Genomic DNA, 135,777 nt, shown 5'->3' with positions numbered 1-135,777 from the left:
AGAAGCAGGTTTGAGAGGTGCTGGGGATAGGGGCCTTTGGAGTTGGGAGGCTGGGTGAGACCACCCAGGGAGCAGGGGAGATGGACTAGGGCCAAAGGTAACTCCCCGGCCTGTGACACTGGGACTAGGGAGACCGGGAGGTGCCTCACAAGGGGGTGGGGAGGACAGCGTTCTCACGGGCATTGGGTGTTGGGCGTGGTCTTGTGGTGGACGGTCACTGCCGACCTTGGGACTAGGGAGATCCAGAGGTGCCTCACAAGGGGGTGGGGAGGACAGCACTCTCACGGGCATTGGGTGTTGGGCACGGTCTTGTGACGGACGGTCACTGCCGACCTTGCCAAAGGGAGACAGTGGGCATGGACAGGGCTTTTGGGGGTGTTGCTGTGTAGGGAGCCAGGAGGGGTGGAGAGGAGGAGTGTACTCAGCCCTGTCCTCAGGTGGGGGAGCAGTGGGACCCAGGTGCTCGAGGTAGGGCCCCGTGTACCTCAGGACAGGAGGGAAGGACAGCAAGTGTGGGCACAGATTGGCAGGGTCACCAGGGAGGGCAGCTCTGCTGTCTGCTTGCAAGCCTACCCGTTGAAGGGTGGGGGACAGGATGGAGGTCAGGCTGGCATCCAGGACCCCAGTAGAGGGCAAGCGGTGGGCCAGGAAGCGTGACCATCCCAGAAGGCTTATGATGTTGTGGCTGCGTGTTTCTCCAACTCTGCTCGGGTGACATGGGTGGACAGAGGGTGGATTTAACCCGCTAGGGTGTTGCCAGGAGAATATGACTAGGAAAGAGACCAAGAAAAGGTTAGAGCTGCCGGGTCTGAGCTTGGCATGGAGGCGAGCATGGGCACAGGTGGTCGGTGGGCAAGAGGATAGGTCTTGGGGAGACATGGGGTGGAAGTGACCTATGGGGTTGGGCCGTCGATCAGGATCATGGGCATGAGGGTGGTGTGAACAGCTGAGGTGGGTGGCCTGCACATTAGTGGTTGAAGCAATCATTCTCGTTAGCAATAATAATGACGGTAACGGTAGAAGAAGACAAAGCATTAGTCATCTTCAACAGCTTAAGAAATTACACCAACAGGCAGGGGCTAACACAATGGGCATGATCCCTCTCTGCTTCTGTGGGTCAAGAGTTGGGGAGCGGCTAGCTGGGCAGCTCTGGCCAAGGTGAGCTCATGCTATATAGGTCAGGCTGTGCCATTGGAAGTCTCGGCTGGGAATGGGGGAGCTGCCCACACCCGCCTACCCCCATGGTTCTTGGCGGAAGGCCTCTCCATGTGCCTCCTGTCTGCACAGGGGGTCTGGTATCTTGGGGGTCCGAAGCCTTAGGGTGGGGGTGGGGCAGCTTGCTTTAACTTCCTATTACACACAGTTTTGAAACTTCCCCTTTAAAACACACACACAGCAACCATGTATAGTGTTCAGAGAGATGAATTTGTGTTTTAAAAATATAAATATGTGCATGGGAATGATAGATCCCAAATTAAAAATGGTGATTACTTCTGGGGTGGAGGTGGGGATACATTTAAGGAGCGGTCACTGGGGATTTGACTTATAGGTTGTTGTCACGGAAACCCTGGTGGTGTAGTAGTTAACAGCTACAGCTGCTCATCAAAAAGTCAGCAGTTGGAATCCACCAGGCACTCCTTGGAAACCCTATGGTGCAATTCTACTCTATCCTTTAGGGCCGCTATGAGTCAGAATCAACTAGATGGCAATGGGTTTTTTGGGGGGGGTTGTTGTTGTTGTTGTTAGGTGCCATTGAGTTGGTTCCAACTCATAGCAACCCTACGTACAACAGAATGAAACACTGGCCAGTCCTGCACCATCCTCACAATCGTTGGTATGCTTGAGCCCATTGTTGCAGCCATTGTGTTGATCCATCCATTGAGGGCCTTCCTTTTTTTCACTGATCCCTTACTTTACCAAGCATGATGTCCTTCTCCAGGGACTTGTCCCTCCTGATAACATGTCCAAAGTGTGTGAGATGAAGTCTCCCCATCCTCTCTTCTAATGAGCATTCTGGCTGTCCTCCCAAGATAGATTTTTTTGTTCTTCTGGCAGTCTGTGGTATATTCCACACTCTTCAGCAACACCGCAGTTCAAAGGCATCAGTTCTTCTGTGGTCTTCCTTAGTCACCGTTTAGCTTTCACATGCCTATGAGGCAATTGAAAACACCGTGGCTTGAGTCAGGGACACCGTAGACCTCAAAGTGACATCTTTGCTTTTTAACACTTGAAAGAGATCTTTTGCAGCAGATTTGCCCATTGCAATGCATTGTTTGATTTCTCAACTGCTGCTTCCATGGGCATTGTCATGGATTGAATTGTGTCCCCCCAAAATATGTGTCAACTTGGTTAGGCCATGAATCCCAGTATTGTGTGGTTGTCCTCCATTTCATGATTTTCTTATGTGTTATAAATCATAATCTCTGACTGTGGTTAAAGAGGATTAGTGTGGGATGTAGCACCCCTTCTCAGGTCACATCCCTGATCCAATGTAAAGGGAGTTTCCCTGGGGTGTGACCTGTACCACCTTTTACCTTACAAGAGATAAAAGGAAGGGGAAGCAAGCAGAGAGTAGGGGGACCTCATACCACCAAGAAAGCAGTGCCAGGAGCAGAACATGTCCTTTGGATGTGATGTTCCTGCGAGTTAGAGCTCCTAGTCCAGGGGAACGTTGATAACAAGGGCCTTCTTCCAGAGCCGACAGAGAAAGTCTTCCTCTGGAGCTGACACCCTAAATTTGGACTGCTAGTCTACTAGACTGAGAAAATTAATTTCTGTCTGTTAAAGCCATCCACTTGTGGTATTTCTGTTATAGCAGCACTAGATGACTAAGACAGGCATTGATTGTGGATCCAAGTAAAATGAAATCCTTGGCAACTTCAATCTTTTCTCCATTTATCATGATGTTGCTCATTGGTCCAGTTGTGAGGATTTTTGTTTTCTTTATGTTGAGGTATAATCCATACTGACAGCTGTGGTCTTTGATCTTCATCAGTAAGTGCTTCAAGTCCTCTTCACTTTCAGCAAGCAAGGTTGTGTCATCTGCATCTCGAAGGTTGTTAATGAGGCTTCCTCCAATCCTGATGCCCCACTCTTCTTCCTATAGTCTACCTTCTCTGATTATTTGCTCAGCATACAGATTGAATAGGTATGGTGAAAGGATACAACCCTGACACACACCTTTCCTGACTTTAAACCATGCAGTATCCACTTGTTTTGTTCAAACGACTGTCTCTTGGCCTAAGTACAGTTTCCTCATGAGCACAATTAAATATTCTGGAATTCCCATTCTTTGCATTGTTATCCAAAATTTGTTATGATCCACTGTCTTAGGCTGGGTTCTCTAGAGAAGCAAAACCAGTAAAGCTTATAAATATATATAGAGAGATTTATATCACAGAAACAGCTCACGCAATTGTGGAGGTTGGAACATCCCAAGTCCATGGATCAGGATAGAGGCCTTTCCCAATTCACGGAGCTGAAGAAGCTGGTGAACCCAAGATCCTCAGATTGGAGAGCAGGGCTTCCGCTCACAGGCTGTGAAGGTCAAGGAATCCCAAGGTCAGAAGGCAAGGTTTCTCCTGATTCATGCAGCTGCAGGAGCTGGCAAACCCAAGATGGGCAGGTCGGGGAGCAGGACTCTTGTTCACAGGCTGTGAAGATCCACGAATCCCAAGATGGACAGATAGGCTGCTAGCTCAAGTCTCAACAACTGAAGATTGGACAAGAGGCAGCTGCTGGATCCAGAACAAGCCAAAAACCTTGGCAACGTGAGCAGGAAGAAAATAGGTTGTGGAAGGTGGAGAGATGAAGGCTGAGGGGGCAGTGAGCTACCACAGGCCCACTCCTGCCAGTACCACTCAGCAGACTCCATCATGGGGGTACTCACATATCATATTTCAACAGGGAAGTGATCACAACATTATACAACTGCCAAAACACCGACAATCATGGCCCAGCCAAGTTGACACACAATCTTAATCATCACATCCACTCAGTCAAATGCCTTTGCATAGTCAAGAAAACACAGGTAAACATCTTTCTGGTATTGTCTGCTTTCTACCAGGATCCATCTGACATCAGCAATGATATCTCTCATTCCATGTCCTCTTCTGAATCCAACTTGAATTTCTGGCAGTTCCCTGTCGATGTACTGCTGCAGCTGCTTTTGAATGATGTTCTGCAAAATTTTATTTGGGTGTGATATTAATGATATTGTTCCGTAATTTTAGCAGTGTATTGGATTACCCTTTTTTTGGAACGAGTACAAATATGGATCTCTTCCTGGCATTTGGCCAAGTAGCTGTCTTCCAAATTTCTTGGCATAGACAAGTGAGCACTTCCAGGACCACATCCATTTGTTGAAACATCTCAGCTGGTATTCCATCAATTTCTGGAGCCTTGTTTTTCACCAATGTGTTCAGTGCAGCTTGGACTTCTTCCTTCGGTACCATCGGTTCCTGATCATATGCTACCTCCTTAAATGGTTGAACATTGTGCAGTTCTTTTTGGTATAGTGACTCTGTGTATTCCTTCCATCTTCTTTTGATGCTTCCTGTACCATTTAGCATTTTCCCTGTAAAATCCGTTGTACTTCAAGGTAGATCTTGAAATACTATTTTTGACAATGAACACGACACCGTTTCTCTTCAATTTGTCATTCTCGGCATAGTAGACCGTATGATAGTCTGATTCAGAATGGCCAATACCAGTTCATTTCAGCTCACTAATGCCTGCAATATTGATGTTTGTGAGTTCTATTTCATTTTTGACAACTTTCAGTTTTCCTAGATTTATACTTTGTACATTCCATGGTCCTATTATTAATGAATGTTTGCAGCTGTTTCTTCTGAGTTGTGCCACATCAGCAAATGAAGGTTCCAAAAGCTTAACTGCATCCACGTCATGAAGGTCAGCCCTACTTTGAGGAAGCAGCTCTTCCCCCGTTGTGTTTTGAGTATCTTTCAGCCTGAAGGCCTCATCTTCCAGCACTGTATCAGACAATGTTCCGCTGCTATTCATAAGGTTTTCACTGGCCAGTTTTTTCAGAAGTAGACTGCCAGGTCCTTCTTCCTAGTCTGTCTTAGTCTGGAAGGTCTGCTGAAAGCTGTCCACCAAGGATGACCCTGCTGGTATTTGAAATACTGGTGGCAAAGCTTCCAGCATCACAGCAACATGCGTGCGACCACAGTAGGACAAACTGACAGACGTGCAGTGGGATTCATAGGTTGGAGGGTGAGTATTTGGTTGTTCCTAGTACTATTTCTTCTCTATTCATTTCTCTTCCTCTTACTTTATTTATATATCTGTTCTATTTTAGATTCATTCTCTGTCCTCACCTGTCTTAGTCATCTAGTGCTACTATAACAGAAATACCACAAGTGGATGACTTTAACAAACAGGAGTTTATTCTGTCACAGTCTAATAGGCTAGAAGTCCAAATTCGGGTGCCAGATCAAGGGAAAGCCTTCCCCTTTCTGTCGGCTCTGGAGAAAGGTCCTTGTCATCAATATTCCCTTGGTCTAGGAGCTTCTCCATCCAGGAACCCCGGGTCCAAAAGACATGCTCTGCTCCTGGCGCCGCTTTCTCAGTGGTACGTGGTCCCCCGTCTCTCGCTCAATTCTCTTTCTTGTATCTCGAAAGAGATTGGCTTAAGACACAGTCTAACATTGTGGATCTCATCAATATAACTGCCGCTAATATATCTCATTAACATCATCATGATGGGATTTACAACACACAGAAAAATCACATCAGATGACAAAATGGTGGACAATCACACCACACTGGGAATCGTGGCCCAGCCAAATTGATACACATATTTTTGGGGGACACAGTTCAATCCATGACACCATCTAAATAAGTTTGTTTACATGAATTCTTGTAAAACGTACATTGTTTCTAATGTCAATCCCCTGCGTGTCAGAGTAGAACTGTGCTCCATAGGTGTGAAACGGTGGTAGTAGCAGTAACGTCAGAACGTGTCTAACTTCAGGGGGGTAATGTGAATCAACGTCAGCCCAAGGCTGGTCCTCATCCTCCCTGAGGTCAAACTCCTCTTGGCCCTGCTCTGTGTTGCCACTGGCTCTGCTGCTGGTCCCCTTCTGGGCCTCTCGCTGTCTTGACCTATGTTACAGCTCTTTGAGGAGGTTCCTTGCCTCCTCTCTCCTTCTCTCTCTCTCTGCTGCTTCTTTCTGTCTACCAGCCTCAGTGGGACTCTGCTTAAATGCACAAATTCCTTGTCAATTTCAAGGCATGGCCCCTTCCACCTGGTCCATGAACTGACCAGTCCTCTCTCAGTAGGCCACAGACATTTCATTTGCATAGTAGGTGTGGACAGACTATGACTTACCACATTTGCATGGTCTATTAACCAATCCCTGCAAGGTACATACCAATCACAAGACAAAAAGTGTCAAAGCCAAGTTATTTAGAGATTATCCCGGAAATGTCAACAAGTTGGACAAAAGTAACAGGCTGTCTTGGGTAGAAGACTTGGGCAGGGGTAACTCCTCAGGGCTTAGGGGGAAAATCTGTCAAGATGCATTTCCAAAGAACCGAGCTAAAAGGCTACATAAAGCAACTCATTTCACCAAACTAGGGTTTTCAGCTCTTTGCACATGTCATTATAATACTTTACTGTGTCTTCTCGAGAGGCCCTTTGAAATCTTCTGTTCAGTTCTTTCACTTCATCAATTCTTCCTTTTGCTTTAGCTGCTCGACGCTCAAGAGCAAGTTTCAGAGTCTCCTCTGACATCCATCTTGGTCTTTTCTTTCTTTCCTGTCTTTTCAGTGACCTCTTGCTTTCTTCACGGATGATGTCCTTGATGTCATTGCACAACTTGTCTGGTCTTCGGTCACTAGTGTTCAATGCATCAAAACTGTTCTTCATATGGTCTCTAAATTCAGGTGGGATATATTCAAGGTCATATTTTGGCTCTCGTGGACTTGCTCTGATTTTTTTCAGTTTCAGCTTGAACTTGCATATGAGCATTTGATGGTTTGTTCCACAGTCGGCCCCTGGCCTTGTTCTGACTGATGATATTGAGCTTTTCCATCGTCTCTTTCCACAGATGTACTCGATTTGATTTCTGCGTGTTCCATCTGGCGAGGTCCATGTGTATAGTCGCCGTTTATGTTGGTGAAAGAAGGTATTTGCAAAGAAGAAGTCATTGGTCTTGCAAAATTCTATCATTCGATCTCTGGCATTGTTTCTATCACCAAGGCCATATTTTCCAACTACTGATCCTTCTTCTTTGTTTTCAACTTTCGCATTCCAATCACCAGTAATTATCAATGCATCTTGATTGCATGTTCAATCAATTTCAGACTGCAGCAGCTGATAAAAATCTTCTATTTCTTCATCTTTGGCCCTAGTGGTTGGTGCATAAATTTGAATAATAGTCGTATTAACTGGTCTTCCTTGTAGGCGTATGAATATTATCCTATCACTGACAGCTCTGTACTTCAGGATAGATCTTGAAAAGTTCTTTTTGACGATGAATGCAACACCATTCCTCTTCGAGTTGTCATTCCCAGCATAGTAGACTATGTGATTGTCCAATTCAAAATGGCCAGTACCAGTCCATTTCAGTTCACTAATGCCTAGGATATAGTGAGCTGAAATGGACTAGTTTTTAATGCCTAAGATATTGATGTTTATGCGTTCCATTTCATTTTTTTAAATAATTTTTATTGTGCTTTAAGTGGAAGTTTACAAATCAAGTCAGTCTGTCACACAAAAACCCATATACACCTTGCTACACACTCCCAATTACTCTATCCCTAATGAGACAGTCTGATCTCTCCCTCCCCATTTCATTTTTGATGATTTCCAATTTTCCTACATTCATACTTCGTACACTCCAGGTTCCAATTATTAATGGATGTTTGCAGCTGTTTCTTCTCATTTTGAGTCGTGCCACATCAGCAAATGAAGGTCCCAAAAGCTTTACTCCACCAACGTCATTAAGGTTGACTCTACTTTGAGGAGGCAGCTCTTCCCCAGTCATCTTTTGAGTGCCTTCTAACCTGGGGGGCTCATCTTCCAGCAGTATATCAGAAAATGTTCAGCTGCTATTCATAAGGTTTCACTGGCTAATGCTTTTCAGAAGTAGACTGCTAGGTCCTTCTTCCTAGTCTGTCTTATTCTGGAAGCTCAGCTGAAACCTGTCCTCCATGGGTGACCCTGCTGGTATTTGAAATACTGGTAGCAAAGCTTCCAGCATCACACCAGCATGCAAGTCACCACAGTATGACAAACTGACAGACACATGGTGGGGGAGGTATAATAGGTTCTAAAATTAGGTACAGTGAGACCTCCCACTTTGTTTTTCTTTTTCAGTAATGCTTTACTTATCTGGGGCCTCTTTCCCTTCTGTATGAAGTTGGTGATTTGTTTCTCCATCTCATTAAAAAATGTTGTTGGCGAACAGATATATGCACACCCATGTTTATTACAGCACTGTTTACAATAGCAAAAACATGGAAGCAACCAAGGTGCCCATCAACAGATGAATGGATGAATAAATTATGGTATATTCACACAATGGAATACTAAAATACTCATCGGTAAAGAACAGTGATGACTCTGTGAAACATTTCATAACATGGAGGAACCTGGAAGGCATTATGCTGAGTGAAATTAGTCAGTTGCAAAAGGACAAATATTGTATAAGAGCACTATTGTAAGAACTTGAGAAATAGTTTAAATTGAGAAGAAAACATTCTTTTGTGGTTATGAGAGGGGGCAGGGAGGGAGGGTGGGAAAGGGGTATTCACTAATTAGATAGTAGATAAGAACTACTTCAGGTGAAGGGAAAGGCAGCACACAATACAGGGGAGATCAGCACAATTGGACTAAACCAAAAGCAAAGAAGTTTCCTGAATAAACTGAATGCTTCGAAGGCCAGCGTAGCAGGGGCAGGGGTCTGGGGACCATGGTTTCAGGGGACATCTAAGTCAATTGGCATGATAAAATCCATTAAGAAAACAATCTGGATCCCACTTTGAAGAGTGGCGTCTGGGGTCTTAAACACTAGCAAGCAGCCATCTAAGATGCATCAATTGGTCTCAACTCACCTGGACCAACGGAGAATGAAGAACACCAAGGACATAAGGAGATTACGAGCCCAAGAGACAGAAAGGGCCACATGAACCAACGACTACATCATCCTGAGACCAGAAGAACTAGATAGTGCCCGGCTACAACCGATGACTGCCTTGACAGGGAACACAACAGAGAACCCCTGAGGGAGCAGGAGAGCAGTGGGATGCAGACCCCAGATTCTCATAAGACTAGACTTGATGGTCTGGCTGGGACTGGAAGGACCCCAGTGGTCATGGCCCCCAGACCTTCTGTTGCTCCAGGACAGGAACCATTCCCGAAGCCAACTCTTTCAGACATGGATTGGACTGGACAATGGGTTGGAGAGGGACGCTGGTGAGGAGTGAGCTTCTTGGATCAGGTGGACACTTGGGACTATGTTGGCATCTCCTGCCTGGAGAGAAAAGGAGAGGGCGGAGGGGGTTAGAAGCTAACGAAAAGGGCACGAAAAGAGAGAGTGGAGGGAGAGAGCAGGCTGCCTCATTAGGGGGAGAGTAATTGGGAGTGTGTAGCAAGGGGTATATGGGTTTTTGTGTGAGAGGCTGACTTGATTTGTAAACTTTCACTTAAAGCACAATAAAAATTATTTTAAAAAATGTTGTTGGAATTTGGATCAGAATTGCATTGTATCTATATATCGCTTTTGGTAGAATAGACATCTTTACTATGTTAAGTCTTCCTATCCACGAGCAAGGTACGTTCTTCCACTTATGTAAGTCTCTTTTGGTTTCTTGCAGAAGTGTACTATAGTTTTCTGTGTATAAGTCTTTTACATCTCTGGTAAGGTTTATACCTAAGTGTTTTATCTTCTTGGGGGCTACTGTGAATGGCATTGATTTGGTGATTTCCTCTTCGATGTTCTTTTTGTTGGTGTGGAGGAATCCAACTGATTTTTTTTTTTTAACTTTTATTGAGCTTCAAGTAAACGTTTATAAATCAAGTCAGACTGTCACATATAAGTTTGTATACACCTTACTCCATACTCCCACTTGCTCTCCCCTTAATGAGTCAGCCCTTCCAGTCTCTCCTTTTGTGACAATTTTGCCAGCTTCCAACTCTCTCTATCCTCCCATCCCCCCTCCAGACAGGAGATGCCAACACAGTCTCAAGTGTCCACCTGATACAAATAGCTCAGTCTTCATCAGCATCTCTCTCCTGCCCACTGTCCAGTCCCTTCCATGTCTGATGAGTTGTCTTTGGGAATGGTTCCTGTCCTGGGCCAACAGAAGGTTTGGGGACCATGACCGCTGGGATTCCTCTAGTCTCAGTCAGACCATTAAGTATGGTCTTTTTATGAGCGTTTGGGGTCTGCATCCCACTGATCTCCTGCTCCCTCAGGGGTTCTCTGTTGTGCTCCCTGTCAGGGCAGTCATCGGTTGTAGCTGGGCACCATCTAGTTCTTCTGGTCTCAGGATGATGTAAGTCTCTGGTTCATGAGGCCCTTTCTGTCTCTTGGGCTCATAGTTTTCGTGTGACCTTGGTGTTCTTCATTCTCCTTTGATCCAGGTGGGTTGAGACCAATTGATGCTTCTTAGATGGCCGCTTGTTAGCATTTAAGACCCCAGACGCCACATTTCACAGTGGGATGCAGAATGTTTTCATAATAGAATTATTTTGCCAATTGACTTAGAAGTCCCCTTAAACCATGGTCCCCAAACCCCTGCCCTTGCTCCACTGACCTTTGAAGCATTCAGTTTATCCTGGAAACTTCTTTGCTTTTGGTCCAGTCCAGTTGAGCTGACCTTCCCTGTATTGAGTATTGTTCTTCCCTTCACCTAAAGCAGTTATTATCTACTAACTAATCAGTAAAAAAAACCCTCTCCCACCCTCCCTCCCTCCCCTCCTCGTAACCACCCAACTGATTTTTGTATGTTTATCTTGTATCCCCATACTCTGCTGAACTCCTCTATTAGTCTCAGTAGTTTCCTTGAGGATTCTTTAGGGTTTTCTGTGTATAAGATCATATCATCTGCAAATAGAGATACTTTTACTTCTTCCTTGCCAATCTGCATGCCCTTTATTTCTTTATCTAGCCTAATTGCTCTGGCTAGGACTTCTAGCACAAAGTTGAATAAGAGTGGTGATAAAGGGCATCCTTGTCTGGTTCCCAATCTCAAGGGGAATGCTTTCAGACTCTCTCCATTTAAGATGATGCTCGCTGTTGGCTTTGTATAAATGCCCTTTGTTATGTTGAGGAATTTCTTTCTATTCCTATTTTGCTGAGAGTTTTTATCATGAATGAGTGTTGAACTTTGTCAAATGCCTTTTCCGCATCAATTGATAAGATCACGTGGTTCTTGTTTTTTGTTTTATTTATATGATGGATTACGTTGATTGTTTTTCTAATGTTGAACCATCCCTGCATACCTGGTATGAATCCCACTTGATCATGGTGAATTGTTTTTTTGATATGTTGTTGAATTCTATTGGCTAGAATTTTGTTGGGGATTTTTGCATCTAAGTTCATTAGGGATATAGGTCTGTAAGTTTCTTTTTTTGTGGTGCTTTTACCTGGTTTTGGTATCAGGGATATGCTGGCTTCATTGAACGAGTTTGGGAGTATTCCGTCCTTTTGTCCTTTTCTATGCTCTGGAATACTTTTAGTGGTAGTGGTGTTAACTCTTCTCTGAAACTTTGGTAGAACCCTGTAGTGAAACCATCTGGCCAGGGCTTTTTTTGTTGGGAGTTTTTTCTTTTTTTTTAAATAATTTTTGTTGTGCTTTAAGTGAAAGTTTACAAATAAGTCAGTCTGTCACACATAAGCCTAAATATGCCTTACTACATACTCCCATTTACTCTCCCCCAGTGAGTCAGCCCGCTCCCTCCCTCCAGTCTCTCCTTTCGTGACCCTTTTGCCAGTTTCTAACCCTCTCTACCCTCCTATCTCCCCTCCAGACAGGAGATGCCAACACAGTCTCAAGTGTCCACCTGATACAAGTAGCTCACTCTTCATCAGCATCTCTCTCCATCCCATTGTCCAGTCCCTTCCATGTCTGATGAGTTGTCTTCAGGAATGGTTCCTGTCCTGGGCCAACAGAAGGTTTGGGGACCATGACCGCTGGGATTCTTCTAGTCTCAGTCAGCCCATTAAGTCTGGTCTTTTTATGAGAATTTGGGGTCTGCGTCCCACTGTTCTCCTGCTCCCTCAGGGGTTCTCTGTTGCGCTCCCTGTCAGGGCAGTCATCGGTTTTGGCCGGGCACCAACTAGTTCTTCTGGTCTCAGGATGATCTAAGTCTCTGGTTCATGTGGCCCTTTCTATCTCTTGAGCTCAAAGTTATCGTGTGACCTTGGTGTTCTTCATTCTCCTTTGATCCAGGTGGGTTGAGACCAGTTGATGCATCTTAGATGGCTGCTTGTTAGCATTTAAGACCCCAGATGCCACACTTCAAAGTGGGATGCAGAACATTTTCATAATAGAATTATTTTGCCAGTTGTCTTAGAAGTCCCCTTAAACCATGGTCCCCAAACCCCCGCCCTTGCTCCACTGACCTTTGAAGCATTCAGTTTATCCTGGAAACTTCTTTGCTTTTGGTCCAGTCCAGTTGAGCTGACCTTCCCTGTATTGAGTATTGTCCTTCCCTTCACCTAAAGTAGTTCTTATCTACTAACTAATCAGTATATAACCCTCTCCCACCCTCCCTCCCTCCTACCCTCCCTCCCTCCCCTCTCTGGTAACCACAAAAGAATGTGTTCTTCTCAGTTTATACTATTTCTCAAGATCTTGTAATAGTGTTCTTATACAATATTTGTCCTTTTGCATCTGACTAATTTCACTCAGCATAATGCCTTCCAGGTTCCTCCATGTTATGAAATATTTCACAGATTCGTCACTGTTCTTTATCGATGCGTAATATTGCATTGTGTGAATGTACCATAATTTATTTAACCACTCATCCATTGATGGGCACCTTGGTTGCTTCCAGCTTTTTGCTATTGTAAACAGAGCTGCAATAAACATGGGTGTGCATATATCTGTTCGTGTGAAGGCTCTTATTTCTCTAGGGTATATTCCGAGGAGTGGGATTTCTGGGTTGTATGGTAGTTCTATTTCTAACTGTTTAAGATAACGCCAGATAGATTTCCAAAGTGGTTGTACCATTTTACATTCCCACCAGCAGTGTATAAGAGTTCCAATCTCTCCGCAGCCTCTCCAACATTTATTATTTTGTGTTTTTTGGATTAATGCCAGTCTTGTTGGAGTGAGATGGAATCTCATCGTAGTTTTAATTTGCATTTCTCTAATGGCTAATGATGGAGAGCATTTTCTCATGTATCTGTTAGCTGCCTGACTATCTTCTTTAGTGAAGTGCGTGTTCACATCCTTTGCCCACTTTTTGATTGGGTTGTTTGACTTTTTGTGGTTGAGTTTTAAGAGAATCACGTAGATTTTAGAGATCAGGCGCTGGTCGGAGATGTCATAGCTGAAAATTCTTTCCCAGTCTGTAGGTGGTCTTTTTACTCCTTTGGTGAAGTCTTTAGATGAGCATAGGTGTTTGATTTTTAGGAGCTCCCAGTTATCTGGTTTTTCTTCGTCATGTTTAGTGATGTTTTGTATTCTGTTTATGCCTTGTATTAGGGCTCCTAACGTTGTCCCTATTTTTTTCTTCTATGATCTTTATCGTTTTAGTCTTTATGTTTAGGTCGGGCGTTTTTTTGATTACCTTTTTCAATCTCGTCTTTTGTTATGGGTTTATTTGTTCTATCTCTGTTTGTGTTAGTTTAGGTAGGTAGCATGTTTGTAGAAATTCATCCATTTCTTCTAGGTTTTCAAATTTGTTAGAGTATAATTTTTCATAGTAGTCTGATATGATTCTTTTAATTTCAGTTGGGTCGGTTGTAATATCGCCCATCTCATTTCTTATTCAGGGTATTTGCTTCCTCTCGTGTTTTTCTTTTGTCAGTTTGGCCAATGGTTTATCAATTTTGTTAATTTTTTTTAAAGAACCAGCTTTTGGTCTTGTTAACGCTTTCAATTGTTTTTCTGTTTTCTATTTCATTTAATTCTGCTCTAATTTTTATTATTTGCTTTCTCCTAGTGACTGAGGGTTTCTTTTGTTGCTATTTGTGCAAGTTGCGGGGATAATTCTTAGATTTTGGCCCTTTCCTCTTTTTGGATGTGTGCATTTATTGATATAAATTGACCTGTGAGCACTGCTTTCACTGTGTCCCAAAGGTTCTGATAGGAAGTGTTTTCATTCTCATCGGATTCTATGAATTTCTTTATTCCATCCTTAACGTCTTCTATAACCCAGTCTTTTTTGAGCAGGGTATTGTTCAGTCTCCAAGTGTTTGATTTCTTTCCCCTGCTTTTTCTGTTATTGATTTCTATTTTATGGCCTTTTGGTCAGGGAAGATGCTTTGTAATATTTCAAGGTTTTGGATTCTGCTAAGGCTTGCTTTCTGACCTTATATGTGGTCTATTCTAGAGAATGTTACATGTGAACTAGAAATGAACATATACTTTGCTGCTGTTGGGTGGAGTGTTCTGTGTATGTCTATGAGCTCATGTTGGTTGACTGTGGCATTTAGATCTTCCGTGTCTTTATCGAGCTTCTCTCTGGTTGTCCTGTCCTTCATCGAAAGTGGTGTGTTGAAGTCTCCTACTATTATTGTGGAGCTGTCTGTCTCACTTTTCAATGCTGATAGAGTTTGTTTTATGTATCTTGCAGCCCTGTCATTGGGTGCATAAATATTTAATATGGTTATATCTTCTTGGTGTTTTGTCCCTTTAATCATTATATAGTGTCCTTCCTTACCCTTTGTGGTGGATTTAACTTTAAAGTCTATTTTGTCAGAAATTAATATTGCCGCTCCGGCTTTTTTGATTGTTGTTTGCTTGATATAATTTTCCATTCTTTGAGTTTTAATTTGTTTCTCTCTCTAAATCTAAGATGTGTCTTTTGTAGGCAGCGTATAGATGGATAGCCTTTTTTTATCCATTCTGTCACTCTCTGTCTCTTTATTGGTGCATTTAGTCCATTTACATTCTGTGTAATTATGGAAAGGTACGAGTTTAGTGCTGTCATTTTTGATGTCTTTTTTTGTGTGTTGTTGACAGTTTCTTTTTCCCACTTAATTTTTGTGCTGAGTGGTTTATCTTTATATATTGTGTTTTCCTCTTATTTGTTGTTGTTGATTTTGTTTCTGCTGAGTCTGTATTTTTTTCTTTTATTTTATTTTGGTGAATAAGATTGTTAGCCTCCGTTTTGGTTACCTTAATATTTACCCCTATTTTTCTAAGTTTAAACCTAACTTTTATTTCTTTATATCGCCTTGTCTTCCTCTGCATATGAACAATCTATGACTACCTTTCTTAATCTCCTTTATTGTTTTAATGTTGTCTTCTCTTATGTAATGATATAGCTGTTTCCCTGTTTGGAGCGTTTTTTTGTCTTGATTTATTTTTGTGATTTCCCTATCTGGGTTCCCATCTGACTGCTCTGTCCAGTGTTCTAGTCTTGGGTTGATATCTGATATTATCAATTGTCTAACCACAGAGCTCCCTTTAGTATTTCTTGTCATTTTGGTTTGGTTTTTACAAATTCCCTAAACTTCTGTTTGTCTGGAAATGTCCTAATTTCGCCTTCATATTTGAGAGACAGTTTTGCTGGATATATGATTCTTGGCTGGTAATTTTTTTCCTTCAATGGTTTATGTAAGTCATCCCATTGCCTTCTTGCCTGTATGGCTTCTGTCAATTAGTCCAAGTTAATTCTTATTGACTCCCCTTTTTAGGTGATTTTTCATTTATTCCTATCCGCTGTTAAAATTCTCTCTTTATCTTTGGTTATTCTTTCATTTTAAAATAGCAATAATAACCCATTATAAGAAACCGACTCCACCCACACAACTTACTGGTTGCATCATTTGACCTCACCAGGAAGCTCTCAGGCAGGAAGATGAAGTTGTAAATGCCTTTATTGTTTGTTTCAGGGACTTCCTGAACGTACCTGCCCAGTATCTGTAGGCTCATGGACCTTCAAGTCACTTAAACCCTTTGACTGTCTGCGGGTCCTGAATGAGTTAAGTCTAGAATTTGCCTAATCCTCATCAAGCTTCCAAATGAAAAGACTCACCTTAAACCAGATCCCGACTTCACACATGCCTGTACTGGGCTGAATAGAGTTCCCCCAAAATTCATGTCCTTCCTGGAACCTCAGAATATGACTCATTTGGAAACAGGGACTTTGCAGAGGTATCAGTTACCATGAGGTCAAACCAGATTAGGGTGAGTCCTATAAGAAGAGAGGAGTCCCTGCTGATGCAAACACTCAACACGCTCGGCTGCTAACCAGAAGGTTGGCAGTTCGAGTCCACTCAGAGGCACCTCGGAAGAAAGGCCTGGCAATCTACTTCCAAAAAACCAGGCATTGAAATCCCTGTAGAGCCCAGTTCTACTCTGACACACATGGAGTCGTCATGAGTTGGGAGCTGACTCAGTGGCAACTGGTTTGGGCTTTTTTTTTTTTGGTTTATAAGAAGAGACATACACAGGGAAGAAGGCCATGTGATGATGGAAGCAAAAATTGGAGTGATGGAGCTATAAGCCCAGGATTGCCGGCAACCACCAGAAGCCAGAAAAGACAAGGAAGGAGTATTCCTAGAGGCTTCAGGGGAGTGCAGCCCTGCCCAAACCGTGATTGTGGACATCTGGCTTCCAGGACTGTGAGAGAAGAAATTTCTGCTATTTTAAGCCATCCGGTTTGTGGTAATTTTGTATGGCAAATTTGTGGTAATTTTGTATGGCAGCCCCTGAAAACTAATCCAGCAGCCCACCTTTACCTGCCGTCCCCCAGACCCTGGTAAGACTGGAGCTAGGTGGGCCTCTCTCTGCAGAGAGCAACGCACTCCACCGCGCTTTCTCAACAGCTTGTTGCTCAGACGCATTTGGGGAGCTAGCATTCAACACATAAAGAGCATATTTCCATGGAAAATAGTTCTAAAAAAATGTCTGAAGAGTCATATTGTTTTACTTTGTTGCAAACTTCTCTGATGCCAGGCTTGGCAGAAGATGGCTGGATTCCTGCAGCTGCGTCTGCGTTCGATCTGTTGTGATAGGTTGTTTGGTTGAAGAAAGTCTGGCCTCACACAGGCCTGTGGCTGGAAGGGGAGGACTCTGTAGTGGCCTTTCGGATCACTGTGGCCCTTCTTCTCAGGAGTGACCCCAAACCCCAGCAAGTGGTAGCTCCGTTAAGGTCAGCTGCGGTCCAACTCACGGGTCTCTGCACGTCTCACGCCCAGCTACATGGAAGTGTTGCTCTGTGACGTCCGAGTTTGGAAACACGAGGTTCTGTGATATCCGAGTGGGTCTTTGGAAACACGAGCTTCTGTGACATCTGAGTGGGTCTTTGGAAACACGAGGTTCTGTGACATCCGAGTGGGTCTTTGGGAACATAAAGTTACGCAGACCTTCCGAGGCAGAACCTCTGGGAAATCAAATGTTTTGTAATATGTTCCTTAATAACAAGGAAAAACCTCTCCCTAAAGGGCGTGGGAAGCTCCTCCTGCCTCTGGCTGGGCCTAGTGAGTGCAGTGGCCAAGGCCAGGAGGGGGAGCAGAGGAGGGGCTCTGGAGCCCATGCCGGGTCGGGGACAGCCCGAAAAACACACTTGTCCCAAGGACAGAGATAGGCCTTGTTTGTGGGATCTTTGCTGGAGACACAGCTGGGGTGCAGAGTGGTGGCCTCCCATCAGTCAGAGCCTGGGCCACTCTCTGGAGGCCGGGGGTTTGAAACTCAGACTGTTTGTGAAGCTCCAAGTCCCCACCTCCCCCTCCCCCAACCAGACCTCCCACAGCCCAGACCCCCGTCTCCCCATCCCCTATGTGGACCAGCCCCCCCAAGTCAGGCCCCCTGCAACCCAGACCCCCACCTCCCCATTCCCTGTGTGGACTGGCCCCCACGGTCAGACCCTCTGCAGCCCAGGTTCCCACTGAGTGGGACAGCTCCACACCCTGCCTCTCCCGCACTGACCCACGTGGCGGGGGAGGCCAGGGGATGAGGGCTTACGGACGCACATGGCGGATTCGGGGGAAACTGCATTCAAACCTCCGCCGCCCTGCCCACCTGGACCTCAGGCAGGTGACCAGGCCCCTGTGGGCCACCTCTGTTACGCTCGCTGCCTGCAGGCAGCTGCTGAGGACGCCGGCACCAATAGCAGTTGTAATTGTCAACACCTGGCCTGGGGGTTCTGCCTCCTCACACCTGGGGCCAGTGGGCAGGGGTGTAGGGCAGCTTGCACCTGTCTTGACCCACAGGCAGGTGGGGACGATGGTCCTGTCCTGCTCTTGGGAGTGTGCCAGGAGGTGGTGGGGAGGCCCCTTGGAGGAAACAAGGACAGCTTCCAGGGGCCAGAGGCCTGAGCAGATAGGGGGCCAGCAGGCCCTGGGGGTGGGAGCCAGCTCAGGCTGTCCAGGAGAGGGTGCAGACAAAAAGGGGAACAGAGCAGGATGGGGCAGGGAGGATGGGCTCACCCAGCATGGCTGGGCACAGTGTCCCTCAAAGCTACCTGCTCTGGGTGAAGGCAGAACCCTGCCGGGGCAGGTGCTGGCTGTGGCTAGCGGTGGTCCTTGCCTGACCTCCAGGTTCCAAGAAGCCCTCGTCCAGCAGGTGCCCTTTCCTAACAGGTGGAGGCTTAGCAGCACTTGGCTGAGTAGAGCTTCAGGGTGGAAGCTGGGCTGTAATACCTGTCCTGCTGGAGGTTTCAGACTAGCTGGATCTGTGGGCTGAGGGGAGGGAAGGCTAGGCCAGCGCCCCCCTTCCTCCCTTTTCATCTTGGGCTGATCTTCCCATTTGGAGGAGCAGCTGGGGGTCCTATGGGGCCCCCCAGGACTGAGCAGTATGGACCCTCCTCTTCAGGCCTGGGGTAGGGGTTGGCAGCCAAACCCTGGTTGTGCGGCATAGGGCACCAGGTCCCAGACACCCAGCTCCCCTTGACTGGGCATTAAGGCCCCAGGGCAGCCTGTCTGAGCCTGAGTCAGGGCTTCAGGGCCAGCCTGGCTGGGGGGCTGACTAGCTTTGTGACATGGACCCCACTACTCCCTCCCCTGCTCACCAGGTAAAACCACCCTCTAGGCCTGGGTTCCCTGTGCCTACCTCTGCTCACCCTGGAGACCCTGGGACTGGCCACTCCTCCAGTGCTGCACCCCAGGGTTGGGTCTGCCGGTTACCCTGGGCACACGTAGGTCGAGTTTCCCCAGACCCCGCGATGTGCTGGGGCCCCCTCTGGTGGCCAACCATGGCAGCACAGAGCTCTGCCCGCAGAGGGTAACAAAGGCCACCTCCAAGGTGGGGCGCAGGTGAGCTCAGGTGGGCACTGGGCAGATGGGCAGGCAAGTGCCTGGCATGGGTGCAGAGGGTGACCCTCTGCTCACTCCTGTGCTGATACCACCCAGCTGACTCTGGGCCCCACACCCTCCTCCACGCACCCTTGTGAACTTGGGGCTAAGCTCCCCAAATCTGGTTTCGGCCATGCCTCTGACTCGCACCAGCACCAGTGGTGGCCCAAGGCCCTCCCAGACCTGGCTTCCGCTCGCACTTGGGTAGGTGTCCACGAAGGCCCGTTTCAGGACAGGCTTTCGGTCTGCTGGGCCTGCAGCCTCAGAGGGCCCCTCTCAGCCCTTCCCCTCTTGGGCACATGTGTGCAGGGGTCTCCTGGCCTTTGGGGTCAGGGGTGAGTGGCCGTACTTGGAACATCCACAGCCCAGCCTGACCACAGCCTGCCCTCAGCCCTTATGAAGGCACTGTCCCAGGTGGGCTCCAGGGTCCAGTGATCCCGCAGCCCCCAGAACAGAGACGTGGCCACTAGAAGACTTGATAGGTTTAATGACAGGCAGCCTTGCAGATCCAACCACCTTGTCTCTGAGCGTGACCTTCAGCATCTGTGCTCCAGAACAGGTCTGAGTGTGGTGGTAGGAAGCTCCTCCAGGGCTCTGTGGGAAGGGGTCTAGAGCCAGTACTTGGGCGTGTGTGTGTTTCCAAGTCCATCCTGCTCCTCAAAGGCCAAAGGCCTCCTGTCTTGGAGCCCCTCCCCTGGCCACCTGGGGAGCCGGAGCTTCTTATGGGGGCTGTGCTGTGGGCAACATCTGGAGCTGTGGTGCCGTCCTGCTGGCCACAGCCATCCTGGAGTATGGGGGTGCGGCTGAGTGCAGGTGGGTGCAGAAGCAAGCAGTTGGGGACAGGGTCCTAGGTGCCAGGAACCCCCTGTGGATAAGGGGAAGCCAGAGGAAGGGCCCCACTGGCTCTCTGGGGTGTTCTGCAGCTCCAGGCAGAGGTGTGGTGAGGGGGGAAAGGAGACAAGGATGTGGAAGCGGGGCAGAGGAGGGAGGGACAGAGGTATGGGGAGGGGAGGGGGCCAGACCTCAGTGGGCAGGCAGGGAGGGGGCTGGCACCTCAAGGTGGCAGGTTTGGCTGAGGTTGGCCTTGTTGTGGGCAGGTGAGTGAGGCCTGGCTTGGCTGGGCTGGGTGGCAGTGGTACAATCCGCTGGGCACTGCTGGGCCTGAGGGCAGGCCGTACACCATGAGGCAGGTGAGACAGCCCCTAGCCAGGTTCAGGGTCTATCCAGCACCCCACCCCATCCATGTCCTTGGTACAAAATACATGCACATACAAAAATAATACTCCACGAACTGAGGGGAGGGCACAGCCAGGCCAGTCTGTGCCCACCCCCGCAGGTGTGCTCTGCCCCAAGAAGGTGCCCCAGCCACCGCAGGTCTAGCTGTCCTCCATCCTCCTCTGGTTCTTGGAATGGAACTTGTTCATAAGTTCCTGCAGCTCCGACCCACCTTGCTGCTTCTAGGGAAGCCGAAGGAGGGCAGCCTTAGCCTTGGGGGGTGACAGGTCCCAGTCCTGCCATCCCTGCTCCCCTGAGCCTGGGGAAGTGTGGGACATGGGCAGGGCGGAGGTGGCGGCTCACCTCCAGGAAGGCCTTCTGCACGGTCAGCTGGCTGTACACCCGGATGCCTTCCTCACCGCACACCTTCTTCAGCTCCTCCTTGTTGAGCGAGAAGAGCTGCAGGGCTGTTAGGATGCCCAGGTGGTCCACGGTCCTGGGCAGGGGCAGGGGCTGGCATGAGCGGGGCTCTGCCACGGGAGTGCCAGTCCCTGCCCGCTGCCCGTCGGCCCCGCCTGGCCTGCCCGGCTGCAGCTCACCGCGGGCTGAAGGCCTTGGCTTCCAGCCAGGCGCGGACCTCGTTGGGGCTGGACTCGAAGGTGAGTGGCAGGTTGACAGGTTGGCTGCGCTCCACGCGGAAGTGCCGCTGGGGCTGCGCCTTGGTGTTGCTGATCCTCCTGACTAGCTCGTCGTTGACCTCATCCATGTGGTGGATCAGCTCTGCGAGGGGGCAGGGGTCAGACCATTCCCTGCCAACAGCCCAGGGGTACCTGCCTGCCAGGCCTTCCCCTCTGACTCCTGGTCCACAGGGGTCCCTGCTTCCCCTGCTGCTCCCCCAGGTCTTCCCCCAACCCCTGGCCCAGCGCCCTGCCCTTCCCTGCCTCCCCCAGGCTGGCCTTGGCCCTGGTGCCTGCAGTGGACTGCTGGCCCCATCCCTCGGGTCGGAAGCGGCCTCTCACCATCTTTGTTCCCAGCGAAGTTGGCAGGCAGCTTGTGGGTGGGGCTGGCGGGGCCCCAGTATTGCAGACTGGCCTGCGGGAAGGGCGGGGCAGTCAGGCCAGCTCATCACCCCCTCTCCAGCCCCTGGTGATACGGACAGGCTAGGCCGTCCCCCCACCTCCCAGGAGGTCCCCGGTGTACCTGGTGGCCAGACCCTGGTAGGGAGCAGACAGCCCCAGGGAGGTGGCTCTGTAAATTGGCAGAGCCCCGCCCAACTGCTCACCTGCTCCAGGGTGGCACCTGCCTCCTCGGGCTGAATCTCGTCCAGGATGTTACAGGGCACGTAGCCCGCCTGCCCACTGCGGTTGCGTAGCTTCCACCACTGCCGGCCGTCCTCCAGCACCTGCCAGGCAGCCTGCCGTCAAGGCCAGAGCCACACTCCCGGCCACCCTCCTGGAGCAGAAACCCAGCCCTTGCATGGGCCTCGGGGAAGGTCACAGCTCCATCCAGGACCCCCTAGCCCAGTCCTTCCTTTCTACCCACATGGGCCACCCAGGTGGCCTCAACAGGGTCTCCTCAGCAGACTCCTGGGAGTGAGGTGCCTCTTGGCCTGGTTGTAGATATAGATCACACCCCTGCCTGTTCCACTTTCTGTCCCCCAACAGGTGACCTGGATTCGGGGTTGGCACCAAACCAGAGACTGCTCATCCCGTACCCAGAGCCCACGCCAGCCAGGGTCCCTGGACCCCCCCCCACGACTCCCAAGACAGGAAGGCCCCCTCAGCCAGGCTGCGCTGGGGGGGGGTCCAGCTCAGAGCCGTGGGATAGGAACCTTGGGAAATGGGGTCAGGCAAACATGCTGCTGTCCCGGAGCCACGCAGTCACCTCCAGACAGCACCCTACCCCCACCTCCCCTGAGCAGCTCCCCCTGAGGCTCCCACCCTGCCCCCAGCCCCTGACTCCCTCACCTCCAGAACCTCATCCTTGAGCACAGAGAGCTCATTGGCATTCCGGGCTGTGAAGTCATAGAGGATCTTGACGTACTTGCCCATGGTGGGCAATGGATCGTAGCGCCTGTTTGGGACAGGAGGGGCTAAGGCCAAGGGCAGACAGGAGTCTCCTCTGAGGCCTGGTGGCCTGGCTGGGAGAAAGCAGCTTTCCCGGCACCCAGCCTTCCTCCGTCCAGGCTCTGGGAGGTTGCAGAGGAGAGAGGCTGCTGCTGACAGCTGGGAGTGGAAACTGTGACAGCCCCAGTGTGTCTGGGGCCCCTGCTCAGAGGTGGGAGGGTGATGGGCAGGCGCAAGTTGGGCGGGCTGCAGGGCCCTGTGGGCCTAGGTCACCTCAGGGGCTCCAGGCCTGACGCCGTGGGGGAACCAGAGCCAGGCATGAGCCTGAAAAATGACAGGGTCATGGCCACCCCCATCCCCAGCCCAGCTGACCAGCAAGACTGAGGCTCTCTAGAGAGCCTTTGAGCACTGAAGACAATGCTCACATGTGCTTGCACACACACACACACACACACACAGTGCACATGTATACTTGCACGCACGCACCCACACACACGGTGCACACATGCACCCACACAATGCACATGTGCACTTGAATGCATGCACACATTGCACACGTGTACTTGGACGCACACCCACACACACAGCACACATGTGCACTTGCATGCACATACCCACACATACGACCTGGCACTGCCCACAGGCTGTTCCTCTCTTTGGGGCTGGGTGGGTCCTGCAGAGGCATGGGGGTGGGGGTGGCCTTGGCTGGGGGTGTCCCTGTGCAGAGCAGGTCTCTGGCTATCTTCCCAGCTTGGTCATCCCTCCTGGTCACTCCCTCATCCAGGTGAGGCCCCAGAACACCAGGGCAGGGGCTGAGGAGTGTGGACAGGGATCCAGTCACCCAGGTCCATGGCTGGGGACTGTCAGGATTGGGCCAGGGTGGACAGGTCAGGCACTGGAGGTCAAAGTCAAAGGGTAAAAATGTTTCTGAAAGTGTGGTCCTAGGCCTGGGGACCACGGGCACCATGTTGGCGGCATGGGGTGAAGGCTGTGCCCTTATTTAAAACATGGATTTCCAGCCCCGTTGCCTCCTGAAAGCCAATCCTGGTAGTTCCTGGGCCAGATAGGAGATTAGGGAGGAGGAGGGGAGGCGAGGAAGGACAGGGACTCCCCAGCCCTTGGGTTTGTTCTCTGCCTACTGTAAGACATGTTTGTGGAAATGGTGTGTGTGTGTGCTGCGGGGCTGCACTAGCCCGGACCTGCCATCTCCTAAATCAGCCCCAACAGCCCCAACAGGGCGACAGTGGGTGAATGAAGCACTAACCTTGATCATAAAACATAAACGTGGAGACAAGAAAAGAGATGAAGTATGAGGGTGGTGTGTTTATGGATAACTTCTGAAAATTTTCCTTCAATTGTATGTTATAAAGTTAAAATGAAAACCTGGTTCTAGTTTGAAAGACGTGCTTTGAACCATGTGAAAAAGGCATTTACCACCACTTGGTGGCAGTGTGGAAACCGTGGTGGCGTAGTGATTAAGTGCTACGGCTGCTAACCAAAGGGTCAGCAGTTTGAATCCGCCAGGCGCTCCTTGGAAACTCTATAGGGCAGTTCTACGCTGTCCTATACGGTCGCTATGAGTCAGAATCACTTCGAAGGCACTGGGTCTGTTTTTTGGGGTTGGTGGCAGTGTGGAAACTCTGGTGGTGTAGTGGTTAAGTGCTACGGCTGCTAACCAAAGGGTCGGCAGTTCGAATCCGCCAGGCGCTCCTTGGAAACTCTATGGGGCAGTTCTACTCTGTCCTCTAGGGTCGCTAGGGCTGGTGGCAGTGCACCTGAATTGGTCTGGGTGTATTAAGAAGTAAGCATCACACTCTTCACTCTGAGGGGGGCTTACCTGTGAGCATGGGGGGACCCGGCTGGTGGGAGGACATCTCCCGGGGGTGTGGGCTCAGATGTCAGGCTGTGCTTCGGGGTATTTCGAAAGGACAGTCGGCTCACTGGAGTCGGCTGTGGGGAAAGTTGGTTGCCTGGGCTTGATTGAGGGTATGGGCCTGGGGGGTGGGGGTAGGCTGGGTCTTGGGACATGAGGACACAGGACAGAAGCTTGATGAATGTGCTGTGAATGAAGGACCAGAGGGGAGGACACCAGGTTGACACACACCCAAATGAGGCTGAGAGTGGTGGGCAGCCTGAGGTGCTGGGACACTGAGGGCAGCCAGGGTCGTGGGCAGCTGGAAGGGGTAGTGCAAGGGGCTAGTGGCCAGGGGCTTGGCAGGGCTGGTGGCGCTCTGACCTCATCACTGGGGACAGCTGCCAGTCCCTCCACCTCCCAGGGAGCCTCCTGAAGCACATCCAGGGGGGGCTCCCAGCCGCTGTGGAACTTGGGCACATACAGGAGCATCTGTGGTTCCCGAGGCCACTCGGCCCTGGAGGGGAGGTCTGGGGGTGAGCTGGACGCTGCCAGGGCCACCCTCCCAACTGGCCTCACCCAAGACCCCCACCTAGCCTGCAGGCCCCGCCCAGTCCACACCCAGTACTCCTCCCACCACTCTGCCCAGGCTGGGTCTCCTGCCTCCCCCTGCCTCGCTGCAGTACCGGGGGCGTGTCCAGGTCTCGCCCAGCGTCTCCCACAACGCCATCTCCTTGGGGACCAGGTGGCCGCGCAGGAAGCCCACCGCGTCGCGGGAGAGCAGGGGGCTGGAGACTGAGCGTGCAATGTCCGGGCTGCCACAGGTGCTGACGATCTGGGGTACAGCGGGGTTTAGAAGAGGCCCTCCCGGTGGACCCCAGCCCCCACCGCCCTCCACCCCACCTGTAGCCCCTGAGACCCGCCTTTGGGAAGGGGCTTGGGGCACGTCAGGGACGTGCCCGCAGCCTCCGCTCCTCCAAGCGTGGACGCCAGGCCCAGGCCGGCACTTGCTCCCCGCCCCCCATGCCAGGGGCAAGCCACTCCAGGAGCCCTCCCCCGCGGGCCCCTCCCCGGCCCCCTGCCCCAGGCACCAGGTCCAGGGGTCCGAACAGGAAGTGCAGGAGCTCGGCCGCGCTGGGGTTCTGGATGTGCTTCTTCAGCTTGGCCTGGTGGGGGCGAGCGTGAGTCAGCAGGCCGACCGCCCGAGGAGGGCGCTGGGCCGTCAGCACCCAAGGGCTCGGGGCGGGGAGGGCGCTGGGCCGTCAGCACCCAGGGGCCGGGGGCGGGGAGGACGCTGGGCCGTCAGCACCCAGGGGCCGGGGGCGGGGAGGGCGCTGGGCGGTCAGCACCCAGGGCCAGGGGGCGGGAAGGGCGCTGGGCCGTCAGCACCCAGGGGCCGGGGGCGGGGAGGACGCTGGGCCGTCAGCACCCAGGGGCCGGGGGCGGGGAGGGCGCTGGGCGGTCAGCACCCAGGGCCAGGGGGCGGGAAGGGCGCTGGGCCGTCAGCACCCAGGGGCCGGGGGCGGGGAGGACGCTGGGCCGTCAGCACCCAGGGGCCGGGGGCGGGGAGGGCGCTGGGCCGTCAGCACCCAGGGGCCGGGGGCGGGGAGGGCGCTGGGCCGTCAGCACCCAGGGGCCGGGGGCGGGGAGGGTGGCTGCAGAGGGGCAGGGCGAGTGGGGGTCGGATGGCTCGGCTGCACTCACCAGCAGGTTGATGGCCAGCTTGGTTTTCTGAAAACAGTCGACAAACTCGCCCTCGGAGGGAGGCCGCGCGCGCAGCGTGAGGACACCCTCTGGAGTGAGGCGGGACAGGGGCAGTGAGCCCGGCCGGCCCTGGCCCGGCCCAGCCCCCGTGGGGTCCGGCTCTCCGTCTCGGGCAGCCCTCCCGGCCCACCCGTTTCGCCCGTGGTGCCCGCCGCGGCCGCCCGCACCTGCCGGCCCTTTCTTGCCCTTCTTCTTCCCCTTCTTCCGCTGGTTCAGCTGCTTGAAAGCCTCAGCCGCCTTCTGCAGCCGCGCCACGAACCACTCAATGTCGTCCAGGGCGCAGTTTAGGATTTGCTGGGGTCAGGGCAGGGCCTGTGGTCAAAATCCTACCCCCTTCCGGTGCGTGGAGGAGCTGGGCCCCCACGGGCGACGGGACGGGCTGGGCCCCCACGGGCCACGGGACGGGCTGGGCCCCCACGGGCCACGGGACGGGCTGGGCCCCCACGGGCCACTGGACGGGCTGGGCTCCCAAGCGCCACGGCCTTTCGGCCCCTGGCCTGGGACGGTGAGGGCGCTGGCCCGGACTGGCCAAGGGGCAGCGAGGACCCATCCCGCACCTGCCCCCCACCAAGCCCCCGCAGTGGCCCACCGTTTCCTTCTCGATCTTCTGCGCCAGCACTGCCCGCGGCTCCTCATCCAGCGACTCCCGACGGCGGAAGCCTGAGGCGGCGGAAGGGGGGACAGCTGCTGCTGCAGGCGGGAGACGAGGCTGGCCCCCCAGACCCCGAGGGCGCTGCGTGTGCGCGGGCATGGGCTCCGGCCGCCCTGCCGGCCTCTCCTGGCCTACCTGGCTCGCCGAGCGGCACCGGCAGGCCCACGCGGTTCTTGGCGGCCTGGAGCGAGTCCCCGCTAAGGCAGTAGAAAGGGATGGGAGCCGGGCCCTGGGGCGGGGGCAGGATGGACTGTCGCTGGCGAATCTTCTCCTGGTGGCCCCTAAAGTGGCAGTGAAGGGGTGCTCAGCCGGGCCGGGTCCCACACTTGGTCCAGCGCCTGCCCAGCCCAACCCAACCCCAGCCCCACACCCGACCCCGCCCACCCAGCCCGGTACCGCCCCATACCTGACCCCCTCACTTAGCCTGCCCCCTAGATCCGTCCCCTCGCCCACCCACCGCTTCCGATCCCATTCTTGAACCCTCCCACCTAGCCTGACCCCGCCCCATGCCTGGCCCCCCTCCACTCAGCCTGGGGGCCCTAATCTGCTGCCTCACCTCTCCGTCCCCCATCCCCCACCCCCATTCCCCACCCCGCCGCCCACCCTGCGCCTCCTTACTTGAGGGTCTGCGGCCGCATCTTCTTCCCCAGCCTCCAGTCTGCGAGCGCGCTCTCGATGTCCTCGTGCACCAGCTCCGCCTGCCGGGGAGTGGGCGTCAGGCCTGGCCGGCTCAGGGCGCCTAGCCCCCGCGGCGCAGGGCCCTCACCTCGACCTCGTCGCAGTGGAAGAAGTGGATGTCGGGCTTGCTCTGGTCCGAGTCCTGGCACACGAGCAGCAGCACCGACGGATAGCGCAGCTGGTTCAGCACCGTCTGGCAGTGCCGCACGGTGGGCAGCGGGAAGTTCTCCAGCTCCTCCTGGGGGCGGGCAGGGATGCTGGGCTCAGACGTGGGGACTGGGCGGCTTGGATGGCGGGTCCTGCACGAGGCTGGGACCCAGGGCTCTGACGTGGAGCTCAGATGTGTGGCTCCAACAGGAACACAGACTCACGGCAGGGCTTGGACACGGGCTCAGACTGATCTCAGGCACAGAGATGGACCCCATTAATGGGCACAGCCCCATGAACACGGATGTGACTTGTGACCAGGTCATGGAATTTGAACCAGGGACACAGAGGGAAAGATAACTTTAGGGGACAGAAAATGGAGGGCCAGGATGTGGACCACGGCCAACAACGTGGAAGGGCCACAGCTGGTGGACAAGCCAGGCCCTGGCTCAGGTACAGCAGTGGACAGGCTCATGTGGCCACAGCCTGGACAGGCGCTGGGCCCCTGTGGCTCCCCTGGATCCTCAGTCCTTCAGAACCTGGCCCTTTGTGGGTCCTCCTCTCACACGGGGTGCCCGGAAGCTCCCACCCCCACGCACCTGGGACCCTATATCCAGCAGCCGCAGTGTCTTGTCGTTGACCTGCAGCAGCATCTCCTGTGTCCAGATCTTCTCCTTGGAGCTCAGCTGCACCAGCTTTCGGATGGCGTCCTCCACGGAGACAATGGCCTCACTCTTGTCCATGATGAACGTGGCTAGGTGCTGGGGGTGGGGAGTCAGTGTCGGCCGCGCCTCCACGTGCTGAAGTGCCTGAGCCCAAGCGGCCATGCCCTCCCTGGGGGCCCTGAGAGGGCACAGCCGCACCCTTGGGAGTTGGGGGGAGTCGATCCTGAGGGGTCTGAGGAGACACAGCCCACTCTGGGGGCTCTGAGGGAGCACAGCCTGCCTTGCAGGATCTAAGGGGACACAGGCCCACCCTAAAGGGTCTGATGGGGGCACAGCCTGCCCCAGGGGGTGAGGGGGCACGGCCTGCCCTGGGGGGCTGAGGGGGCACAGCTGCACCTTAGTTGAGTTTGAGCTCTCCTTTGATGGATATCTGTGGCGACCATGGCCATACCTTGATAAGAATCCTTTAAAAAAACCCAGAGTGTATTGAGGCCCTAAACCATCTACCCCCATCCCCACTCTGTTTCCTGTGGCTGGCCCAGGAACACCAGCCTCCCGTCTCTCTGTTCTCTGGGGCCATCACCAGCTTGTGCACTCACTGCTCCCCAGGTCTTCCCTGAGCCCTCACTCTCTTCCTTGCGAATTCGCTGGAATGTTGCCCACCCTGACCCACCAATACATCATGGTGTTTCCATCCCTGACCTGACTGAGTTTTTCTTTATCACGACCCAAAGTTATATTATGTATACAGCTTCTTTGCTTATTGTCCTCGTGGTCTCTGCAGGGGCTGTGTCTGCTGGGTTTACTCTGTCTCCCAGAGCCTGGAGCAGTGCCTAGTAGGAGACAGGCCCCTATGACCATTTGTGGGATGTGAGTGTCCTGGTGTCTGGGGTGAACTGTGCCCAGCAGGCCACGGGACCCTCACCTGGCCACGGGACGCTTGCTCAGCCAGCCCTTCCCTGAGCTGTCTGCCTCCTCTCCGCTGTCCGAGCTGACCAGGCAGGAGGAAAACCAGCCCTCCTCCAGCCATAGCTCCCTAGTGTCTGCCTTGAGCCCCTTCTGGAAGAATCCACCCAGTAAACCGTGCCGGGACAACTGGATGTATACTGACATTAACTCCAGCCAATCAAAGACCTAACTGTAAAACATGAAATCAAAAAAGTGCCCGAAGAAAATACTGTGTAATTTCTGATAATCTCCAGGAGGTCTTATTCACCAGGGGACTCTTCTAAGCAAGAAAGAAAATCCAGAAGTTCAAAAGAAAATACTAATAAATTTAACTTAATGAAAAAGAAAAATTGCTGCCTAGGAAAACAGCAACAAACACAGTAAAAAAGAAAAACTGGGGAAAACATAGGTAATAGCTATGACGAAGGGCCGATTTTCCTCGTATATAAAAAGACCAGTTATACCTCTTACTTTGTTAAAATTTCTATTTTGTTACATGCAAATAATTTTGTTAAATGCAAATAATCATATTAATATAAATAAATGTAAATGAATGAATACATAAAAAAGTAGGATATGAGCAGAGATTCACAGAAAAACCAGCAAATTCTAAACATAGGAAATTGTATGCATTCCCATTCAATAAAATAATTGCAAATTGAAGCTCTGAGACTCTATCGTGTTAGGAATGACTCACGCATTGGATTTTTTACCTGTTCTATTTACCAATTCGGAGATGTCTGACATTACACTTTGTGGGCTAATGCAGCAGCGCCCCACCTGCACTCGCCCAGCCTCTCTGGAGAGGGACTCGGTGAAATCTGAGAAGGTGCACAAACTTCACCGCACAATTCTACCGCAGGTAAACCGCAGACATGCAGATACAGCAGCTTCAAGGATGCTCACCGCAGGACCATTTGTGACAATGAACTACTGCACCCACCCTACATGTCCGTCAACAGGTTAAAGACATAAGTGGGGCAGCAATGCAAAATAAAGGAAAACCGTGCTGCGGGGCCCTAAAACCAGTCCCAGTAAATGTCAAATGACTGAAGTCATACAGAGTATGTTCTATGACCCTAATAAAATTCAGTTAGAAATCAATAACAAAAACATAACTAGAAGATCCTCAAACATTTGGAAATTAAGCAACACACTTCAAAATAGCCCATGGGTCAAGGAAGAAGTCAAACAGAAAATTAGCAAATATTCTGAACCGAATGATAATAAAAACATACATATGAGATTTTGTGAAACACAGCAAAAGCAGTGTTTAAGAGAAATTTATAGCTTTAAATGAATATATTAGAAAATTAAGAAAGACTTAGGATCAGCAATCTAAGTGTTCACCATAAGAAACTGGAAAAAGACAATCAAATACAACCCAAAATAAATGGAAGAAAGGGAATTTAGAGCAAAAATCAATGAACTAGAAAACAAACAATAGACAAATACCAACGAAGCCAAAAGTTGGCTCTGAAAAGATCAATAAAACTGATAAACTCCTACCAAGAAAAACCTAGAAAAAACACAAATTATCAATAACCAGAGCAAAAGAGGGAGCACCACTACAGATTTTACACACATAAATTGAATTCATAATCAAAAACCTTCCCGAAAAGAAAACCTTACACTCAGAGGGCGCCGCTGGTAAGTTTTACCAAATATTTAAGAAAGAAGTAATAAAAATCTTTCACGAACTTTTTCAGAAAACAGAAGAGGAAACACTTCTCAACTTTTTCTTTTTTTTCTCACGTAATTCTTTCTCTAAATTTAATTTTGTTGTTGTTGAGAATATACTCAGCAAAACACATCAGTTCAACAGTGTCTGTGTGTACAATTTGGTGGCGCTGATTACATTCTTGGAGTTGTGCAGCCACTCTCACCCTCCTCTCCTGAGTTGTTCCTCCCTTATTAACACAAACTCACTGCCCCCTAAGCTTCCTATCTAAACTTTCAAACTATTGTTGTCACTTTGATCCCATATACATAGTTCTTAAAAGACCATAACGCTCAAGGCAGATCTTTTTTACTAGTTAAGCTAAAATATTGTTAGTTTTAAGATGGCTATAGGGGATTTTTTGGTTCATGGCAAAGGAGGCAGTTGTTCATGGAGGCAATTAGCCACGAATTCCACATCCTCCTTATTCCTGACTTTTTCCCTCTGTCGCTCCAGGTGAATAGAAACTAGTTGTTGAGCTTTGGACAGCCACTTGCAAACTTCTAAGACACCAGGCACTACGCGATGAACTAGGAGGCAGAACTGCAGCACTAAACATGTTATTAGGCCAATTAACTTGAATGTCCCATGAAACCATGATCCTAAATCTCCAAACCAAGGGACCAAATTCCATGAGGTGTTTGGCTGTACATAAGTAGTCTCAACAGCTACTTTTTTCTTTTCGGTCATTGTTATAAATATATCTATCACACAACTTTCGCCAATTCAACTTTTTACAGGTGTACAACTTATTGACAGCAATTGGAATAATCGGCTGTGCAACCCTGCCCTTAATCAATTTGATTTTTCTATCACCTTAATCCTCCTTTTCCCCCTCCCTCTTGCCCCTTGTAACCACTGATGAACTTTGGTCTCCTAATTATCCTAATGGCAGAGTAGTATTTTATTGTATGATGTAACCTCATTTGTTTATCCACTCATTTGTTGATGGCCATTTAGGTTCATTCCACCTTTTGGCTATTGTGAATAATGCTGCAATGAACAGTGGTGTAAAAGTCTCTTTTTAAGTCTCCGCTTTCAAGTCTTTTGGGTACACACCTAGGAGTGGAAGCGCTGGGTCATATTGTAGTTCTCCACCACTCGTCTGTCAGTTTGTCGAACCGTGGTGGCTTGTGTTTTGCTGTGATGCTGGAAGCTATGCCACTGATATTTCATATACCAGCAAACTAAGACAGGCTAGGGAGAAGGATCTGGTGACCTACTTCTTAAAAAAATTGGCCAGTGAAAACCTTATGAGTAGCTGCAGAACATTGTCTGATATAGTGCTGGAAGATGAGCCCCGCAGGTTGGAAGGCACTCAAAAGATGACTGGGGAAGCGCTGCCTCCTCAAAGTAGAGTCGACCTTAATGATGTGGTTGGAGTCAAGCTTTTGAGACCTTCATTTGTTGATGTGGCATGACACAAAATGAGAAGAAATAGCCGAAAACATCCATTAATAATCAGAACGCAGGCTGCACGAAGTATGAGTCTAGCAACATTGGAAGTCATCAAAAATGAAACGGATCACATAAAGATTGATATCCTAGGCATTAGTGAGCTGAAATGGACTGGTAATGGCCATTTTGAATCAGACAATCATATGGTCTACTATGCCAGAAATTCAGGCTGGATTCAGAAGAGGATGTGGAACCAGGGATATCATTGCCTGATGTCAGATGGATCCTGGCAGAAAGCAGAGAATACCAGAAAGATGTTTATCTGTGTTTTGTTGATTACGCAAAGGCATTCGACTGTGTGGATCATAACAAATTATGGATAACATTGGAAAGAATGGAAATTCCAGAACACTTAATTGTGCTCATAGATCAAAAGGCAGTCATTCGGACAGAACAAGGGGATACTGAGTGGTTGAAGGTCAGGAAAGGTGTGTGCCAGGGTTGTATCCTTTCACCATACCTATTCAACCTGTATGCTGAGCAAATAACCTGAGAAGCTGGACTACATGAAGAAGATCGGGGCATCAGGATTGGAGGAAGACTCATTAACAACTTGCACTATGCAGATGACACAACCTTGCTTGCTGAAAGTGAAGAGGACTTGAAGATCAAAGACCACAGCCTTCAGTATGGATTACATCTCAACATAAAGAAAACAAAAATCATCACAACTGGACCAATAAGCAACATCTCAATAGCTGGAGAAGAGATTGAAGTTGTCAAGGATTTCATTTTGCTTGGATCCACAATCAACGTCCACGGATGCAGCAGTCAAAAGACTCATTGCATTGGGTAAATTTGCTGCAAAAGAACTCTTTAAAGTGTTGAAAAGCAAAGATGTCATCTTAAATACTAAGGTGTGCCTGACCCAAGCCATGGTATTTTCAATCGCATCATATGCGTGCAAAAGCTGAACAATGAATAAGGAAGACCCAAAAAGAATTGACACCTTTGAATTGTGGTGTTGGCAAAGAATATTGAATATACCATGGACTGCTAAAAGAACTAACAAATCTGTCTTGGAAGAAGTGCAACCAGAATGCTCCTTAGAAGCAAGGATGGGAAGACTACGTCTCACGTACTTTGGACATGTTATTAGGAGGGATCAGTCCCTGGAGAAGGACATCATGCTTTGTAAAGTAGAAGGTCGGCAAAAAAGAGGAAGACCCTCAATGAGATAGACTGACAGAGTGGCTGCAACAATGGGCTCAAGCATAACAACGATTGTGAAGATGGCACAGGACCGGGCAGTGTTTCCTTCTGTTGTACATAGGGTCGCTATGAGTCGGAACCGACTGGGCTGAGCCTAACAACATAACTGCCACACTGGGTTTCCAAGGAGCAGCTGGTGGATTCGAACTCCTGACCTTCTGATTAGTAGGCACTTTCTTAACCACTGTGTCACTAGAGCCATCCTAGTGAGAGTGAAATTGTATCTCATCATGGTGTTGATCTGCATCTCTGATGGCCAATGATGCTAAGCATCTTTTCATGTGTTTGGTGGCCATTTCAATGTTTTCTTTGGTGAAATGTCTATTCAAGTCTTTTGCTGATTTTATGATTGGGTTGTCTTTTTGTTGTTCTCAAAGTGTTACATATATTTTGGTTATTAGATTCCTGCCAGATATATGGTTTCTGAAGATATTCTCCCAGTCGGTAGCTTATCTTTTCACTTTTTTGGTAAAGTCTTTTGATGAACAAACAGTTTTAATTTTTATGAGGTCCCATTTATTTATTTTGTCATTTGGTTTTTGTGCTCTCATCATTATATTAGATAACCCATTGTCGAAAGCTACTCCAGACAGTGTTGCCCCTGCTTGCTCTTCTAAGAATTTTATGGTTTTCGTTTGCACATTAGGTCCTTCATCCACTTTGAATTTGCTCTGGTGTATGGTGTGAGGCAGGGATCCTGTTTCATTTTCCTGCACGTGGAAATCCAATTCTCCAGCACCATTTAGTGAAGAGACTCTTCCTTCCCCGTTGAATGGATTTAGCATCCCTGTCAAAAATCGGCTGACTGTAGATGTGTGGATTTATTTCTGGACTCTCAATTCTATTCCACTGGTCTTTGCATCTATTGTTATACCAGTACCAGGCTGTTTTGATTACTGTAGCTGTATAAAAAAAAAATTTTTTTAGCTGTATAGTATGTTTTAAAGTCAGGAAGCTTGTGTCATCCTACTTTGTTTTCTCTTTCAACGTTGTTTTAGTTTTTGGGGGCCTCTCTCCATTCCATATAAAGTTGAGAATTGGTTTTTTATTTCTGTAAAGAAGACTGTTGGTATTTTGATCAGGATTGCATTGAATCTGTAAATCACTTTGGGTAGGACCAACATCTTAACAATATTAAGTCTTGCAAATTCATGAACTTGGAACATCTTTCCATTTCTTTGAATCTTCTTCATCTCTTCCATAAGTATTTCACAGTTTTCATTGTACAAGTCCTTCAAGTCCTTGGTTAGATTTATTCCTAGGTGTTTTATTCTTTCAGTTGTTATTGTAAATGGAATTGTATCCCTAATTTTCCTTTCAGATTTCTCATTGCTGGCATGTAGCCAATTTGTTTTATAAGGCCAGATTAACCCTGATACCATAACAAGGGAATTACAAGAAATGAAAATTAGAGACTGATAATCTCTAATGAACACAGATACAAAAAGTCCTTAACAAAATATTAGCGAATCTAGTCTATCTACACATAAAAAGGGTCATACACCATAACTAAATGAGGCTTATTCCAGAAATGTAAGGTACGTTCAACATTTGAAAAAAAATCAATCAGTGTGATTTGCTACACTAACAGATTAAAGGAGAAAAAATATGACCATCTCAATAGATGCAGAAAAAGCATTTGACCAAATTCAACACCCCTTCACGATAAAAATGCCCACTCCAAGGAATAGAAAGAAACTTTCTCAATCTAATAAAGAGTATTCACACTATATAAAACATACAATAGCGGGACATTGAATGCCTTCTTCTAAGATTGGACAGAAGGCAAAAATGTCCACTCTCATCACTCCTGTTTACCATTGTACTGGTGATCCCAGCCAGGGCAATGAAGCAAAAATAAACGAAAGATGAATGAATGAAATGAAGAGCTGTCTTTATTTGTAGACAACATGATGGAGTACGTAGAAAATCCAGTTGATCTACAACAAATCACTACAGCAAACAAGTGGACTCAGCAAGGTCTCAGTATATCTGATCAATACACAAAAATTCAATTGTTTTTTCTAGATGATAGTAACAAACAATTGGAAATAAATTATGGACAATTTGATTTTAAAATTTATATGGAAGTCCAAACAATTTAGAATAGACAAAGAACAAAGTTGGAGGTCTTACATTACCTGGTTTCGGGTTTGACAATAAAGCTTTGTTGTTGTTAGCTGCTGTTGATTGGATTTCAATGCATGGCGACCCTATGTGTACAGAGCAGAACTGCTCCATAGGGTTTTCAAGGCTGTGACTTTTGGAAGCAGATCAACAGGCCTGTCTTCTGAGGCACTTCTGGGTGGGTTCAAGCCACCAAACTCTTGACTAGTAGCTGAGCACTTAAGCATTGGTGCCACCCAGGGACTCTGACAATAAAGCTACAGTGAGTAAAATAGTGTAGTAAATAGATCAGTGGGACAGATGGAGTCCTGGAATAGACCCTCTCACTTTCAGTCAGCTGATGTTTGACAAAGGCATCAAAGCAATTCCATGAGGGGAGAAAAGTCTTTCCAGCATGACCCGACGTTCATATGGTGTGAGCCATACCTCAGACCAGGCACATGAACTGACTCAAAACGAATCATAGGCCTAAATGTGAGATTGCCGACTAAGAAGCATCTAGAAGAAAACAATGACTTCTTAGAGAGAAGATTAAAAACCCTAACAGTAAAGCAATACAAACCAAAAACAAACCAAACCCACTGCTGTCAAGTCGACTCTGACTCATAGTGGCCCTATAGGACAGGGTAGACCTGCGCCGTGTGGTTTCCAAGGCTATAATCTTTACGGAGGAGCCCTGGTGGTGCAGTGGTTAAGAGCTTGGCTGCTAACCAAAAGGTCGGCAGTTCAAATCCACCAGCTGTTCCTTGGAAACCCTATGGGGCAGTTCTACTCTGTCCTGTAGGGTCACCATGAGTCAGAACCGACTCGACGGTACCTAACGACAACAATCTTTACAGAAGCAGACTACCACATCTTTCTCTGGCGGAGTGGCTGGTAGTTTTGTATTGCCAAACTTTCACTTAGCCACTGAGTGCTTAGCCACTGTGCCACTAAGAAGCCAAAAACCAAACCCATTGTCATCGTGTCGATTCTGACTCACAGCGACCCTATAGGACAGAGTAGAACTGCCCCACAGAGTTTCCAAGGAGCGCCTGGTGTATTTGAACTACCGACCTTTTGGTTAGCAGCTGTGGCTCTTAACCACTATGACACCAGGGTTTCCAACTGTGCTACTAGGGCTCCCTATAAAGTCCCCCCAAAAGGATATAATTAGACGCCATGGAAACGAAACATTTCTGCTTGCTGATTAGAAGAGAGCTGTGCATATGAGTCGCAAGCACAGACTGAGAAGATGTTTGTAACGCATACACCTGACGCTAGGTAAAGAACTTCCACCCACCAACAACGAGCGTGTCCCTGTGTCTGTGAATAGAAGCCAGGCTGCATGGGGATGGACCTTCTGGAAGGGTTCTCAGGGAGCCAGCTGGCTGGGAAGACACTCCCCTGTACCCAATGCCACTGGCTCTTCTACACACGTGTTCAAGTTCACCAAGCAGAACCAAACTGGTTATGACCGCATGTTCTCACGCGTAGGACCTTCCGAGGAAACAAGCCACAGGGCTGAAGGGCAGATCAGCCAGCGTCCTGGTCGGGGTGGGGTCAGCTGACGAATGGGCAGCAGGAGGGAGGTTTTGGGGTGATGACTGTTCTGTGTCCTGACCGCGGTGGTAGTCACACACACCTGTTGCTGTTAGTTGACATGGACCCAGCCCAACTCACAGCGACTCAGTGCACAACGGCTCGAACCATTGTGATCCAGAGGGTTTTTACTGACTTACTTTTTGGAAGTAAATTGCCAGATTTTTCATTCTACACAAATCTACACATGTTAAACTTCATAGAACCGTACACCAAAAAATATCAGTTAAAAAAAATATTTATCAGTTTTGCTGTATGACAATTTAAAAAAAAAGAACAAAAACAAGCCGACAATGATGCCCACTGCCAGCAGTGGGTCTGATCTTGCCCCCACCCGGCTGAGTGTAGCTTGTGCCTCTCACTTTCTCTGGGCCTCAGTTTCCTCATCTGGGAGAGGCAAGAATACCCCACCCATTCCCCTGCCCCTCTGGCTGGGCAGGAAAGGGCCCCCATTGGGGCCTGGCTCCGTCTGGGCTGGGGCCTTTCACAGTGGCCGGGCCAAGCCAGGCCACCTTAGACCGAAGTCCAGGCGTGGGAGGCCCAGGTGGCGTTTGAGGCTCCTCACCAAGGAGGGCAAAGTCTCACCCCTGGCTCCCAGAGGACAGAGCTGTCCGGGAGGGAAGGGGATGAGAGTTGGCCTGTCCATCCCCTGTGTCCTGCCCTGGGATACTGAGCTTCAGCCTTGGTAAACAGCTCAGCTGTCCACACAGCCCTGCCCGAGCTGGCAGGGAGCACCTGTCACCCGGACATACCCGACTCCAGAGCCACAGGACTCTGACTGATGGCGCTCTGGACTCATTCTAACCATGATCCCTCCCAGGGCAGCGACTTGCCTAGCCTAGCTGGAGGGGGTGGTTGGGGAGAGGTGATGGCCCAGGGGAACCAGTAGGGCAGTAACAGGTCCTACTTGGTCCCTCTTCCTGCCACGCCTCAACACTGCCTGCAGGCTTGGACAACCGCCAGGAACATGCTGACAGCTCCCAGGGCAGGAAGGCCATTTGAAAACCTCATTTCCTGAGTTCAAAGTGTGAATTAAACCTGACCCAGGGAAAAGTGCCCTCCTGAGCTGGCGGCTGGTCTAGAATGAAGATGGCCAAGGCAGCAGGTCTCAGAATCAATGTCGCCAGGCCTGGGAGAGCCAGTGAAGAGCGGCTTTGTTCTCCTGCCTGATCTAGTTCCTGGATAACCATTTCCTTCCCACTGGGTCTTCCTGGTGAGGGGTGAAGGGCTGCAGGTCCAGCACCAGGGTTATACCTGCCGTGAGTGTGTGCCACTTGGGTCTGGTCTCTCCCAACATAGGGCCCAGGGTTCCCTCTATCCCCCAGAATGTGAACTCCCAGAGTGGGGACCCCCTTTGTCCCCCAAAATGCAAACTCCCAGAGTGGGGTTCCTCTCTATCCCTCCAGAATGTGAACTTCCAGGGTGAGGTCCCCTTCTGTCCCCCAGAATGTGAACTCCCAGGGTGGGTTGGGGTCCCTTCTATCCTTCCCAGACTGAACTCTCAGAGCAGGGTGGGGGTCCCCATAAACTGGCTGAGTCTGGGACAGTCCAGGCTCTGGCCTTGCCCTGCCTGCTGCAGGTGTCAGAACCTGGGCTGGCCACTTGTCCCTGGGCCTCGGTCTCCCCACCCACCCTGTGACCGTGGAGCCCAAGGACGGGCCTCCCCTGGACGTGGTGGCCTCCCCTGGACATGGTGGCCTCCCCTGGAGGTGGTGGCCTCACCTGGATGTGGTACTGAGAGGTCTCCCCACCCGCCCTGTAACCCTGGAGCCCGAGGGCCAGCCTCACCTGGAGGTGGTGGCCTCACCTGGACGAGGTAGCCTCACCTGGACATGGTACTGCGAGGTCTCATGCATGATGACGTTGGAGTTGGAGTACCTCTTCCTCTGCTCTGAACCAGGACACACGGTCACTCAGTCTCGAGGGCGGCCCCTTACTCCCAGTTCAGGGGTACTGGACCCCAAGGGGCACATGCGGGGGGTGAGGTGAGAGGCACAGTCTGCGTCCCCTCACCGCTACTGGGAAGGGCCAGGGTGAGATCCTGGGGCCTGGGGAAGCCCTTCCCCTGAGATGTGAGTGGGGGTCCTCCTGGGAGGGTCCATCTCCCTACATCCTCAGGACAGCCCCTGGGGGACCACAGTCAGTCAACAGGACACTGGCTCACAGGGGTGATGGGCAGCCTGTGACTGGGGGATCTATCCTGGGAGGGTGCAGGAGGCTCAGACCCCTCCTGTGGAGACTGCCGCACCCCCATCCTGACTTCCTAGGGGAGGTTTTCAGGCCAGGGCTTCCCCCAACCCTAGGAGCTGCCAGCTAAAATCTCCCTGCCCCTCCCTGGGGCTTCTCCACTTTCTAAACTAGGTACAAATGAGGGAGTATGGCAGAGTTGGGGGGACTGGGCTGGAGAAGGAACAGAACTTGGGGGTAGGGCAGAGCTGGGGGACACAGCGGGGGGGGAGCAGGACAGAACTTGGGGCTGGGACAGAGCGGGGGACAGAGCTGAAAGGGAGAAAGAGTTGGGAGACTGGAGAGAACAATGGGGGAATGGTTAAGGGGAGGGACAGAGTTGAGGGGAAGCACAAAGCTGGGGGATGGTCAGAGCTGGGCTGCCCAGGTTTGTCCCCTAGGCACTCTCTCCCCCCCTCCTCTCATGCCATTTACAGCAAGAGCAGATGGAGCCCCCAGCCCCATCACACAGCCCTCTGGCCCTGACTCTCCCCTGTTGCCCATGGCCCTTCCTTGTGGTTACCTCCAGAAGGCAAACGGGCAGCCAGGCCCCTTTTACCTGGAGCAGACACCTGGTGACTCAGATCAGCCTGAACCCCGCCCCCACCCCAGCGATCTGGTTGCAGCAGTGAGGAGCCCAGTCAAATCAATATTGATGCTCCCTGAATTATTAGTAAAGGCCTCTCCACTTACCGAATGTGTGTATTGGGGGGGGGGGGGGCAGGAGGTGGCCTGGAGCTTTGGGGAGGGACTTTGCCCAGCTATTGGCTGAAGAGGGTCCAGGGGCCTCCTCTGAGCCCCCCAGGGCTGACCTGCCTCTCTCAGCAGGTGTAGGTTGAGGGGTGGGACTTTTCCCAGCCAGACCCGGCACAGCCTTGAGGGGGAGTGCAAGGACTGGGAGTGGGCCAGCAACAGACACCCCCTCCCACACCACCTGTGCCCCTCCCTGACTGAGGTTGCTCCCCACTTCTTCCCTGTCCAGTCCAGCCTGTTGGCAAATGTCACCCTGGGAAACTCACCAAACAGGTCCTTGGCGCTCATCTTGGCCACCCCATCAGACCGGCCCAGGCTGCCGCTGTAGTAGGGAGGGGCTGGTGAGGGCAGGGCCGCCACCTCTTCTCCTTCCCTCTCCCCCCTTCCCTGAACTGCTCCCGGGATTGGGAGGGGAGGGGGCTTACTTGGCAGCACCCGGGCAGGAGCTCCCAGACCCTGACTGGCTCATGGCGTCCTGGCGGGTGACCAGCTGGGAGGGAAGCGCAGCCCTCCGTGGTGCAGCCAAGTCTCTGGCCTCAGTGCTGGCCCACACCTGGAGGGCAGAGGAGTGGGCTGACACCTCCAGCCCTGCTGGTGGCCTGGGCACTCCCAGGGCAGGGCCTGGGTCTCTGCCTCTTCCACCCCAGATCCAGGAGCCAGCCCTCAGGACCCTCAGCTTTTCACCTGGTCTAGGCCAATGCCAGTCCATGGTGGAGGCTGTAGGCCAGGAGCTGGACTGCCCAGGAGGCCTGGACAGGGGTCCTCAGGGGGCAGGGCCCTGCCTCCTGGGCCACACCAGGACCAACCCTGCCCCCTGCCCCCCTAGAGCTGTCCATTCACCAGGTGCCCCAGCTGGCCATCACTAAGACCCCACCTTGCCTCAGACCCTCAGCCCTCCACAGGGACCCCAGGGATGAATAGGCTGATGAGTCCCACCCCCAGGGCTGGCAGGGCTGTGAGAAGGGCCCTGGGGGGAGGAAGAGCCTTCAGCCTTCCAGGTAGGGGGAACTGCATGTTCAAAGCTCCTGAGGCCAGTGGGAGCCTGGCACTTGGATGGGGCCAGGAGAGGGGCCCTATGGGGCACGGCCCAGGGCAAAGTCCAGAGGAGCCCCAGCCTCCAGCTGACCAATCCTCCCCAACCCCAGCCTATAGCTCAGGGGGCTTGGGCACCTGAAGCCCAGCCTTGCAATCTCAGTCCAACCCTTGGCTCCCCTTTGGGCCTGAGAGGTGACTTGGGAAGAGGCCCTGGAAGGGGCTTGAGGCCATGTGGGTGGGGATTCTGGGGTCTGGGTACCCAGCAGGGTGTCTAGAAGTGGGGCGTGGGCATCTTCTCACCCTGGGGATATGGCCAGGGCTGGCTCAAACCAGCACCCTTGGCCATGGGGCTCTCTACAGGAGGAAGTGGAGAGGGCGAAGTGGGGGCCTCAGCGGTGTCTCCCCAAAACCAGGAGCCCAGGAGCAGCCCAGAGGCAACGACACGGGTCAGTACTGCCTTCCCTGACAAGGTGGGGGCACAGAGGGTGGCCAGAGGCTTCTCATGCAGACCCAGGGTGACCACTCCCCCAGGCAGGGCCTCTCCAGGGGCAGATCCCCGGGAGCCTTTCTCTGGACTCCCCAGCTCCATGCTGGGGAAACTGAGCCCTGGCTGCTGGGGCAGACAGGTGTTTGATTTGGGCTGGATCCTGGGCCATCCCGGGTCTTGAGTAGGGCCTGGTCCCCCATCAAGGGCCCAGCTGGCTTGTTCTGTGGGATCTGTGCCCCTGGTGACCTGTAGTGCTGGGACTGCCCCCAGCTCCCTGTAGGAGCTGTGTGGCAAGTGTCCCTGGTCGTCCCTCTGTGGCTCTGTGACTGGCTCCTCAAGGGGAAGCCTGGGCACACAAGAGGGTGGGGAAGGGGGGCTTTGAGGGTCTGCCTGCTGCCAAGATTCACCAGCAGAGGCCCGTCCTCTGTGGCCCCAGCCTTAGGGTCTGCCAGGGTCGGGGGCATGAACCAGGGGTGCTGGTATGGAGGGCTGGGCCGGGAGGAATTGAGGGGCACCCCACTGCTTTCTGGTTTTACCAGTTGTCCCTACTGGGAACATTTCCCAGCGGTGTGAGGGGCCTGAGGCCCTTAGGCGTCAGCTGGTCCTGGCTCACTGGGAGAGCCTCGGCCAGACTCCTCGATCCATCCGTCTGTAGAGAATGTCCGGAATGTATGTGACCTCAGTGGGTAAGCCTGAGTGTTTGCTCAGTAGGATTCCTGGCAGGTTCAGCCAGGCTTCCGCATGTATGTCCAGGTACACACATACCTGAGCAAAACATGAACACGTCTGTGCAGCCTCAGGCCTGCGGCACACACAGGCACCAAAGGCCCTGGCTGGGACACGGGGCCCCTCCCTTTGGGGGCTCTAGGCTGGGATCCCTTCAGCTGGGGGGCAGGGGGGGACCTCAGGGACAGGCTGGAGGGGGGCAGGTGCTGGTGTGTTGGTGGGGGAGCTCCTGGGGGAGGGACCCTACAGGCTCATGGGATCCCTGCCCCTCACAAGGTGAGCTGTGCAGCCCAGGGAAGCTAGGCGGGGACGGTCCTCTGCCAGTGTGGCCCGGGCTCCAGGGCCTGCTCTGCTCTTTGGTTTTACTGCGGCCATTTTCCGGGTGCAAAAGGAGGGCTCCGCCGGTGCCCGGTCGGGCAGTGGTGGGGGGAGGGGCCGGCAGGGTAGGGAGGGCGCAGGGACCAGCTCCAAGTTCAAATTCCAGCCCTGGGCCCAGTGACCTTGGGGAGGAGGGGCGTCTCCGCCAGTCCGGGGCAGCTGACGTGAGCGGGTGGGGCCTGGGGGGATCCCCTCAGTGCTGGCTGGGCCCTTGTCTGGGAGGCGTGGTTGGGGGGGGAGCCAGGCATAGCAGGCACACTCAAGAGGACGAGAAGACAGGGAGGGGGGCTCAGGACAGGTATTAGGCTAGGGCCCTAGGGTGGGCACACAGGTGGATGGGGAGGGGTACTGAGCCGGGAGGAGAGGTGTAGCTGGCCTGCCCGCCCAGCCCCCAGAGAACTGCACCCAGGGGTGGGGGCAGAGGTGGTCTGCGGGCTGCCACACGACACCCACTCCAGAGATAACCTTTGTGGAGAGGGACAGTTCCAGCCCAGCCCTCCTGACACAGAGACCAGGAACTTGGGTGGCAGGCAGGTTGGGCGCCCACAGGTCCCTGCCAGCACTTTTACGGGCAGCCCTGCCCGCGCTGCCTCCTTCTCCCTGAAACTCCCCACCCTAGCCTTGACCCGGGGCCTGACCCCAGCCTGGTGCTTCCCCAGCTGGGTTTCCTTCTGGCTCCTACACTCAGGAAGTGTCTCCTGACGTCCCACCTACAGGAGCGGTCGCGGTGCCATTACAGGGTCGGTGGAGGGAAGGACAGCTCTCTTGACTGGGCGGTGGGGGCCTTGGACTGGCAAGGGAGAGACCTCGGGCCGCGCATCGTCCCCTTCCCTGGACGCAGGGGTCCCCCCACCAAGCCCCGGGACTGGGAGGGGACCGGGACGGGGCGGGTGACTCATGCACCACAGACTTAAAAATATCCCCGCGCGCGGCCGCCGCCCGAGGACCGGACAGGGAGAGTCAGCGTCCAGGTGAGGCCAATGGGTTGGCGCAGCGTCCCCGGCCCCGCGATCAGCCCTCCTCCGGCCCAACACCGGAGCTCTAGCTCGGGGAGCCCGGCCCGGCGTCCTGGTCGTCCCCGCCCCCGTCACCACTGGGGAAACTGAGGCCGGGCCCTCCTTGCGCAGCTCCCTCCGTCCGCCCCTTTGCCAAAGCACGGGGCTGGCGACAACGGGGACCAGGGTCCTCTGGGTTCCCCGAGACGAGCGGCCCGAACAGGGCGGGCACCTCACCTGCGCCCGGGCGACCCCTGGTCCAGCGCCCCCAGGGCCTGCTCTAGTCGGTCGGTCCGTCCGCCCTTGCGTCCGCCCGTCTGTCTGCACCTCCGCCGCGGAGCCCTGTCTCGGTCTCGCGCGGGCAGGTGGGACGCTTGGCGGGGCCGGGCCGGGCGGGGCGGAAAAGAGGAGGAACCTGGGCGACAGGTTACACAGTAACCAGAAAGCATGGCGGGCGCGCGGCCGAAGCGGGGTGCGCGAGGGAGGCGGATCCCGGCCGCCCCGCCCGCCAGCTCCGCCCCCGCTCCGCACCCCCACGGTCCCCCAGCGCCCCAACCTCTGTTCCAGACCCCGCCCCTTCGGACTCCACCCAGGCCCAGCCCTCCCCGCGGTCCCAAACCCAAAGCGGACACCTTTCGAGAGAGCCCCACCCCTGGTCCCAGGCCCTGGGATGCGCAGGGTGCGGTGGGGGGACCTGCTGGCACCCGGGGCTGTTCCTTGGGAAGGGTCAGGTGCGGCCCAGCAGGTGCAGGTATCTGATAGGGAGTAGCCCTGGGATTGGGCCTCAGAGGGCTCCCTCCACCAGGGCAGGTGTCCCCCACCCTCAGGGGCTTCAGAGAGCAGCTGTCCTGGCCACAGGCCCCAAGCAGAGTCCCGTCCTCTTTGGTGGGCCCATCTGATCCCTAGGGGCAGTGGGCTTGGAGTTCTGGGGGGTAGGTACGCATTCACTATCCAGGAGCTTCTAAAATCTCTTTGCCCTGCCCCCAGCCTGGCCTGGGCACCCCTGGAGGATAGGGGTGTCTGATGGGAGGGTGTGGGCACCTGTGGCCCAGATTGTCCTGAGTCCCAGGGCCGGGAGCAGATAGGGAGGGGAGCTCTGGGCTCCTTCTGGGATAGGTGTCCTTTCCTTAGGCCCAGACCCCACACTCTAGCCTGGAGTTTGGAGGCAGGGGTGAGTGGCCAGGATCATCCATTCCACCCTTTCTCCTCTGAACTGCTCTCAGCAGCCCCTGGCCCCTAGGCTGCAGGCAGGCTGGCAGCCCTGACCTACCCAGTGTCCCTGCCCACCCCAGCTGCTGGGACCACAGAGCTGGTGCCCTCCTTGGTGTAGGCAGAGCCAGGCAGAAATGGGTAGATAACATTGGTAGGGGGTGAGGAGGAAGGGAGAAAGTGTGGCAGGCTCCCCCAGGCCCACATGGGGACCCAAAGGCTCTGGTGATTGTTCTTGGGGTGGGGGAGCAGAAAAGGCCACTAAACACAGGGAGGGCCATGAGGGGCTGGGGCCAGGTGAGCCCAGAAGGGCAGGGAAGTTGGCACGTGTGCCCTGGGGCTGGCTCCCTGGGTCCCCCAGGCAACGACGACATATGTCTGCCTGTCACTGGGACTGCCCTTTCCTGCGGCTGCCAAACCCGACGGCCGTCCTCCAGGCCTCACCCTGGGGCATCACAGTGAACTTGGTGGGTGTGGGCAGCAAGAAGCAGGCCTTGTCCTCTTGGCCCAGTGCCACCTGAGCACTGGCCTGGTTCCTGGCTGAGTGCCTTAAACAGCTCATGCCCCAAATGACTCTCACCATCCTGGTCCGCGCTCCAGGGTCCACAGTCTACCCTGCCCTCTCTCACTCTGCGCGTGGGAAGGTGAGCCTCTAGGGAAGTGTGTGCACCTGGCCAGCAGGTAGGAGAGCAAGCACTGGGACAGCAGAGCATGACTCCTCTCCCGACACCCATACAGTGAGCCTGTTCTCAGGAGGCAGCGAGCTGAGACCCCTGCCTTGCAGGAGCTGCAGACCAGGCCATACACTGCCCAAGCCTTGGTGTCGCCTGTAGCATAGGTGAGCACCACCTGTCTGGAGCCTTGGTGTCTGCATGGGGGGAGGGGTGGGAGTGGATGGGAGGTTGTTAACCCCGAAGTCTCCAAGCTCGCCCGGGTCTGCGGGAACGCAAAGAGCACCCTTGGAGCACCACCACGCCCACCCAGAGCCAGCCAAGTGGTGGGGATGCCCCCAACAGCCAGGCCAGGGTGGTGAGAACCCTAGCTACAGGGCAAGAGGGAGGAGGTGCTCCCGTACACCTGACACTTCCTGCTCCCTCCACTGAGCGGGCACACAGATGGTGTGGGAAGCAGCAATCATGTGGTCTCTACAGGTGGACAGGGTCCCTGGGGCACACCCCAGGCAGCATGGCAGGAGGCAGGTGGTAGAGAGACCCCAGGCCACACTTGCTCCCACAGGAAGGGCAAAGCAGCAAAGGTGACCCAAGGACGCTGCTACTGGCAGAGGCCACCCCAGGTGGGCACAGGGTGGGAGGCCTGGCCCTGCAGCCAGGTGGGGGAAGTGCTGCTCCTGGGGCTGGGTGTGTGGCCAGGCCGGGAGGTGCAGCCTTACTTAGGAGCAATTCAGGAGGTACAAACGTTTCTTTATTTAAAAATACTCGAGGAAGAGAAAATATCCAGATATCCAAATACAACGTTATTGCAAACGGAGAAGGCTCACAATAGAAACGACAAAGGAAAGAGACTAGGAAAGGTTAGCTCCACACTTTTTAAGGAGCACCTGCAGTAAGGCTTCGAATGGGAAACTCACAGAGACATCGCTGGTCCGGTACTAAGAATGAACGGTACTGATGCTCACCAGTCTAGAGTCAGAAATTCCGTCGGGAAGCCCTGGGTGCCCAAGCAGCTAGCTCTCCCTCTGGTCATCCCGGGCCACGGAGAGCTGTGCTTGGTGCTAACTGCCTCCACTCTCCACCTTCATCTCTTGAGACCAGCATTTTTTTCAGAATTTCCCAGGGGGAAAGGATAGGCATTGAGGCTGTGGTTAAAACCGCATGGAGTTTTGCATTTCTTTCTCTGTTTTGGGAAGAAGAGCATGCTGCCACTGCTTCAAGCTGGGCTGAGCATGAGCAGATGTCCACCCACCTGGCACCCAAGGACCTGAATCAGCCTTGTCCCAGTGCCCCCAACAGAGGCACAGCGCCTTCTCTGGGGTTCGGGGTGGGGGACGTTGGCTCTGACCCCGTGCCTGGCTGGGCCTGGCAACTCCGAGTAAACGGGCCTCAAAACTGGAGCTGCAAATTAGGGCGAGCGTGGAGAGGCACAGAATTAGAGATGCGCAGAGGGGCCGGAGGGGAAGAAGTGTGCCCATCCTTGCTGCCCGTTGGTCTGGGAAGTGCCCACCTGGGTGTTGGCGCAGCCTGCAGGCCCTGCCTTTACCTCATCCTGACAACACTCCATTCTCTCCCTCAGCCTCGGTGGCCGGCATGGGCCTCCGCCTGAGCAGATTCTCAGCATCAGGACAGGAAACGAGTGATGTCCTTCAGTTCCCCACAGACAGTGCCCAGTGGGGTGTCCATCACTGGGAAGTCCCTGGCCCTCCCTGCTGGCCATCCCCAATACTCAAGTCCCCAACATGTGCTCTGCCTGGTTTCTGCTCCACCCCCCCACCAAAAAAAAAAATCAGTAAAGGGCCATATGAAAATATGGCAAATCAATAGGGAAAAATGTCCTTCCCATTCAGTTCCAGAGGCAGTGACGGCTGGATGGCCAGGTGGGGTAGAAGGAAGCTCTTCTTGGGAGCGGGTGGGCTGCTGGGGGGTCTGGGGGAGCGATGCAGACACAGGCCTGCCATCTAGCTGACGAAGGCAGCTATGGTGACCACCTGCAGGATGGCCTCAAGGCTGTGGAGTGCCAGGCGCGTGGCACCCAGGGCTGCGTCTGCCCGCAGCACCAGGGTCTGCCAGCACAGGAAGTAGGTGGAGATGAGGGCAGTGCCTCCAGTCAGGAGCAGGCTCACCGCCAGCGGCCCCTCTGCCTCTGTCAGGTTGCCTTTGGTGCCTGGGGAGCAGAGCAGAGGCATGGGCGTGGGGCTGGACACCGGGCACTACCCCAGGGCAAAGGTGGGTTACCACCAGCCCACTGTTTTTTTCATTTTTCTAACCACACCTTGTCCGGATAGGTACAACCACAACACCCATTTTAGAGAGAAGGAAACTGAGGCTCCAAGAGGGGACTCACATGGTCACACAGGGTGGACCCAGGGCTAGAGGATTCAAGTGGGACACAAGTGTCCGAGAGTGCAAAGCAGGAAGGAGCTTGTTCCCTCAGGAGGACGAAGAGACCCTGAAGCCAGAATGCAGGTCTCAGCCCTTGAAGGGTCAGGGGCATGGGGAGGGTGTGTGATTTTCTAAAAACAAATCCGGTTGCATTCTTGCTTTTTCCTAACTCACAGAGAATTGGAGGGATTCTGCTGAAATTTCCAAAAATATTTCACTTTGGGCTAAGGCCAGTTCTGGACGATTTCATGCGTACTTATTAAAAAACAATAGCATGTTTTACAAACACACAGGTCAGTCATGGGACATACCCATCACCAGGTGACCCTGGGGGACCAGAGAGAGTCTGAGGCTGGTGTGGTGGGGAAGGGTCAGGTGTCAGGTGCCCAGACAGCCCCTAAGGAAGGCACCATCTCCTCCTCTGTCACCCAGGAGCAGATTACACTCTCCCCACCGAGTGGGGCCCGACACCATGACCTGTACAGCCCCTGTCAAATGGCAGCTTTGCCTCCTCCCAGCTTTCCACCTCTGGGGATGCCAGTTCCCACCAGATTGTGTTGAAACTCCTGCCTCGGGGGTGTCTGTGAGAGCAATACCAGCCTTGAGCTCACTCATACGGCGGGGCCTGGGGTTGGGACAATAAGGGGTGGGACAGGTGCTAACTTCCCTGTGCCTCAGTTTCCTCGCTGTAAATGGGGGGTATGGAGAGGGTTGAAGGAGTTGAAGTGTGTCACCCGTGAGGCTGGCACGTGCCCTGGAAGTGCCTGCTGTTGTTGGAACTGTCACCTTTCACAAGGGCAGGGCATTTCCAAGACACACCTGAGGAGACCTTGTGCAGAGCTTGACCGGCTTACAAGTGGGAGGTGCGTGTACGCCGTGCAGAGGACAGCAATGGGGAAAGGCAAAAACAAGGGCTTAGCCCAGGCGCCGCGGCCCCACAGCTGTGGGAACCAGGAAGGCGTGGAGTGAGTTTGGTTACATTCTGCGTCCTGGGCTTGGTGCCTGCCCATCCCGCAGGCTCCGGCTGCCCCAGGTCCCGTCAGGGGCATGGAAAGCCTGTGAACACAACTCTCCAAGCCCCCCTCCCCCAGACTGCTTGGGGGTGGAGGACGTGGGGTGGGACAAGTGCATGTCCTAGAACTCTAGACTTCACTGCTCAGCTGGGTTCCTGTCGTCTCAGTCCTGATACTCAGTGACTTCTACAGGAAACACCAAGAGTCCTTTCCCAAGGATGACACCATTATACTCCATCTCTTGGAAAAACTTCTGGGTGAACTAATTAATGCTTCAGGACACTGTCTAGGAAGGCTGCAAAGCGTCCGGCTAAGAAGATGAACCAGAAACCTCTCTAAGAGTCACACAATGAGGTGATTGGTACCAAAAGGCTTGCATGGTGTGAAATAGCCTCTGTTCCTGTACTCAGGGTTTTCACATGGACTCACCAAAGTACAGCCCTGCAGCTTCCAGTACCCCCGTTGCCAGCAGCAGAGCCAGATCAAGGATCAGGTGAGGCTGAGGGTAGCTGAACACCTGACCTGGAGCAGGGCACAGATGGGGACGTCTGTCATGTTGTGCAGTGGCCAGCACCTGGCCCCCCTCCTAGCCCACAACCTACTTTTGTAGACCAGCAGCAGCAGCGTGGCCAGGAAGTAGAAGGTGTGACACACTCCACTGAGACAGAAGACCATCTGCAGGGGCACCGATGAGAGCTGTGGGTGGTCAAGGATGCTCAGGTTCTAGGGGCTAACCCACCCGGCGTACCTGCCCAGGTCCTCCCACCTATAAGTCCAGCCAGGCTCTAACACATCTGCACCCACAGGTGGGCATGGAGACCCTGCACCGTGCAGCCGGCTCCGGGCCTACCTGGGCCCATGGCCAAACCCAGAGTTCCTGGTTGGTGCCAGGGCTGGCTGCCACCACCCCTCCAGCAGAGGGTGCCTGACAATGAGGAATGACCCCACCCCAGGGGGTGCCCTGCCCTGGAGGGACTTCACACCCTCTCTCTCACACACATACACACACACTCACACCCATACGCGGTGAGCATTTAGACCAGGACTGCCTGCCCATCTCAGTCGGCAGGGCCCTCTCCTCAGCAGGCACTTCCTCTAGTGGCTCCACCTGACCTCAGCCTCCAGTTACCGGTTAGGGAGAAGCAGCAGCACCTTCCCAAGCTCATCAGAGTGTACGCACACCACACTGATGCTAAAATGGGTCTACGGCCCTCTAACAAAAGGTGGGCTTTTATCTCCCTGCATTGGGGGGCTGGCGGGGGACATGGTCTTCCTGTTCAGGGCACAGTGCCCAGCCAGTGTCCCCAGTGGGTGATGGAGATGGCACCCGCCCTCTTGGGGGGCTATACCAACTCTTAATCTGTTCGTGAGCTCCCTCCCCCCAGACGCAGAATGGCTCTCAGAGGCATGGAAGTTGGGGGAGGGGGAGAAAGCAGAAGCAGACTGGGGGTGCCAAGCTGGAGAAGCTGGGATGGGACCAGCAGAAGGATACCACGGTGAAGGAGGCGTTCCCTGCAAGAGAAAGTGTCAGTCAGTGAGGTAGCGAGCCTGCAGAGACGCGCGTCAACACTGACTTGAGATCCAGCTGCTCATCTCAGTTACAGAAAGAACACCTGCCGGAGCAGCCTCCCAGTGGCCTCCAGGCGCACATTCCCACCTCCGCTTCCTAGGCCCAGGCCTGAGGCTGGAGGCAGCTGCAAGGGCACTGGGATTACACAGGTGATCCTGGGAGGATCAGAGGGGGGCCCCTGCCTCCTGCCCCGCCATCAGCTTCCCCACCGCTTCCCCACGGTCGGGTTTCTGCATGTTTGCCCCACACATACGATCAGATGAAAGTCTTTTATGATCTGTGTATATAACAAGTGTTTTTTCATAACAGATAATACACGTTTGCTTTCCTATGGAATGTTACTCACAGCTCTAAATATCCTTCCAAAAATTAGAATTTCCGAAAGCAGCAATTAGTTTTTTTAATCTTGCAACCTCTTGGACATGCTTCGACTCCTATAGCAGTGTTAACTTTTCCTCCTCTTGGGGCGACTCTGGAGTTGTGAGGGGAGCGTTTCTCCCCATCAGACGGTTTAGCATTTGAAGACACCTCGATCATCCTTGGATGGTAGGTGACTTGGGTCAAATTTCCTGTCTCAAAAGAGGCTCACACTGGCTGCACGTCTGTGGTAAGTGCACACTTCCATCTGTGTACGCAGATCAATACAGAGCTGGAATTTGGCAAAAACCTGTATGGGGGAAGAGACGCTCCAGCTGTACCGCTTGGCAGCAGGCAGGAAGGTGGCCTGGGCCCAGTCCTGTCCTCTCCTCTGCTCCACGTCTCCACAACCCCCAAGGAGGGCAGAAGACACTCCTGGCCTTGGTGAGTCTGGGAAGTGTCACAGGAAAGTTCCATGCCTTCTCGGGCCCGAAGTCAGAGAGCACAGGGCATTCACAGCAGGGATCCGGGACTCTGTTTCTAGGAGCAGTGGCAGATGCTGACTGCAGAAAGCCTGGTGAGGGTCACTTGTAAACGCGTCATGTTACAGGCTGGGCGCTCTTTAAACCCGATCTGTTCTTTTCTGGGCCCTAGCTGAACTCGGCTGCCTAGATACCTGTCATTATTTCGGTCGATTTCACTTTAATTGGGGTTTTCCTCCCTTCTGATCCTTCCCTTGAATGTCAGCTTTGGAAACATGTATTTGCTAGTTGCCTATTGTTATAGATTAAGTGTCTCAGGGGGAAAAAAAAAAAGAACGCTATAAAAGTCTTAAGTGATACAGGGCTGTAATTAATTTAATGGGTAGCTACAATCAGACAGGCTGTTCTAACAACCTCAGACCTTCTGCAGCTCGCTGGGACTGAACAGCCTTGGCTCTGAGAAAGTGACACTGTTCTGTCAGTGAGTTAGTGTAATAATGTCGCCACGAACAGGTACGTCAGAACACAAGTTAGACGTGGAAGTAAAAAAGAACCAATTTTTTTCCTGAGCTGTGTGAAGAGATCTCTGTTCTGGCATCAACTTAATTTTTTACCAAATGAAAGTAAACAAACCAACCTAGCCTGGGTCCAGCCAGTTCTGAGTCAAATGCACAGACATCACAGAACGGCTTCTTTTACTTTAACTCCCTTCTCTTCAATCTCTTCACACCACGTAATTTCAGTGCACGATGGCCGAGCTATTGAAGTTGGGCTTTGGTTGGACTGAGTGAATCCTGGAAGGGATGTTAATGACTAGGAGGCTACAGTAACACAGCCACCCCACCCCCAGGGTTTTTAATATTTAGTTACAAAAGGTCTGCACACGGGAATAGAGGCTTTTCCAGGCTGTGTGGTCAGGGCTGTAAAGGAGACCAGGGTTGACAACAGAGCGCAGACCACCTAGCGATTCCACTCCTAAGTATGTATGTATGTTCGAGAGGAAGGAAAACGTGCCCAGAACACAAAAACCTGGACACAAACGTTCACTACAGTGTTGTTCATAACGGCCCCAAAGTGGAAACCACCCAGATGTCCATCAACCGAGAATGGCAATGTGGTATAAATGCACAATGGAGTACCACTCGGCCACGAAAAGGACCGAAGCTCTGAAACACACTACAGCGAGGACGGACCCTGAAGACATTATGCTGATGGAGAAGCCAGACACCAATGGACAAATACTGCGTGACTCTCTTTAGATGAAAAAATCCAGAAGAGACCCGTCCACAGACAGAAAGCAGTTATGGCCGGCTGCCAGGGGCTGGGGGAGTGACTGCTTTGCAGGCACAGGGCTTACTTTCAGGAAGGAAAATGTTCCGGCAGAGTCGGTACTGCGACTGCACGGTTGTGAACACACTGCGCTGTACGGTAGCCCCAGGAGCGAAATCGCACCCGGACTTCCCAACCCCAGGAAGAACCTGCACTCAGACTCGGAGACGCCTCCAGGTCACGGCCGCACCTGGACTTCTCAGCCCCAGGAAGAACCCCCACCCAGCCTCGGGGACCCCTCCGGGACAGGCCGCACCCGGACTTCTCAGCCCCAGGAAGGACCCGCACCCAGCCTCGGGGACCCCTCCGGGACAGGCCGCACCCGGACTTCTCAGCCCCAGGAAGGACCTGCACCCAGCCTCGGGGACCCCTCCAGGTCACGGCCGCACCTGGACTTCTCAGCCCCAGGAAGGAACCGCACCCAGCCTCGGGGACCCCTCCGGGACAGGCCGCACCCGGACTTCTCAGCCCCAGGAAGGACCCGCACCCAGCCTCGGAGACCCCTCTGGGACAGGCCGCACCCGGACTTCTCAGCCTCAGGAAGGACCCGCACTCAGCCTCGGGGACCCCTCCAGGTCACGGCCGCACCCGGACTTCTCAGCCCCAGGAAGGACCCGCACCCAGCCTCGGGGACCCCTCCAGGTCACGGCCGCACCCGGACTTCTCAGCCTCAGGAAGGACCCGCACTCAGCCTCGGGGACCCCTCCAGGTCACGGCCGCACCCGGACTTCTCAGCCCCAGGAAGGACCCGCACCCAGCCTCGGGGACCCCTCCAGGTCACGGCCGCACCCGGACTTCTCAGCCCCAGGAAGGACCCGCACCCAGCCTCGGGGACCCCTCCGGGACAGGCCGCACCCGGGCTTCTCAGCCCCAGGAAGGACCCGCACCCAGCCTCGGGGACCCCTCCAGGTCACGGCCGCACCCGGACTTCTCAGCCCCAGGAAGGACCCGCACCCAGCCTCGGGGACCCCTCCAGGTCACGGCCGCACCCGGACTTCTCAGCCCCAGGAAGGACCCGCACCCAGCCTCGGGGACCCCTCCAGGTCACGGCCGCACCTGGACTTCTCAGCCCCAGGAAGGACCCGCACCCAGCCTCGGGGACCCCTCCAGGTCACGGCCGCGCCGCCCGCGGGGCCCCAGGCGCCCCCCAGCCTGCCGGCCTCAGGGCCTGTGCACGCGCGGCCCCCTCCGCGCCGCCAGCACCGACCACCGGCTGGGGCAGCACCGCACCCCGAGAGGCCAACCCCGTCGAGCCACGGTCCCGGGGAGACGCCGCCAGGACCGCCGCCGACAGCTCACCTCGCCTGGCGCCCGCCATCTTGCCCCGCCCCCGCCCGCCGAGTCCGCCGCGATCCCGGCAGCCTCTGGGCCCCGCGCCGTTCGCGGCCCTTCGGCCATTTTCGCTTCTGCTCCCGAAGGGGCCCGGCCGAGCGGCGTCTCAGGAGCTGACAGCCGAACCGGGGCCGAGGCCCGAGAAGTCCGTCCGGCAGCGCTCGGGCACTTTCGGACAGGAGGAGGCGGAGAGCCGAGGCTCGGGGTGGGGGTTTCGGGCTCGGGAACATTCGGCTGAGCTCGGCTCGGCTCGGCCTCGGGCGGACTCGGGCCCCGCTCGCGGCGGGGACGGGCGAAGCCTTTGGCGCAGGATTCTCTTTGCGAGGCCGAGCTGTGTCGGAGGTCGGCGAGCGCCTACCCCGGAGCCGGTTGAGCCTGTCGGCCTGGGTCGGTAGCCGACCCAGCCTCCTAGGCCCTGAGAAAGGTCCGCGCAGAGCCGCTCGGAAACTGTCGTGCGACCTCGGACCAACTCGGACTGACTCGGCTTCTCGCCTCGGGGAGCTTCGGCTCTTCTCGGTTCTGGAGAATCCGCTGGGCCTCTTCGTGCCGGCTCGGCACCTGTTCGGGCGGCCTCGACTCGGCCTGGTGGCTTCGTGTCGATTCGGCCCCTGTTCGGCCCGGGCGCTTCGGGCTGCCTAGTCTGGGCTCGGCGTGTGTCCTCGGGCTGGCTGGGCTCGACTCGGCGGGCGGCTTCGGGCGGCCTCGGCTCGACTCGGGGGCGTTCTCGGGCCGACTGGGCGGGCGGCTTCGGGCGGCCTCGGCTCTGCTCGGCGGCGGCCTGGTGCCGCTTCGGCCCGGCTCGGGCAGGGCGCTTCGGACGGGCTCGGCCCGGCTAGGCGGGCGGCTTCGGGCGGCCCCGCTTCGGGCTCCGCGCGGCCTCGGGCGCGGCTCGGCGGGCGCCTTCGGGCGTGCTCGGCGGCGTCCGGATGGAGGACTCGGAGTCCGCGGCGAAGCAGCTGGGCCTGGCCGAGGCGGCGGCGGTGGCGGCCGCGGCCGCTGTGGCTGCGGCGGCCGCGGCCGCGGCGGGGGGCGAGGCGGAGCAGCCGGTGCTCAGCAGGGACGCGGACTCGGAGGAGGACGGGGACTCGGAGGCGGAGCGTGAGACGCGGCGTGTGACGGCCGTGGCGGTGATGGCAGCCGAGCCCGGGCACATGGACATGGGCGCCGAGGCCCTGCCCGGCCCCGACGAGGCCGCCGCCGCCGCCGCCTTCGCAGGCAAGTGCCGCTCGCGTGCCCGCTTCCTGCGTGGCCAGGTCCGCACACCTGTCTCGCGTGACCAGGGCCGCCTCTCCTGCCTGCCTGCCTGCCTGCACACCTGTCCCACACACCTGTCCTGCGGGACAAGCCCCGCCCACTTCTGCCTGCGCACCTGCTCAGCACACCTGTCCACACGCCTGCCTCAAGTGACCAGCCCAGCCTGCACACTTGCCCTGCACGCCTGTCTGCACACCAATCTCACATGACCAGCCCTGACCCTGCCCGCCTGCACACCTGTCCTTCGTGATGAGCCCCGCCCCCTTCTGCCTGCACCCCTGTCCCACACAACCAGCCTCTCATGACAGGCCTTGCCCCCTCTTGTTCACACCTGCTCCACACACCTGTCCCATGTGATCAGCCCGGCCCTGTCCTGCCTGGCACAACCCTCTCAATCCCCTCTTGTCCGCACGCCTGTCTCCAGTGACCGGCCCACCCGGCCTTGCCCCACACACCTGCCTGCACACCTGCACGCACAACCAGCCCATACTGTCCTGCCTGCACACCTGCCCTGCACAACCAGCCCATACTGTCCTGCCTGCACACCTGCGCTGCACAACCAGCCCATACTGTCCTGCCTGCACACCTGCGCTGCACAACCACCCCATACTGTCCTGCCTGCACACCTGCGCTGCACAACCACCCCATACTGTCCTGCCTGCACACCTGCGCTGCACAACCAGCCCATACTGTCCTGCCTGCACACCTGCGCTGCACAACCAGCCCATACTGTCCTGCCTGCACACCTGCTTCCTACACCCTTCTCCTTGTATCCCAGCTCTGGGCCTCCTACCCTACTCCTCACTTTCTCCTTGTTCTGGAACCTTCTCAACACGAGGCTTCTGCCCTACCTATCCTGTGGTCCATGCATCCTGGATGGTGGTGACAGGAGGGTCGGGTGTGGGTCCTCCCCTAGGGTAGCCTGAGGGTGAGTGAGGGGGTGTGGGCTCATCACTGGTAACCCAGAACGCCCTAAGGGCTAAGGGCAGTTCAGGTGGGACCCCGCATACCCTGAGGAGCTGCCTCCTTCCCCACCATGAACTCCCCTAGGGAGCATCGCACCCCTTCCAGTGTGTTCGTGGGCACTTCAGCTGCGTTCACCCTCTTGGGAGTGTGCCACCTGGCCAGCTGCTGCCCCAGAGGTTCTGTCCTCATTGGGAGCTCAGCTAGCTCAAGAGCTGGATGGTGGCCCGCGGTCCTGACCCTGTGGGCTGAGCTGGACCGTGGCCTTTGGTCCTGGCCCTGGGATGAAGCCGAGCAAGTGTAGGTTAGCGTGTGCCCTGGTGGACATTTGCTCAGCCCTGCACTGTGCCTGACCTGCCCTAGTACCTCTGGTCTGTGTGGAGCCTGGTGAGGAGCCCTCGTGACCATGAGTGAAGGGTTTGGGGCTCTGCTGAAGCACTGGGTCACATAACTCCCAGGTGTGAGTAACTCTGAGGGCATTGCCTGCCCGAGATCTCCTTACCTGGAAACAGCGGTGGTGCGAGCTGTCCTTAGACGTGACTTTGCGTTCAGACTGCGCCCACCACTCCACCCTTGCTCCCTTGAGTCTGGCCATGCCGTAGGCTGGAGCTTGGTGCTGGCCGTGGGGGGGTTGAGCTAGTGGGAACCCCGGCTCCCTGGCACCTGCATCTGGGTGTGGAGCCAGACAGGCCGACAGATAGTTTCAGCGTGGTTTGGTGAGTGTTGGGTTAATAGCATGTACAGATTCAGTCAATTTGTGTTTTGACCACCTGCTCTGTGCCAGAGGCCCTTCTAGGCACAGAGCATTCTACAAGATTGGCTTAGAGGCTTGAGGAAAGGCTTCCCAAAGGGGCCTGAGCCCAGTGGTGGAAGCATGAGGAGTGGGTACTGCAGGTGAGGGAGGCTGGAGCTGTGTCTGTGTGGGACCCTGGCGGCTGAGCCATCCGGTGCCTCTGGAGCATGAAGCGTGACAGAGCATGGTGGGAGGTGAGGTGGGGGTGGCCACTCCCTTCCCTGTCCAGGGAGGAGGGCAAGAGAGGCAGGGCCTGGTGGGGAGTGAGGGGCAGGGGGCATGCTGGAGTTGACCTAATGAGCAAGTCCAGGTGTCCCACTGGGCATGTGGGAGTAGGAGCTCGATGCCAGGGCTGCTGTTGGTTCTTGTCCAGAGCTGAGTGGTGAGACACTCAGCTCACCTGTAGGGTTCGTGGGCTGCAGTTATGGGATTTTTAGGGAAGGAGAGAGAAAGTGGCGGTTAGCGGAGCCTGTGGGTCCTTGGGGGCAGTGCAGACAGCTGCTCCCACCCACCCTTGTTGGGGAAGGGATTCCTGTCTTCCTCCTGGAAGCATAGGTCACTTAGATTTCAGTGTGGGAGGTGACTGCTGTTGTTGGTAAGAGCGCTGGGGTTTTTGCCATTGAAGGCACACAGCCTGCAGCCGAAGCTGTGCTCCTTGTGCCTGTGGGTGCGGCTGTTTGCTGGCTTTGATCACATACTCAGTTGGGTGTGTTCTGTTGCAGAGGTGACCACAGTGACGGTGGCCAACGTGGGTGCTTCTGCTGACAACGTCTTCACGACATCAGTGGCAAATGCGGCCTCGATCTCAGGACACGTTCTGGTAAGATGCACCCTAGGGTTTAACCCTGTGGCTTCTTAGCACCGACTCAGGGTGGTGGGTCCTCGTCCCCCTGGAGAGACCCAGAAGGGTGCAGTGAAATGCGTGTGTCAGCTCCTCACCACAGCTTGGCCTGGTGGCACCTGACAGAGCCCAGGGCTCTTTGCTTCTGGAGCCTTCTCTGCTGGGCTTGAAGGAGGCAGTCAGCCAAGGCGGAGCTATACTTGGAGGCCTGATCAACGTTCAGATTTGGCCAAAGACTGTCCATCGCATTGTTCCCTGGGGAAGGAAAGTGTGTGTGTCTCCTGGATGGGAACAGACACGTGGAGGAGCTGGAAGGGCCTCCGAACCCTGTGGCCAGGACAGTACCTCTCCTGTCATCACCAGGTGGCCTCGTGGTGCCCCAACATGGGGTAACCAACCCAAGGGCAGTGAGTTCCTGCCGGGTCAGATGCTCTGTGACCCCCAAATCCCCTCGTGCCTGGGGGTCTGGCTCTGCCTTCTCACCTTGTTCACAGGGCCATGAGTCCTGGAAGAGACCCACTGATGCCGTGTTCTTCCAGCTTTGCCGTAACAGGAGCACCACGAGTAGGTGCCTTAGTGAATACTTTCTCACGGTCAGGAGGCCAGAAATCTGAATTCTAGGGGAAGGCTGTCTGTCTGTTGGCTTTGGGGGAGGATCCTTTTCTCAGCTTCTCTAACCAGCCGTCCCTGGAGTTCTGGGGCTGTGGACCGGTCTGCTTCCATCACCTTCAGATAGTGTCTGTCTTTCCCGTGTCCGCCTTTTATGCCTAATCTACTCATTTATATTTCAAAAAGTGGTTGGCGTAAAATACATCTTACGTTAATGTCGCTTTGTTAACATAACAAAGAAAACCCTGCTCCCGAGTGGGTTTGGGACAACTCATTCACAAGTATAAAATCAAAAACCAAGCCTGTTGGCCGCTGAGTTGATTCCAACTCATGGCAACCTTACAGAGCGGAGTAGAACTGCCCCATAGGATTTCCAAGGAGCAGCTGGTGGATTTGAACTGCCGACCTTTTTGGCTAGCAGCTGAACTCTTAACCACCAGGGCTTCATCCACAGGTATGAACCCCAAAAAACCAAACCCATTGGCATCAAGTTGATTCCAGCTCACAGGGGTGAGGATTCTAACGCATATTTTGGGGGTATCCAGTTCAGTCCGTAACAGCGTCATGCTGTCTTGATGAGCACAGATGGTGGGCACGTGTGTGCGTGTGTGCACGTGTGTGCATGTTGTGTGTGCCACGTGTGTGTGCATGCACGCGTGTATGCATGTGCGTGTACGTGTGTGCCCACACGCACGTTTGTGCATGTGCGCGTGTGCATGTGCGTCTGTGTGTGTACGTGTGTGTGTTCGTGTGTGTGTGTGTACATGTGCATGTGTGTATTCATGCGCACACGTGTGGCTTCCCTAGACGTCACAATAAACTACTCACTTCCCCTGATTGTTAAGCGTTCAGTTTGATGAGGTTCGACAGTTGTTTGTGCCCTTGTAACGACGAGCAGAAACAAGACAGAAGGCATCCACCACTGCAGAAAACGCCCTCACGCCGCTTGTCACTTTTTGACTTGTATCAACATAGGTTAATTTTGTTGTGTTCTTGGAGTTATATAAGCGGAACCAGACAGTATGTACTGTTTTGTGTCTAGCTTCTTTCACTCATCGTGTGTTCTGAGATCAACCCACGTCTGTGAGCACATCGGTAGTTGTTTCTTTTTATTGCTGAGTAACGTTCCATTGAAGAATATATCGCATTTCGTTTATCCGTTCTGCTGATGAATATTTGAATTGTTTCCAGGTTTTGAGGGTTATGAGATTTATGTGAATTCTAAGCCTCTCTGTAGACGTATGTTTTCGTTTCTCCTGGGTTAATTCCCAAGAGTGCAGTGGATGGGTCGTAGAGTATCTGTGTGCTTAACACTGTAAGGCGCTGCCCAGCAGCCCTTCCTCAGCCGTAAGTAAGAGCTCCAGTTGCTCTGGGTGCTTGCCAACATTCATTTTGTTTTGTTTTAGCCATTCTAGTGGGTGTGAAGTAGCATTTCATTATAATTTTAGTTTTCATTTCTTTGTGACTAATGTTAGGTACCTGTTTACATATTTATGGGCCATTCATGTATCTTTGTATTTTGTGAAGTGCCTGTTGAAGCCATTTACCCATTTTAAAAATTGGCCCATTCATCTTTTTATTGTTGATTTGTAGGAAATCTTTATATATTCTGGACCCACATGAAGCTGGCATTTGAAGATGTAGGAAGAGGTGGTCCTCTCACTTTACCTCTCATATGGTTCATTTTATTCTTCTAAATGCAAGTGTTAGAGAACCCAGAATGTGGGATTTGGACAGGGCTTTGGAGGCCATCTGGTGTACCCCATAGCTGTGTGAACGAGGCTTTTGGGCTCAAGTTTGCTCGATGACCCCAATGGCATTGCTGGTAGGGAGCTTAGCTGATTCACAGGGCAAGTGCAGGGCGAACCAGAGGGAGTCGCAGCTGTCACAGAGACCCTCGGCCCGTGGGGGTTGTGTGTGAGCAGCGTACCGTGAGGCCCAGCCCTGGCGCGTCTGTGGAAGGACTCCTGATGGGATGTGGGGATGTGAAGGGAGCCCTGGACTGGACTGTGGCCCTGATGGTCCATCTGGTCTCTCAGAAACCCTCCCTGAGACCCAGGACCTTGCAGGAGCCGCTAAGGGAGAAAGTGAAGTTGGGTTTTCCTGTTTCGGGGCTTGTTTGTGGAACACGTTTGGCCTTTAGATTTCTTTATAAATGGAGGTGAGCACGCTGCTCAGGGCCGCAGACTGCGTATTGTCTTGTTCTTGGCTCTGCGTATAAATCATTCAGAGACATCTTTGAAAGGGCTGTGACACTTGGACAAACGTTCCCTTCTTGGAGGCGAACACTTAAGGGGTCCATGCTGTGGGCTCCATGTCCTGCCGCATGAACCTGTGTGCCCCCAGGACTGGCACTTGTGACTTTAAAGAAGCGTCCTTTCTTCTGCAGTCAGGCAGGACGGCCCTTCAGATCGGGGATAGTCTGAACACTGAGAAGGCCACCCTGATTGTTGTCCACACAGACGGGAGCATTGTCGAGACCACCGGGCTGAAGGGACCAGCGGCCCCTCTCACCCCAGGTAGCGTATTGCTGTCTCCTCCTGGCCCCTGGAGCAGAGCACACTTGCAAGGGGGCATAATTTATTCTGGGGATTTTTTTTTTTTTGTAATCTTGGAATATCAACAAATATTTTTAATTTAGGCAGAGAAGATGGGGCTTTGCCCCAAACTAAAGGGAACAGCGTGGCTAAGTTGGAATTATTTGTGCACATCTTTGAGAACCTATTATTGGACTCAAACTGAGTTTATTGTACTTCTCTAGTTGCAGATGCAGCCAGTGTTTCTTATTTTCAAAATGCTCTCTTTGTCCAAGGTCCGCAATCTCCTCCAACCCCTCTAGCCCCTGGCCAAGAAAAAGGTGGGACCAAGTATAACTGGGACCCCTCGGTGTATGACAGCGAGCTCCCTGTGAGGTGCCGGAACATCAGCGGCACGCTATACAAGAGCAGGCTCGGCTCAGGTGAGGGTGCACAGCTCAGGTGAGGGTGCATGGATCAGGTGAGGGTGCACAGCTCAGGTGAGGGTGCATGGCTCAGGCAAGGGTACATGGCTCAGGCGAGGGTACGTGGCTCAGGCAAGGGTACATGGCTCAGGTGACAGGGCTCACCTCAGGTAAGGTCTTGGCTCAGGTGATGGGGCTCAGCTCAGGGAGGGTGTAGGGCTCACCAGGTTGGCCTTCACAGCCAGCATAGAGCCTCCACTCCTTTTCACTCAATGGTCTGTCCCTTTCTGTAATCCCCTCGATGAGTGTGGGGCAAAGTAGGACAGTAATGGTATGTGAGAGTAGTTAAAAAGACAAGAGATGGAAGTAGCTCACTGTACCTCTGTCCTAGAGCTGAGGATGTGGGGAGAGATGGGGCAGGCACGGGTTTGAGGACTGTTTAGGAGCAAAGTTAAGGACGTGAGGTGACCTGTGGGCTGAGAGAAGCAGCAGAGGGGCAGGGAGGACTGGTCAGGTTGGCCGCTGGCGGGCAGGGTGTTCTGGAAGCAGAGCAAATGTTATGGTTCCAGCTTGAGTCTGAGGTACAGGAGGCGAAGATGCCCAATGGCAGGGGGAGCACAGTCCTCACACATGGATCCAAGGTGGGGAGTTGGTTGCGGATGGCCTGTCGGGGTTCAGCCATGGGAGTGGGGAGGTCACCAGACCCCTGACAGAGAGTAGGCGAGGAGGGGCCAGCAAGGAGGTAGAGAGGCGAGGAGGGTTCACGAGAAGACCACCCTGGCGTTAGCAAGCGTACTGGCCTTCAGTTTATGAAACGACAGGAGATTTCATTCTGATTGTCACACATGCCATTTCAGGGGGCCGGGGGCGTTGCATCAAGCAGGGAGAGAACTGGTACAGCCCGACAGAGTTCGAAGCCATGGCGGGAAGAGCTAGCAGTAAAGACTGGAAAAGAAGCATCCGCTACGCAGGAAGACCACTGCAGTGCCTCATTCAGGTAGTGTCTCAGCACGTGGGTAGGTGGAAGGACAGGCCTCCGGGGCCTTCTGAGGCCACCAGCCCCGCAGTGAGGAGCAGACTAGAGCCAGATCGGCTGGGTCTGCATCCCCACGTGCTGGCTGTGGGACCTGGGGCAAGTCCCTTACTGTCCTGACTCTCATGTCCTGGTCCTTCTGGTGGGCAGGTGAGGATGGTATCTGTCACAGGACTGTTCTGAGGACTGGGGGGTGGGGGTGAGCATAAGCGCCTAGAGCCTCTCCCTACAAAGGACACAGGGGGAAAAGACTGGGGGGTGGGGGTGAGCATAAGCGCCTAGAGCCTCTCCCTACAAAGGACACAGGGGGAAAAGACTGGGGGGTGGGGGTGAGCATAAGCGCCTAGAGCCTCTCCCTACAAAGGACACAGGGGGAAAAGACTGGGGGGTGGGGGTGAGCATAAGCGCCTAGAGCCTCTCCCTACAAAGGACACAGGGGGAAGGGGAGCTTAAATACAGAATGAAAAAGAGGAATGGGGCGAGTGGCGCATCTCAGTAGTGTCAAGATAATAGTTCCTGCAGGAGAAACTGTAACTTTCTGTTTACTCATAAAAAAGAGTCCTTATTGTTCCTGTTTCCTGTTTAATTCAGGATCTTTTGGCATCCTAGAAGGAAAGTGTTAGGCTATGCCATCAATAACGGCATCAGAGAAAAGACAGATGTGAGGAAGAGAACGTTCTGGAAATTAGTGTACTTTGTTTCTCAGAATCTTTTATCTACGTGAATGATAGATAGGTGGAAACTCATTGAAATTTCTGGTATCAAGCGGTCCACACTGAAGGATGATTTCCTGACGGACCGTGGTTTTCCATTTCAGGACGGGATCCTGAATCCTCACGCTGCCTCCTGTACCTGTGCTGCCTGCTGTGACGACATGACCTTAGTAAGTTGTCAGAAGGCAACCTCAGCGCTCCACGGGGTTAGAGCCTGCTGAGGGAGCCCCTGCCCCGCTTCTCAGCCTCTGCCTCCTTGCTTCTCCTGTCCCCGCTCCTCCTGTCCCCGCTCCTCCTGTCCCTGCTCCCCCGTCCCCCTCCTCCTGTCCCCCCTCTTCCTGTCCCCCTTCCTCCTGTCCCCCCTCCTCCTGTCTCCCCGTCCCCCCATCTCCTGTCCCCGCTCCCCCATCCCCCTCCTCCTGTCCCCCCTCCTTCTGTCTCCCCCATCCCCCTATCTCCTGTCCCCCCTCCTCCTGTCCTCCCCTCCTGTCCTCACTCCTCTCCAGGGCTGTGTTGTTCCTGTGCTGGCAGCATGCCCCTGCTCACCGGGTCCTTAGAGTCCCAGCCTTTCTTGTCCAGGTTTCTGTTATTCAGACAATAAGACGAGAGCCAGTGCCTCGGAGGGTGCATGTGATGAGCCCTTAAATTGTTGCTGAAAGAACACTAAAGAAACATTTTAAATCATAAAAACTCCTGTAGTGTCACCATCTTAACCCAAAAACTAAATACACAAGCTTTTTATTGTGGCTATAACACACCATAGGAGCCCTGGTGGCACAATGGTTGAAGTGCTCAGCTGCTAACTGAAAGGTCAGCAGTTCAAACCCACCAGCAGCTCCATGGGAGAAAGATGTGGCAGCCTGCTTCCGTAAAGTTACAGCCTTGGAGACCCTGTGGGGCAGCTCTGCTCTGTCCTGCAGGGTCACTGTGAGTCAGAGTCAACTCGACAGCCCTAAGTTTGGTTCCGATAGGACGTGTTCTGTTCCGTTCTGTTCGACTCTACTCCTCTGCACTCTACACTACTCTGTGGGTTTTGGGTTTTTATTATACTTTGCATTTTTTGACATTATCCCATAAAAACACTGTACGGAATTTATTCATATATAGAGCTTTTTGTGTCTTTTGAAATGTTTTCTTATCCTGAGTCCCTAACTGTTGCAAAAGGAATGAACATTTTCACTGATTTTGATACATATTGCCGTGTAACTTCCGAAAGTGTGTGCTAATTTTAATGTGTGAACGAACATACCAGTCTTGTCTCTTACTGTTGGATATTTTCATTTTAAAACTAATTTAATAGATGCTTAATGAGGTCTTATTTTAGCATAGTTACTAGTCTGGTTAGTTATCAGAAGATACAAAAGAAAATTTAATTGGGAAGACATCATGTGTTCTTGGATGGAAAAACTAAATCTTCCAAAATTGTCTAGTTCATGTATAGATTTAATGTGGAAAAACCAATAGGATATTTTTGTAAAAACAGAGTGATCTTAAAGCTCTCCTGAAATGTCTCATAGGTGAGACTCAGAAATATTGTAGGAGAAAGAACTAGTAAGAGGGGATTTGTTTCCTTAGGAAGTTTAGACTGCATGGATGTACCATTTATAATTGTGTCAAAACAATGAAGTACCTAGGTGTTACTATAACAAAACATGTACAAGATATGTATGCTGAAAACTAGAAAATGCTGATGAAAGCAACCAGAGAAGACCTAAATAAATAGAGAGACACACTGTGCTTATGGATTGTAAGACTCAACCTGGTAAAGATGTCACTTCTTCCCAAACTGGTCTATAGGTTTAATGTAACTCCTATCTGAATCCTAGCAGAATTCTTTGTAGATACAGACAAGCTCCTTCTGAAATACATGTGGAAAGGCAAAGGAAATAGGATAGCCAAAGCGTTTTAAAACAGTAAGAGGAAATGCCCTGTGCGATTTTAAGACTAGCTACATAGTTATTTTGTTTCCAGGTTTCCCATTCCAGTCGCCAGTAATTTTCAATGCATCTTGATGCTGCAGTTGGAAAATATGGCCTTGGTGATAGAAACAACACCGGAGATCACATGATAGAGTTTTGCAAGACCAACAACTTATCCACTGCAGATACCTCTTTTTTTCAACGATATAAACGGCGACTGTACACGTGGACCTTACCCAGTGGAACACACAGGAATCAAATTGACTACATCTGTGGAAAGAGGTGATGGAGAAGCTCAATATCATCAGTCAGAGCAAGGCCATGGTCCTACTGGGGAACAGGCCATCCATTGTTCATATGCAAGTTCAAGTGGAAAAAGCTGAAGAAAATTAAAACAAGTCCATGAAAGCCAAAGTATAACTTTGAGTATATCCCACCTGAATTTAGAGACCATCTGAAGAATAGATTTAATGCGCTGAACACTAGAGACCAAAGACCAGACAAGTTGTGGGATGACATCAAAGATAGCATACATGAAAAAAAACAAAGGCCCTTAAAAAGACAGAAAAGGAAGAAAAGACCAAACTGGAAGTCAGGAGAGACTCAGAAACTTTCTCTTGAATGTAGAATAGCTAAAGCAAAAGAAAGAAATGGAGATTTCAAAGGGCAACTTGAGAAGACAAAGTAGAGTATTCTAATGACATGCGCAAAGACCTGGAGTTAGAAAACCAAAAGGGAAGAACACTCCAGGCATTTCTAAAGCTGAAAGAACTGAAGAAAAAATACAAGCCTCCAGTTGCAGTATTGAAGGATTCTATGAGCAAAATATTGAATGGCAAAGGAAGAATCAGAAGAAGATGGAAGGAATACACTGTACCAAAAAGAATTGGTCAACATTCAGTCATTTCAGGAGGTAGCATATGATCAGGAACCGATGGCACTGAGGGAAGAAACGCAGTTTTCACTAAAGGTGTTGGCAAAAAACAAGGCTCCAGGAATTGATGGCGTACCAATTGAAATGTTTCGACAAACGGATGCAACTCTGGAAGTGCTCACGTGTCTATGTCAAGAAATTTGGAACAAAGCTACCTGGTCAGCCAACTGGAAGAGATCAATATTCATGCCCATTCCAAAGGAAGGTGATCCAACAGAGTGTGGAAATTATCAAACAATATCATTAATATCTCAAGCAAGTAAAATTATGCTGAAGATAATTCAAAAACAGTTGGTGCAGTACACCGACAGGGAACTGCCAGAAATTCAAGCTGGATTCAGAAGAGGACGTGGAACCAGGGATATCATTGCTGATGTCAGATAGATCTTGGCTGAAAGCAGAGAATAACAGAAAGATGTTTACTTGTGTTTTATTGACTATGCAAAAGCATTTGACATTTGATCATAACAAATTATGGATAACATTGTGAAGAATGAGAATTCCAGAACATTTAATTGTGCTCATAAGGAACCTGACTTAGACCAAGAGTCAGTCGTTGGAACAGAACGAGGAGATACGGCATGTTTTAAAATCAGAAAAGATGTGCATCACGTTTGCATCATTTCACCATACTTATTCAGTCTGTGTGCTGAGCAGATAATTCAAGAAGCCGAACTGTATGAAGAAGAATGGGGCATCAGGATTGGAGGAAGACTCATTAACATCCTGTGATATGCAGATGGCACAACCTTGCTTGCTGAAAGTGAAGAGGACTTGAAGCATTTACTACTGAATATGAAAGACTACAGCCTTCAGTATGGATTATACCTTAACATAAAACAGAAATCCCCACAACTGGACCAATGAGCAACATCATGATAAATGGAGAAAAGATTGAAGTTGTCAAGGATTTCATTTTACTTGGATCCACAGTCAATGCCCATGGAAGCAGCAGTCAAGAAATCAAATGACACATTGCATTGGGCAAATCTGCTGCAAAGGACCTCTTCAAAGTATTAAAAAGCAAAGATGTTGCTTTGAGGACTAAGGTGCACCTGACCCAAGCTATGGTGTTTTCAGTTGCCTCATATGCATATGCAAGTTGGACAATGAATAAGGAAGACCGAAGAAGAAGTGATACCTTTGAATTGTGGTGTGGACGAAGAATACCGAATATACCATGGAGTGCCAGAAGTTAATGAACAAATCCTGTCTGGGAAGAAGTACAACCAGAATGCTCCTTAGAAGGAAGGATAGTGAGACTTTGTCTCGCTTACATCAGACATGTTGTCAGGAGGGACCAGCCCTTGGTGAAGGACATCATGCTTGGTAAGGTAGACGGTCAGCAAAAAAAAAAAAGGAAGGCCCTCAGTGAGATGGATGACACAGTGTCTGCAACAATGGCCTCCAACATAGCAACGATAGTGAGGATGGTGCAGGACCAGGCAGTGTTTTGTTCTGTTGTACATGGGGTTTCTATGAGTGGGAACTGACTTGACGGCACCTAACAACAACAACATATAGCTACAGTAATGAAGACAGCGAGGTAGTTGTGGGAGGAGAGACCCGTAGATCTGTTACAGAATAGAGAGTTTAGCGGTAGACTCACCTAAGTACAGCCAACCAACCCTTGACATTAAACCAAAGTCACAACCCCTAACAATGGACTTCATCAAAATTAAAATTTTTGGCTTCCACTTCCAGGATGGCAGTGTGAGAAGCTCCGTGGACCCACTTCCCAGAGAAATAACCATAATTTGTGAAAAACATAAAAAATACAATAAAGTCTCTGTAAATTGTCTTGAAGTCATGCAGCAAAAAGGTAACATTTGCTTAAGATTACCTATTGAATCTCAGCAAGAACGGTGAGAGTCTGTGATATTTGAACTGCAACCTGCCCCTCCACCTTCCCCCCAAGCTCAGCATAAAGGATGATCTACTCTGGGGTTCCTGAGTAGGAAAATGGGACACCCTCTCCCCTCAGATTCTAGTCTAGAGACACGGTGTCTTACGGAATGGGGAAACCACCAGCATTTCTCATCTCCGTCAGCTCTGAATTGTGGAGGCTAAATTCCTGGCAACTGTGGCTGAAAGACTGGGAGCTCCCTTCATCCACTCAGCTCCTATTCACAAGATGGAGGCTGTACCCCAGGTGTGACAAGCCTAGAATATTGGAGCCCCACTCACCCTCACTCCAGCTCACTTGTAGGGTGTATATACCACGTTGGGAGAGACAGGCTGAGAGACCAGAAGCTACTGACTCCACCCAGTGCCTTCACTAAAGTAGTCCAGCTAAGTTACTAAACAAATAAACAAGCAAACAGCAACAAAAACAAGAAGAGGGAGAAAAGCAGGCAACAGCAACTGCCTATTTGAAGGCCCAGATGTTGGATTTAACAAAGACTTCTAAAGCAGCCATTATAAATATGGTCAAAGAACAGAAGGAAACTGCACTCAAAAAGATAAAGGAAGGCTTGATGACAATGTGTCATCCAAGAGAGAAAATCAAGAGATAGAAATGATAAAAAAAATAACCAAATGGGAATTCTGGAGTTAAAAAATACTGTAACTTAAACGAAAAACTCACTGGAGAAGCTCAACAATACAGTTGAACTGGCAGAAGAAAGAATCAGCGAATTAGAAGGTAGGTTGATAGAGTTTATGCAAGTTAAGGAATTGACAACAAAGGAACAAACAACGAACAGGGCCTCAGAGAAATGTGGGCATCATTAAGCCGACCAATGTACACATAATGAGAGTACCTGAGGGGATGAAAGGGAGAAAGAAAGAAAAAGTATTCCAAGAAATAATGGCTGAAAACTTCCCAAATTTGGTGAAAAACATTACACATCTAAGAAGCTGCATGAATTTCCATTAGGATAAATGCAAAGAGATCTGCACCCAGACATCCCAGTAAAAATGCTGATAGCCAAAATTAAAAATGTCTGCTTTATAAAAAACTTTGTTAAGAAGATGAAAAGAACTAAGAAGAATAACTTGCAAATGATTTGAATACCAGAACAGGGAGGGGTAACAGAAAATACAGAGAGAATTGTTGAAGATTTCTTGGCAGAAAACTTCGCAGACATCGTGAAAGGTGAAAGGATATCTATCCAAGACCCTCATCGAAGCCCATACAAGGTAGATCCCAAAAGAAAGTCACCAAGACATTATAATCAAACTTGCCAAAACCAAAGATAAAGAGAAAATTTTAAGTGCGGCCAGGGTTAAGCAAAAAGTCACCTACAAAAGAGAATCAATAAGAATAAGTTCAGACTACTCGGCAGAAACCATGCAGGCAAGAAGGCAATGGGATGACATATATAAAGCATTGGAGGAGAAAATTGCCAGCCAAGAATCATATATCCAGCAAAACTGTCTCTCAAATATGGAGGCGAAATTAAGATATTTCCAGATAAACGGAAGCTTAGGGAATTTGCAAAGACCAAACCAAAACTACAAGAAATACTAAAGGGAATTCTCTGGTTAGAAAGTCAGTAATATCAGATACTAACCCAACACTAGAACGCAGGACAGAACATCAACCCAGATAGGCAAATTACAAAAACAAATCAAGATAAAACAAACAAGTGCTCGAAACAGGGAATCAGTGATGTCATTATATAAAAGATAACAACATTTAATCAATAAAGAAGGACTAAATAAAGTAGGCACAGATCTTCCATATGGAGTAGAAATCAAGGTGATACTGGGAGATACAAGTTAGGTTTAAAATTAGAAAAATAGGGGTAAAAGAAGACTAACAATCCTACACATCAAAATAAAAAACAAGAAAAACATAAAGACTCAGGAAAAACAAAATCAACTGCAATGAAAAAGAGGAACGTAAGATTTACAAAGAAGAAATACTCAGCACAAAAAAATAAGTGGAAAAATGAAACTTTCAACAACAAACAAAAAAAGGCATCAAAATGACAGCACTAAACGCGTATCTATAATCATGCTGAGTGTAAATGGACTAAATGCACCAATAGAGAGAGAATTGCAGAATGGATTAAAAAACACGATCCGTCTATATGCTGCCTACAAGAGACAGACCTTAGACTTAAAGATACATACTAAAAATCAAAGGATGGAAAAAAATATATCAAGTCAACAACAATCAGAAAAGAGCAGGAGTGGCTACACTAATTTCTGACAAAACAGATTTCAAACTTAAATCTACCACAAAGGATAAGGAAGTACACTGTATAATGATTAAAGGGACAGTATACCAGGAGGATATTACCATATTAAATATTTATGCACCCAACAACAGGGCTTCAAGATACATAAAACGAACTCTAACAGCATTGAAAAGTACACAACTTTCAGTGAAAGACAGAACATCCAGAAAGAAGCTCAATAAAGACACGGAAGAGCTAAATGCCACAGTTAACCAACTTGACCTCATAGACATATGCAGAACAGCCCACTCAACAGCATCCAAGTGTACTTTCTTTTCCAACACACATGGAACATTCTCTACAATAGACCACGTATTAGGCCCTAAAGCAAGCCTTAGCAGAATCCAGATCATCGAAATACTACAAAGCACCTTCTCTGACCATAAGGCCATAAAACCAGAAGTCAATAACAGAAAAATCAGGGAAAAGAAATCAAACCCATGGAAACCGAACAACACTTTGCTCAAAAACAATTGGATTATAGAACAAATTAAGGACGGAATGAAAAAATTCATAGAATCCAACGAGAATGAAAACACTCCCTCTCAGAAACTTTGGGACACAGCAAAAGCAGTGCTCAGAGGTCAATTTATATCAATAAATGCACACACAGAAAAAGAAGAAAGGGCCAAAATCAAAGAATTATCCCTACAACTTGAACAAATAGAGAGCAACACAAGAAACCTTACAGGCACCAGAAGGCAGCAAATAATAAAAATTAGAGCAGAATTAAATGAAATAGAGGACAGAAAAACAATTGAAAGAGACAACAAGACCAAAAGCTGGTTCTTTGAAAAAATTAACAAAACCCATAAACCACTGGCCAGACTGACGAAAGAAAAACAGGAGACAAAGCAAATAACATGAATAAGAAACGAGATGGGTGATATCACAGCAGACCCAACTGAAATTAAAAGAATCATAACAGAGTAGTATAAAAAGTTGTACTCTTAACAAATTTGAAAACCTAGAGGAGATGGACAAATTTCTAGAAACACATTACCTACCTAAACTAACACAAACAGAGGCAGAACAACGAAGTAAACCCATAACAAAAGAAGGGATTGAAAAAGTAATTAAAAAACTCCCAAGAAAGAAAAGCCCTGGCCCTGACGGCTTCACTGGAGAATTCTACCAAATTTTCAGAGAAGAGTTAACACCACTACTACTAAAGGTATTTCAGAGCGTAGAAAAGGATGGAATACTACCAAACTCATTCTGTGAACCCAGCATAACCCTGATACCAAAACCAGGTAAAGACTCCACAAAAAAAAGAAAATTACAGACCAATATCCCTCATGAAGTCAATAAAATTGTAGCCAATAGAATTCAACAACATGTCAAAAAAATAATTCATCACAACCAAGTGGGATTCATACCAGGTATGCAGGGATGGTTCAACATTAGAAAAACAATCAATGTAATCCACCACACAAATAAGACAAAAGACAAGAAACCACATGGTCTTATCAATTGCTGCAGAAAAGGCATTTGACGAAGTCCAACATCCATTCATGATAAAAACTCTCAGCAAAATAGGAATGGAAGGAAAATTCCTAAACATTATAAAGGGCATTTATACAAAGCCAACAGCCAACATCATCCTAAACAGAGAGAGACTGAAACCATTCCCACTAAGAACAGGAACCAGACAAGGATGCTCTTTATCACCACTCTTACTTAACATTGTGCTGGAGGTCCTAGCCAGAGCTATTAGGTTAGATAGAGAAATAAAGGGCATCAAGGAAAAAGTAAAAGTATCTCTGTTTGCAGATGACATGATCTTATGCACAGAAAAACCTAAAGAATTCTCAAGGAAACTATTGAAACTAATAGAAGAGTTTAGCAGAGTATCAGGATACAAGATAAACATACCTAAATCAGTTGGATTCCTCTACACCAACAAAGAGAGCAATAAAGAGGAAATCACCAAATCAATACCATTTACAATAGCCCCTAAGAAGATAAAATACTTAGGAATAAATCTAACCAGAGATGTAAAAGGCCTATACAAAGAAAACTGTAAGACACTACTGCAAGAAACCAAAAGAGACCTACATAAGTGGAAAAAGATACTTGCTCATGGATAGGAAGATTCAACATAGTAAAAACGTCTGTTCTGCCCAAAGTGATCTATGGATACAATGGAATCCCAATCCAAATACCAGTGACATTTTTTAATGAGATGGAGAAACAAGTAACCAACTTCATATGGAAGGGAAAGAGGCCCCGAATAAGTATAGCATTACTGAAAAAGAACAAAGTGGGAGGCCTCACACTACCTGATTTTTGAATGTATCATATCTCTACAGTAGTCAAAACAGCCTGTTACTGGTACAACAGATACATAGACCAATGGAACAGAATTGTGAATCCAGACATAAATCCATGCACATATGAGCAGGTGACATTTGACAAAGGACCAAAGTCAGTTAAATGGAGAAAAGACAGTCTCTTTGACAAATGGTGCTGGCATAACTGGATATACATCTGCAAAAAAAAAATGAAACAAGACCCATTCCTCACACCCTGCACAAAATCCAATTTAAAATGGATCGAAGACCTAAATGTAAAATGTAAAACGATAAAGATCATGGAAGGAAAAATAGGGACAACACTAGGAGCCCTAATAAATGGTATAAACAGTATACAAAGCATTACTAGAAATGTACAAACACCAGAAGAGAAATTAGGTAACTGGGAGCTCCTAAAAGTCAAACACCTATGCTCATCCAAAGACTTCACCAAAAGAGTAAAAAGATTACTTACAGATTGGGGAAAAATTTTTAGCTATAACATTTCTGATCAGCAGCCGAGCTCTAAAATCTACGTTACTGCAAAAACTCGACAACAAAAAGACAAATAACCCAATTAAAAATGGGCAAAGGATATGAACAGGCACTTCACTAAAGAAGACATTCAGGCAGCTAACAGATACATGAGAAAATGCTCACTATCATTAGCCATTAGAGAAATGTAAATCAGAACTACAGTGAGATTTCATCTCACTCCAACAAGGTTGGCATTAATCCAAAAAACACAAAATAATAAATGTTGGAGAGGTTGTGGAGAGACTAGAACACTTATATACTGCTGGTGGGAATGTAAAATGGTACAACCGCTTTGGAAATTGATTTGGCGCTTCCTTAAAAAGCTAGAAATAGAACTGCCATACGATCCAGCAATCCCACTCCTTGGAATATATCCTAGAGAAATAAGAGCCTTTACACGAACAGGTATATGCACACCGATGTTCATTGCAGCACTGTTTACAATAGCAAAAAGATGGAAGCAACCAAGGTGCCCATCAACAGATGAGTGGATAAATAATTTATGGTATAGTCACACAGTGGAATGCTGCATATCAACAAAGAATAACGATGAATCTGTGAAACATTTCATAACATGGAGGAATCTGGAAGGCATTATGTTAAGTGAAATTAGTCAGTTGCAAAAGGACAAATATTTTATGAGACCACTATTATAAAAACTCGAAAAATAGTTTAAACAGAGAAGAAAATATTCCTTGATGGTTACGAGAATGGGGAGGGAGGGAGGGAGAGGGGTTTTCACTAATTAGATAGTAGATAAGAACTATTTTAGGTGAAGGGAAAGACAACACTCAATACAGGAGAGGTTAGCACAACTGGACTAAATCAAAAGCAAGAAGTTTCCTGAATAAACCAAACGCTTCGCAGGCCAGCGTAGCAGAGGCAGGGATTTGGGGACCATGGTTTCAGGGGACATCTAAGTCAATTGGCATGATAAAATCTGTTAAGAAAACAGTCTGCATCCCATTTTGTAGATTGATCTGGGGTCTTAAAAGCTAGCAAGCTGCCATCTAAGATGCTTCAATTGGTCTCAACCCACCTGGAGCAAAGGGGAATGAAGAACACCAAAGACACAAGGTAATTATGAGCCCAAGAGACAGAACCAAAACCAAACAAGGGCCACATAAACCAGAGACTACATCAGCCTGAGACCTGAAGAACTCAATGGTACCTGGCTACAGTGTATGACTGCCATGACAGGGAACACAACGGAGAATCCCTGAAGGAGCAAGAGAAAATCGGGATGCAGACCTCAAATTCTCATAAAAAGACCAGACTTAATGGCCTGACTGAGACTAGAAGGACCCTGGAGGCCGTGGTCCCCAGGCCTTCTGTTAGCCCAAGATGGAACCATTCCCAAAGCCAACTCTTCAGACAGGGATTGGACTGGACTATGGGATAGAAAATGATACTGGTGATGAGTGAGCCTCTTGGATCAAGTAGACACATGAGACTGTGTGGGCAGCTCTTGTCTGGAAGGGAGATACGAAGGTTGAGGGAGACAGAAGCTGGCTGAATGGACACGGAAACATGGTGGACAGAAGGAGTGTGCTGTCTCATTAGGGCGAGAGCGACTAGGGGTATATAGCAAGGTGTATATAAATTTTTGTATGGGAGACTGACTTGATTTGTGAACTTTCACTTAAAGCACCATAAAAATTAAAAAAAAGAAAATGAAAAGGCAATTTGGTGACTGGGAGAAAATGTTTGCAAATCGCAGATCTAAAAAAAGACTCGTAACCAGGATGTATAAAGAACTCTCTCAACTCAAAAGTAAGAAATGAAATAACCCAGTTACAAAATGGGCAAAAGCCCTGAACAGACACTTTACCAAAGATGATATGTGGATGGCAAGTAAGACCATGAAAAAGATGCTCAACATCATTAGTCATTCCAAAAAATCAACCCAATGCCGTCGAGTCGATTCTGACTCATAGCGACCCTATAGGCCAGAGTAGAACTGCCCCATAGAGTTTCCAAGGAGAGCGTGGCAGATTTGAACTGCCAACCCTTTGGTTAGCAGCTGTAACACTTAACCACTACGCCACCAGGGTTTCCATTAGTCATTAGGGAAATGTAGACTACAGGTGCAGTGAGATAGGCTGACACACCTTTTAGATGACTCAAATAAACTGCTAATTCCAAGTGCTGGTGAGGATGCAACTGGAACACTCGTTCGTTGCTGGTGAGAAGCAAAATGGCATGGCTGCTCTGGAAATAGCCAGGCAGCTTCTTAGAAAATTAAACATACGTTTATCCTACGACCCAACGATTGCACACTTGGGTATTTATGCTAGCAAAATGAAAACTTATGTTCGCACAAAAACCTGTGCATGAATGGAGCAGCTTTGTTTGTGATAGCCAAAATTCATGGTAGTGGCTCAAAAAACAGGTCAGCGGCCTGTAAGAATTGAATACATGATAAAGTGAATTTCTCTAACAAGAGGAGAAAGGATTATTGATACGTAGTGTGTGATGTCAAGTGAATAATACTTTGGAAAGCTTTAATTCACTTTATACTTGATAAAACAAAATAAATACAAACCTCATAGAGTTAAATGTCATTCCTTTAGGGAATATTTGTTGGCGGTTACGGGCCAGGTCCTGAACAAGATCCACCTGACTCCTGCCCTCCCAGACCTGGCCTTCAGAGGCAGCCATGCCATATGGCACCCCTGGGGTTGGGGAACTTTAGAGTTGAGAGAAATGGGTGACAGGAACAAGATAAGAATACCTTCTGATTTTAAGTGAAAAGCTTTAACACTTCACCACTAGGTACTGTATAACGTTTGCTGTGGACTTTTTTTTTTAATTAACTTTTATTGAGCTTCAAGCGAACGTTTTCAAATCAAGTCAGTCTGTCACATATAAGTTAATATATATCTTACTCCTTACTCCCACTTGCTCTCCCCCTAATGAGTCAGCCCTTCCAGTCTCTCCTTTCGTGAAAACTTTGGCAGCCTCCAACTCTCTCTATCCTCCCCTCCCCCCTCTAGACAGGAGATGCCAACACAGTCTCAAGTGTCCACCTGATATTATTAGCTCACTCTTCATCAGCATCTCTCTCCCACCCACTGTCCAGTCCCTTTCATGTCTGATGAATTGTCTTCAGGGATGGTTCTCATCCTGTGCCAACAGAAGGTTTGGGGACCATGACCACCGGGATTCCTCTAGGTACATCCAGACCATTAAGTATGGTCTTTTTATGAGAATTTGGGGTCTGCATCCCACTTATCTCCTGCTCCCTCAGGGGTTCGCTGTTGCACTCCCTGTCAGGGCAGTCATCGATTGTGGCCGGGCACCAGCTAGTTCTTCTGGTCTCAGGATAATGTAGGTCTCTGGTTCTTGTGGCCCTTTCTGTCTCTTGGGCTCTTAGTTGTCGTGTGACCTTGGTGTTCTTCATTCTCCTTTGATCCAGGTGGGTTGAGACCAGTTGATGCATCTTAGATGGCCGCTTGTTAGCATTTAAGACCCCAGACGCCACATTTCAAAGTGGGATGCAGAATGTTTTCATAATAGAATTATTTTGCCAATTGACTTAGAAGTCCCCTTAAACCATGGTTCCCAAACCCCCGCCCTTGCTCCGCTGAACTTTGAAGTATTCAGTTTATCCCGGAAGCTTCTTTTCTTTTTGTCCAGTCCAGTCCAGCTGAGCTGACCTTCCATGTATTGAGTGTTGTCCTTCCCTTCACCTAAAGCAGTTCTTTTCAGCTAATTAATCAGTAAAAAAAACCCTCTCCCTCCCTCCCTCCCTCCCTCCCCCCCTCGTAACCACAAAAGTATGTGTTCTTCTCAGTTTATACTATTTCTCAAGATTTTATAATAGTGGTCTTATGCAATATTTGTCCTTTTGCCTCTGACTGAGTTCGCTCAGCATAATGCCTTCCAGGTTCCTCCGTGTTATGAAATGTTTGACAGATTCGTCACTGTTCTTTATCGATGCGTAGTATTCCATTGTGTGAATATACCACAATTTATTTACCCATTCATCTGTAGATGGACACCTTGGTTGCTTCCAGCTTTTTGCTATTGTAAACAGAGCTGCAATAAACGTGGGTGTGCATATATCTGTTTGTGTGAAGGCTCTTGTTTCTCTAGGGTATATTCCGAGGAGTGGGATTTCTGGGTTGTATGGTAGTTCTATTTCTAACTGTTTAAGATAACGCCAGATAGATTTCCAAAGTGGTTGTACCATTTTACATTCCCACCAGCAGTGTATAAGAGTTCCAATCTCTCCGCAGCCTCTCCAACATTTATTATTTTGTGTTTTTTGGATTAATGCCAGCCTTGTTGGAGTGAGATGGAATCTCGTCGTAGTTTTAATCTGCATTTCTCTAATGGCTAATGATGGAGAGCATTTTCTCATGTATTGGTTAGCTGCCTGAATATCTTCTTTAGTGAAGTGTGTGTTCATATCCTTTGCCCACTTCTTGATTGGGTTGTTTGTCTTTTTGTGCTTGAGTTTTGACAGAATCATGTAGATTTTAGGGATCAGGCGCTGGTCTGAGATGTCATAGCTGAAAATTCTTTCCCAGTCTGTAGGTGGTCTTTTTACTCTTTTGGTGAAGTCTTTAGATGAGCATAGATGTTTGATTTTTAGGAGCTCCCAGTTATCGGGTTTCTCTTCATCATTTTTGGTAATGTTTTGTATTCTGTTTATGGCTTGTATTAGGGCTCCTAACATTGTCTCTGTTTTTTCTTCCATGATCTTTATCGTTTTAGTCTTTATGTTTAGGTCTTTGATCCACTTGGAGTTAGTTTTTGTGCATGGTGTGAGGTATGGGTCTTGTTTCATTTTTTTGCAAATAGATATCCAGTTATGCCAGCACCATTTGTTAAAAAGACTATCTTTTCCCCAATTAACTGACACTGGTCCTTTGTCAAATATCAGCTGCTCATACGTGGATGGGTTTATATCTGGGTTCTCAATTCTGTCCCATTGGTCTATGTGCCTGTTGTTGTACCAGTACCAGGCTGTTTTGACTACTGTGGCTGTATAATAGCTTTTAAAATCAGGTAGAGTGAGGCCTCCCACTTTCTTCTTCTTTTTCAGTAATGCTTTACTTATCCGGGGCTTCTTTCCCTTCCATATGAAATTGGTGATTTGTTTCTCTATCACCTTAAAAAATGACATTGGAATTTGGATCGGAAGTGCATTGTATGTATAGGTGGCTTTTGGTAGAACAGACATTTTTACTATGTTAAGTCTTCCTATCCGTGAACAGGGTATGTTTTTCCACTTAAGTAAGTCCTTTTGAATTTCTTGTAGTAGAGCTTTGTAGTTTTCTTTGTATAGGTCTTTTACATCCTTGGTAAGATTTATTCCTAAGTATTTTATCTTCTTGGGGGCTACTGTGAATGGTATTGATTTGGTTATTTCCTCTTCAATGTTCTTTTTGTTGATGTAGAGGAATCCAAGTGATTTTTGTATGTTTATTTTACAACCTGAGAGTCTGCCAAACTCTTCTATTAGTTTCAGTAGTTTTCTGGAGGATTCCTTAGGGTTTTCTGTGTATAAGATCATGTCATCTGCAAATAGAGATAATTTTACTTCCTCCTTGCCAATCCGGATGCCTTTTATTTCTTTGTCTAGCCTAATTGCCCTGGCTAGGACTTCTAGCACGATGTTGAGTAAGAGTGGTGATAAAGGGCATCCTTGTCTGGTTCCCGTTTTCAAGGGAAATGCTTTCAGGTTCTCTCCATTTAGAGTGATGTTGGCTGTTGGCTTTGCATAGATGCCCTTTATTATGTTGAGGAATTTTCCTTCAATTCCTATTTTGGTAAGAGTTTTTACCATAAATGGGTGTTGGACTTTGTCAAATGCCTTTTCTGCATCAATTGATAAGATCATGTGGTTTTTGTCTTTTGTTTTATTTATGTGGTGGATTACATTAATGGTTTTTCTGATATTAAACCAGCCTTGCATACCTGGTATAAATCCCACTTGATCGCGGTGAATTATTTTTTTGATATGTTGTTGAATTCTGTTGGCTAGAATTTTGTTGAGGATTTTTGCATCTATGTTCATGAGGGATATAGGTCTGTAATTTTCTGTTTTTGTAATGTCTTTACCTGATTTTGGTATCAGGGATATGGTGGCTTCACAGAATGAGTTGGGTAGTATTCCGTCATTTTCTATGCTTTGAAATACCTTTAGTAGTAGTGGTGTTAACTCTTCTCTGAAAGTTTGGTAGAACTCTGCAGTGAAGCCGTCCGGGCCAGGGCTTTTTTTTGTTGGGAGTTTTTTGATTACCGTTTCAATCTCTTTTTTTGTTATGGGTCTATTTAGTTGTTCTACTTCTGAATGTGTTAGTTTAGGTAGGTAGTGTTTTTCCAGGAATTCATCCATTTCTTCTAGGTTTGCAAATTTGTTAGAGAACAATTTTTCGTAATAATCTGATATGATTCTTTTAATTTCAGTTGGTTCTGTTGTGATGTGGTCCTTCTCGTTTCTTATTCGGGTTATTTGTTTCCTTTCCTGTATTTCTTTAGTCAGTCTAGCCAATGGTTTATCAATTTTGTTAATTTTTTCAAAGAACCAGCTTTTGGCTTTGTTAATTCTTTCAATTGTTTTTCTGTTCTCTAATTCATTTAGTTCAGCTCTAATTTTTATTATTTGTTTTCTTCTGGTGCCTGATGGATTCTTTTGTTGCTCACTTTCTATTTGTTCAAGTTGTAGGGACAGTTCTCTGATTTTGTCTCTTTCTTCTTTTTGTATGTGCGCATTTATCGATATAAATTGGCCTCTGAGCACTGCTTTTGCTGTGTCCCAGAGGTTTGATAGGAAGTATTTGCATTCTCGTTGCATTCTATGAATTTCCTTATTCCCTCCTTGATGTCTTCTATAACCCAGTCTTTTTTCAGGAGGGTATTGTTCAGTTACCAAGTATTTGATTTCTTTTCCCTAGTTTTTCTGTTATTGATTTCTACTTTTATTGCCTTGTGGTCTGAGAAGATGCTTTGTAATATTTCGATGTTTTGGATTCTGCAAAGGTTTGTTTTATGACCTAATATGTGGTCTATTCTAGAGAATGTTCCATGTGCGCTAGAAAAAAAAGTATACTTTGCAGCAGTTGGGTGGAGAGTTCTGTATAAGTCAATGAGGTCAAGTTGGTTGATTGTTGTAAGTAGGTCTTCCGTGTCTCTATTGAGCTTCTTACTGGCTGTCCTGTCCTTCTCTGAAAGTGGTGTGTTGAAGTCTCCTACTGTAATTGTGGAGGTATCTATCTCACTTTTCAATTCTGTTAAAATTTGATTTATGTATCTTGCAGCCCTGTCATTGGGTGCATAAATATTTAATATGGTTATGTCTTCCTGATCAATTGTCCCTTTTATCATTATGTAGTGTCCTTCTTTATCCTTTGTGGTGGATTTAAGTCTGAAGTCTATTTTGTCAGAAATTAATATTGCTACTCCTCTTCTTTTTTGCTTATTGTTTGCTTCATATATTTTTTTCCATCCTTTGAGTTTTAGTTTGTTTGTGTCTCTAAGTCTAAGGTGTGTCTCTTGTAGGCAGCATATAGACGGATAGTGTTTCTTTATCCAGTCCGAGACTCTCTGTCTCTTTATTGGTGCATTTAGTCCATTTACATTCAGCGTAATTATAGATAAATAAGTGTTTAGTGTTGTCATTTTGATGCCTTTTTATGTGTGTTGTTGACAATTTCATTTTTCCGCATACTTTTTTGTGCTGAGACGTTTTTCTTAATAAATTGTGAGATCCTCATTTTCGTAGTGTTTGACTTTATGTTAGTTGAGTCGTTATGTTTTTCTTGGCTTTTGTCTTGAGTTATGGAGTTGTTATACCTCTTTGTGGTTACCTTATTATTTACCGCTATTTTTCTAAGTAAAAACCTAACTTGTATTGTTCTATATCGCCTTGTATCACTCTCCATATGGCAGTTCTATGCCTCCTGTATTTAGTCCCTCTTTTTGATTATTGTGATCTTTTACATATTGACTTCAGTGATTCCCTGTTATGAGCATTTTTTTTTTATTTAATCTTAATTTGTTTTTGTGATTTCCCTATTTGAGTTGATATCAGGATGTTCTGTTTTGTGACTTTGTGTCGTGCTGGTATCTGATGTTATTGGTTTTCTGACCAAACAATATCCTTTAGTATTTCTTGTAGCTTTGGTTTGGTTTTTGCAAATTCTCTAAACTTGTGTTTATCTGTAAATATCTTTATTTCGCCTTCATATTTCAGAGAGAGTTTTGCTGGATATATGATCCTTGGCTGGCAGTTTTTCTCCTTCAGTGCTCTGTATATGTCGTCCCATTCCCTTCTCGCCTGCATGGTTTCTGCTGAGTAGTCTGAACTTATTCTTATTGATTCTCCCTTGAAGGAAACCTTTCTTTTCTCCCTGGCTGCTTTTAAAATTTTCTCTTTATCTTTGGTTTTGGCGAGTTTGATGATAATATGTCTTGGTGTTTTTCTTTTTGGATCAATCTTAAATGGGGTTCGATGAGCATCTTGGATAGATATCCTTTCGTCTTTCATGATGTCAGGGAAGTTTTCTGTCAGGAGATCTTCAACTATTCTCTCTGTGTTTTCTGTCCTCCCTCCCTGTTCTGGGACTCCAATCACGCGCAAGTTATCCTTCTTGATAGAGTCCCACATGATTCTTAGGGTTTCTTCATTTTTTTTTAATTCTTTTATCTGATTTTTTTTCAGCTATGTTGGTGTTAATTCCCTGGTCCTCCAGATTTCCCACTCTGCATTCTAATTGCTCGAGTCTGCTCCTCTGACTTCCTATTGCATTGTCTAATTCTGTAATTTTATTGTTAATCTTTTGGATTTCTACATGCTGTCTCTCTATGGATTCTTGCAGCTTATTAATTTTTCTACTATGTTCTTGAATAATCTTTTTGAGTTCTTCAACTGTTTTATCAGTGTGTTCCTTGGCTTTTTCTGCAGTTAGCCTTATTTCGTTTCTGATGTCTTGAAGCATTCTGTAAATTAATTTTTTATATTCTGTATCTGATAATTCCAGGATTGTATCTTCATTTGGGAAAGATTTTGATTCATTTGTTTGGGGGGTTGTAGAAGCTGTCGTGGTCTGCTTCTTTATGTGGTTTGATATGGACTGCTGTCTCCGAGTCATCACTGGGAAACTAGTTTATCCAGAAAATCCGCTAAAAAAAAAGTTCAGTCAGATCCCTATCAGAACTGCCTTTGGATTATAACTGCCACCTTGTTTCCTGTAAGGATGAAAGTCTGAGATTTGGATCATATATGCTTGGCTGTAGCTGGTTCTGTGTTTTTAGTCCAATTAGGGGTAGATTTTTGGTCCCTGGGTTTTTTGTGTTTCCTTCTCTCAGGCCAGAAGAGTGGGTTAGGAAAAGACCAAAAGAGAAAAAAAAAGGAGGGGGGGGAGCAAAGCTGCCTCGGAGCCGGAGCCGTTCTCCCTCTGGCTCAGTAAATTCCAATGTTAATGAAGCCGCCTGGGGTGGGTGGGGGAGGGATCAGAGAGATAGGAGAGTAGCACCTCACAATATAGCCAAAGTTGCTTGTCTTGCTTGGAATGACTATTTTATCTGAGATTCCCGAGGGGCGTGTCGCCTGTGTGTGCTGGCTCTGTGGAGATTGCCCCCGGGGATCTGGCCCACTGAAGCCGCGGTCAGATCCTCAGCTGCCAGTCCCACGCCCAACGTCAAGGTTCCCCTGCTGGGACGGTGCACTCTCGACTCCAAAATCAGTCGCTGCCCCCCAGGGACTTCTTGTCCCGCCAGCCGCGTCGGCCGCGCCGCTGCCACGAACCGGCTGGGCCCCCTCCCGGGGTAAGTTCAGGGGAGCGGAGCAGCTCTCTGTGCCTTCCCCGTGACAGCGCCCAGTCAAAATCCCGGCGGCAAGATTCCCCGGCTGGGACGCTGCCCTCCCGGCTCCAAAATCAGTCGCTGCCTCCTGGGGACTTCTCGTCCTCTCGCCGCGTCGTCGCGCCAATTCCGCGGACCGGCTGGGCCCCCTCCCGGGGTTAGATCAGGGGAGTGGAGCAGCTCTCCGTGCTTGTGCCCTGACCACCCCCAGTCAAAATCCCGGTGGCAAGATTCCCCGGCTGGGACGTTGCACTCCCAGCTCCAAGACCAGTCACTGCCTCCCGGGAACTTCTCCACCGGGTGCGTCGCCACGCCACCGGCGTGGACTGGCTGGGCCCCCTCCCGGGGTGAGTTCAGGGGGTAGGGCTGCGCCCCTTGTTTCCACCGTCAGCTCCCCTGGGCCCTGCCCTAAATCGGGCGCCAAAGGTTACCTGACTGGGACGCTGGCTCCAGGCTCCGAAAACAATCGCTGCTTCCCCGTATTTGTTCGTTTTCAGTCTCTAAATCTGTGTTTGTTGTTCAGAGTTCGTAGATTGTTATGTATGTGATCGATTCACTTGTTTTTCTGAGTCTTTGTTGCAAGAGGGATCCGAGGTAGCGTCTACCTAGTCCGCCATCTTGGCCCGACCCCCCTGCTGTGGACTTTTGAGTAGGCATTCTTCAGTTCTCTCCTATTCCTAATTCTTTGAAAGTTTTTGTCTTAGTTATCTAGTGCTGCCATAACAGAAATACCACACGTGGATGGCTTTAAAAAACAGAAATTCATTCTCTTACATTATAGAAGGCTAGAAGTCCAAATTCAGGGTGCCGACTCTAGTGTAAGGTGTTCTCTCTCTTTTGAATGTCGGGAAGGTCCTTGTCTCTTTTCAGCTTATCTGTCTTGGCCCCTTGCAGATCTCATATGGCATCTGTCTCCTCCCTCTGTGCTTCCCTGGTTGCCTGGTCAATCTGCTCCCTTATATCTCAAAAGAAGTTGACTTGAGATACACCCTGCACTGCAATACAGAGAAGATAAAAATCCTCACAACTGGACCAATAAGCAACACCGCGATAAACGGAGAAGAGATTGAAGTTGTCAAGGATTTCATTTTACTTGGATCCACAATCAATACCCATGGAAGGAGCAGTCAAGAAATCAAAAGAAGCATTGCACTGGGCAAGTCTACTGCAAAACACCTCTTTAAAGTGTTAAAAAGCAAAGATGTCACCTTGAAGACTAAGGTGTGGCTGACCCAAGCCATGAAGTTTTCAATTGCTTCTTATGCATATGAAACCTGGACAATGAAGGAGGAAGGCCAAAGAAGAATTGATGCCTTTACATTATGGTGTTGATAAAGAATATTGATTATACCATGGACTACCAGAAGAATGAACAAATCTATCTTGGAGGAAGTACAGTCAGAATGCTCCTTAGAAGCTAGGATGGTAAGACTTTGTCTCACATACTTTGGACATGTTATCAGGAGGGACCAGTCCCTGGAGAAGGACATCATGCTTGGGGTCATGGATTGAATTGTGTCCCCCCAAAAATATGTGTCAACTTGGTTAGGCCATGATCCTCAGTATTGTGTGGCTGTCCTCCATCTTGTGATTGTAATTTTATGTTGAGAGATTTGGGTGGAATTTTAACACCAACCTTTCTCAGGTCACCTCCCTGATCCAAGGTAAAGAGAGTTTCCCTGCGGTATGGCCTGCACCCCGTTTTTATCTCTCAAGAGATAAAAAGAAAGGGAAGGAAGCAGAGAGTTGGGGCCTTGTACCACCAAGAAAGCAGCACCAGGATCAGAGTGCGTCCTTTGGACCTGGGGTCCCTGTGCTTGAGAAGCTTCTTGACCATGGGAAGATTGAGGACAAGGACCTTCCTCCAGAGCTGACAGAGAGAGAAAGCCTCACCCTGGAGCTGCTGCCTTGAATTTGGACTTTTAGCCTACTTTACTGTGAGGAAATAAATTTCTCTTTGTTAAAGCCATCCACTTGTGGTATTTCTGTTATGGCAGTAGTAGATCACTAAGACACTTGGTAGGGTCAGTGAAAAAGAGGAAGACCCTTGATGAGATGGATTGACACAGTGGCTGCAACAATGGGCTCAAGAATAACAATGGTCATGAGGATGGTGCGTGAGGATGACATCGGGCAGGGTTTTGTTCTGTTGGTGTCAGTGGGAACCAACTTTATGGCACCTAACAACAATAATGCTCACACTGCCTCATTAACATAACAAGGAAAACCCATACTAAAATGGGATTATATCTACCAGTAAAGGGGTTAGGATTTACAGCACATGCCTCCCTCTCCTGTGCATGGATGTTCTCACCACTCCAGAAGGCCCCAGAGAGAGAAAGCTCAAAAGTCCGGGGTTCTGTACTGCATATGCATGACTTAGTGAATATAGGAGATTGACCGCATCATGTTCCCTCCCTTTCTGAGGCCGGTTGCCAGGGAGAAATTGAGTGCTCCTAACTCATTTGCACATGTTTCAGTGTTGTTTGGCTGTTTTGGGAAACAGCGTACCTTTATTGCTCCAGAATTCCAAGGGCAATCAACACCCTAGGAAGCAGCAGTCAGGAAATCAAAGGATGCCCTGCATTAGGCCAATCTGCTGCAGAAAAGACCTCTTTAAAGTGTTGAAAAGCAAAGATGTCACTTGAAGGACTAAGGTGCACCTGACCCAATCTGTGGTATTTTCAGTTGCCTCATATGTGCGTGAAAGTTGGACAACGAATAAGGAAGACCAAAGAAGAATCGATGCCTTCGAATTATGGCGCTGGCGAAGAATAGTGAATACACCGTGGACTGCCAGAAGAACAAGCAAATCTGTCTTGGAAGAAGTACTTTCAGGATGCTCCTAAGAAGCAAGGGTGGTGAGCCTTTGTCTCACATGCTTTGGACACGTGATCAGGAGGGACCAGTCCCTGGAGAAGGACACCCTGCTCAGTAGAGTAGAGAGTCAGTGAAAAGGAGGAAGACCTTCAATGAGATGGATTGACACAGTGCCTGTTAACAATGGAGTCAAGCGTAACAGTGATTGTGAGGATGGTGCAGGACCCGGGCAGTGTTTTGTTCTGTTGTACACAGGGACGCTGTGAGTCGGAACTGACCCAACGGCGCTTAACAGCAATGACATTTTCAGAAACCAGAGACAAAAGGCCAAAGCCAGTCCTTTGTCCTGTACAAATAGTTAAAATCTGATCTAGTGGTAGATTCGTTGTCTTCTGGTTTAAGTAACTTGAAGCCATGTTAACTGGTTTGTGTACATCTAGAATTATCACATCTTTTGGTAGAGGGTGCCTGATCCCTGCACAGGAGCCTCTCTTTTTTTCTAGTAAATGGCATTTGCCTCAAGTTTTACTTTGTCCAGTACAGTTAAGCTAGCTTGCTCTCGTTAGTTATTTGCCAGGTGTATCTCGTTCTGTCTTTTTATTTTCAAACTGTCCATGTCCTTAGGTTTAGGTGTCTCATTGCCAATTTATTGCTGCATTTTGTTTTTTAATCTGCTTTGACAGCTTTTTGTCTTTTCACCTGAGAGTATTTATGTTTGAGATTGCTTATATATTGAGTTTATATTTATCATCTTGTTTTATGTGTTTCCTCTGCGTCTGTTTTATTCTGTGCTTATTGCCTGTGTTTGGGTGGCGGTGCTTCCCCCTTCTGTTTATTTCCATCTGCTGCTCTGGCAATTACACGTCCCACTTGTCCTAGTGATTATGCAAGCGTCTCACACGCACACCTAGCTCACAAACTCCACCTCACACACGGGGAGGAGCTCAGAACGCTTCAGATCCAACTGCTAACCCCTGATTTGTGTGTTGATCTTTTGTCCGTTATTGTAGTTCTGCCTTGTTTTTTAAGCCCCACAAATTAGATATGACTGTTGTGGTTTACAGTCGGTATTTGTTGAGATTTACGTTCATGCTTGACGTCTCCGTTCTTTACAGTCAGAGGTGCCCCCATTCATAGTGTGAGTACCCTGAGAGTGCTTTCTGCGTGTCCACAAATGTGTATTTGAGTCAGGGCTTCGAACCAGTGCTTCCTAGTTCAGTCAGGGCCGAGGAATCGAACCTGGAACAGATCTGAATTTTCAAAATTTGGGTAAACCTGAACAGTAAAAATTACAGGTCGAAGCCCTGCTGGAAACTTAATCTCCCTTCTAGAAAACAAGGGCGGCGTCCACGTTACACAGCAGCCAGTTGCCTTCCCTCTCAGAAACAGTGGTGCCCCGCTCAGTGATGGTGGCTGACCACACCGCAGTGAACGTGGGTCGCTTTCCTCGGTCGTGTGGTGATCCAGCCTCACACATCAGGCTCCTGAAAGTGCTCACTACACCTCCTCCGAGTCTCCCATTCCAGGGCTTCAAGCCCAGATTTTTCCCGTTCTGGTTGCTGGTGCAGATCACACAAATTTTAAAACTTCAGGTCTGTGTCGATTTTGCTTTGTCAGCCATGACTAAACTGGTTTGAACTGGTTTGAAGTTCTGATTTGTTTACAAGTACTTGGTGGCTGTTGTTGGCTTTGTGTTGTTCTGCAACTTGTTTGCCCAACAACATGCTAGGCCTGCTTCCAGATCTCTTCCTCGTAACTGACCATGTGGGGCCCCCTGCCACTTAGTTTTACTTCCTTGGCCTGGCTATTACAGAAGACAGTATGGTAAACCTCCCTGGGTGTGAACCTCTCCCTGTGTGTGAACCTCCCCATGTGTGAACCTCCTTGCATGTGAACCTCTCCACATGTGAACATCCCCATGTGTAAACCTCCCTGGGTGTGAACCTCCCTGGGTGTGAACCTCTCCCCGTGTGTGAACCTCCCCATGTGTGAACCTCCCTGGGTATAAACCTACCTGCATGTGAACATCCCTGTGTGTGAACCTCCTCGCATGTGAACCTCTCCATGTGTGAACATCCCCACGTGTAAACCTCCCTGGGTGTGAACCTCCCTGTGTATGAACCTCCCTGTGTGTAAACCTCCGTGCGTGTAAACGTCCGTGAGTGTACAGCCTTATGTCCATTTGGGGTTATCTCTGCAGGAGAGTCTTAGAAGGAGACTTGGAGGCTACAGGGTATGTGTGGGGTTAGGATTCTTACAGACACCCCCAGACCGCCCTCCCGGCAGGCTGTGCAGGCCTGACTTACAGCAGTGCTGGAATGCCCATGTCCGTGTGTTCCTGCCAAAACCAGACATTAGAAGTGTCATCCTGGGGCTACAAGATGACTTTTTGCTTTAACTTATATTTTCTTAGTTATTAGCAAGAATGAATATTTTTTAAACTATCAATCGCTCATTTTCATTTCTTTTTTCTGTGGGTTGTTTCTGTCATTGGATCACTCTTCTGCTCATACTTTGGGGTTTTTATTGCGGAACTATATGAATGCTTTCATATTCTGAGTATTGCAGACATTTCCCCTGGATCCTTGTATCTTGGCTTTGTTGTGATGCTTGTGTCCTGCAGAGGTTCTGGATTTCATGTCGTCCAGATGTGCTCTTTTGTTATGGTGTCTGGGTTTCTTGTTTAAAAAGGCTTTCCCCATCTCAAGATTATAATTTTCCACCTTTTAACCCTGTCGTTACTCTTGTTGGGTGCCGTTGAGTCGATTTAAATTCAGCATCCCCATGTGACAGAGTAGAACTGGCCCATAGAGTTTTCTAGGCCATAATCTTTTTTTTTAATTTTTATTGAGCTTTAAGTGAAAGTTTACAAATCAAGTCAATCTCTCACACAAAAACTTATATGTGCCTTGCTACACATGCCCAATTACTCTCCCCCTAATGAGACACCCCGCTCTCTCCCACCACTCTCTCTTTTCGTGTCCTTTTCGCCAGTTCTAACCCCCTTCACCCTCTCATCTCCCCTCCAGGCAGGAGAAGCCAACATAGTCTCAAGTGTCCACCTGATCTAAGAAGCTCATATCTCACGAGCATCCCTCTCCAACCCACTGTCCAGTCCAGTCCCTGTCTGAAGAGTTGGCTTCGGGACTGGTTCCTGTCCTGGGCCAGCAGAAGGTCTGGGGTCCATGACCACCAGGGTCCTTCTAATCTCAGTCAGACCATTAAGTCTGGTCTTTTTATGAGAATTTGGGGTCTGCCTCCCACTGCTCTCCTGCTCCCTCAGGGTTTCTCTGTTGTGTTCCCTGTCAGGGCAGTCTTTGGTTGTAGCTGGGCACCATCTAGTTCTTCTGGTCTCAGGCTGATGTAGTCTCTGGTTCATGTGGCCCTTTCTGTCTCTTGGGTTCGTAATTACCTTGTGTCCTTAGTGTTCTTCATTCTCCTTTGATCCTGGTGGGTTGAGAGCAATTGGTGCATCTTAGATGGCCGCTTGCTAGCATTTGAGACCCCAGATGCCACTCTTCAAAGTGGGATGCAGAATGTTTTCTTAATAGATTTTATTATGCCGATTGACTTAGATGTCCCCTGAAACCATGGTCCCCAAACCCCTGCCCCTGCTACGCTGGCCTTTGAAGCATTCGGTTTATTTAGGAAACTTCTTTGCTTTTGATTTAGTCCAGTTGTTCCAGGCCATAATCTTTATGGGAGCAGATCACCAGGCCTTCCTCACAGGAAGCTGCTGGATGGGTTCAAACCATCCATTTGGCAGCTGAGCACGTAACTGTTTGTGCCACCAGGAGTCCTCAATTTAACCTGCATGTTTTTGCTATGTATGTATACATACACATATATATGTATGTGTGTATATATATATATATAATATTCATATCCTAATTTAGGAGGATTTCATTCTACTTGGATCAACCATCAATGCCCATGGAAGCAGCAGTCAAGAAATCAAACAATGTATTGCATTGGTCAAATCTGCCCGTTTAGAATCTTAACAAGCAAAGATGTCCCTTTAAGGTGCATCTGACCCAAATCAGTTTCCTCATATGCACGCGAAAGTTGGACAATGAAAAAAGAAGACAGAAGAAGAATTACTGTGTTCTGGCTGTGGTGTTGAAGAATATTGACTATACTGTGGACTGCCAGAAGAATGAACAAATCAGTTCTGGAGGAAATACAGTCAGAATGCTCCCTAGAAGCAAGGATGGTGAGACTTTGGGTTGCTTACTTTGAACACGTCATCAGGAAAGAACCAATGCTAGAAAAGGACATCATGTTTGCTAAAGTAAAACATCAGTGAAAACAAGGGAAGTCCTCAATGAGATGGATTGGCACTGTAGCCGCAACAATGGAATCCAGCGTATCTCCTGACAGTTGGCACATGCCTACCCCCTAGACAGACGCCACTCTTTCCCCCACCCAGGGTTTTCCTCCCTGAGATGGGTGCTCGATGCTTTCTAGTTCATTTCTGAGTTTGAAAACCCTGGTCACCCATACTAGCCAACCTCAAGGCCACTGGTCACAGTTGGTGGCTGGGGAGCTGGCGTTTCCTCTCTGAATCGTGGCTTCTCTCAGTTGCTGTCTGCTGCAAGGGGTGCCCAGCCCCGTGTAACTGGGAGGGATGTGTGCTCCCATCAGTCCCGCCCAGCAGGGTCCCCTCTGACCCCGAGCTGTGTGCTCAGACATTCTGAGATCTCTGACTCAGATTCTCCCCAGACCCCATCTTGCACCTAACGCAGCAAAGTCTCCCGTGTCCTGCCCCTTGGTCCTCAGCGGGGTTGCTCCTGACATTGCAGATGAGACGTGTAACTGCTGTAGGATCGTTCGCTTCTGTGTTTCCACCTGGAATTCGTCCATAGGTCTGTGTGTTCACAGTGCGTGTCCCATGTCCCATGTGGCGTCAGGTATGTGAGTCTCATTTGATGGCAGAGAGGCATCATGGGTGGGCAGCTCTCTGAGGACCTGTGGACACCCCCCCATCCGCCGGCGGGAGACTGTCGATTTCCTGGACCAGGTCTCTTGGCCCTGGTCCAGTTAGAGTGTTCTCCTTGAGTTGGTTATCCCCAGTGACTGAGCATGGACTTGCCCTCATTGCTGCTGGAGTGCCCTTCTCCTCATGTGGTTTCTTCATTTCTCCTTCACCTGACCCCGTTCGCTTTGTCCTCTAGGAGTTCCTGGAAATCCAGTCTGTTGATGGCACTCTTTCCGGTTTGCAGTGCTGTCAGTCATGTGTTCTTTCTGTCACCTGAGGAGTTTGGGGCCTGAGGGAGGTAGAACTGGGTGCAGCTGGCCACCACATTGCGGGCCGCTGCGTCAAGACCAGGAGGAGGGTGCCTGCCAGCGTTTTCTGTGTCTAATTGGACTTTCCTCCTCAGAGCGGGCCGGTCAGGCTTTTTGTACCTTACAAACGGCGCAAGAAGGAAAACGAGATGCCCACGACCCCAGTCAAGAAGGATTCTCCCAAAAACATCACGCTGCTCCCAGCCACAGCCGCCACCACCTGTGAGTCCTAGTGAAATGGAGCTCTGTCTTCACCGAGGGATGGGCAGAGGCCGCATGGAGAAATGTGTTAGTAATAGGTCTTAGTTAGATGGTGTAAGTCTGGCTTTTTTGCAGTCTTACCCGACCTGTGGGGGGTAAATGCAGGCAAGACCCCTGCATGGTGATGCCTAAGGTAGGCAGTGTCCTCACGCTGTCTGTTAAGGAGGGACCGTGCCTCAGATGGGCCTGCAGCCCAACCATGTCAGGGCTTGGGCTGAGCGGCCACTGAGATGAAGATGTTTTTCCTTAATTTAAACTGTGAAGTGTTTTTTAAAGTATTTAAAATTTTATTTTTCATTTTCTGACTTGGCAATACATTCGCATGGTTCAAAATCCAAAAAATGAAAAAAAAAAAAAATAAGTAGACACATGGTGGAAATCTCTTCATCTCCACCCAGCCGCCTGGTTCCTTTCCCGTGGGTGGCATGGTTGCTGGGCCTCACGGTCCCTCACACGGAAGTGTTTGTCCACATGTGTGGAACATGGTTGCTGGGCCTCAAGTGTCCCTCACGTGGAGATGTTTGTCCACACGTCGGGGGCACAGTTGCAGGGCCTCACAGTCCCTCACATGGAAGTATTTGTCTATGTGTTGGAGACATGGTTGCCAGGACTCACAGTTCCCTCACGTGGAAGCATTTATCCATGTGTAGGGGACACAGTTGCAGGGCCTCAGGGTCCCTTACATGGAAGTGTTTGTCCATGTGTGGGAGACATGGTTGCCAGACCTCACATGTCCCTCATATAGAGGTGTTTGTCCACGTGTGGGGGACGCAGTTGCTGGGCCTCACAGGTCCTTCATATGGAGGTGTTTGTCCACGTGTGGGGAACATGTCCAGTGCCCGGTGTCATCTGGCCCCTGCCTCTCTGCAGCCCCCACCTGTGTGAGGGCCAGAGCCAGTGGTCAGACAGGCCCTTGTGCCTCGAGGTATCCTCCTACCCTGGCTTCTCGCTAAGTCGAGCTCTGCTTTCTAGTCACCGTGACCCCCTCGGGACAGATCACTACCTCTGGCGCACTGACCTTCGACCGGGCGTCTACAGTGGAGGCCACGGCTGTCATATCAGAGAGTCCAGCCCAGGGCGATGTCTTCGCTGGAGCCACAGGCGAGTGGTCCTTGCGCGTGCCTGAGACATCCCACAGGAGGGTGACGTGTGGTGTTACTGCGGGGGTTTGCCTGGGGGGAGTGTCTGCAGGCTGACAACAGGTGGGTATCGGTTGGGGCTGGGCATGTGGAAGAAGGGGCCATGGGCTGGCTGCTTGGGTGCAGGACTGCATGGAGGGGCCTTGGCAGGACAGCAAGACCCTGGAGATGTAATGAGGGTGAGGTGTGCTGTCGTTCTCCTGGAAGAGGGCCCGGGCGATGGGGTTATAGTGCCCGTGAATCTGTGGGCAGGGGGACTGGTACAGCTGCAGGGTTGAGGCCAAGGGTCTGTGTCTGCTGAGGTAGCACCATCAGCCCCTGTGGGGTGAGAGGGAGTGTGAGGCCACACGCTCTGGACACCCAAGTGGACATGAGGCTCCTGGCCCTGTGGCTCACCATGGGCTCAGGCAGAACTCCCGCGAGGCCTGCAGGCTGCTGGTGCCTCCTGTCTGTCCGCCCACTTTCTCCCTCCAGCCCTGTTCTGTGTATCCACCCCGCCCTGAGGTTTGTGGAAGGGCCTCCCCTCAGCAGATGATGGGGGGCCTCAATGCTGACCCCCAAGTTCCCTCAGTGACAGCATCACCATCCTGACAGGGCACAGCCAGAGCCGGGCTCCCCACAGCTTTCCCTATCCTGACCGTCCTCAGTTTAATTCCTGAACACCTGGTCTGCATGGAGACTGTCTCCTGTCTCACCTCCTGCCCAGACCCCATCATCAGTTTCCCGTCCGCCCACCCTCTCCCCCGACAGCACCATGCCCTCGCCTCTCTACACATTGCCATCGGACTCGGACAGTGCTGCGGGCTGAAGGTGGGGGCCCCAGAGTCAGACAGCTGGGAGCAGCTATGCCTTCACTGCCGCTGAATGAGACGTGGGCAAGTCCCTCAGTGGCCTGTGCCTGGCTCTCTGGTCTCTATATGGGCCTAGCAGGGGGCCCAGCTAAGGAGTAGGCTATGCCGAGGAGGGGGCTGTGCTGAGGAGGGGGCCCAGCTGAGGAGGGGGCCCAGCTGAGGAGGGGGCCCAGCTGAGGAGGGGGCCCAGGTGAAGAGGAGGCCATGCAGAGGAGGGGGCCCAGCTGAGGAGGTGGCCGTGCTGAGGAGGGGGCCGTGCTGAGGAGGGGGCCCAGCTGAGGAGGAGGCCGTGCTGAGGAGGGGGCCAAACTGAGCAGGGGGCCGTGCAGAGGAGGGGGCCCAGCTGAAGAGGGGGCCGTGCTGAGGAGGGGGCCGTACTGAGGAGGGGGCCCAGCTGAGGCGGGGGCCCAGCTGAGGAGGGGGCCCAGCTGAGGAGGGGGCCGTGCTGAGGAGGGGGCCGTGCTGAGGAGGGGGCCCAGCTGAGGAGGGGGCCGTGCTGAGGAGGGGGCCCACCTGAGGAGGGGGCCCAGCTGAGGAGGGGGCCCAGCTGAGGAGGGGGCCCAGCTGAGGAGGGGCCAGCTGAGGAGGGGGCCCAGCTGAGGAGGGGCCCAGCTGAGGAGGGGCCAGCTGAGGAGGGGGCCCAGCTGAGGAGGGGGCCCAGCTGAGGAGGGGGCCCAGCTGAGGAGGAGGCCATGCAGAGGAGGGGGCCCAGCTGGGGAGGAGGCCGTGCTGAGGAGGGGGCCCAGCTGAGGAGGGGGCCGTGCTGAGGAGGGGGCCCAGCTGAGGAGGGCCCAGCTGAGGAGGGGCCAGCTGAGGAGGGGGCCGTGCTGAGGAGGGGGCCCAGCTGAGGAGGGGCCAGCTGAGGAGGGGGCCGTGCTGAGGAGGGGGCCCAGCTGAGGAGGGGCCAGCTGAGGAGGAGGCCGTGCTGAGGAGGGGGCCCAGCTGAGGAGGGGGCCCAGCTGGGGAGGAGGCCGTGCTGAGGAGGGGGCCCAGCTGAGGAGGGGGCCCAGCTGAGGAGGGGGCCCAGCTGAGGAGGAGGCCATGCAGAGGAGGGGGCCCAGCTGAGGAGGAGGCTGTGCTGAGGAGGGGGCCCAGCTGAGGAGGGGGCCGTGCTGAGGAGGGGCCCAGCTGAGGAGGGGGCCGTGCTGAGGAGGGGGCCGTGCTGAGGAGGGGGCCCAGCTGAGGAGGGCCCAGCTGAGGAGGGGCCAGCTGAGGAGGGGGCCCAGCTGAGGAGGGGGCCCAGCTGGAGAGGAGGCTGTGCTGAGGAGGGGGCCCAGCTGAGGAGGAGGCTGTGCTGAGGAGGGGGCCCAGCTGAGGAGGGGCCCAGGTGAGGAGGGGGCCCAGCTGAGGAGTAGGCTATGCCGAGGAGGGGGCTGTGCTGAGGAGGGGGCCGTGCTGAGGAGGGGCCAGCTGAGGAGGGAGCCGTGCTGAGGAGGGGGCCCAGCTGAGGAGGGGGCCCAGCTGGGGAGGAGGCTGTGCTGAGGAGGGGGCCCAGCTGAGGAGGGCCCAGCTGAGGAGGGGGCCGTGCTGAGGAGGGGGCCGTGCTGAGGAGGGGGCCGTGCTGAGGAGGGGGCCGTGCTGAGGAGGGGGCCGTGCTGAGGAGGGGCCAGCTGAGGAGGAGGCCGTGCTGAGGAGGGGGCCCAGCTGAGGAGGGGGCCCAGCTGGGGAGGAGGCTGTGCTGAGGAGGGGGCCCAGCTGAGGAGGGCCCAGCTGAGGAGGGGGCCGTGCTGAGGAGGGGGCCGTGCTGAGGAGGGGCCAGCTGAGGAGGAGGCCGTGCTGAGGAGGGGGCCCAGCTGAGGAGGGGGCCCAGCTGGGGAGGAGGCTGTGCTGAGGAGGGGGCCCAGCTGAGGAGGGCCCAGCTGAGGAGGGGGCCGTGCTGAGGAGGGGGCCGTGCTGAGGAGGGGCCAGCTGAGGAGGGGGCCGTGCTGAGGAGGGGGCCCAGCTGGGGAGGAGGCTGTGCTGAGGAGGGGGCCCAGCTGAGGAGGAGGCTGTGCTGAGGAGGGGGCCCAGCTGAGGAGGGCCCAGCTGAGGAGGGGCCAGCTGAGGAGGGGGCCGTGCTGAGGACGGGGCCCAGCTGAGGAGGGGGCCCAGCTGAGGAGGGGGCCCAGCTGAGGAGGAGGCCGTGCAGAGGAGGGGGCCCAGCTGGGGAGGAGGCTGTGCTGAGGAGGGGGCCCAGCTGAGGAGGGGGCCCAGCTGAGGAGGGGGCCCAGCTGAGGAGGGGGCCCAGCTGAGGAGGGCCCAGCTGAGGAGGGGGCCCAGCTGAGGAGGGGGCCGTGCTGAGGAGGGGCCCAGCTGAGGAGGGGGCACGTCAACGCTGACGTGCTGCCTGAGGTGCTTTCTCGCTACGGCTGAGACCTGAGCAGCCGGGATAGAAACTGCCTGCAAAGCCAGAAATACTTACTGTCCAGCCCTGTACAGGTGTCTGCTGCCCCGGCTCCAGACTAGCACAGTCTAACAGAAATACAGCGTCAGCCACGGGGTAGTTGTAAATATCCTAGGAGCCACATCACACAGGGTAAGAATAGGTGAAATTGGTTTCATAACATTTCATTCCTCTCAGTATGTCCCAAACGTTTCAGCAGTTCAGACGCACTGTGTTTCACAGGGCTGTGCAGCCTCAGACGGTGTGAGACGGAACATGGGCCGCCAGGCCGGGTCACGAGGCTGTCTGTCCCTTCTTACCCGACAGTGCAGGAAGCAGGCGTGCAGCCCCCGTGCAGGGTCAGCCACCCGGAGCCCCACTACCCTGGCTACCAGGACAGCTGTCAGATGGCCCCGTTCCCGGAAGCCGCTTTGCCCACATCTCATCCCAAGATAGGTAAGCTTGGAGAGCTCCCTGCACGTCAGAAGCTCAGTTAAACCCATTAAACAGTGATTCCCCATTGCCCACTGCCCCCAGCCCTCGGAGCCACTGCTTGCGAAGCAGGAGTTTGTCTGGGCTTTTTCCCGTGATGCCTTAGGTAAGGGGCCAGCAAGGTGCGGCCCGCTGCCTGTGTTTATCATTAACATTTTATTGGCACAGCCACCCCTGTGGGCTTATATACTGTATACGGCTGCTTCTGCGGCAGTGGCTGAGCTGAGCGGCCACCGTAGAGACCGTGGGGCCTGAAGTCTATAATGTTTACTCCCGGCTTTCTGCGGGAGAGGGGCTGCCCCTGCGTGGGCAGGTAGGCAAGATCAGTCGCTTTCGTGGCTCTGTTATTTCCAGTTACTGTAGGAATGTGGCTGACCCTAACGTTAACAGAAGTTGAGAATCATGGTCATTTTATTGTCTCCCCCCTGTGGAAGCCTGACACCTGCTCAGTGTCGACTTTAAAATGTGGAAAGGTAGAAGGAGCGGTCATCACTGCAGAACCACTACCCAGAGAAGGCAGTTAGGCTTCTTCAGAGCCTGTTGCTACTGTTAGGTCTTGACCATGTCACATATTCAGTTTAAAAAAAAATTTATTGTGGTAAAATATACATAACATAAAGTTTACGATTTTAACCCTTTGTGAGCGTACAATTCAATTAAGTACATTCGCAGTGTTATGTAGCCATTACCACTATTTCCAGATCGTTCTTATCGTTAAGAACAAATTTAAACCCGTTAAGTAACAGGTCCCGTTGCCCCTTGCCCCCAGCCCCTGGTGACCTCTGATCTGCTTTCTGTCTCTGTGTTTGCCTCTCCTAGGTCCTCATACAAGCAGGATCATACAATAAATACCCTTTCGTGCCTGCCTAATTTCACGTAGAATAATGTCTTCAGGTTTCACCCATGTTGTAGCATGTATCAGAACGTCATTCCTTTGTATGGAGAATAGTACTTGTTGTATGTACATGCCACGTTTTGTCTGCCCCTCTGTTGATGGACACTCGGGTTGTGTCTAGCTTTGGGCTATTGTGAGCACTGGTGCACAAGTGTCTGCGTCTCTGCCTTCAAGTCTCTTAGGTGTACCCGCAGGAGCGGGATTGCTGGGTCGCAGGGTGGGTCTCCGTCTAACTTTTCAAGGAACCACCAAAGTGTTTTCCGTGGCAGCTACACCATTTTACGTCCCCCAGCAGCAGACGGGGGTTCCAGTTTCTCCACGTCCTCACCAGCTGTTGTTGCTGCGTTTCTGTTTATTTGTTTAATTCTTTAAAATGTAATATTTTCTATATATGTAACAGACCAAGAATAGTATCTCTAATATGTAAAAGGTTATCTTAGTCAATAAGTAAAAGACAAATACCCCAGCCAAAAAGAGAGAAAGCTACAAGCAGTTAGGATTCGCATGTAGAACCCCTCCCAGTGTCCCTTCCCAGCCCAGTTCACGGCTGGCTCCCTGTGCCCTGACTGGCCACCCCCCTCCCTCGTTTCCCTTGGCACTCATGTGGGTCTCCCATCTTTGAAAACAAAAGAACAGACAGCCCCTTTCTTGTCCTCCTCCACTACCTCCAGGTCCTCTCTCCCTTTCCAACAACCACCTGGCAGCCTGTGCTCTGTCTTCAGTCCCTCCCTCCCTGTCTCCACAGGCTGTCAGTTCTTCAACGCCGCCTCCCAAGCTCAAGGTGGTCAGGCCCCCGTCCTCCCTCTTTGGCCTTTGGCTCACACCCTGTCGGGTCCCAGGTGCACGCCCTCTGCGTGCCTTCTGTGCCAGCTCTCCGACTCCTCTGCTGGCTTCTCCGTCTTTCCCAGTCTGAGTGTCCTGTCCCCTGTGCTCCCCTGGTTGTTGTCCCCTGAGCCCCAGACAACCACCGGTCCGTTCACTGTCCCCGGTGTCCAAGCAGTTGGAATTACACAGTGTGCAGGGTTTCAGACCGGCTCCTCTGACCCAGCAGCGTGCATTACGGTTCTCCCACGTCTTTTCCCAGCTTGATATCTCATTTCTTTTCAGCACTGAATCATATTCACTTGTATGGATGTATCAGAGTTCATTGCTATCAAAATTTGAAACTATCTTAAATTTTCAAATAAGTTGCAAATATGGTACAAAGAACTATTCGAGTGTAAGTTGCTAACATCACCTGGAATGCATTCGCGTGCACTTCTGAAAATGAGGACGGCCATCAGTCGGGGAATGAGTGCGGGCGCCCCGGCCGGTCGGCCCATCTGCTCCCCTGGTCCCAGCTATTCAGCAGTTCACACTCTCTGGTCACTCCACCCCCTACCTTCACCTTTGATGAGTCATTAATTGAGAGCCCTTTGAAGCTAGGCAATATATTAATTTCTTGTTTCATTTTGCTTCCAAAACATTCCAGTGTTGACATCCCTGCCCGCCCTGGCGGTCCCACCCTCCACCCCCACCAAAGCTGTGTCTCCCACAGTGGTCAACGGGCTGGAGATGTCGGAGCAGCGGAGCTGGCTGTACCTGGAGGAGATGGTTAACTCCCTGCTCAACACGGCGCAGCAGCTGAAGGCATTGTTTGAACAGGCCAAGCAGGCCAGCTCCTACCGAGAAGCCGCCATGGCCCATGCCAAGGTCCAGGCCGATGCAGACAGGAAAGAGGTAAGGCTGGCGTGGACATACACAGGAGGAGACACACGGGAGGACACACACACATGGGAGGACACATACACGGGAGGGCATACGCAGAAGGACACATATGGGAGGACACACACACACACGGGAGGGCACGCACGGGAGGACACACACTGGAGTCTCGCCCCTCTTGGCGCCCTGGATCGGCTCCTGCCCCGGGCATGCAGTGGCTGCCTGTGCTTGCATGGGGAAATCAGAGGATCATCTACACGTGACGCTTTTCTCACAGATAAGTGACAGCTGCTATTGGTAAGGTGTTTTTGCTTTTAGTGAGACTGGCTTATTTCAAAAGGAAAACATTTTTATAGACGTAAGCCATTATTTCTGAACGCTCACCTGCTGTGGGCATTGTTCATACGTGCACGTTATCTCCATGTGTCTTAACTGTCTGAGAGTGTGTCTTAAGTTTTATTCTGTTTGGAGAAAAGTCATTTGGTGTGTCTGTGAGTGTGGGTGGCTGTCGGTTGAGACACGTCTTGCTCCTTGACCTGTCCCCTTGCTTGTAGCCGAGCTGTTCCGTTCTGCCATCTTAAAGCTCCTCTGAGCCTCTCTCTTCATCTTTGGGGAGCTGATTTGGCTACTTCACATTCTGGCTTCTGGAACGTTCTTCAGTAGGGTCACGAATCACGCTTCATCAAGAGTCACAAAGCATTGTCTAGAAACTTTTTCCTGCAGCTTCGTGTTGTTGCAACATAAACCAAAATTCACCCCTGCCCCTTTGGTTTCTTACTGTACAGTGTGAGTTCACCAGATTCCTCCCGGCTAAAAACGTCCAGGTAATGTGCGAGTCAGGCTGGGCCAGCATAATACACCAAGATAAATTACTAGAGTCAGAGTAGCTCGGAGAGAAAGCTGTGGGCATTGAGCCACTTTCATAGCTTAAGCCCAGCATAGGAGATACTGTGTGTTAGAGGGAATCGGGCACGAGAGGAAAGGACCCGGCTGTGGGCATCTGTCCTGCTTGGCACAGAGAAGGCTCCACAGATGGGAGTTTTGAAGCCTGTAGGACAGAATAGTGATGTATCATTTTTTTTAATTCAGCTTTTTCAGTTATGGTAAATGTGGACTTTGGTTTATAAACAAAAATGAAATTAATTTTCTTCTCACTGAATCTCCAATTAAGGTTTTTCATTAATTCTTAATTTAGTTTTATAGACTTGAGGAAAGAAGAGTATTTCAGGTTCTTAATTTTCTAAATCATCTCTTAATATGTGATTACTTTGTTTTCAAGGACGAAAAAAATGTTACTTTAATTTAAAATACTTTTTTTAAAAGTGTAATTCCAAACTAATAGGTACTCAGCGCTGATATTTGTAGAAAACAGAAAAACCTATGGGCAGAACAGAACAAAATGTGTAATGTCTTTACCCAAAGATAATAACTGTTAGCATCTTGCCGTCTTTTTAAAAATTTTTTAATCGAGGTAAAATTTATATACAGTGAAATGCCTAGATCTTAAGTATACTGTTCAATGAGTTTTGATGAGTGTACACATCCAGTCATAATTCAGAACATTTCCATCACTCCCCAAGCTTCTCTCATGCCCTCTTCTGGTCAGTCCCCACCCTGATAGGCACAGAAAACAATAATCAAAAAAGATGATTTCTGTTGCCATAGATTAGTTTTGACTGTTCTAGAACTTTAACAAAGTGGAATTTACAGTGTGTCCTTTTTTGTCTTATTTATGTTGCTCAACATGACATTTTTGAGTCATCGATGTTGTGTATATTAGTAGTTCATTCCTTTTTATAGTTGAGTAGTATCTCTGTGTATAAATACGCTACAGGTTTTTATCCATTGTCCTATTGATGAACATTTCATGTCTTTCTGACTTGGAGCTATTATAAGTAGAGCTTCTGTGGACATTCTTGTACAAGTCTTTCTGTGGAAATCTGTCTTCATTTCTCTTGGGTCTATACCTAGAAGTGGAATTGCTGGTCGTGGTGTAGATGTACGTTTACCTGTTTAAGAAATGGTTTCCAAAGTGGCTGCACCGTTTTGCATTCCCGCTGGCAGTGTCTGAGGGTTCCAGTTGCTCCACATTCTTGCCAACACATGATAACGTCAGTCTTTTTAACTTTTACCATACTAGTGGGTGTGTAGTGGTATCTGATACTGGTTTTAAATTTTTATTTCCCTGATGACTAATAATGTTGGACAGCTTTTTATGTGTTTATTGGTCATTTATATGTCTTCCTTTGTGAAATGCTTGTTCAAGTGTGTCAAAAGGGCATGAGGGTGGTATTTGACCTCCTCTAACTTCACAAGGGGGAAGGAGGATCAAGATCAACAGCCCAGTGCTCAGACATGCCTCCACTTTCCACCATTTTTTACCAATTGTGACACCAACCGTCCCTCCCATGATGCTCTCTACTTCTCCGCTGGGTTCGATAATTTCATTCCAGTGGCCACACACAACTCACAGACAGTGTTCACGATTATGGGTTTATTAGGGAAGTAACAGGTTGCAATTCTGTTTCAGGAACACTCGAGGGTACAGTTCTTCCATCAAGACAGCCTCTTCCCAGCTGTGCTCGCAGGCACACCTCTCCCTGGGCCTCAGTCTCTGCTCAGAGGCACTTGGCTTTCTTGCTCCATGGGCGGGACAGTTCACTATGCTGTCTCCTGGCAGTCTCTCCTTCCTTGGTGGTGGTGGTGGGCGCTTCTTTTTCCTGCTTGTGGGGGTGGCTCATTTCAAACCCGCCAGGATGGCAAAACTGACCAATCCCCTTGGTGGGCCACCATGACCCTATCACACAGTCCCATCCAGTCATTTTTGGGGAGTTAAAGACTATGGCTAGAAAACAAACAAGGCCACACAAAATAGATCTATGGCATGGCAAGTGTTTTTCCCATTCTTTAAATTGGATTATTTGTCTCTTTTATTGATTATAGAAATTCTTTTTATATGCTGGTATAATTCTTTTGTCAGATACGTATTTTTCCCAGCCCGTGCTTACTTAATCATTTTCTTATTGGTGTCTTGTGATGAGCAGAAGGTTTATGCTTTGATGAAATCTGAGTTATCAGTGCTTTGTTTATGGTTCTTCTCCCTGTGTCCTAAGAATCTTTGCCCCAGGTCATAAAGTTATTCCCCTGTTTTCTTCTGAAAGCTTTGTTGTTTTCACTTTCGTATTTAGGTGTATATGCATCACCAGTTAAATTTGGCATGTGATATGACGAATGGGTTAAGGTTCATTTTCTTCTGCTTCCAGTGCTGTTTGTGGATGTGACATTCCTTTCCTCCACTGAATTGCTTTGGGACATTTGTTGAAACCCAGTTGATGGTTTAAATATAGATCTGCTTCTGGACTTTGACCTGGGTTATTTAGAAGTGTGTTTAATTTTAAATATTTGGGGGATTTTCTAGATTTCTTGCTGTTAATGGTTTCTAGTTTAATTCTGTTGTGATTAGAGACTATACTCTATATTATCATTTCCATTGTTTTAATTTTATTAAGACATTTTATGACCCAGTGTGTGCTCTGTCTTGGTGAACAATATATGTGCACTTGAAAGGAAAGAATTTTCTCCAGTTACTGAATATAGTGTCCTGTAATGTCATTTAGGTCGAAGTGGTTGATAGCATTCATACCTTCTGTCTTTTTAGCCTAAAGAGTTTCCATTACTTTCCATATAGTGTAGGTCTGCTGCTCATGAATTCTCTCAGCCTTATCAGAAAGTGGCCCTGTTTCACCATTATTTTTGAAGGACATTTTTGGGCAACATAGAATTCTGAGTTATCACTTTTTTTCCCCCAGCACTGTAAAATGCCATTCCACTGTCTTCTGGCCTCCATAGTTTCTGATGAGATGTCAGCTATCATTTGTATTGTAGGTCTCCTATACATAATGTATGTTATCTCTCTGACTGCTTTCATGGTTTCCTCTTCATTTTTTGTTTTCAGTAGTTTAGCTATGATGTGCCTAGGTAGCTTTCTTCATATTAGCTTTCTTGGGGTTTGCTGAGATTCTTGTATCTCTAAGTTGTTTTTCAGCCAACTTGGAATAATTTCAGTCACTACTTCTTAAAATACTTTTTCTGTCCCATTTTCTCCCTATACTTCTTCCAAATACATGTGTGTTAGACAGCTTGGTATTGTCCCATAAGTCACAAGACTGGTCTCCCCCTGCCAATCTTCTTTTCTTTCTGCTTTTCGGATTGGATAATTTCTGTTTCTCAGTCTTCAGCTTCACAGATCCTTTCTTTTGCTGTCTCCAATATGCTATTAAGCTCATCTAGTGATTTTTAAAAATTTTTTAGTTATTATATTTTTTACATTTAGACTTCCTGTTTGGTTCTTGTAGCAGTCTGAGTCCAATAGAAAAAACAGTAGGTTAAACAGGGAAGTTTAATATAAAGAATTATTAACTGTGATAAAAGAGTAACTGTAAGCTATAAGGAGCCCTGTTGGCACGGTGGTTAAGAGCTCATCTGCTAACCAAAAGATCGGCAGCTCCAATCCACCAGCCACTCCTTGGAAACCTGGTGGGCCAGTTCTACTCTGTCCTATAGAGTCTCTGTGAGTTGGAATCGAATTGACAGTAACCGGTTTGGTGTTTTTGTTATAAGCTATAAGGAGACTCTATATGGCACCCTACGTCTGATGGAAGGTACCTAGGGAAGAACAAGTTTGGTAAGGGACCTCTTTCCAAGGCTGGAGTTCAGACCTTGCTAGAGAAGTGCACAAGATAGCAGAGAAATTTGCAAGTTGGAGCTGATCTGGAGCTCCTAGGCAAGCAATAGACAGCCTTTTTGAGTGAAGATCGGGGAGCAGGCCATCAGAAGCTGGTGATGGGGGCACACAGTGGGATTCAGGCCATCAGAAGATGGTGATGGGGGCACACAGTGGGATTCAGGCCATCGGACGCTGGTGATGTGGGCGCTCTGTGGGATTCTGGGTGCTGTGAGGACAGGAGGCCACATGGGAGCTTGCAGAGGCAGGCTGGGTGCTGGCATTGGTGTGGAGCCTTCAGGATGCATGCGGGCTCTGGTTTCCATGTTGAGAGGGCTGCAGAAAAGTCGCTGCCAGGCTGAGGCTGCAGGGTTGCAGAGCGACGGTGTTCTGGCCAATGGCTGAGGCAGCACGCCACCGGATGTCCTGAAGTGGCACCTCACGGTGACCTTATCAGTATATTATTTGAAAATATTTTCCTTATCCTGTGGGTTGTCTTCTCACTTTCATAATAGTGTTCTTTGAAGTACTGAAGTTTTTAGTATTAATGAAGTCCAGTTTATCTTGTTGTTGCTTATAATATCATATCTAAGAAACTGTAGCCAAATCCAAGGTCGTGAAGATTTACCCCGTGTTTTCTTCTAAGAGTTTTATAGTTTTAGCTCTTACATTTAATTCTTTGATCCATTTTGAGTGGATTTGTGTATGTGGTGTGAGTAAGGAGTCTAGTTTTGTTCTTTTGTATATGGATATCCAGTTTTCCCAGCACCATTTGTTAAAAAGACTGTCCTTTCCCCGTTGTACAGTCTGGGGGGCATGAACAATTTTAGGATTTGGATACCTTTGATTCTGAAGGGTTGTCCTGATTTACACTCCCACCAGGAGGATCTGAGATTTTGATTTCCTAAACTTTTCTCAATAACCGTATTATTCCATTTAGGTTATTATTATTATTCATATTAAAATAGGTTTTAAAAAAGTGCCTTATTTTGTTTTGTCCTAATTTCTTTAAAATGTTTGTTAGAAAGAATACTTTTAGCCTAGAAATTTGTTGTCACCAGTTTTAAAGAAGTAACTATTGAATTCTGTATCATAATATTCAGCTGTTCTTTAGCACTTGAGGATTGACACTTTAAATGTTGAAAAATGTATAAAATAAAAACTTTTATAACCTATTTGTAAATTTTTTTCTAAAACGAATGTAAAGATCATTAAGTCTTATAGGTGGATCAGGTGATCTCCGAGCCATTCTGACTCCTAAAATTCTAGAAATGTATCTTTCAGATGCCCACTGATTTCTCACTAATGTGTAATTCAGTTGAGCATGAACATGTCTTAAAACTTTTCAAAGATGGATTTACTCTTTTAGATTAGCTCAAAGGTAAGAATGCAGTTCACATGTTAAAGTCTGCTTGAATTGTTATTGCACGTCTGTGTTGCACCCTGTCCGTGGGTTGCCGAGCAGTTGACTTGCCCGTATTGGGGGTGCACAGGATTGAAGGGTGGAAAGGATGGAAGGTGAAGCTGTTCCAGTCTTTCTTTCGTCTTAAATTCGGATCTGAAAAAACTTCTAAATAAATTTATCAGAAAGAAGTGGAATATAGTTCCGATATTCTTAAAGCCTGTCTGTGCCAGCTTTAAATAGAGAAAGGGCCTGTAAGGAGAGCTGTTTTCTGTTCTGATCAAGCCGAGTCTCTGGGGGAGGCTGGCTGAAGGGAAGAAGGGGCTGGGGCCGGTGTTCACAGTGTCCTCATGCACCCAGAATGGATGTGGCCCGTCTTTTTGGCCAGTGAGGTCTTGCTTGGGTCTGCCCATTGGTCAGTTTTGTTTACTGCACTCGGAACTTCAGGGTTCTATGAAATCGTATTTATTCAGACTTCAGTAATTCAGGATTTATAGTTGCAGGGAGTTGGTTAAAGTTTGCCTGAATTTCTTTTTATTTAGGACTCATACCTCATCCACCTTCAAAGAGATTCTTGGGCATTTTATGTGTATTGTATGAAGGAAGGCCCTTCTAAGCAAGTTAATCACTTGGCCTGAGCTTGGGGAAATATTTAATGTTTATCTAAAGAGAAGAAAGTTTTCAGATAGCCATCAGGTACTTGCAAGGCTTCTCCTTACACACAGTTGCCTCTCCTTGCGTGTGTCTGGTTATAGATCACCTGAGCCACTCACCGAACAACCCCATAGATGTGGCACCTGCAGTCATCCGACAGAGTGCACAGTGGCTCTCTACTTGATTAGTAGGAAGATTTCTTTTTACAAATAGAGCATGGAGGCTGGGCTCGGTCTGGCTCTCCTGGTTAATACTAAGGAGCAGCGTTTTGATAAAATGTGCATCCGTTCCTTCTGAGAGCATTCTACTGTAGAGGCTGCCCCTCACAACTGTCAGCAGGAGGAGCGGGCCTGGGCACATGTCCAAGCACACAGATCGCGTGTCCATGCACACGATTGCCCTGGGCTGCGGAAGCTTATTTGGGTCCTCTTGAGAGGCTCTTGGGGCCTGAGCATGTTGAGCCTAATGTCAGGACAGTGTCACCTGGCAGGGCATGGAGCCCTTGCTCCACCCCACACCCCCAGGAAAACGCCCCCAAAGCAGCAGATACCAAGCGCAGGTGACCAGTGGACCCCCAGAAGATCTCGGCTTGGCCCCTGTGTGAGGGAGGGGTGCGATATAAATTACCTCATTAGCCACGAGTTACCTTAGAAGAAGCACTTTTTAAGAATTATCAACTTCATTTAAAAATACAGGCCATCTTTCACTTAGTTCCTAAATATTAATGGAGCCCGCTATGTGCCAGGAACCTTCCCAGTCACTGGACAAGTGCTGCTGGTTTTGGAATTTTTCTCCAAAAATTAAAAGGGATTTTGGATTACAAGTAGTCCCTGGGTTACAAACATCTACCTTACATATAACCCTTAGTTAGGAACCAACCCCATAAAAAAAAACATTTTTTTTCCCCCGTAAAGTCTATTATATTAAAAAATTGAGGTGCATATAATGATTCGTAATAACAAACGGGTGCTACTTTGCAACGTGCACCAAAACACTGTTATCGTTACTGTATCCTTAAAGATGTTTTAGTGTATCCTGAAGTGCAGGAAGGTGAGCCGTCTGCTACATACTAGGACAAACATTTCACCTACGTTAGATACGAACCATACCTAACTGTACCAACTTACGTACAAATTCAACTTAAAGACGGATTTAGGAATGGAACCTGTCCCTAATCCTGGATGGCCTGTATTGTAAAGGATGGCTGAGGGCGGCTGAGGGCGCCTGAGGGCCCCCAGCCCTGCTGAGCTGTGCCCACCACATGGGGGCCTCTGGGAGCGGGAGGGGGAGAGCGAAGGAAGAGGGTGAGTGGGCCTTTGTGCACCCCTCTCCTGCTGGGAGTGCCCTTTGGGACACCTGCTTTTTCCAAAGTAGGACTTGCTAGCTTGATTCCCCTCAGCCCCTCCCCAGCGGCCCCTGGAGGGCCTGTCCCCCACCGACCCCACCTCCAGCACAGACTCCAGAGCCAGATGAAGTGGCAGCAATGGCTGTGGGATTCCAAATAGTTGTTAATTTTTGGCTCTATGTTTTTAATCACTAATTTTTGTGGACTTTTTTCCACGGGAAAAAAAATACAAGTAATTTAGACACGTTTCCTCCCCCATGAAACTTTCAGGTGAAGAACGAAAAGAAAATAAAAGTGGGTTAAGGTGTACTGATCTGTTTTCCCACTGCCGCAGCTGTCCCTCAGGTCCCCTGGTCACCTGGCCGTGGGGGCGCAGCTGCTGCCTGCCTCCCCGCAGAGAGCGGAGCACAGACTCTCCTGGAAGTCATGTGATGGGGTGGGGGGGGGACTTTGTCGGGACGGGCTGGGACGGCTGTGCTATCTGCAGGCAGCGCTCGCCTGATTGTACAGGCGTCCCCAGGTTACTCACGAGATCCATTCCTAAGTCTGTCTTTAAGCCGAATTTGTAGGTAAGTTGGAACAGATATAAAAAACCATTGCCGTCAAGTTAATTCTGACTCATAGCAATCCTACAGGACAGAGTAGAACTGCCCCACAGGGTTTCCAAGAAGCGGATGGTAGATTCAAACTGCCGACCTTTTGGTTAGCAACTTGTAGCTCCTAACCACTACGCCACCAGGGTTTCCGGAACAGGTATATATGGTTTTTATTTAGCATCAGTTACTCAAATGTTTGTCTTAGCACGTAGTATATGTTTTAGCTTTCTCTGCATATAAAACACTTAAACATTTTCAAGCCGCGCAATGTTTACATGAGCATCACAAAGTAGTATGCTCATTTGTTACTATGAACCGTTGTATTTAACTCAGATTTTTAGTATACAGGATTTATGGCAGTCTGTTCTTAAATATGAGTATGAGTTCTCCAAGAGCTGGACGTTTGTAACCCAGGGACTGCCTGTAGTGGGAAACCCTGAGGTTTGACAGACCAGTGTTGTCAGTGTCTGAACCGGAAGGTCTTGTGGGGGTACCTTCCCAGGGCACAGCAGCTCCCTGAGGAGCACAGAATGGGGAGAGAAAGGCAAGGGACAGGAGAGCGAGGGGATGAGGAGGCAGACCCAATGAGAATGCCTCGTGCACCCACAGAGAACAACACTTGCTCCAAGGAGTGGAGAGGCCTCATTAAACAAAACTCTGAATCCGGCCGAGTAGAACTGGGAGGCCCGTGTCAGCAGGGACAACGTGCCCATACTTGTGACCGTCCTGTGGTTCAGACATGCAGGCGGGTGAATGGGCGCCCTTCCAGGGCCAGCAAGGGCACTGGGCACCCAGGGCCGCAGGGTCTTGAGCCAGTGCCCACGCCTGGCTTGGAGCCTCTTGCGGCTGCGTGTCTCCCAGCTTCTCGAGGCGTCCTCTGGCCCCCTAGCTTCCTTCCTGAGAGTTAAGCATCGCCTGATGCACGCATGCTCATCAGAGATGGACTTAGAGATTTTCCACACTCTGAAAAGCTTGGTGGTTGTCCAGCTGAATCCAGGGCCTCATGGCAGAGCCTTCTGGAGGGGAGCATCAGGGCATCCCGGGGACTGTGGGGGCCACTGACAGAAGACTCCCTTGTGCTCGCTCAAGGCCTGACAGCACTTGCTCCCTCCTGTCCTGTGTGTCCCTGTGTCCCCACCAGACCCACCCCAGGGTCATCAAGGCAGGACACTCTGCTCTTGGGGTGGCACTGTACCCCAGCTGGACTCTAGCACCAAGGATCACCTACTACGGGGCTGGAACACAAAAGGTGGCCTCTGACAGGCTAGAGGTCTGGCCCTTAGCATGCGCCTGGGCATCTGGAGGGACACAGGGACCCACCCTGAGACCTGCAGATACAGCTGCCTGGCGAAAGCCCTAGGGGTGAGGGCACACATGCTGAGGTCTTAGGCCCAAGGGTTGGGGTGATGGTCTTAGACCCACAACAGAAGCAGTGGGGAAGAGGCTGGGGTCTCTCGGCTTCCCCGTGGAGCGCCTTGTTCACTCAGGCCTGTACTCTGCAGTGGTTTCCAGGACGCACAGACTGACCCTCACCAGTGGGAGCGAGCCCCTGATTCCAAACATGGGCTTGCAGACCAATGGCCTCGTGTTTGCCTCCTGTCCAGAGTTTCCTCTTGTTTTGAGTGGCTTCCCCAAGGGCTTGGCGCTGAGGAAACAACCTGTCTAATGGGGTTTCCCCTGTTTTAAATTGAGACACTGCATTTCACAGAAGCTCATTTTGGCCGGTTGTTATGAGGGGAATGCGTGAGGCTTCCTTGTGCAGTGGTGGCATCTCTCTACCCCACCTTTAGGGCATCTGCCCTCATGTCGAGGAGCCAGGGTATTCAGGGTGCACAGGGGCCGGGGTATACAGGGTGCACAAGAGCTGGAGTGAACTGGAACCAGGGTATACAGGGTGCACAGGAGCCGTGGTATACAGGGTGCCAGGAGCCGTGGTATACAGGGTGCACAGGAGCCATGGTATACAGCGTGCCAGGAGCCGTGGTATAAAGGGTGCATAGGAGCCGGGGTATACAGGGTGCACAGGAGCTGGAGTGAACTGGAACCAGGGTATACAGGGTGCACAGGAGCCACAGTATACAGGGTGCACAGGAGCCACGGTATACGGGGTGCACAGGAGCCACGGTATACGGGGTGCACAGGAGCCACGGTATACGGGGTGCACAGGAGCCGTGGTATACGGGGTGCCAGGAGCCGTGGTATACGGGGTGCACAGGAGCCGTGGTATACGGGGTGCACAGGAGCCGTGGTATACGGGGTGCCAGGAGCCGTGGTATACGGGGTGCCAGGAACCGTGGTATACGGGGTGCCAGGAGCCGTGATGTATGGGGTGCACAGGAGCCATGGTGTACAGGGTGCCAGGAGCCATGGTGTACGGGGTGCCAGGAGCTGTCGTATACAGGGTGCACAGGAGCTGGAGTGAACTGGAACCAAGGGTATACAGGGTGCACAGGAGCCGTGGTATACAGTGTGCCAGGAGCCGGGGTGTGAAGGGTGCCCAGGAACCAGGGTATATAGGGTGCACAGGAGCTGGAGTGAACTGGAACCAGGGTATATAGGGTACACAGGAGCCGTGGTATATAGGGTGCACAGGAGCCAGGGTGTACAGGGTGCATAGGAGCCCAGGTGCACAGGGTGCGCAGGAGCCAGGGTGTACAAGGTGCCGGGAGCTGTGGTATACAGGGTGAAAAGGAGCCACAGTATACAGGGTGCACAGGAGCCAGGGTGTACAAGGTGCCAGGAGCTGTGGTATACAGGGTACACAGGAGCCAGGGTGTACAGGGTGCACAGGAACCAGGGTGTACAAGGTTCCAGGAGCTGTGGTATACAGGGTGAAAAGGAGCCATGGTATACAGGGTGCACAGGAGCCAGGGTGTACAGGGTGCACAGGAACCAGGGTGTACAGGGTGCCAGGAGCCGGGGTGTACAGGGGGCCAGGAGCCATGGTATACAGGGTGCTAGGAGCCATGGTGTGCAGGGTATACAGGAGCTGGAGTGACCAGGAACCAGGGTATACAGGGTGCACAGGAACCGGGGTTTACAGGGTACACAGGAGCTGGGGTATACAGAGTACACAGGAGCTGGGATATACAGGGTACACAGGAGCTGGGCTATACAGGGTGCACAGGAGCTGGGGTTCACAAGGGTGCACAGGAGCTGGGGTATACAGGGTGCACAGGAGCTGGGGTTCACAAGGGTGCACAGGAGCTGGGGTATACAGGGTGCACGGGAGCTGGGGTTTACAAGGGTGCACAGGAGCTGGGGTATACAGGGTGCACAGGACCTGGGGTGTACAGGGTGCACAGGAGCAGGTCACTGGGTTGGGGGCTCTGTGAGGCATTCCAAACCCCCTGGCGGGAAGCGGTTCTCACATGTTCTCCTGAGTCCTGGGCTGTCCTGTGGGGCAAGGGCATCAGTGGGTAGCATGGTGGGTAGTCTGGTGGGACAGGGGCTTCAGTGGAGGGCAGAGTGGGCAGTTCAGTGGGGCAATGTGTCGGTAAGGGCCCTAGGGGCGGTCCTGTGGGGAGGGAGCATGGGGGGGATGTGTGAGGGGCAGGGTCTGCAGTCCCATGGAGCAGGGGCATTCATGGGGTGGTAGGGTGGGTGGTCCCACTGGCGGGGCATTGATGGGGGGCAGGGTTGGATCTGGCCAGACAGTTCTCCTGGAGCCTAACGCTCAGATGTGAGTGAAACCTCAGGAACCTTGGCTCTCCCTGAAGACATTCTTTACGGGCTTACAGACGTTGAGTCTTTTTTTTCAAAAGAGGATTTCATCATTTAAAGTGGAGGCGGGCTGCAAACTAAACTAGCCCCTAAGACCCTGCAAACACTTACGTTGCCGAGTGAGTGAATATTGAGACGGTCAGTGTTTTAGAGCAGGAAGCATTAGTTAATATGCACTTTGTGGAGAAGGAGGCTGGAATCAGATGAGAAACCTAGAAGTGGTTTGCTCCGTTTTGCTCATCTGTGTAGAAATGGTGGCAGAATCTGGTAAAGCCGTTTCACTAACCAGGAGTGTTGGGCTTCTGGCCAGCAGCTGCCCACTGACCCTCTGACACAGGTCTCTGTCTCCAGCTTGGATCATAGGGTGTCCTTCCCCTTCCACGCAGAGTGACCTGGGGACATAGCCCTTCCTGGAGGTGCCAGCTGGCTCTCGTCTCCCCCGCTGCCCCATTCCTGGGCCCCCACTCCTGGAGCTGTTACAAGCAGGGAGGCTCACGTTTGTAAAGTCCTCTCATGAGTCACGCTCCAAGAATTAGTCAGTGACAACGGTATTTACTATTGTAGCCCCTTGGATGGCATTATGGATTGAACTGTGTCCCCCCAAAATGTGTGTCAACTTGATTCCCAATATTGTGTGGCTGTCCTTCATTTTGTGATCTGATGTGATTATCGTATGTGTTGTAAACCCTAATTTCTATGATGTTATGAGGCAAGATTAGGTTGTGTTAAAGAGGATTAGGGTGGAATGCAGCACCCTTACTCAGGTCACAGCCCTGATCCCATGTAAGGGGAGTCCCTCTGGGGTGTGGCCTACGTCACCTTTTGTCTTACAAGAGATAAAAGGAGAGAGAAGGGAACAGAGGGGAGAGGGACCTCATAGCACCAAGAAAGAAGTGCTGAGAGGGGAGTGCATCCTTTGGACCCAGAGTCCCTGCTCTGACAAGCTCCTAGACGAGGGGAAGATTGATGACAAGGACCTTCCCCCAGAATCGACAGAAAGAAAAAAGTCTTCCCTGGGAACTGGTGCTCTGAATTTGGACTTCTAGCCCATTAGACTGTGAGAGAATAAACTTCCATTTGTTAAGGCCGTCCATTGGTGGTATTCCAGTTATAGCAGCACTAGATGACTAAGACAGACAGTTAAAAAACTTCCAGTCACATAGTCTAAGGAAAAAAGTACATGAAATGCCTGGAGTCTCACATTTCAACATCATGTGGATGGTTCAGGACACTGGCTGAGCGTGCAGGATGGTGCTTATGCCACCCAGTAACTGCCCCGTTGTGCCCCTACCCATGCAGGCGGGGTCCCAGCAGGTGGGTGCGTGGCATGGGAGTCGGCGGGGCGGATCCGCTGACCAGTCTCTCCCAGTGCAGTTCTTGGAAAGAAGCTTGCATGGGTGAGGCACTGCGCTCCCCTGCCTCTTTAGTGGGGGGAGCGAGCACAGTTGGGGGCCACTGTGCAGGCGGTGGGGCATCAAGCAGAGGGTGCGTGGGCCCCATCTGCATGGCCAAGTCACTGACCACTCTGTCCTTCTTGCAGCAGTCCTGTGTCAACTGCGGCCGGGAGGCCCTGAGCGAGTGCACCGGCTGCCACAAGGTCAACTACTGCTCCACCTTCTGCCAGCGCAAGGTAGTGTCTGCACACCCCCAGCCAGGCGGCCCCTCGCTGGGTCTGCAGAAAGCACCACCCGGCTGACCACCGTGTCCCGAAGGCTCCGTCTTCCTCACTGACCCCCCCTCGCCTCTCCCCCGTGCATGGTTAGCAGCTGCTCCCCAGGGTGTGGGGTGCAGGGTGCAGGCACCCAGGTGTGCTGTGTGCCCACGTATGACATGCCTCACTGCTGTGTGCCACAGTGGCCCCCTACTGAAGCATTTGGGGGTGGGGGCTGCCCCCTTGGCGTAGCCCCACTCTGTGCGTCTCCAGGCCTCCAGCTCTCCTGGTCTCACCCAGATCCGCGAAGGCCATACGTGGTTGCTCAAGTACCTCGCTCTTCCCAGTGCTCAGCCGTTGGTTCTAAGGAAACTGAAGGGAATATTTTCTAGAGCAGCAACTGCCAGTTCATGTTGTGTAACTTTCCTGCCTTAGAGTGCTTCAGGGCAGTCGTCACCGTTATTAGTCAATAAAGGTGAATGTTGATCTGAGTTTGAATTTGTCAGCAGCTAGGATACCCTGGAAGCACCCTGTGGTGAGGTTCATATCGTGTTGCAGGGGGTGAAGAGTGCTGAGCCTGGGAGTCAGAGGAGACGGCCGAGGAGGCGAATAGACTCGTTGGCTCATCGCGGTTTCCATCCCTTGCTATCGCGCTGTTTCCACGGCAGTTGTGTCTGCAGGGATAGGAAGGTAGCTCCTAGAGCAGAGCCGCACGGCCTGTCTTCGTGCTGGGGGACGTACGGGGACGTCGTTACGTCTGCAGAAGGCTGCAGCCACATGTGCTTCTGATTTGTCCGCGTGGTAACAGCAGTCGAGCTGAAGGATGCTCACATTTTAAAAGACACCTGTGTACCTTGTTCTTTGCCATCCAGCACTGCTTTGTAGGGATGGTGCTCGGAGAGAGGGAGGTGCCCATGGGGATGCCTGGGCCCTGGAGGCACCGAGGGCCCTGTCCTCAGCCCTCTGTTTCCTTCAGGGTCCAGCCACTAGGGAGCAGACCTGAGGGGCCCCGCTCATTTCCATAGACAGTAAGATCCTTGAGGTGGCCCGATGGGCTCACCTCTACCCCCGCTGGCACTTCTCTGCTTACTGACGGGGTCATTCTGAGCAGTGAGTGCAAGGCCCACCCTCCACTCCTGTGTCTCTCTGATGCTTTCCATCATTAGAGGAAGGGGACCCACTGGGTGGATGTACCAGTGAACAGATGTGCCCATTCATCTCTCAGCAGAGCCCCCCACGGCCAGGGGTGCCCCTCTCAGGGGCCCTCACAGCACTGTTCCAATCTCTACAGAAACCCACTTGGGCAGGCGTTATGCAGGGGCAGGAAGGACCCACCTCGGGTAGTTCGGGTCGTCCCACAGCATCTGCGGGTGCCCAGAGGGTGCTGTTAGGAGGCAGCAACGAGGAGAGGAAACGGCCCGCACACACTGTAGCGCGCCCTAGACACCTGACCCTGTCCAGGGCCCCCGAGGGGGATGGGGAGGTCAGCAGCGCCCCGAGGCTCACAGCTTGAGACTTGGTTCCTTGTCCTGCCCCACTAAGTGCTTCTGGGGGAGCAAGCTTAGCTTCCCTGGGTCTCGTGTAAGCTCTCGCCCAGCTCCCCGAGTCCTGGAGGTCCAAGAAAGAACTGGAAGTCCGTTTCACCTGGGATTTCACTAGCAAGCTTTAGCGCTGAGGAGAAGGGCACCCACGTTGTTCGGCTGCATGCGAGATGCTTTTGCCTGTGCCCCACGGGGGAAGCTACAAAGCACGGGTGCCGCTAGGGAGGCAGAAAGGGCTTGTACTGCAGTCCAGAGCTGAGAAGGGAGTGTTGGCTTGTAAACCTTCCGTGAATTTGAAAATCACATGAAAGATTCATGGGCTTCTCTTTCTTATGTTTTTTTTTTTATAATTTTTATTGTGCTTTAAATGAAAGTTTACAAATCAAGTCAGTCTCTCACATAAAAACTTAAATATACACCTTGCTACATACTCCCAATTACTCTCCCCTAACGAGACAGCCCGCTCTCTCCCTCCACTCTCTTTTCACTTTCTTATTTTTTAAATAACTTATTTTACTTTGTTGTTAAGAATATGCACAACAAAAACATACCCCAGCTCAAGTTTCTACATGTATGTTTCTTTGACATTGATTACGTTGTTCGAGTTGTACAACCATTCTCACCCTTCTTTTTCCAAAATGTTCCTCCCTCATTAACGTAAACTCACTGTCCCCTAAGTTTCCTATATGACCTTTCAAATTGCTGTTGTCACCTTGATCCCATATAAATAGACCTTAAAAAAGTGTGATGCTCAAGGCAGACAGTACTAAGATATTGTTTGGTTTTAAAAAGATTTCAGGGGATATATTTGGTTTAATGTTTAAAGATTATTATTTCTTTTTTTATTATTGTGTTCTAGGTAAAAATTTACAGCACAAATTAGTATCTCATTGAAAAATCTATACACAAATTGTTTTGTGACATTGGTTGCAATCCCTGCATTGTGTCAGCACTCTCCACCTTTCCCTTTTCACCCTGGGTTCCCTGTGTCCATTCCTCCAGTTTTCCTGTCCCTTCCTGTGCTCTCATCTTTGCTTTTGGGCAGGTGTTACCCATTAGGTCTCCTGTACTTGGCTGGACTAAGAAGCACATTCCTCATACGTGTTATTGTTTGTTATATAGGCCTGTCTAATCTTTGGCTAAAAGGTAGACTTCAGCAGTGGCTTCAGTTCTGAGTTAGCAGGGTATCCAGGGGCCAGAGTTTTGGGTGTCCCTCCAGTAAATCTGGTCTTTTTTTGTGAATTTGAATTTTGTTCCACATTTCTCTCCCGCTCTGCTAGGAACCCTTTATTGTGGTTCCTGTCAGAGTAGTTGGTGGTAGCCGGGCACCATCTGTTTCTTCTGGGCTCAGGCTGGTGGAGGCTGTGGTTCATGTGGGCCCATTAGCCCTTTGGACTGATATTTTCATTGCATCTTTGGTTGCTCCTAATGTGGTGGGACCAAGAGATGTATTTCAGATGGCTGGTCACAGCTTTTAAGAGCTAGCAAGCAGCTATCTAAGATACATCAATTGGTCTCAACCCACCTGGATCAAAGGAGAAGGAAGAACACAAAAGACACAAGGAAAATATGAGTCCAAGAGAAAGAAAGGGCCACATAAACTGAGGCTCTATCAGCCTGAGACCAGAAGAACTAGATGGTGCCCGGCTACCACCAATGACTGTCCGGACAGGGAACACAACAGAGAATCCCTGATGAAGCAGGAGAAAAGTGGGATGCAGACCTCAAATTCTAGTAAAAAGACCAGACTTAATGGTTTGACTGAGACTGAGGGACCCCAGAAGTCATGGCCCCTGGACTCTCTGTTAGCCCAAAACTTAAACCATTCTCAAAGCCAACTCTTCAAAGATTAGACTGGACTATAAGACATAAAATGATACTGGTGAGGCGTGTGCTTCTTAGCTCAAGTAGACACATGAGACTATGTGGGCAGCTCCTGTCCAGAGGCGAGATGAGAAGGCAGAAGGGGGACAGGAGCTGGTTGAATGGACACGGGAAATACAGGGTGGAGAGGAGTGTGCTGTCATGTTGTATAGAGAGCAACTAGGGTCACATAACAATGTGTGTATAAGTTTTTGTATGAGAAATTGATTTGAATTGTAAACTTAAAGCACAATTTAAAGAAAGGAAATAAATAAAAAACACCAAAAAAAAAAAAAAAAGACCCCGGATGCTACTCATCAAAGTAGGATGTAGAACATTTTCTTTATGAACTATATTATGCTGATTGACCTAGATGTCCCCCGAGACTATGGTTCCCAGCCCTCAGCCCCGGCAACTTAGTCCCTCAAGTTGGAAGTGTTTAGGAAGCTTCTATGTCTTTGCCTTGGTCAAGTTACTCATATATCTACTCACATGACGGCTCTTATTTATCTAGGATATATTCCTAGGGGCGGGATTGCTGGATTTTGTGGTATTTCTATTTCTAGCTTTTTAAGGAGGTGCCGTATGGTTTTCCATAGTTGTTGTACCATTTTACATTCCCACCAGAAGTACAGAAGAGTTCCAGTCTCCCCACAACCTCTTGAACATATGTTATTTTGTTTTTGTTTTTTTTGATTCTTGTCAGTAATTTCGGGGTGACATGATATCTCATTATAGTTTTTATTTGCATTTCTCTGATGGCTAATGATTGCAGTCATTTCCTCATGTGTCTGCTAGCTGCCTGAATGTCTTCTTTGAAGTGTCTGTTCATATCCTTTGCCCATTTCTTAATTGGATCATTTGTCTTTTTGTTATTGAGATGTTGAAGTATTCTTTAGATTTTAGAGATTAGACTCTTGTTGGATATGTTGTAGCCAAAATTTTTTCCCAGTCTGTAGGTTCTCTTTTTGCTCTTTTGGTGAAGTCTCTTGATGTTTAACTCAGGACCTCCCAGTTATCTAGTTTATCTTCTGGCATTTGTGCATTCTTAGTTACTGTTTGTATTGAATTTATGCCATGTATTAGGGCATTTTTTTTTTTTTAATTAGGGCGCCTAGTGTTGTCCCTAATTTTTCTTCTATGATTTTATCATTTTAGGTTGTATATTTAGGTCTTTGATCCACTTCGAGTTCGTTTTTGTGTATGGTGTGAGGTAACGGGTCCTATTTCATTGGTTTACAGGTGGACATCCAGTTTTGCCAGCACCATTTGTTGAAAAGACTGTCTTTTCTCCATTTAATGGCCTTTGGTCCTTTGTCAAAGATCAACTGACCATAGGTGGATGGATTTACACCTGAGGTCTCGATGAGGGCTTATTTCTTGATGGAATAGTTTTTAGCCAGATAACATTTTGTCTGGATGCCAGTTCAGTATTGGGACTTCAGTTCACAAACTGGACAGGGTCAGACTTTCGGGTGTAACCTTGTTGACAGAGATTCCATTTCTTAACATTGGTCATGCGAAGTCAAATATGACTTCCTTAATGATTTTATGTGCTACTGAAAAGACTTGGAAAATTAGTTAATATTGCTTTTTTTTTTTTGAAGATTGGACAAGGGCTGTGAGTTGGTTTTTGGTTTTAACTTGCACAAAGTTTATTTTCTCTCCAAATTCTGTATGAGGGATGTGTGTGTATATGTATTTTATGTCTTTATTGAGGTATAATTTGCATACCATAAAATTAATCCTTTTTTTTTTTTTTAATTAAAATCTGTTTTGTCTGATATTACTATAGCCACTCCAGCTCCCTTCTGGTTAATGTTTCATCTTCTCCCATCCTTTTACTTCCAATCTATTTCTGTCTATGACTCTCAAGTGAGTCCCTTAGAGGCAGCATAGAGTTGGGTCTCGCTTATTTTGATGATAGTGTTTAATCCATTTACATTTAATGTAATTGTCCATGTGGTTGGATTTACATTTCCCATTTGCTTTTTCTTTTTTATGTGTCATGTGTTTCTGTTCCTCTATTCTTCCTTTACTGACTTTTTTTAAAATTTTTATTGTGCTTTAAGTGAAAATTTACAAATCAAGTCAGTCTCTCAAACAAAAACCCATATACACCTTTCTACACACTCCCAATTACTCTCCCTGTAATGAGACAGCCCGTTCCCTCCCTCCACTCTCTCTTTTCGTGTCCATTTTGCCAGCTTCTAACCCCCTCTACCCTCTCGCCTCCCCTCAGGGAGGAGATGCCAACATAGTCTCAAGCGTCCACCTGATCCAAGAAGCTCACTCCTCGCCAGCATCCCTCTCCAACCCATTGTCCAGTCCACTCTCTGTCTGAAGAGTTGGCTTCAGAAATGGTTCCTGTCCTGGGCCAACAGAAGGTCTGGGGGCCATGACCACCAGGATCCTTCTAGTCTCAGGCCATTAAATCTGGTCTTATGAGAATTTGGGGTCTGCATCCCACTGCTCTCCTGCTCCCTCAGAGGTTCTCTGTTGTGTTCCCTGTCAGGGCAGTCATCGGTTGTAGCCAGGCACCATCTAGTTCTTCTGGTCTCAGGCTGATGTAGTCTCTGGTTTATGTGGCCCTTTCTGTCTCTTGGGCTCATAATTACCTTGTGTTTACTGACTTCTGTAAAATCTAATGTTGGATTTTTTTGCTGTATTCTTTGAGTTACTTTCTTAGTGGCTGCTCTAGGGATTACAGTATGAATCTTAACTTACCATGATCTCAGTGGGAGGATGCGGAGGGCTTCCCCAGGCAGTGGAAGCTATGGGGGAGATTTTTGGAGGTATATTGCATGGATTGAGGATATATATTGCTGGCAAACAGACACTATGTAGACCAAAACTTAAACACTCACTGGGATGTTTTCCTTCCATGTAACAAGACATCCTGTTCTCAGACAAGCTGCCTTCCAATTCCAGTGCCTCACCCTGCCACGCTCGACCTCTGACCTCCAACCTCCGACCTAAGCACCAGCCTCCCTGGGCCCTTCCTCAGAAATGCATTTGTGTGTCTGCTCTCCAGCTCATTTTATTTTTTCCTTCAACCATAAATCATTCTTTTTCCAAATACATTCGTTGTTAGGTGCCATCAAGTCGGTTCTGAGTCATAGTGACCCTGTGTACAACCGAATGAAATGCTGCCCAGTCCTGCACCATCCTCACAATTGTTGCTATGCGTGAGCCCGTTGTTGCAGCCACTGTGACCATCCGTTTTGTCAAGGGTCTTCCTCTTTTTTGCTGACCCTCTACCTTACCAAGCATGATGTCCTTCTCCTGGGACTGGTCTCTACTGATAACATGTCCAAAGTACATGAGACGAAGTTTTGTCATCCTTGCTTCCAAGGACCATTCTGGTTGTACTTCTTCTAAGACACACTTGTTTGTTCTTCTATATTCAGTATTCTTCACCAACACCATAATTCAAAGGCATCAGTCTTTGGTCTTCCTTATTCATTGTCAAGCGTTCGCATGCATGTGAGACTATTGAAAACATCATGGCGTGGGTCAGACACAGCAGATTTGTCCAGTGCAATGCAGCATTTGATTTGTTGACTGCTGCTGCCACGGATGTTGATTTTGGACCCAAGTAAAATGAAATCCTTGACAACATCAGTCTTTTCTCCACTTATCATGATGTTTCTTATTGGTCCAGTTGTGAGGATTTTTGTTTTCTTTATGTCGAGGTGTAATCCATACTGAAGGCTGTGGTCTTTGACTTTCATCAGTAAGTGCTTCAAGCCCTCTTCACTTTCAGCAAGTGAGGTTGTGTCATCTGCATAACACAGGTTGTAAATGAGTCTTCCTCCAATCCTGATGCCCCGTTCTTCCTCATATAGTCCAGCTTCTCGGATTTGCTAAGCATACAGGTTGAAAGTAAGGTAAAAGGATACAACCCTGACACATACCTTTCCTGACTTTAAACCACTCAGTATCCCCTTGTTCTGTTCCAAAGGCTGCCTCTAGGTCTATGTAAAGGTTCCACATGAGCACAATTAAGTGTTCTGAAATTCCCGTTCTTCACAACGTTATCCATAATTTGTTACGATCCACACAGTCGAATGCCTTTGCATAGTCAGTAAAACACATCTTTCTGGTTTTCTCTGCTTTCAGCCAAGATCTGACATCAGCAATGATGTCCCTCGTTCCACGTTCTCTTCTGAATCCAGCTTGAATTTGTGTTCCCTGTTATAATATATTGCTGCTACCAGTTTTAATTATCTTCAGCAAAATTTTACTTGTGTGTGATATTAATGATATCGCTTGATAATTTTGGCATTCTGTTCGATAGTCTTTCTTTGTAATGGGCACAAATATGGATCTCTTCCAGTTGGTTGGCTAGGCGCCTATCTTTGTCAAATTTGTAACTATTCAAAAATATATAAGATAGAAAGTTAAAGTCCTCGCATTCCCACCCGTTAGAGATAGCAGATAAAATTCGGTGTTTGTTCTTCCAGCCTCTTACTTTGAAAAGATAATAATCATTAAAAATTTTTAATTACAAGTGACTTGATATACACACCAAAGTGTATGAAAGGCATGGAGCCTAATAATCAGTGAGCTTCCACCCCCAGCCAGCACCCGCATCCCCAGCCAGCACCCATCTGAAGGTGGCCAGCCTCTCCAGGACCAGTGCCTGGTGCCCCTCCTTCCTGGGCGGAGCCGCCAGCAGCTGGGAAAGTCCTCGCCACACCCTTGGATCCCTCAGTCTCGGTACACAGATGGCACTGCAGGTCCCATTCCTGGTCCCGCAGTACATTTCCCAGCTCTGGCACAGCTGTCCTACTTGTGGCCCCGTTTCCAAGAAGATTCGGGGAGCCTGCTTGCTCTCTTCTGTGGGGCTGGGTCTCCCCGTGGGATGTCGGTACACACAGACATGCCGGGACAGGCGAGGAAGCCCCTCACTGCTCCCCAGCCTATAAGCCCTTGTCAGCATCTTGCCTCCTGGTTCTGTTTCCACTGCCTTGGGTGAGGCTGGAGTGCTTTAAAGTGAGCCCCACCCTGCTGTGCAGCCGTGAGTCCTGGTATGCTGCAGTCGCTCACTTTTGGGTTGTGTGCTCTGTGTCTGTGGTACACGGCACCAGGCCGCGTCTGTATCTCAGGCATCGTCACTACTAGCTTTTCCTGAGTTTAGCCATTTTCCTTCCATTTTTCCAGAGAAAAATACAGATTTCCAGTTCTGGCTTTTCAGATAAGTTCAAGGTGGAAAAGGTTTTTGTTCCCTTTTTATTCATAACTTGAGATTTTAAAGTCAGCGCCGAGGGTTTACCTTTGCTTAAAGGACTCAGCAGAGAACCTTCTCCGTTGCTCACGGTTGAGAGGACACGCTTCCCTCCTCTGGCCCTGCTGAGCAGGTGCTCCCAAGCGTGCTTCCCCCCACCACACCCACATCTTTGCCCATTTCCAGCCCCAGAGCAGAGCGGCCCCCATGGGTGCTGGGAGAGGTGGTGTGTAGGGCTGACCGGGACTCAGAACAGGAGGCGGCCTGAGCCCGGTGCGCTTGCTCTCTGTGAGCCTGTGGTATGCAGGTTGTTGATGCAGGTCTTACCTACGGAGATTATGTGTCAGCTGGTTTCCAAACGAGAGTTTTATTCTTTGAGTATAATTGATGAGTTCAGTTTTTCTTTTTCACTTCCTATTATGAAGAAAGGTGTGCCTGCTGAGTGAGATTCGGGGAACATAGGGCGGTTTGAGGAAGGCAGCTGCTGGGATTCTGTCCAGGAGCAAAGCTTTGTGGTTTGGGGTGTGTGTTTGAGCAGGTTCTCCAGATGCCCCGTGGCACACAGCACGGTGCCTGTTCTCACTTCCAGGTAGGCCTGCGGTCTCCACCAGGTCCAGCTTCCTGGAGATAGGTCGAACCCCAGGCGAGGCCCTGCCCCGTCCGTGAACAGACCTGTAGTGTCCTGACCCCTGTAGACCCTGGGTGGCGCCATCCTGCCCTGCACCTTGGAGCCACAGCCAGGACTCCTGGGTGGTGCTAGGGCGGCTCTGGCTTTGGTTTGTTTCTTACAAGCAACTCTGTGGGCAACAACGTTGTACGTAAATAGTTGTCTGCGTCTTGTGAATTCCCTGAACTGAAAGAGCTGGATCGAAGGTGTGAATGAACTTAGGGGTCTCTGCGTTCTTAACCTCCCTGCTAAGCTGTTGGCTTTTGACTGGATTCCTGAAACTAGAGTGCTGGATTGGAGCAGAGACCGTGGGGTCCGCGGTCCAGGTGCTGGGAAAACTGCTTTATGAGTCTCCCCACGTGCCCCGCCACAGCTGTAGGGGTTTAGGCGAGGGAGGAGGAGGAGTCTGTGGGTGAGGGGTCTCCACCCCTGTGGACGCCCCTTGTGGACTCCCCCACCTGCTCCCCTGTGGACTCCCTCCCCTGTGGGCCCCCCTCCCCTGTGGGCCCCGCTGCCCAATCCCCTGTGGACCACCACCCCCTCCTCTGTGGACCCCCCTGTGAACCCCCTGCTCCCTCCCCTGTGGGCCCCCCCGGATCTTCTGCCCCCTCTCCAGTGAGATCCCCCTCCCACGTGGGCCCCCTCCCCTGTCGACCCCCTGCGCCCTCCCCCATGGGACTCCCCCTCCCCTGTGGACCCCTGCTCCCTCCCCTGTGGACCCCTTCTCCCTCCCCTGTGAACCCTGCCTCCTCCCCTGTGAACCCCCCACCACCTCCCCTGTGGGCCCCTCCCCGCCCCCTCCCCATGGGACCCCTACTCCCTCCCCTGTGAACCCCTCGCCCCCTCCCCTGTGGACCCCTGCCCCCTCCCTTATGGGCCCCTCTCCCCCTCCCCAATGAGTGTTTCCCTAATAGTGAGTGTCCTTTTCAGGACTGGAAAGACCACCAGCATGTGTGTGGCCAGTCGGCAGCAGTCACCGTCCAGGCAGATGAGGTCCATGTCGCTGAGAGCGTCATTGAGAAAGTCACCGTGTGAGGGACCCCGGACATGAGAGACTCCCCGACATGAGGGACCCCGACACTGAGGAGACGTCTGGAGTGGTTGCTGTAGGAAGCTTGCCAACCAAGTTATCAACAGACATTGAGTGGACCCTGTGCCTACTCGTGAGTCCTTCCCGGACCTGGAGGACATTTGGTCATCGTTGGGCAGACGGGGACAGTGAAAGGACGCTGAGGGGACAGCAGTGGGTGCTGAGGGGACAGCGAGAGGACCCTGAGGGGACAGCGAGAGGACCCTGAGGGGACAGCGAGAGGACGCTGAGGGGACAGCGGTGGGGGCGCTGAGGGGGTGGTATGGCCCGTCCTCCTCACGGTGCTCTTTTCTCCCGGGTCTACACATATGCCTGTCCGTCAATAAATCTGAGGCCGCCCTGCCCCACCGGACGGTCTGCTTATCCTCAGTACAGCCGGGGTCGTGGGGGGCAGTTCTGTTTGTCCTCACTGTGCTGAGGATGCTGCCAAGTGGGCTGCCTGCCAGCACAACACCGTGTCCCTGTCAGCTGCTCCTGTCATGTGAGCCCTGGGAGCTGTGTGACTGCCCCAGAGCACTCGGTGTCTGCATTTGCCCCCACCGGGGCTGGCAGGAGACACAGACCGCACCTGAGAACTCTGGGCAGTCTGGACGAGGCCAAACTCCAATGACCGGTAGTTCTGTCTGTGTCCCTGGCCCAGTGGGCCCTCCCAGCTGAGTCAGGATTACAGGGCCCTACTCACAGCTGATTGGGAAACTTCCCATGGGCAGAGACAGACTCGCTGGACATGCAGAGAGCTCTACGCATGGGCAGCCTGTGCCTGGCATCCGCATGGCAGGGTCCACGTTGTCACTGGCCTCTCTTGGTGGTAGATGCCAGCTGGCCAGGCCAACAAGTGAGACCTCAGGGCACCCAGGATCAGGGGAAGGATCAGCTTTCAAGGGAGGGAGTGTCTTCAGGAGCCGTGTGGGCAGCTTACTCAGGACCACACATGTGTCCTGGGCAATTCCAGAGGTCACTGTTTGCATGACGGAGCTGGTCATGCCATGGATCAGGTGATGCTCAGGACGTGCTGGTCTCAGGGTGGCAGCACCCTGAGACACCAAAGCACTCACATCCCATGTCCATGTCTCAAAAGGTCTTCTGGCCACGTGGCTTTGGAGGACCCACCAAGGTGCCAGCGTCTGCCTGCTTGTGGCGATGAGGGCAGTGCTCGGCCCTGCCTGGCTCCGTGTCCTCCTGGTCTGCTGAGCATCTCAGAGGGTGTCAGTTCAGGATGAGCACATTTGGAGGGGGAGGGGCCTCAGCTCCCACCAGAGCCCAAGGAAACTGCAGGCTGGGGCACCGGCTCAGTGTGGGGAGAGAGCCACGCTTCTCTGGGGTTGACCAGAGCCTCCTGGGCCTGCCACCTGTCCCCCCCAGAACACAGAGCCCCCAGCAGCTTCTGGCTGGAGGTAGGGTTGGGCTGACCACCATAGGCTCTCAGTAGGTGGAACAAGCCTTGGAGGACAGGGATGGAGAAAATGGGTGTAGCTCGTGGAACTGACAGCGTGGGTTTGGCCCAAGGGCTTCCCCTGCTGGGTCTGGAACTCCTAGGGGGGCTCGGCCATGTGTTCTGGGCCCCTTTGAACAGTAGGGCTCCCCTCTGAGAGGCCAGAGCCCCATACCCAGTGCCCGCTGCTGCTGTGGGCACCCTGCAAGCTGAGAAGGCATCTGCCCTGTGCAACAGTTCCCATGTGGCAGGAAGGCAGGCTGACTTTGGGCACCACTCAGCCCCTCACAAGGGTGGGCTTCTCCCTGGAGGGGATGAGGGAGGTCAGGGAGGCTTCTCAGAGGAGGTAGTGGCACCTGAGTGCCTGTGAGCAGAATGAGCTGAGCACTTTGAGGTGGGAAAGGCGGTGCAGTTCTGGCCTCTCCGTGGAATATTTTAAAGTCGTGCCTGATGACCTCACAGCCCATAATTTCTCAACATTCAGAAGAAAACCTAACACCTTGCAACAGCTGTCCTTACAGCAGGAAAGCCCTCAAGCAGAAGTGGGGACCAAGGCCCCATCTCCTGACGGAGGGCGGAGGTGATATCCAAGCCTCTCCCTCTTAGGGTTGGGCCACCAGCCCAGCCCCAGCCTCTGGTCCTGCAGCTTCCTCCCTCCTCTGCAAGTGGGCCGGGTGGGCACTGGGCGTGAGTTAGCTGAGCAGGCCAGACTCCAGGGCGTCTGCTCCCTGGAAGGGGCGCCCTTGGGTGGCCCACAACTAGTGCCCCTGACCCTCCTCTCCCTGGGGTTTGGGCACAGCTGGCTGGGAGCTGGCAGGAAGCTGTGTCCTGACCACCAGCAGCTGACAATGGTGGGGCAAGGTGGTTTATGGATTCTGCAGGGCTGGGCCAGGTCCTGATTCCCCAATCAAGGGACCAGGCATTGACTCCAGGTGGAGCAGGCAGTGACTTTCCCATTTGGGAACGGGCAGCCCCAGGAGATACCACCCCACAAAGACTGGGCTCCTCGCTGTGGGACGTGTTCTCCACCCTTGCTCCCATGGCATGGGGGTGCTGAGTGCATCAACTGAGGAGCACAGCTGTAGCCGGAGCCATGGCTTCCCAGGGTGGAACCTGGCCGGCAAGGTGGGGAGGACGCGGAGGCCACCAGGAAAGGCCAGTGAGACCTCCTGGGGAGCAGGGGCCCCCTCCCTCCAGGGCAGGGGCAGCTCTGGTTTCAGGGCTTCTTGGCTGAGCTGGCCCTCCGTGGGACCCCTCACAGCCTCACGGGCAGCCCCCCATCGCCATGAGCAGAGTCCAGCTTGGGCGCCCTCACCCCCTCAGGAGCTCGCTTTGGGCTTCCTTGGAGGGACGAAGGGATTAAGGGGCTGAATGGGGTTAGCAAGGAGCCTGTGCCAGAAGCCCCTCCTCCCCCTCCCTCCAGCTGGGACAGGGCAGACCCTCGCCCTCTTCCCCACCCCCAGGAGTCTTGAAGATGAGTTAGGAAGAATTCTGTTTAATTCTGTACAAAACTGCACCCTCCACATGAGGGTGTCTTTCCGCTCCCGGAGACAGGGCTGGGGTGGGGGGGCCGTGGGGGTCTGCTCAGCAGCAGGTGCTCAGGGCCCTGCGGAAGACGTTCCGGAACTCGGCGTTGAAGACGGTGTAGATGATGGGGTTGAGGGCGCTGTTGACGTAGCCCAGCCAGGTGACCGCGCTGACCAGCCGGGCAGGTACCGCGCAGGCGGGACACAGCGCCCGCGTGATGTGCACCACGAAGAAAGGCGTCCAGCACACCAGGAAGGCCCCTGGGGGCGCCGTCAGCGTGAGCAGATCCTACCAGGGACCCCAGCCCCCGAGCCTCCCCCTCCCCTTCTTCTGCCCGCCGTCTGGGGACGGGTACCCACCGACCACCACGGGCAGGACCCTCATGGCCTTGCGTTCTCGGCCGGTGATCTTGGCGCGCCGCCTTCTGCGGGCCTGCGGCGGGGGCGGGGCCGGGGGCGGGTCGGGCGGCGGGCCGGGGGCGCTGCAGGAATCCTGGGGGCCGGGGGCCTGGCCCGGGGCGCGACTGGGCCGGCGGGCGTGCAGCTTGGCGCGACGCGCCTCTTCCCAGCGCCGCAGGCCCCGGAACGTGGCCCAGTAGAGCAGCAGCATGAGCGGGCAGGGCAGGAAGAAGGAGCACACGGACGAGTAGACGACGTAGTCGCGGTCCTCCAGGCGACACTCGGCCGGGTCGCGGCCGCGCACGTCGTTGAGGCCGCACAGCACGGGCGCCGCCACTGCAGCCGACAGCAACCACGTGGCGCCAATGAGCAGCAGCTGTCGGCGGCCCCGGCTCTGGCTGTTGTAGCTCAGTGGGACGGCCACCGCCACGAACCTGTTGGGGGTGTGGTGAGGGGGGGAGGGAAGGGAGCAGGGGCGAGTGGGGCGGGGGAGGGGGGCGTACCCACCTGTCTACGCTGATGGCGCAGAGATTGAAGATGGAGGCGGTGCACAACATGACATCCATGGCCATGAGCGCGTCGCAGAGGCCGGGGCTCAGCCGCCACACGCCGCCCTGGACCTGGGCCGCAGGCCGCGAGGGAGAGCCCAGCGACAACAGACAAGACCCGCTGACGATTCGACAGCCATGGCTCCCCCGGGGCCTCACAGCCCCCAAAGTGGCAGTCTTTCTTTACTCCACTTTGGGGGGTGGGTACTGAGTATCAGAGGAAAAGGGGAGCCAAACCACCAACGGCCCCTCCCTGGACATCATACCAGACGTGCACCCCCACCCTTGCATGGATGTCTCTCTCTTTGTGGCTAGAAAGTCAGAAGGCCCGAGGGAACCCTGGGAGAAGCAGAGGAGGAGGTGTGCCTCTCTAGGACACTCTGAGCTCTGCTGATCCAGAGCTCAGGGTGCAGAAGGGACACCTGGGTGGGGGCCAGGGAGCCCCAGCCCAGGAAGGTGGGGACCCTGGTCACCCCTGGAGCCCGAGGCCGGTCACCCTAGTTTCCTTCCCTGAGTGTTTCTAAGTGTCAGACTCTGGCTAACTCAGCTGTGGTTTTGGGAGTCTGGACAAGCTCCTTCACTTCTGTTTCCTTATCTGTAAAATGAGGTGACAACAGAATCAACCTCATAAAATGTCCTGAGGATAATGAGTTAAAGAATGCAAAGAGCTGGGCACAGGGCCAGGCCTGGGATCACGAGTTGGGGGCCTATCCCCCCCAAGGACAAAGGAACAGTCATCTCCCCTTCTAAATCCCCTCTCCATGATTTGGGACGATTAGGAGCTTAAGTCATTATGGTGACGTCTGTATGTGGCTGGGGGAGGGCAGGTCGTGTGTGTCCTTGCTCTGCTGGCCTCTGCCCCAGCCCTGGCCTGGAATGGTGGTGTCCACCTGAGAAAACCCAGCTCCCCTCCCCCCACAGCCAGAACGGCATGACCCCAGACCAGCCTTAATCTGCTTTTCTCTCCCAAACTCAGCAGAGGGAGGCTAGCACCACGGTGGACCCATGCACAGGCCAGACCTGTCTGGGGGTGAAGACTCCTGAGCCCCAGGGTTCCCAGCGGGGGCCCTGACCTATCCTATCTCACCCCTCCCCTCTGTTCTGATGCCCTGCCCAGACCTCCATTCCCTCTGCTACAGATACCATGAATCCTCCATGCTGTGGGCTGAGTCCTTCTGTGGTGTGTGCTTATGTGTGCATGTTCGTGGATGGGCCTGACTGTGCCGAGGTGCAGTGATGTGTGTGTGTGTGTGCACCCCCGCGTCTGTGCTGAGGGAAAGCCAGAGCCCCGGGGCTAAGCCTGCATCTGCCTGTCCCCCAGCTGGCTCCCTTGGACAGCTGAACCCAGCTGGGGTTGAGGGGGGAGCTGGACTGACAAAGTCGCCTGGCTGGAAGGACTGAGGGTCCCTGGCTGGAAGGACTGAGGCTTTTCTTGGGTAGCAGACGCTGAGAGAGAGAGGGAGCGGAGAAGAGGGACAGAAGAGGGAGGTGGGGACCAATAGCCAAGCGGCTGGGGGACCGTGAAGTGGGAGCGCAGGGTCTTTGCTGCCGCCCCAACCCAAGGTCCCTGAGAAGCCAAGAACTTCTCTCCCGCCCTCAGTGCGCAGATGGAAGTGGCGTAGACCGGCCCCGGTTGAGGGCCCGGTGGCGGGCGCGGGCTCACCTCGGAGTAGACAAAGAGCGGCAGAACCAGCAGAGCGAGTAGGAGGTCGGCGGCCGCCAGGCTCACGATGAAGTAGTTGGTGGGTGTCTGCAGGGCGCGCTCGGCCGCCACGCTCACGCACACGAGTGAGTTCCCCGCGAACACTGCACCGATGAGCAGCACGCCCCCCACCAGCGCTGCTGCGCCTGACCCCGCCAGCCCTGCCGTCGACCCCGGGGATCCCGCGTCCGGCTCGCGCCCCGCCAGCAGCCCTGCCGCGTCCGCCGCGCTGCCGTTCTCCATGGCGCGCGGACCCCATGCGCCCCTCCGGGCGCTCAGCACCTCGGACAGCGCCGTCCTGGGCGGACCCACAGGAGCCCCGGCCCTTCGCGGATGCCGGCCCTCGAGAGCCCCGCCCCGTGATAAAGCCCCGCCCCGGTCTCGCCAGACCCCTCCAGGACGCCCCACCCCGACCTCTCCTGGGCCCCGCCCAAGACGTCTGGCCCCTGGTTAAGCTCCGCCCCGCCTGTGTCCACCCCTCCCCAGGTCTGCAGCACCGCGGCGGCTCCTAGGCCCCACTACTTGCCCATCTTGGACTTTTGGGATCAGGGAAACCAGCGCGGGGACGAAGATTCAAAGACATGCAAATGATTCAAACTGACGCGCGGGGGGGGGTGGGCCGCCTTGCCCCGGGACACGCAGGGTGGTGGGACGCGCGGAAGTGAGGACTTGACGCCTAGACGGATGCCCCAAAAAAAGCCCGCTGCCGTCGAGTCGATTCCGACTAATAGACTGGATAGACTCATAGACTCATAGACCGGGTGCAAGGGCCCCTTTATCTACCTGGGCGGGGCGTCCCTCCCTGGACCGCACCGCCCCCCTACCCCTGCCGACCAGGCGCCCAGAGACTACGCTGCCCCGACGGCTCCGTCCACACGCAGGGAGCCCCCGGTGCCCCGAGGGCTGCCTGCCACCTCCCTCAACCCTGCCTGGCCTCGACGGTGCGGCCTAGGACAACACGCCCAGCCTCGCGCTGGTGCGGCCACAGCGCCCCAGGCTCCCCTTTCGCCCACCTGACAACCAGCCAGTCCCCACCTCCGCGATGACCCCAACCCACCCCGTCGGGGCCGCGATGACCTGGCCCCCACCCGCAGCAGTTCCTTGTCTTCGGTCCCCGCGACAACTAACCCTCAGCCACTCTCCCCCTGCTGCCGCTGCCCGACCTGCTGCGAGGCGTTACCCAGTCTAGGTCACTGCCCGGCCCTCGATCCTCCAGGGCAGGCAGCCGAATGGTCACCCCAGCTGGCTCCGTAAGCCGATTCAAACACCTGCTCCGCCTCCTCCTGGCCTGCGACCTTGAACAAGTGTAGCACCCCTCTGACCCTTGGCCCTCGCGCACGTGAGATGTGAGATGTTGCTTACCTGAGCGTATGAAAGTACTCCCAGAGTACTTTCAGTAATACACAGAAGTACCGTTAGCAACTGCCGTGGGCCTCCATTCGATTTAGAGGCGCAGTTTACCGGAGCCTCACCTCCTTCACAGAGAAGAGAGACGCCCCAAACCAGAATACTCTCAGCCTCCATCCACCAAAACACGAACTGGCTGGCACCCGCCTGCCCTCCCTGTTTCACTCTGGGGCACTCGGGGGATTGTCCATCCCTCCCTCCTAAGGCTAAGCTGGGTCACCCTGGGTGGTCAGCTGCCAATGAGTGATTGTCAGACCAAAAGCGAGGGACTGCACTACAGAGTGGACAGGGACCTATATTATAGAGCGGACAGGGGTGTGTATATAGAGTGGACGGGTGTGTACTATAGAGTGACCAGGGGTGTGTACTATACAGTGGACAGGGGTTTGCACTTTAGAGTGGACAGGGGTTTGCTTGATTCATGTAACACCTAGAGTTGGCAAGAGAAATTTGTATAGGACAGAGAGGAGTCATGGAAGGTCATGAAAGAAGAAGGGCACTAAAAATGTATTAGAACAAGGATTTTCATTACTGGCTTAATACAATCCCATGACCTCACAGAGACATTTTCTCTACTCCTGGCTCTAAAGCGTCCTCAATGTGAAACATCTGGCCACATCACCCTGCAGGACCTTCATTTTCGTTTTCCAGCACCCCCACCCTGGAAGGGCAAGAAACTCAAGATGGCCTGGAGCAACTGGTTGTTGTCCGAAATCAAAGATGTTGATTTTGAAGATATCAGAGGACATAGAAGCCAGCTGAACAGATGCTCTTGGGACAGTGAGTTTTAAAGAGAAAGCAAGGACTCTGCAAAAAGACACAGATGCCATAATGATGCTCACAAGGGGCAAAAACACATGAGGTCTGTGTGAGATACAGGTCTAGACAGGCACCTGTGTCTTGTTGCATTCATTACGAAACCCCTTTAGTGCACATCAGTAAGGAGGCCGGCATTCTTTTCTTTGGAAGCCTCAAGTAAGAGAATTCACAATACAAGTTACTGGGGCAAAGCCTGGGCAGTCTTGGATTGGATGCCAAGTGGTGATCTGCTTGGAGCTCCATCTTGGACCCGAATGTCTGCCACCACTGTTGTTGTGTTTTTAGGCACCCTTGAGTCAGTTCTAACTCATAGTGACCTTATGTACAACAGAATGAAACACTGCCTGGTCCTGCACCGTGCTCACAATTGTTGTTATGCTTGAGTCCATTGTTGCAGTCACCGTGTCAATCCATGTCGTTGAGGGTCTTCCTCTTTTCCGCTGACCCCGTACTCTGCCAAGCATGATGTCCTTCTCCAGGGACTCATCCCTCCTGACAACATGTCCAAAGTACGTAAGACTCAGTCTCGCCATCCTTGCTTCTAAGGAGCATTCTGGTTGTACTTCTTCCAAGACAGATGTGTTCGTTCTTTCAGCAGTCCATGGTATATTCAATATTCTTCACCAACACCACAATTCAAAGGCGTCAACTCTTCTTCTGTCTTCCTTATTCACTGTCCAGCTTTTGCATGGATATGATGCGATTGAAAATACCCTGGCTTGGGTCAGGCTCACCTTAGTGACAGCCTTGCTTTTCAACACTTTAAAGAGGTCCTTTGCAGCAGATTTTCCAATGCAATGAGTCTTTTGATTTCTTGACTGCTGCTTCCATGGGTGTTGATTGTGGATCCAAGTAAAATGAAATCCTTAACAATTTCAGTCTTTTCTCCATTTATCATGATGTTGCTCGTTGGTCCAGTTGTGAGGATTTTTGTTTCCTTTATGTTGAGGTGTAATTCATACTGAAGGCTGTGGTCTTTGATCTTCATCAGTAAGTGCTTCAAGTCCTCTTCACTTTCAGCAAGCAAGGTTGTGTCATCTGCATAACGCAGGTTGTTAATGAGTCTTCCTCCAATCCTGATGCCCCGTTCTTCTTCATATAGTCCAGCTTCTCGGATTATTTGCTCAACATATAGATTGAATAGATATGGTAAAAGGATACAACCCTGACACACACCTTTCCTGACTTTAAACCATGCAGCATCCCCTTGTTCTGTCCAAACAACCGCCTCTTGATCTGTGCACAGGTTCCTCATGAGCAAGCTTAAGTGTTCTAGAATTCCCATTCTTTGCAATGTTATCCCTAATTCGTTATGATCCACACAGTCGAATGCCTTTGCACAGTCAATAAAACACAGGTAAACACCCCTCTGGTATTCTTTGCTGACATCAGCAGTAATAGCCCTGGTTCCATGTCCTCTTCTGAATCCAGCCTGAATGTCTTGTCGTTCCCTGTCTATATACTGCTGCAGCCACTTTTGAATGATCTTCAGCAAAATTTTGCTTCTGCGTGATATTAATGATATTGTTCAATAATTTCAGCATTTGGTTTGATCATCTTTCTTGAGAATAGGCATAAATACGGGTCTCTTCCAGTTGGTTGGCCAGGTAGCTGTCTTCCAAATTTCCACATGTCTGTCAGTTTGTCATATGCTGGGGGCTTGCACATTGCTGTGATGCTGGAAGCTAAGCCACCAGTATTCAAACACCAACAAAGTCGCCCATGGCAGACAGGTTTCAGCTGCATTTCCACACTAAGACAGACTAGGAGGAAGAATCCAGCATTCTACTTCTGAAAAGAATTGGCCAGTGAAAACCTTATGAATAGCAGTGGAACATTGTCTGATATAGTGCCGGAAGATGAGCCCCCCAGGTTGGAAGACACTCAAAAGATGGCTGGGGAAGAGCTGCCTCCTCAAAGTAGAGTTGACCTTAATGATGTGGATGGAGTCAAGCTTTCGGGAGCTTCATTTGCTGATGTGGCACGACTCAAAGTGAGAAGAAACAGCTGCAAACAAGCATTAATAATGGGAACATGGAATGTACCAAGTATGAATCTAGGGAAACTGGAAATCATCAAAAATGAAGTGGAACACATAAACACTGATATTAGTAAGCTGAAATGAACTGGTATTTGGCCGTTTTGAATCAGATAGTCATATGGTTTACTACGCCAAGAATGACAACTTAAAGAAGAATGGTGTTGGATTCATCATCAAAAAAAAAAAAATTTTTTTTTCAGGGTTTATCCTGCAGTACAATGCTGTCAGTGACAGAACAATATCCATACACCTACGAGGAAAACCAGTTAATATGACTATTATTCAAATTTATGCACCAACCACTAAGGCCAAAAATGAAGAAAATGAAGATTTTTACCAGCTTCCGCAGTCTGAAATTAATCAAACATGCAATAAAGATGCATTGATAATTACTGGCAATTGGAATGCAAAAGTTGGAAACAAAGAAGAAGGATCAGTAGTTGGAAAATAAAGGCCTTGGTGATAGAAACAATGTCAGTGATCACGTGATAGAATTTTGTACGACCAACGACTTCTTCATTGCAAATACCTTCTTTCACCAACATAAACGGCAACTATACACATGGACCTTGCCAGATGGAACACACAGGAATCAAATCAACTACATCTGTGGAAAGAGACGGTGGAAAAGCTCAATATCATCAGCTTCCACCATGAAGAGATTGAAAAGGCAAACCAGACGGGGAAAGGAAATGCACAATATAACTCTGGCAAAGGATGTAGATCAAGAATACGTAAAGAGCTCTGGCAAATAAAGAACAAAAAGACAGAAAATGCAATTTTAACAAAAGCAAAGGTCTTGAACAGGTACTGTAGAAATAAGATGTCCAAAGAGCTAATAAGCGTACGAGAAAGTGCTGAATGTTATTAGCCATTAGGGAAATGAAAACAAAAACCACCACGAGCCACTACAGGCTATAATGGGAGAAAAAGTGTTATCAGATTTATGATTTGCAAATCTCCCAGTCTGTAGCTTTTCTTTTCATTCTCCTAACTGTATTTCTCAATGAAAAAGTTTTACATTTTGAGGATGTCCAAATTATGTTTTTTTTTTTTTCCTCTTTAATGGATTGAAGTTTTGGTGTCTTAGCTAAAAACTCTTTGAGTCACAAAGATTATCTTTTCTTCCAAAAGTTTTTGTGGTTTTAGGTCTATGAACTAATTTGAATTAAATTTTTAATAAAGTGTGATGTATGGGTTGAGGTTCATTTGTTGACTTGTGGCTATCCAGTTGTTTCAGCACCATTCCTTGAAAACAATATCCTTTCTCCATTGGATTACCTTTGAATCTCTCAAAATCAATTGTTTGAAAACAGATAGTGGTCATGGTTGCAAAGCATCATGAATGCAATTAATGTCACTGAATTATGCACGTAAAAAAGGTTTAAATGGCAATTTTTTTCTATTTTTATTGTGCTTTAAGTGAAAGTTTACAAGTAAAGCCAGTCTCTCATACAAAAATTTATATACACCTTGCTATATACTCCTAATTGCTCTCCCCCTAATGAGGCAGCACACTCCTTCTCTCTGCTCTCTTTTCGTGTCCATTCAGCCAGCTTCTGGCCCCCTCTGCTCTCTCATCTCCCCTCCAGATAGGAGATGCCAACATAGTGTCATGTATCTACTTGACCCAAGAAGCTCATTCTTCACCAGGATCATTTTCTATCCCATAGTCCAGTCCAAACCCTGTCTGAATAGTTGGCTTTGGGAACAGATCCTGTCTTGGGCTAACAGAAGGTCTGGGGACCATGACCTCTGGGATCCTTCTAGCCTCAGTCAGACCATTAAGTCTGGTCTTTTTACAAGAATTTGGGATCTACATCCCACTGCTCTCCTGCTCCCTCAGGGGTTCTCCGTTGTGTTCCCTGTCAGGGCAGTCATTGGTTATAGTGGGCACCATCTAGTTCTTCTGGTCTCAGGATGATGTAGTCGCTGGTTCATTTGGCCGTTTCTGTCTCTGGGGCTCATGATTACCTGTGACTTTGGTGTTCTTCAGTCTCCTTTGCTCCAGGTGGATTGAGACCAATTGATGCATTTTAGATGGCAGCTTGCTAGTGTTTAAGACTCCAGACGCCACTCTACAAAGTGGGATGCAGAATATTTTCTTAATAGATTTTATTATGCCAATTGACTTAGATGTCCCCTGAGACCATGGTCCCCAATCCCCACCCCTGCTATGCTGGCCTTTGAAGCCTTCAGTTTATTCAGGAAACTTCTTTGCTTTTGGTTTAGTCCAGCTGGGCTGACATTGCCTGTATAGTGTGTTGTCTTTCCCGTCACCTAAATTAGTTCTTATCTA

The 135,777-nt window shown here is 50.6% G+C and overlaps 4 protein-coding genes across 12 annotated transcripts; 1 reads left to right on the top strand and 3 right to left on the bottom strand.

Annotated features, from left to right (window-relative positions):
• Window positions 1-19,669: 19,669 nt before the first annotated feature.
• On the bottom strand, window positions 19,670-44,435 carry EPS8L2 (EPS8 signaling adaptor L2). The gene is made up of 21 exons (XM_064287518.1): window positions 44,365-44,435; window positions 40,932-41,059; window positions 40,773-40,828; window positions 39,354-39,418; window positions 28,416-28,577; window positions 27,758-27,907; window positions 27,610-27,689; window positions 27,127-27,272; window positions 26,929-26,999; window positions 26,507-26,633; window positions 26,280-26,368; window positions 25,667-25,741; window positions 25,262-25,410; window positions 24,960-25,092; window positions 24,561-24,673; window positions 22,625-22,730; window positions 21,940-22,059; window positions 21,677-21,749; window positions 21,257-21,437; window positions 21,021-21,153; window positions 19,670-20,899 (listed from the first exon to the last, which is right to left on the bottom strand). The coding sequence occupies exons 2-21, from the start codon at window positions 40,973-40,975 to the stop codon at window positions 20,819-20,821; spliced, it is 2,154 nt and encodes a 717-aa protein (XP_064143588.1). The 5' UTR covers window positions 40,976-41,059; window positions 44,365-44,435; the 3' UTR covers window positions 19,670-20,818.
• A 588-nt stretch (window positions 44,436-45,023) lies between these two features.
• Window positions 45,024-55,176, bottom strand: TMEM80 (transmembrane protein 80). 5 transcript variants are annotated; one of them, XM_064287517.1, is made up of 5 exons: window positions 51,322-54,299; window positions 50,898-50,917; window positions 50,008-50,101; window positions 49,835-49,927; window positions 45,024-48,174 (listed from the first exon to the last, which is right to left on the bottom strand). In XM_064287517.1, exons 3-5 carry the CDS (start codon window positions 50,078-50,080, stop codon window positions 47,969-47,971), a joined length of 372 nt encoding a protein of 123 aa, XP_064143587.1. In that variant the 5' UTR covers window positions 50,081-50,101; window positions 50,898-50,917; window positions 51,322-54,299; the 3' UTR covers window positions 45,024-47,968. The 5 variants fall into 5 exon arrangements, with proteins under 5 accessions (XP_064143587.1, XP_064143585.1, XP_023398115.2 ...); XM_023542347.2 differs by lacking the exon at window positions 51,322-54,299 and adding an exon at window positions 54,443-54,500 and having other exon boundaries at window positions 45,025-48,174; XM_064287515.1 differs by lacking the exons at window positions 50,898-50,917; window positions 51,322-54,299 and adding an exon at window positions 54,443-54,624.
• Window positions 55,177-55,401: 225 nt separating this feature from the next.
• On the top strand, window positions 55,402-124,468 carry DEAF1 (DEAF1 transcription factor). Of its 5 annotated transcripts, none has more exons than XM_064287509.1 (12): window positions 55,402-55,690; window positions 58,208-58,305; window positions 61,325-61,454; window positions 61,748-61,894; window positions 62,734-62,873; window positions 63,727-63,792; window positions 91,511-91,637; window positions 92,649-92,777; window positions 96,356-96,484; window positions 98,887-99,134; window positions 113,103-113,192; window positions 123,445-124,464. In XM_064287509.1, exons 1-12 carry the CDS (start codon window positions 55,402-55,404, stop codon window positions 123,547-123,549), a joined length of 1,698 nt encoding a protein of 565 aa, XP_064143579.1. In that variant the 3' UTR covers window positions 123,550-124,464. The 5 variants fall into 5 exon arrangements, with proteins under 5 accessions (XP_064143579.1, XP_023398106.1, XP_064143582.1 ...); XM_064287510.1 differs by having other exon boundaries at window positions 55,559-55,690; window positions 98,953-99,134; window positions 123,445-124,457; XM_064287511.1 differs by lacking the exon at window positions 55,402-55,690 and adding an exon at window positions 58,417-58,890 and having other exon boundaries at window positions 58,225-58,305; window positions 123,445-124,468.
• A 2,152-nt stretch (window positions 124,469-126,620) lies between these two features.
• On the bottom strand, window positions 126,621-129,454 carry DRD4 (dopamine receptor D4). Its single transcript, XM_003423233.2, has 4 exons — window positions 129,173-129,454; window positions 127,469-127,581; window positions 126,923-127,395; window positions 126,621-126,823 (listed from the first exon to the last, which is right to left on the bottom strand). The coding sequence occupies exons 1-4, from the start codon at window positions 129,452-129,454 to the stop codon at window positions 126,621-126,623; spliced, it is 1,071 nt and encodes a 356-aa protein (XP_003423281.1).
• Between the last annotated feature and the right edge of the window lie 6,323 nt (window positions 129,455-135,777).

Source organism: Loxodonta africana, chromosome 7 (genome assembly GCF_030014295.1).
Source record: "Loxodonta africana isolate mLoxAfr1 chromosome 7, mLoxAfr1.hap2, whole genome shotgun sequence".
In the NCBI taxonomy this organism is placed as follows: Eukaryota; Metazoa; Chordata; class Mammalia; order Proboscidea; family Elephantidae; genus Loxodonta; species Loxodonta africana.
This window is presented reverse-complemented; position numbering and strand designations above follow the sequence as displayed.

Coding starts and splice junctions, on each gene's coding strand:
- EPS8L2 (XM_064287518.1), bottom strand. CDS start 40,975: ATGAGCCAGTCAGGGTCTGGGAGCTCCTGCCCGGGTGCTGCCAA. Junction 25,742..26,279: donor AGCTGGCCATCAACCTGCTG/GTGAGTGCAGCC, acceptor CGCCCCCACCAG/GCCAAGCTGAAGAAGCACAT. Junction 25,411..25,666: donor TGTTCGGACCCCTGGACCTG/GTGCCTGGGGCA, acceptor GCTGTACCCCAG/ATCGTCAGCACCTGTGGCAG.
- TMEM80 (XM_064287513.1), bottom strand. CDS start 54,705: ATGTTCCCGAGCCCGAAACCCCCACCCCGAGCCTCGGCTCTCCGCCTC. Junction 50,102..50,897: donor GGAACGCCTCCTTCACCGTG/GTATCCTTCTGC, acceptor GACCACCCACAG/CTCTCATCGGTGCCCCTGCA. Junction 49,954..50,007: donor GCTGCTGCTGGTCTACAAAA/GTAGGTTGTGGG, acceptor ACAACATGACAG/ACGTCCCCATCTGTGCCCTG.
- DEAF1 (XM_064287509.1), top strand. CDS start 55,402: ATGGAGGACTCGGAGTCCGCGGCGAAGCAGCTGGGCCTGGCCGAGGCG. Junction 99,135..113,102: donor CCGATGCAGACAGGAAAGAG/GTAAGGCTGGCG, acceptor TCCTTCTTGCAG/CAGTCCTGTGTCAACTGCGG. Junction 113,193..123,444: donor CCACCTTCTGCCAGCGCAAG/GTAGTGTCTGCA, acceptor TGTCCTTTTCAG/GACTGGAAAGACCACCAGCA.
- DRD4 (XM_003423233.2), bottom strand. CDS start 129,454: ATGGAGAACGGCAGCGCGGCGGACGCGGCAGGGCTGCTGGCGGGGCGC. Junction 127,582..129,172: donor CGCTCTTTGTCTACTCCGAG/GTGAGCCCGCGC, acceptor CCTGCGGCCCAG/GTCCAGGGCGGCGTGTGGCG. Junction 126,824..126,922: donor GGTCCTGCCCGTGGTGGTCG/GTGGGTACCCGT, acceptor CGGCGCCCCCAG/GGGCCTTCCTGGTGTGCTGG.